Source organism: Aristolochia californica, unplaced genomic scaffold, assembly GCF_029961685.1.
Source record: "Aristolochia californica isolate CCGP_79_NKW_82.1479 unplaced genomic scaffold, dmAriCali1.0.hap1 SCAF_1, whole genome shotgun sequence".
NCBI classification, from domain to species: domain Eukaryota; kingdom Viridiplantae; phylum Streptophyta; class Magnoliopsida; order Piperales; family Aristolochiaceae; genus Aristolochia; species Aristolochia californica.
Window position 1 is genome coordinate 2,366,126 of NW_027181770.1, and position 116,206 is coordinate 2,482,331.

General features: G+C 39.7%; 11 protein-coding genes and 1 pseudogene across 12 annotated transcripts; 4 read left to right on the forward strand and 8 right to left on the reverse strand.

Moving 5' to 3' along the window:
• Window positions 1–722: 722 nt before the first annotated feature.
• Window positions 723–2,718, forward strand: LOC137938960 (VQ motif-containing protein 4-like). The gene is made up of 2 exons (XM_068784131.1): window positions 723–1,666; window positions 2,283–2,718. Exon 1 carries the CDS (start codon window positions 993–995, stop codon window positions 1,659–1,661), a length of 669 nt encoding a protein of 222 aa, XP_068640232.1. The 5' UTR covers window positions 723–992; the 3' UTR covers window positions 1,662–1,666; window positions 2,283–2,718.
• A 25-nt stretch (window positions 2,719–2,743) lies between these two features.
• Window positions 2,744–9,361, reverse strand: LOC137938829 (probable bifunctional methylthioribulose-1-phosphate dehydratase/enolase-phosphatase E1 1). 2 transcript variants are annotated; one of them, XM_068784012.1, is made up of 12 exons: window positions 8,890–9,361; window positions 8,649–8,785; window positions 8,111–8,206; window positions 7,107–7,226; window positions 6,805–6,894; window positions 5,247–5,426; window positions 4,990–5,142; window positions 4,686–4,835; window positions 4,368–4,469; window positions 3,958–4,067; window positions 3,751–3,869; window positions 2,744–3,010 (listed from the first exon to the last, which is right to left on the reverse strand). In XM_068784012.1, the coding sequence occupies exons 1-12, from the start codon at window positions 9,101–9,103 to the stop codon at window positions 2,919–2,921; spliced, it is 1,563 nt and encodes a 520-aa protein (XP_068640113.1). In that variant the 5' UTR covers window positions 9,104–9,361; the 3' UTR covers window positions 2,744–2,918. The 2 variants fall into 2 exon arrangements, with proteins under 2 accessions (XP_068640113.1, XP_068640029.1); XM_068783928.1 differs by having other exon boundaries at window positions 4,990–5,145.
• A 2,341-nt stretch (window positions 9,362–11,702) lies between these two features.
• Window positions 11,703–12,080, reverse strand: LOC137963540 (rapid alkalinization factor-like). Its single transcript, XM_068810659.1, has one exon. It carries the CDS (start codon window positions 12,078–12,080, stop codon window positions 11,703–11,705), a length of 378 nt encoding a protein of 125 aa, XP_068666760.1.
• A 1,583-nt stretch (window positions 12,081–13,663) lies between these two features.
• LOC137955661 (early nodulin-like protein 4) lies at window positions 13,664–15,193 on the reverse strand. Its single transcript, XM_068802708.1, has 2 exons — window positions 14,887–15,193; window positions 13,664–14,770 (listed from the first exon to the last, which is right to left on the reverse strand). Exons 1-2 carry the CDS (start codon window positions 15,059–15,061, stop codon window positions 13,911–13,913), a joined length of 1,035 nt encoding a protein of 344 aa, XP_068658809.1. The 5' UTR covers window positions 15,062–15,193; the 3' UTR covers window positions 13,664–13,910.
• Window positions 15,194–28,969: 13,776 nt separating this feature from the next.
• LOC137939041 (protodermal factor 1-like) lies at window positions 28,970–30,174 on the forward strand. The gene is made up of 3 exons (XM_068784248.1): window positions 28,970–29,190; window positions 29,285–29,558; window positions 29,665–30,174. The coding sequence occupies exons 1-3, from the start codon at window positions 29,025–29,027 to the stop codon at window positions 29,993–29,995; spliced, it is 771 nt and encodes a 256-aa protein (XP_068640349.1). The 5' UTR covers window positions 28,970–29,024; the 3' UTR covers window positions 29,996–30,174.
• A 6,463-nt stretch (window positions 30,175–36,637) lies between these two features.
• On the forward strand, window positions 36,638–41,417 carry LOC137955670 (probable galacturonosyltransferase 15). Its single transcript, XM_068802721.1, has 6 exons — window positions 36,638–37,526; window positions 37,719–37,774; window positions 38,137–38,277; window positions 38,732–39,322; window positions 39,773–40,087; window positions 40,673–41,417. Exons 1-6 carry the CDS (start codon window positions 37,313–37,315, stop codon window positions 40,955–40,957), a joined length of 1,602 nt encoding a protein of 533 aa, XP_068658822.1. The 5' UTR covers window positions 36,638–37,312; the 3' UTR covers window positions 40,958–41,417.
• Window positions 41,418–49,250: 7,833 nt separating this feature from the next.
• Window positions 49,251–49,607, reverse strand: LOC137963754 (protein S40-1-like). The gene has a single exon (XM_068810946.1). It carries the CDS (start codon window positions 49,605–49,607, stop codon window positions 49,251–49,253), a length of 357 nt encoding a protein of 118 aa, XP_068667047.1.
• Window positions 49,608–60,601: 10,994 nt separating this feature from the next.
• LOC137955675 (subtilisin-like protease SBT5.6) lies at window positions 60,602–65,190 on the reverse strand. The gene is made up of 10 exons (XM_068802734.1): window positions 65,101–65,190; window positions 64,893–64,993; window positions 64,697–64,794; window positions 64,410–64,583; window positions 64,194–64,305; window positions 62,673–63,237; window positions 62,457–62,557; window positions 62,006–62,363; window positions 61,670–61,883; window positions 60,602–61,430 (listed from the first exon to the last, which is right to left on the reverse strand). Exons 1-10 carry the CDS (start codon window positions 65,188–65,190, stop codon window positions 60,904–60,906), a joined length of 2,340 nt encoding a protein of 779 aa, XP_068658835.1. The 3' UTR covers window positions 60,602–60,903.
• A 997-nt stretch (window positions 65,191–66,187) lies between these two features.
• Window positions 66,188–68,126, forward strand: LOC137963851 (GDSL esterase/lipase At1g29670-like; annotated as a pseudogene).
• A 1,335-nt stretch (window positions 68,127–69,461) lies between these two features.
• LOC137939126 (agamous-like MADS-box protein MADS1) lies at window positions 69,462–80,439 on the reverse strand. The gene is made up of 9 exons (XM_068784364.1): window positions 80,078–80,439; window positions 79,683–79,953; window positions 72,819–72,900; window positions 70,837–70,898; window positions 70,669–70,768; window positions 70,541–70,582; window positions 70,264–70,305; window positions 69,892–70,058; window positions 69,462–69,759 (listed from the first exon to the last, which is right to left on the reverse strand). The coding sequence occupies exons 2-9, from the start codon at window positions 79,862–79,864 to the stop codon at window positions 69,756–69,758; spliced, it is 681 nt and encodes a 226-aa protein (XP_068640465.1). The 5' UTR covers window positions 79,865–79,953; window positions 80,078–80,439; the 3' UTR covers window positions 69,462–69,755.
• Window positions 80,440–91,444: 11,005 nt separating this feature from the next.
• LOC137963932 (HVA22-like protein f) lies at window positions 91,445–95,479 on the reverse strand. The gene is made up of 7 exons (XM_068811166.1): window positions 95,433–95,479; window positions 95,082–95,108; window positions 94,828–94,950; window positions 94,471–94,717; window positions 94,183–94,263; window positions 92,090–92,239; window positions 91,445–91,531 (listed from the first exon to the last, which is right to left on the reverse strand). Exons 1-7 carry the CDS (start codon window positions 95,477–95,479, stop codon window positions 91,445–91,447), a joined length of 762 nt encoding a protein of 253 aa, XP_068667267.1.
• A 5,890-nt stretch (window positions 95,480–101,369) lies between these two features.
• LOC137955683 (uncharacterized) lies at window positions 101,370–108,529 on the reverse strand. Its single transcript, XM_068802747.1, has 3 exons — window positions 108,346–108,529; window positions 107,566–108,208; window positions 101,370–104,568 (listed from the first exon to the last, which is right to left on the reverse strand). Exons 1-3 carry the CDS (start codon window positions 108,375–108,377, stop codon window positions 101,683–101,685), a joined length of 3,561 nt encoding a protein of 1,186 aa, XP_068658848.1. The 5' UTR covers window positions 108,378–108,529; the 3' UTR covers window positions 101,370–101,682.
• Window positions 108,530–116,206: the final 7,677 nt, after the last annotated feature.

Here is a 116,206-nt window from a genome sequence, read left to right on the forward strand (position 1 = left end):
AGGAAACCATGTAGCTTCCCCTGATTTCCCTTTTTCTCATTTCTCATGGTGTTGTTAGGGGGATCCGTCATCAGTCATGAGTCATCATAAATCCATTTATTTCTATTCGATTTGGTGTCCAGAGAGAAAACAATTAGTAAGTGATTCATGAATCTTAAGATTCACTCAGAGGAAGTGCTTAAATGGGATTTCTGGGTGTTCATAAATTAATAGATAGGATGCCTCCATCGTCACTTGCAGGTGGGACAGATCCGTCGTTGAGGATTCTAACAACGTCACATGTGGGTCGCCAACTCGATCGACTGCTCCAATTGGATCGCAGACAGCAGATCTTTCTTTTTGTTTTTCTGGCTTCTTTGTTAAATTCTAATGGACGTTTTTCTGCGCTTGTCTTGTAGAAAGGAAAGCAGGTAAACCAGAGGGTGGGGATGGGGATGGTGATGGAGAGGTAAAAATGGAGAAATAGTGGAAGGGTGGTTTTTGTGAAGAGATAAATGAAACTAGAAACTTTGAAAGAGTTATTGTTATTTTCTTTAGAGTCAGCGCCAGAGACAGAGAGAGCCAGCCAGCAACAAAGTCAATAGGATTTTCAATATTTCGACGACGTTTACAAGAAGGATGAGTTCCAGGAAAGTGCCGAAAGCGCCTCCTCTCTCTCTCTCCCCCTCTCAGCCGCGGAACCGTTACCTACGTTTTCACTCGAACGAAAACAAAATAAAACACCAACAATAGACAAAGTAAATAGAAAAAACGAAAGGAAAGGGAAGGGGAGAGAGAAAGCAAGGAGAATTTTGATCAACCTTGTTCCACACACAACTCACACCACCTATCTCGTCTTTCTCTTGATCCCTTTCTTTCTCTTTTATTTATTTTTTCCCTACCCAACCAAGCGCAAACCCATTTCATCGTCTTCCTTTCTCTTCTCCTCTCTCTCTCTCTCTTTCTCGGTCTCTCTCCTGGGACAAGAAAAGAAAAAAAAAAACTATCGTCAGATGGAAACTTCATCGAACAACTCGAAGGCCCACGAGAAGGATCTCCAGACGACTTCGAATGGTAGCAGCAACAGCAGCAGCAGTAGCAGCAATGGAGTCCCTTTGACTCCCAAAGCCCTCCCAAGATCTGAGCCCTGTAATAGCAATAATGCCACCACCTTCATCCAGGCGGATACATCATCCTTCAAGCATGTCGTACAAATGCTAACGGGTTCTTCCGAGACCACCAAACAGGTATCTTCCAAACCCGTCGCCGATCCCTCCAAGATTACCATTCCACCCATCAAGAACGGCCCCAAGAAACCGTCTTTTAAGCTCTACGAGAGGCGAAACAGTCTCAAACATCTCAAGATAAGTCCCCTCATGCCGGGACACCACAACTGTTCTAACACCAGCTTTTCCCCTCGCAATCCCGAGATCCTCTCGCCCAGTCTTCTCGATTTCCCTTCTCTGGTCCTCAGCCCCGTCACGCCGTTGATACCCGACCCCTTCAACCGGTCGCCTGCCGGCCCTGCTTCCGAATTGACTGCGGTCGCCGAGGAGAAGGCGATTGCAGAGAAAGGATTTTATTTGCACCCATCACCCAGGACTACGCCGCGGCACTCCGAGCCTCGACTTCTCCCACTCTTTCCTGTCACCTCGCCCAGAGTGTCCGGCTCTTCTTCCTGAGATCTGTAAGATTATATTATGCTTGACAAAAAAGAAAAGAAAAAAAAATGTTGCTTCAATTGTACAATTGATCTCTTTCTAATATACCCTTTTGTTTGTTTCTTTTGGAGATCAATGAAAGATCTTGTTTTTTTCTCTTTTCTTGTCAAATAGTATGTTTTCTTTTTCAGTTTCATTTTTTTCTTTCCTGTCAAAACTTTTCTTCTTTGATAACTCGGTTTTCTGTTTGGTGGTTTGATTTTATTGGAGTTATGTTGTTTCCTCCCTCCAGCATCCAGCATTCAGCATTCGTACATTTCTTCTCGGTTTGTTTGCAGTGCGTAAATTCAGTGCAGAGAAACCTAGTGCAAGACTTTGGAACGAGTCTTCTTACCAACGCATCTTTGATTGTTTTCTTAAACTTTTTCCTTCTATTGTTGGGTAGTGGAAAATTAGGAAGTCTTCTGAGGGGGTTGGACTCTACGCTTTCTTGAAGCATAGACATAAATATCAATAGTAGGAAAGTGGAGCTGAGTTTTTCAACTTCAAATCGGAGAAGTAGGTAGATCCTTTCTTCCCATCTTCGTCTGTTGCAATTTTCTTACTAAAGTTAAGCCGGTTGTTGAAAATTGGTACTTTTAGATGCTGAAGCTGACGCTGAAACTGAGCAGAGTCCGGACTCCGGTGTGTTGGTCTGCCAACCGTTCGCAAAGCAAGTGGAGAAGACCAAGCTAGGAATCTTCACTCCTTTTTGTCTTCCATGGATTTCTGCGGCCATAAAATGGTTATACCCTTAACTGATTTCCCCTAGTTCTAACTGAATTTTCATAAGGATTGTGGAAAGCTGGCATTTGATATCAACGCCGTTTCTGTCTGTCTTCCATGGCCGCACTGAGCTGGGCTACCTTGTATTTATTCTGGAACCTTTTTGCTTCGTTTAGTTGAACGCGTGAGATTGAAAGGTCACAGAGGTAGGACACAAGCGTTCCCCGTTGCTTGTTCCGAGATTCTTTTTAGCCTTTTTCTTTTTGTAAAACACGTAGGATCCACCACGGATGTCTACATAATAGCAGCCAGGTCCGACGGCAGAAATTCATCGCAAATAGATATTTGACCCTCCCCTTTAAGCCGTTTTTTAACCCTTCATTCAGCCGAGGAGACGAAGAAAAAAAAGTATGACAAACTACTTATAGACTAGCCATTTAAGTAGCAAATCCCACAGGTTAACTGCTATTGACATAAAGAGTCTACTGAACTCTGCGATCGGAAAATACAATATCAGATTTCAGAGAAGGAACTGATCGTTTTGAATCCATGGTTCTCCGGGAGAGGTCCATTTCCTGGTCGAACAGAAATTACCACTTCCATACCTGAAAGAAGAAATCACTTTCAGCTTGCAAAATAATCTCAAATAAACTCTTCCAAGTAAACAAAAGGATAAAAAAAAAAAAAAAGTTGATCCTTCTTCTACTACCCTTTTGGCTATTATCTAGTTCCATAACCATTAGAATGTTTTTGTATACCTCCTCGGAAGAGATGAAAGAAAATGAAATATGCAATACTTCACATGGCAGCTTAGTCATAGTCGCTCATGTGAATACCACAGCCTGTACTCATTTCCATTGGATAGACAAGTGCAACGAATAAAAAGCTTATGGGGGTGGCGGAAACTCCGTTTAACTAATTGATACATACAGAAAAATGAATGTAGATAAAACCTTCATTGGAACTACGTCAAAACTGAGACAGAAAATGAACACATTTTATCAGATAATATACGCATGGACAATCCTGAAATAAAAACATAATGGAATAATGTTGTCTATGAAGAGAAATATTAAATAAGAAATAGAAGCATTTAAAATCTGTAGCATGATGGGACAAATTATAAAAATACATTTTTTAGGGGATGAGGAGAAGAGAAAAGGAGTAACAGAGAAGACACATGGGAAATGTGATGACCAGCTTTTACAACCAAACAATCTACGGTTTGAAAACCCAAAAAACACTTCAGAGAACGGCTGTATAAAAAAGGCAAAGCATCTTCACAAACCAGGAGTTCAGAACAAGGGGGGAGGAGAGAGAGAGAGAGAGAGAGAGAGAGAGAGACCTGCAGCCTTTGCAGCCACAGCTTCCTGATAAACATCAGTGACAAATAAGATCTGCGATGGCTTGTCAACACCCAGGGACTGCCAAATCTCCAGATAACTTCGAGTCTCCCTTTTGTTTCTACATAAACAAAAGCAAGACAATACAATTTTAGTTGATAGGAGAGCATTAAATGCAAGTGTTACACGAGAATAGTTCAATGGCCTACCCTACTGCTGTGTCAAAAAATCCACACAGATATTTTCTCAAGTCTCCATAAGCTGTATTTCCAAATATGAGCTTTTGAGCTTCTCTGCTACCACTAGAATAGATGTAAACCTGCAAATATTAACGGTCTCAAATGCAAAGTATTGCTTTTTTATTATTCTTGATCATTAAATACAAGACTAAATATAATAACAACCTAGAAATAATTAACACCTGTATGTGGTAACTGTTAATTGGTTACGTCATCCCAATACCATACAATTATAGATTCCAAGAGAAAACATAGATTTAAAGATGACACCCAAAAGAAACAATGAAGATGATAATAAGCTTTCCACAACACATTTAACTTTGCAACCATATTCAATATTCAAGTGGAAGAATCAGAAACTTCTCAAGAAGCATAATCACCTTGATTCCCATAGAGTGCCACCTCTCCAGAGCTTCTGGTACATCCTCAAAGAAGACTCCTTGCAATTGATTGCTTTCAAATCCTGTTCTCCATACATGACCCTTCATGCAAAAAATATATAAAAAATAAACGAAGTATAATAGACAAAAGAATTTTGCAAGATATTAAGTGTCAAATATTTACTCAGTCTTAAGCTTCATTAATGCTTCAGAAAGAAGGAAAGAGTGGACATGTTAGTGGTTTGATCCCACAAATAAAATTTACGCTGTCGTGGTGCCCCCAAAGCTGAAATTTTATATCATATTGCAAATAGTCACCTGAAGTTGCTTCAGAGCTGTAATTTTCCTGTCAGCTTTTATCATGGCCTCCACATTAGCCACCAATGAAGCAATAACATCATCTTTCCCTGCTTCATCAGGAGGAATTGGTTGAGAACCGACAACCCCTTGCTGCAGATCCTCTTCAACCTATGACAATATACAAAATGCACACATCATCTTTTACTTAATATATCTGCAGAAGTGCATGAAACTAAATTACACAGTACAACAAATGTAAGTTGTATAAACAAAAGCAACACTGTTGCCATTCAAAACAAAATTACAGTACTAATAACCTTACTTGGGCACGCAACAATTTGATATCATCTTTGGTTTCTTCAGTGTCATATGTGGCTTCTAAATGGCTTTTCACATTATCCCGGGCATAGGGGAAAAGAACATCAGCAACAAAGGAAATTGGAGTTGTAGTTCCTTCAATGTCAAGAACAATAGCCTGCTGCAAAAATTGTGAGATTATCAAACTATTACAAACTTTTAGGCCCCAAATGAAAATTTACTACATTTCTATAAGAAGGAGAATGCTACAAGAGAACTTACCTTAGATGGGTCAATAGGAGTGTCACTAAGCCCCACAGCCTTTGCTACCCCACTTACATACCTACCATCACCCTTTACAGCTCTAATGTTGCGAATTGGAGAATGGCTTGGCGTGGACCAGTCCAAACCCAATTGGTGAAGCTTGATGGCAGCATCGAAGAGATAATGATAACACTCAGCCTGAGCAACGGGACCAATTATAAACACCTTCATCAACCACATTAGGAGTGGGAAAAAGAAAGAGAACGTATACAGGATAATATATAGTTCAGTTATCATCTCTATAACTTTGCTGACCTAGTTAGCTTTTATGGTTTCTTATGTCAACATTAGCTTCTTATTGTTACTATTAGGGAAAGCATATCTAATACCATAGCTGAAGCAACTCCCATGTCAATAAATTAACATAGCAAAGATAGCAGATAATTTTTTTTTTGAAATAAGATAGCAGATCATTTTCTTAGCCACCCCACTTCAAGAAACAAATATAATTTTTTAGCATGAATAGTGTCTCAACTCCACTAGCATCCTGTTCTGCACAGAAACATAAAGGATTCTTGTTAATAGTTGTATGTTTCTCTACCGTTACAAACATTTAATTACTAATATTGATAATTATGTTTGCTTGAAAATAATGCATACAGAAGTTGATTATGACTTCAATTATGCATAAGAAGATCTTCCACTAGAGCCTGAAACACAGCATCACTCCAGTATTCAACTAAGAAACAAGGAAGCTTACAAAGCTAGGCCCCTCTGTCTCAGCACAAGCAGTACTCAAAAATGTTAAGTCAGGTTTACACTATTTGAGTTAATTATCAGTATAAATTTCTATTACGTGTTGGATGGCATGTAGGCATTTTAAGTAAATGAAAGCAGAGGAGTTAGAAGTTGGACAGATAAGTTCCACTGTCGTTTTATCCTTCATCAACTGTCTCTTTCTATTTTCCTCTCTTTCCATTTCTTCTCCTTACAAATTGATAACTTTTTTATCTCCTCAATTTCTTCGGCTAAAGTCAAAGTACAGTTCAATAAGCCTAAACTTGCTGTAATTTTAAGACTGTCATAGAACTCCTAAATAGCTAATTGAGAAACTCACTGAAATAGTAGAGAGAGAAAGAGACAGGTATGAAAACACACGAGATAGTTCAAATGTACATACAGCGAATGAATCTATCTGACAGTTCAGAGCGTAAACAGATGAAAATCATTTCAGAGTGAGATAATAAAATATCTGGAATCTTAAGTTATAATTTTTTTAAAAAGGCACCCTAAATTCAGGATATATCTTTTTTTGAGAAAAATGAGAAGAGTGAATTCAATAAGAAAGCCCAAATGGAGGAGGCATTACAGAACCCTGAACTCTAATTTCAGGGTATATCTCTAACGAGGAGGCGTACAGAACTAACCCTGTAAGTTGCGTACCAAGAAAACAAATAATCATACACATGAAAGACACTGTATAACAGAAAGAAATACTCATGAAAAAAAAAGTGTCTTTTGACTAATAGAAAGAACATGCATTACTCAATAGACACATTATAATTTGACCACAAACCTGAGTCTTAGCACTTATCCAGGAGTCTCCCCACACATATATTCCATGGTTACGGACAAGTACTGCTGTTGTCTTTGGGTAAGCTTCAATCTGTATATACACAGTTTGTGAGCTCATAAGTTTCTATATGCATATCTTGTTAAAACATCAGATTAGACATGATGCAGTCTTCTAGGTCAATGGCCAAAGGGAGATTTCATGTTTATCATGCTGTTTGGTCATTCTGTAGATCCGTTTCAGAATATCAATATCAATCTCAATTAACTCTAACAGGTAATATCAGTAGGTAGAGAGAGACATACTGCTTGACTAAGTGATTCTGTGAGCTCGCCTTCATGGGCAGTGTTCTCAATAATTGGGACTACAAGCTCATCATGATAGCCATGTCCTTGAATTCCTTTTATCATCTCCATGTGAGTTATCTGCAACATCAGATTTAGAAAGTTCACCTATACATCATCACTTTTTCAAGCTGCTTGAGAAATAAGGACAAACATATTTAAGCACAAATATGTAAATAAAAAACACAGTTTGTCAACCAAATTCAAGACAAACACCTGGGAAATAAAACAGCTCAACAAGGTTCACAAAAGGAGAGCTTTGTATTTCTAATTAAGATTCCAAGATCCCTGAATTTCTACAGCTTCCTTAAACACTCATCTTACTGAGGATACCTAAAAGCATTTTGTGAATCATCTGCTCTACAAGCCTCAGATGAACACATTGATAATGTTTTCCATAACAATTTTGTACCTCTTTAGTCAAGTTTTAAAAACTGATTACATGCCAAAACCAGGACAGATGTACCAGATTAGACTAAAAATGATCATCTACTCTATAATAGTCAAACGTCAAGTAACTTTGGAACTTAGTTGAAATTTGTAACTAGTGAGAGATTTAAAAGAAGTTCTAGAGTAGCATTCCAACAAATGTGTAAAATGACTATGAGAAATCATCAGCAGTCAACCAAGTAAACAAATTATTGGAGAGCATAATAAAATATGAATCAAGTAGATGTTGAAATAAACCCAATTCATGAGTTGTTCATGAGTGAGTAGGTGCATGAAAAGATGCAAGTTTCCCCAAAGATCGGCTAAGTAACTCAGCCTATGCTCATGGTAATTAGACACTACAAACAGAGTAAGAGCTCAATGATGCAATACAATGTACAACATTACGAGTTGTATAATAACTAGATGAGCCTCCAAATGCTTTCATGAAAGTACAAATAAAATACAATTATAAACTACAAGTAAAAATAAAACTTATGAATCCATTAACAAATTGCCAAGTTCACGAGAGTTACTCTAAACTGCTTTGAGTGAGGGTGGATCATTGTCACAAGACATGATTCCATCCCATGACTGTGAATAACAGCGCCAGCATTACGCATCTGATAAGCCTGAAAAAAAAAGAAAAAAAAAAGAAAAACAATTAAAAACAGATAATCAGTTAGCGAATAGCATGCATTAAACGAAGAAAATACAACGAGCTCCTTCTCGCAAACAGCTCCTCAGACAGAAACTACCTACCGTCTCCATTCTAAATATTTATTAAATAGAAAATAATTTCATCAACATACACGACACAATGAATAAAATGAAGCATTTATAGTGGCTGGCTCCACCGCCGTAATTAGTCACACCCAAGTGTGCGAAATTGAAGATACTTTCCCCGTAATCAACAAAAACCGTGGAGATTATAAATTACGAATAATTTAATCAAACATAAAACAGCAGACACGAGCATCAAAACAAGATGAGAAAACTCCGCGATAAAACTTCACAAAAAAAAAAAAAAAACACAGAGAATCCTTTGGTGAGGCGGATGGCGGCTAAACACACCTTCATGAAGAGAGGAGCGCAATCCGTACACTTGGGAGGCTTTTGCGGATAAGGTTTTAGCGAGGGAGCAGAAAGAATTGAGCCACTTCCAGAAAGCACGTACATATCTTCAGGAACCATTCGCTCCTTCTGAACACCTATTCAATTAAAGTTAAAAAGAGAAGCAAAGCAATTCTGAGTACGAGAAACCCAACTTGTTTCAGATAATTTCAGAGCAAAGGAGAACGAGACGAACTTTTACCTGAAGGAGACATGACAATAATCTGCTGTGATTTGGGAATAGAATCGTCGTGGACCTTTATGGTAATGCTGCCTCCGGTGCCGGAGACCCATCCAAGCGTATAGAAATGTCGACAGAGCTCGGAGACGAGACCGCGGGTATCCTTTACGGGTTTACTCTCGACGTATGCTTCCGATGAAAGGAGAGAAGCACCGTTTGCCACAGCAGCCGCCATTTGCTCTAGGTTCCAATAGCTTGATCTCTCGCCGCAGGCAAATATCGAACCGCCGCGATGCCGAAGCTCGATCAGTCACTTTCCCCTAAACCCCTATTGATTTGCAGGAAATTATGGAGTTGAAATTTATAAGATTGTTTGGTCGAGGAGTGGCATGAGGAAAGAGAGCAATTTCATGCCTGCGGCTGCGAATAATAAAAGGAGGAAGCTGGATTCGATGTATCTTTCCTCCCCGTGTCACTGGTTCTCCTTTGTCGCTCCACCCGGCGTTTTATTCCGCTAAGTTTGCTGGAAAAATTAAATATACGTGCTACACTGCGTGTCACATTTATTACGAAATGGTCCCATAACAGTCCCATATTTATGTACGCTTATGGGTCTTTTATCATTTTCTTTTCGGCTAAAACTGTCATATGAAAAAAAGTCGAACATTGTGTATGTACATCTTATCTAGGATCGCAAAAGGATCATAAAGATAAATGTTCTTTCTTTGATAAGTCCTCTTATTCGATCTCCATGCAAAAAAATTGACTCAAACTTTGCTTAATCTTGACAGATGTGTTGAAACTTCCTTGAATTTTGACATGTGTTGAAACTTCTTTGAACTTCCTCTTCAATCTCTCTTGAATTTATGGGTCTTCCTTAGTCTTATGGGTCTGGGTCCATCTTCTAATACACTTCAATATGTGAGTCTTCCTTGGTCATGTGAGCTCAGGTCCTATCTTCCAACAGTATACATGTAAGGGAAGAGGGACATGTGAGAAGACTGATTCATGTTCCAATATAACATCATCTTTATCTTATTTGAAAAAGTCTCCCTCTTATGGAGTTTTTCCTGCATATATTGCTCATTGCCTCCTTCCTTACTAGGGTGGAGTTTCCCTATGACACTATTGTGTTGCCCATGTCTCGCTAATTTTTTTGCTTGGGTGGAACTTCCCTAGAACACTATATGCCACCTATCTTGCTTGAGTGAAACTCTATTGCAACGCTATGTGTTACCTTGTATAACTCTTTTAATTTTATGGTGTTTAGGTGATATTTAAGTGACATTTTACTATAATTTGATTTTGGTAGAGGCCCAATATAATCGATGTTATCTTAATAGTTGATCAGGCCTTGATCTGACCAAAAGTCTAATTTTGTTATCGATGGACCTTTAAAATAAATCCCCATGTTTTGACATTTGATAAGTTTGACTTTCACTATCTTGATAATTGATTAAGGACCTAATTTTAATGATTCAATTTTCATGTCTACAATTATATTATATATATGTAATTTATGTAGGTATATAACTTATTTTCTTGACAAGTAGTAAAAAAATGAAAAATGAAAAAAAATATGTAGTATTTTAAAAAATACCCCTATTCTCAAATAAAAATAATTATTATAAGAAATAGTCTTTTAGCACAGTTCACATAATGTAGCATTAAGTTTAAACCCTACGACGTACCAAATGTAAAATAACAAAACTATCCTTGCATAGAAAACGGTATGTCTTGCTATTTAAATATTCTTTGTGAATTTTTTGGCCTATTTACCCTAACACTTGTTAAAAGGATATCTTGAATCAGGGTAAAGTAATTTTGTTCATTTGCTCTTTATAAGAGATAGAACCAGGTTATTTCATGCTAATGTATCAAATTAAGTACCTATGTTAAGTATATTAGGTATAAGGTAATTCTCTTGATTCGAAACTTAATGAAATTGATGATGCTTTTTCATTAACATGTGTTATGTACATAAAAACATATCATAAAAATTAAAATCTTTAGAGAATGCTAATAATTTCATTAAATAAATAATCTTTTGAATTTTTTTTTGACATCCCCATTCATTTTTTCTTTTTAAAAAAAAAAACCAAATCCTCCCGCATCTTTTTTATGGCACGGAGAAAAACTGATCAGTTGCATTAAGATCTGCTACAAGGCCAAATTACAGACATGTTTGATCGATTTCTTTCGTTATTAAACGTGGAGGGATTCAACATTGACCCGCCATTGTACTGAATTTTTTCCCTGTTTCTTTCCTCTCTCTCGCTTGCGTAGTGAAATGCGTCGAAGTAGAGAAGAAAAGGGAAATCAGGAGAAAATGTTGAACGGGAGCAGTCTCGGAGATTGCCGGTGCTACCTTCGTTAAAAATTTGCAGAATCCGATATTCCTAACTTTTGAATTATATTCATTATCTTGGCATAAGATATTAACTGAACCTTTTTGATTAATCAGACCAGCTGAGAGGTCTTCTTATTGCACCACATCAATTAATTTAGACACAGTTCGTAATAACATTTATAATTCGGAACAAATAATAGGAGCATAATGAGAAAAGAAAAAAAAAATGGAGAGATCAAGAAGAAGAAGAAGAAGAAGAAGAAGAAGGAGGAGGAGGAGGAGGGGGAGGAGGAAGGTAATGGGTTTGGATTAACTATATGAAGATTGGAAGCTCTGGACGGACTCCCGCTTTATTAGTATACTAAGTGAGGATGAGCTCTACTGATACTTCTGTTACTTGTGCTTCTTCTTCTTCTCCTTTTTATGTTTGTTATCTGCCTCGTGGTTGTTAGTCAATGCTCCGGGGTCGCGGCCGTCATTTGAATCACTTGGCATACCTCTTGCACCTGGTGATGGCGCTGCAACCACGACGGTAAGGATTGACGCGTCCTCTAGGCCGGCAATTGTAGTAGGAGGCGCCGCGACGGTTGCAAGGGACCCTGTTCTTTTGCAGTGCACCATAGCTGATGAACCTATTGGCTTCTCTGAGTCCTCTCCTGTTGATCTCCGAATCCATCAACAGTTCCTGCTCCTCGTCAATGCAGTCGCCGACCAGACCATTGCAGGTGGGCGAGGATGGGTCGAGGTCCTTCCGCGCCAAATGGGGGAGGCTCCAAGTGTGTACGGAGATGTCCGAAGGGACGGACTCGGCGACCCATGCCAGAGCCAACATGGCTAGTAGCAAAACAACTCTAAAAGCCATGCAGGAGGAGCTGCTTCGCCAAAACGAGTAGAAGAAGATACAATCACTGAGTGTCAAACAACAACCAACGAACGCCTGCTCCCAAACCCTTGAACGAAAAAGAAACGGCAAAGCAAGCACGCACTGGAAGGCACGCACTTGCGAAGAACAAGAAGGGAGAGAGCACAAGATGTACGTCTCCCAAAGGATGGATCTGCCCTTTGTTCGTCCTGGTCCCTGCCCTTCCTTGTAAAGGAGGGAGAGAGAGGAGAAGGAAAAGAAAAAGGAGGAGGGATTGGCGAGAGCTGAGATTGGATTTCTGAGTTGTTTAGGGAGAAAAGGGTGGCGATGTTGGACTCAGACTAGGGCAGTTTTTAGTTTCTAGCGCCTTTCCCGTGGGTTTTCACATCTGTTGGGATCTGCCCCCTTTCTTGCAGCTTCCTTTTCTCAAGGGTAGTTTGCAGCTTCCCCTCCTTTCTGTTTTTTCTTATGTTTCCGTCGGTTCACAGCCTTCATCCCCTCCTTCACCGCAAACTTTTACTCGTAACTCTTCTTATTTAGTTTCTTTGCCATCTTTAGCATTCCACCGCTCCTCTCATTTAGTCTTAGATTTACCCGGTCTTCACTCTTCTTCCTGTTTTTCCTGTAGTTGCAGAAATAAAATAACATTTGACCCTACAATCCAAATCCGTATCATAAAACACTGCTATTAGAATGAATCATCAGCTGAAGAGATACTGATTGGAATATGAATTGGCACATTAAATGTTACTGTTTATTATTCATCTTGGTAGAGTGTGTTTCCAATTTTATCCTTCCGTTGATAATATTTGCTGAGGTTGAAAGCATTCTGGGCGCTTCTCATCTTTCGTTTTTCCTTTACTCGCTTATTCGATCAGGATGACGGAAAAGTCGTGGATTCCAGTCGCTGTGACAAACATATCTCTAGTTTTAATGAGTTAATAGAACCAGATACCAACCAAAAAGCTACATGCTCAATAAATAAATCAACCTTTTTTCTTTTTTTCGAAAAGTAGAATCAACTCAATCTACGATTACGATCTACCTCCTATTCTGTGTCCCCATAGGGTATCGATAAATGGATTATGAATGAGCTTGACGAGCTTCTGTCGGGGGGATTGATTCACATTTCTCAATCAAACCACTGAGACCTCACACGCGTCCAGACTTTAATCTGTACCGACTTTCCCAATCTTAATCGAGGAGGTGGCAGCCCCGGCCGTCGAGCCACCACGTGTCGTAGATATCAGCAGGACAGGCCACGTTGAAAGATCTCACTGCTTCAGCATCGCCTGTCAACGTGACCCGTCGTCGACTATATGGATGGAGAAAGGTGAGAGTCGGGAGTCGGGATGCTTTATGCAAAGAAGACAAGTAGCTGCATCGAGGCTATGTGTATCATAATGGCATTTGCAAACACCCGGCGCCTTTGGTACGACCGGAGGGAGATTGCGTTTCCTGTGTTAACGACAAACCGGCCTGAAAAGCTAGCTATCTTTGCTAGCTGCTGCTGCCCAGGCTCAGCACTCGAAAATTCAGAATAGGATTCAAAACAAACTCACATTTATCTCCTACTATGCCCATCGCAAAAGAAAATTTATAATTCAAAGCTTTACCAATTACATCCCCTCCAGTGTTCAAAGGGCAACCATCTTTCATCATAGACAATGCTGTAAGTAAATCTAAGTCGAATACAAATCTCTTCTACCGGAAGACACTCGCATAAAAGAAGGGGAAAATCAAATAAATAAAAGCTAAAAGAATAGATGGTCGCCCTTTTCTACACTTCCGTTCTTGATTCTACACAAGACGCTACTGTACTGCGTCCAGCTACAGAGGTCCAACAAGGAAAGACAACGCGACGGTCAGTATGCCGGCAGAAACTCCAGAGATGAGAGAGGCACATGAGGTACGAGACGAGGGGCTTTCTGGGGGAGTCGAGGGGCCGGGAGGAGGAGAGCCTGGTGTTTCCCCGCCCGAAGGGGGAGTGGGAGGAGATGGTGGCGAGGCGGTCGGTGATAAACCTTGGGAGGAGGGAGAAGGCGTGGGGGTTGATTTTGGAGAGGCCGAAGGACTTGGAAAAGGAGCATTCTTGGGTGAAAGGGATGGAGCAGTTAAGGGAGATGACTGTGGAGGAGAAGAGGGAGCAGGAAAGGGGGACTGAGGCGGAGAAGAAGGAGAAAGCAAGGGAGATGATTGAGGGGGAAAAGAAGGGGAAGGCAGGGGAGATGATTGAGGGGGAGAAGAAGGGGAAGGCAGGGGAGATGATTGAGGTGGAGTAGTAGATGGCAAGGGAGATGTTTGAGGAGGAGAAGGAAAGGGGGACGATTGGGGAGGAAGAGGAGGAGAAGGCAAGGGGGACGATTGTGGAGGAAGAGGAGAAGGCAAGGGGGACGATTGTGGAGGAAGAGGAGGAGAAGGCAAGGGGGACGATTGTGGAGGAAGAGGAGGAGAAGGCAGCAGAGGAGCCCCCGTCTTAGGCCTGACCGCCAACACGACAACTATCAGTTTCTGACCCTTCCCACAATTGCCAGGAGCGCCGCTGATGAAGAAGAAAGGACCCGATCGATCGACCTTGAACACCGAGTTTCCGTCATGGAAGCTGACGATCGGATCCTTGGTATTGCATATATCATAATCCTCTTTCTTCACGAACAGAACAGAGTCCGCTTCCTTTTTGTACTTGAAAACTGATAAACAAAAGAACCAAAGATACAGAAAAGAAGATCACAAGCACACCCATCAAAGAAAGAAAAGACAATCATCTCTGAATTGTGTTAGAAAAAATTATAACAAATTGCATTACCTAAAGAATCATTGACCTGAAACCGATTTCTCGCCGCCCAGTGATTGAAGTTTTCCCTTGGGTTCAGAGTCCATCCATCTCTTCCACCAACATAAAAGTCAGAAGCATGACCCAAACAGGGGATCATCGCCACAAAGAGAAGAAGACAAACACCACCCATCCTCCCAAACTCCATGAATAGTCTCTGAAGTAGCCTACAACCTCCAGAAACCTCCAATGAACGGAAGTTCAAAGTCGGGAAGGTAAAGCAGCGATCAGAAACGAAGCAGCTTTAGGAAAGAGAGTGAGGAAAGAGGCGAGCGAGATACAAAAGTACAAAGACTAATCGTGGAAGAGGGCTATATATATATATATATCTTCCAAGAAGCCTACCGTTGTACACAAGAAATTACAAAGCTCCGGCGAATAATCCGGTGGGGGGTAATAACTCGAAGCCATTTTTAGACTGCATGCGGCCTCGTGATAAGCTCGGTTACATTTGGCAGAGGGGCAGGGATATAACGGTAATATTCTTTAATCACTTTGGCTGGCCCCCACCTAATTGCTGGTGGGTCTCGTCCTTCCCCACCGCCACATTTTTTGAATGTCCACCCCCCCAACGGTTCTTCGGGGACTCCGCTTTTAATCCTCACCATGTATCGCACCAATCTAACGTTACAATTGTTAATTACGCCAAATAGATATAAAAGGAAAACCAACTCGCCCGTAACAGTCTGTAAATCCGTAACAGCGCCGCCATTAAAACAGTCTCTATAAGGTGGTCTAATCTTTCTTATTATAACCCGGTGATTGAGACGATTCGATGACTAGTGATATGTGGATGAGTTAAATTAAGTATATATAGACTATTCGAGCCAGTCGGCAGAAAAACCAAAGTCCTCGTTTTTTCCTCAATCAACACGTGTTTTAGCCACGTCGGAAGCGTGTATTGGGCGAACGAGCTCCTTTTTGGAGTCCCAACTGGAGACCCCGTTGTTGCTACGGAAACGAAGCCGTTCGAAGCCCCATTCGCCACGCGTTGAAGTTCTAACTCAGTAAGTCTTCCTCGGGTCGTTAATAAATAAAAAATAAAAAGGAGCTGACGTCTTCCCGGGATTGCAAGTTTCTGTTCACATTCCGTGGTGAATTGACCAGTTTTTTTTTCAATTTATTTCTGAGTCCTGTAGCTGCAGGATAGTGTCCTGGTGAAAGAAAAAATTGGGTGGGGGCATGCCTCATTCGTGCCTTGGGTATCCTAAGCAAACCTAATCTTTTGTACTTCGAATCTCGTGAACACATACAGTCATCAGATCTCTGAGATTGAACTGAGATCCACATCAATGGAAATATGTAGCCATGATTCTCTTTCATTTTGTATTGCAGCTCAAAAAAGTAAAGAGTTTTGGCTTCCCTTCCAACTCAAGCTTTTGACCGTTGAAGAGTGCAGCACCACTCTGTTTTTGTGTTTGTTTGCTGTGAATTAAAGAGTGGTACCACGACGTCAGCACCCCCATTTCTCCCATTAATTAAAGAGTGGTGCCTTAAAAAATAAATTTATTTTTAAAAAAAATTTAAAAAAATTAAAATATCTTAAATCAATAATGAAATGTGTTTAACAAATTAGAATATGATTTTTTGAATAATTAATATAAAATTTTAATATTTTTATTATAAAAAAGAAGGTAATAAAATATGGACCAACAAATAAGGTTTTTAAAAATAAATTATTTTTTACAAAATATTGTATTAAATTAAATAATATCTAAATTTTATAATGTAAGGTATTAATTATACTACAAAATATTTTTAGAATACATAAATTTTATATTTTATATTATATTAAATAGAAGGTAATGAAATCTATAAGATTTTTTTAACCAGAAATTAACGTTTTAAAAATATTTTAAAAATTACAAGAAGAACTTAAATCAATAATGAAGGAAAATGGGAGAAAATAGGTGTGGTAATGTGAAGTGGTGATGTGGGCGTTGATGACATGTTATGTACATGTCTTATGACGTCTCTGATGTGTTGGTGACATAGCATTAATTCCTTCGATTATTAATGTGGCACGATGGTTTAGCACCATAAAAATGTTTAAAGTTGATGTGTCATCTTATATTATACACATGTGCAGTTGATCAATCAAAGCTGGGCATCACTTTCACTGTTAACAACTTCTCCCCTTTGGCAAACTTGGCTAAAAAAATATGCAGTTAAGATTTCGCTAAGAAGGTGAGTGCATTTACAAAAAGTGGCTTTATGTTTTTCAAATTATATATTATTTTTACCCACTTCTAGCCATTGCATCTACACTACGATAGACATATCATCGGTCTTCGTTAGTGCCCCCTGTTAGAGCATAATTCAATTTTAATTATGCATAAATTCATAAATTAAGCGGAAACTCAGGAACGTACCTCCAATCATAGCATTCAGATTCCGAGATAAGTTTGAATCACCTATCTAGTTTATTCCAGGTTTGATTGATAGAGATCACAAACAACTTTTCTAGACCAGATATCATTTTAACCAAAAACACACCGTAAAATATTCACGTGCAACTTCTCAAATCTCTTTCCCATCAAATGAGGAGAAGTTGTAACTGATGGGTAGTTACAACTGTCCACCATCCTCTACTTCCTAAATCTAAGTGAAATCGCTTTCCTAAAGAAATGGTTAAAATATTGAACGTGTCCAACATTCTCTCATTTGGCCCATTCCAATACTTAATATGTATCATTCAATATTGATAAATTCATAAAAATGTTTCTCATAGATATAATATCTTTATACCCAAACAAAAGAAGATTAAATTGCATGAATCATGACGATAAGTCTTTTAGAGAAAATATTAACTTCCACATATTACAATGCAACTATTTACTTTGAATGAGAATCTTATGTGGCACTTATCTTTACGGATGATCTTTCAAATGCTCATTCAGGATCACCATAATTTAAACATACATTGTCATGCTTTAAACTCTATGTATACAACTAAAATAAGAGATGACAAATATGAACTTAATAAAGGTTTTTTCTTACAATTTACAAAATGTGATACAAACATAAGAATATCTCAATCATTAAAAAAAACCTACATGGTAGAAATGAATCTTATATGTTTAACATGTCCCTTATAAGCAATAGATGGTAGACCTTTTGTCAACGGATCAACAATCATTAATCCAGTGATTATGTGTTCCACATTCACTTTGTTTGTTTTGACATATTCTCGAATACCTAAGAACTTAATGTCAATATGTTTACTACGACTTCTGCTTTTTTTGTTTTTGGCTAAAACCATTGCTGCAAAATTATCACGTAAATCCTTAATTACTTATAAATTGTGTCAACAATTTCTAACCTATAAATAAAATTCCTCAACCATCAAAACATGTTACAAACTCTGCATATGTGGTAGAAGTAGCAATCAAAAATTGTTTTGCACTTTTCCAATAAATTATCCCTCCAGCGAATAAAAAAACATATCTCGATGCCAATTTTCTCGAGTCAAGTCAGCCAGCAAAATCAGTGTATGAATATCCAATCACCTGCAGATGATTAGATCACTTATATATAAGTTTGTAGTCTTTTGTCCCCTGAAAGTATCACATAACTTTCTTTGCAGCTCTCTAATGGTCCAAACCTAAGTTAATTTGATATCGATCCAACATTCCAACTACGGAAATGTAAGAAATATTTTTCATTTATTCCCTCTCCAAATCATTTATAGGACCTTGTTCCAAACTTAACTTGTCACCTTTAACAATAGGTGCAATCCTTGATGAACAATTTTGCATATGAAAAATCTCTAAAATTTTATTGATATTAATTATACTACAAAATATTTTTAGAATACATAAATTTTATATTTTATATTATATTAAATCGAAGGTAATGAAATCTATAAGATTTTTTAACCAGAAATTAATGTTTTAAAAATATTTTTAAAATTACATGAAGAACTTAAATCAATAATGAATAAAAATGGGAGAAAATAGGTGTGGTAATGTGAAGTGGTGATGTGGGGCGTTGATGACATGTTATGTACATGTCTTATGATGTCTTTGATGTGTACGGTGACATAGCATTAATTCCTTCGATTATTAATGTGGTATGATGGCTTAGCACCATAGAAATGTTTAAAATTGATGTGTCATCTTATATTATACACATGTGCAGTTGATCAATCAAAGCTTTAATGTGGCATAATGGCTTAGCACCATAGAAATGTTTAAAGTTGATGTGTCATCTTATATTATACACATGTGCAATTGATCAAATCAAAGCTTTAATGTGGCATAATGACTTAGCACCATAGAAATGTTTAAAGTTGATGTGTCATCTTATATTATACACATGTGCAGTTGATCAATCAAAGCTGGGTAATTTCTAGTTTAAGTTTGGAAATTGGTTATTTTTGTTAATTTTTGCTTTAAAATGAGTAATTTAGTCAAATTCACAATTAACAATCAGTTGCATCACTTTCACTATTGACAACTTCTCCCCTTTGGCAAACTTGGCTGAAAAAACATGCAGTTAAGATTTCGCTGAGAAGGTGACTGCATTTACAAAAAGTGTTTTTCAAATTATATATTATTTTTACCCGCTTCTGGCCATTGCATCTACACTACGATAGACATATCATCGGTCTTCGTTAGTGCCCCCTGTTAGAGCATAGTTCAATTTTAATTATGCATAAATTCATAAATTAAGCGGAAACTTAGGAACGTACTCCAATCATAGCAGTCAGATTCCCAGATAATTTTGAATCGCTCGTCTAGTCTATTCAAGGTTTGATTGATAGAGATCACAAACAACTTTTATAGACCAGATATCCTTTTAACCAAAAACACACCGTAAAAAAATCACGTGCAACTTCTCAAATCTCTTTCCCATCAAATGAGGAGAAGTTGTAACTGATGGGCAGTTTCAACTGTCCACCATCCTCTACTTCCTACATCTAAGCAATAGGTGGTAGACCTTTTGTCAACGGATCAACAATCATTAATCTAGTGATTATGTGTTCCACATCCACTTTGTTTGCTTTGACATATTCTCGAATACCTAAGAACTTAATGTCAATATGTTTACTACGACTTCCGCTCTTTTTGTTTTTGTCTAAAACCATTGTTGCGAAATTATCACATAAATCCTTAATTACTTATAAATTGTGTCAACAATTTCTAACCTATAAATAAAATTTCTCAACCATCAGAACATGTTACAAATTCTACATATGTGGTAGAAGTAGCAATAAAAAATTGTTTTGCACTTTTCCAAGAAATTATCCCTCCAGCGAATAAAAAGACATATCTTGATGTCAACTTTCTCGAGTCAAGGTAGCCAGCAAAATCAGTGTATGAATATCCAATCACCTACAGATGATTAGATCACCTATATATAAGTTTATAGTCTTTTGTCCCCTGAAAGTATCACATAACTTTCTTTGCAGCCCTCTAATGGTCCAAGCCTAGGTTACTTTGATATCAATCCAAATCATTTATTCCCTCTCCAAATCATTTATAAGACCTTGTTCCAAACTTAACTTGTCACCTTTAACAATAGGTGCAACCCTTGATGAATAATTTTGCATACGAAATATCTCTAAAATTTTATTGATATAGGTTTCTTGAGACAATCCTAAAGTCCCTCAGGATTTGTCTCTCTTAAGATTTATGCATATGACATAAGAACTTTCACCCATATCTTTTATATCAAATTGCATCGAGAAAAATCGTTTAACCTTGTGAAGTAAACTTATATCACTTGAGGCAATTAGAATGTCATCTATATATAGGATGAAGAAAATGATTTTACTCCATCTAACCTTATGGTATATACATTGATTCATGATATTTTTCGTGAAACCAAAGGAAGAAATAACATCAAACAATTTTAAAATACCACCGATAAGAGACTTGTTTTAGCCCATACAAAGATTTCTTAAGCTTACAAACCAAATTATCATTCTCCTATGAAATGAAACTTCCAGGTTATTTGATGTAAACCTCTTCTTCTAGGTTTCCATTGAGGAATTCCATTTTGACATCCATTTGGTGTAACTCCATATCATAATGAACTACTAATGTCATGGTTATCTAAAATGAATCATTCTTTGAAATAAGAGAGAATGTTTCATGATAATCAATTTCTTCTTGTTGAGTGAATAATTTAGCTATAAGTTATGCCTTATGTTTTTCAATATTGCCTAAAGAGTCTATTTTGATTTTGAAAACTCGCTTACAGCTAATGGTCTTCCCCCTCTTTAGGCAATGCAACAATATCCCAAACTTGGTTATTAGCCGTGAAATCCAATTCTTCCTACATGGCATTATACCAAAATGTGGATTTATGTCCACTTATAGCCTGTAAAAAATAAATAAGATCATCTTCAATACCAATGTATTTGTTAGATTTTTGAAAGTACACAACATAATCTAAAGAAATTGCCGGTTTCTTAACTCTTGAACATTGTCTTAATGTTACTTCAACATTTTCAGGTTGAGAATGCTGAGTAACTGGATCTATGGGATTATTCTCATGATGAGAGGTGATGCTTATCCTAAATGACAACTAATCTATGTGAAGACATGAGAGTTGGTTGAGAACTCGTATACTCCTCAAAAACTAAGTTACGAAGTTGGTTACTCCCACTAATCTCATCATTCTTAAGAAACCTTGCATTCTTAGATTCGACAATTCTCATCGAACGAGATGGACAAAAAAATTTGTATCGTTTAGACTTTTTTGTATAGCCAATAAAATGTTCAATGACTATTCTAGTGTCTAACTTTGTCTCATGTGGATTGTAAATCCGAGCAGCCCAAAACATATACATGCTTTAAACTAGGTTTCCAACATTTCCATAACTTAAACGACATTTTATGAACTACCCTGTTTAGAACCCTATTGAGTATATAGGTTACAGTTTGGAGATTCACTCCACAAAAACAATGGCAGATCGGAGTTACTAATCGTACTTCTCACCATGTCCATTAATGTTCGATTTAATCTTTCAGTTACACCATTTTGAGACGGTGAGTCAGACATTGTGTATTGTGTCACAACACGTTGTTCTTAAAGAAACCTTACAATATGACCTAGCAATTGTACCCTTTCAATATACCTATCATAATATTCACCACCTCTATATAACTTCACGATTTTGATTTTTTTGCCTAATTGTTTTTCTACTTCTGCTTTATAGGCCTTAAAAGCATCTATTGATTCACTTTTATCATAAAAAAATAGAGATACATATATCGTGTATTTCTTAAGATTAATACATACATCATAATGACCAGAAATATCGGTGTATATTATTTCTAAAACATCAAAAGTCCTCTCACACTTTTCTTGTACTTGTTGGTTTGAACGTGTCCAACACTCCGGTGTCCTCGTTATTCTAACATCTCATATCAGATTACATGTAATTGATGCATGTATGAAACTGATAAGAGCACCGTGATGTTGTGTCGGTTGATAAATTTCTCTTCCTGTCATACGTGACATTGCAATATTATACGAAAGGAAGATTAGAGCATGAATTGACTAATCAGAAGTGATAAATTAAATTATGTTTCAGCAGGTGTGTACAAGCAGTAAAAGCAAATTTCATTAATGGCAGCTGATGCGATGAATACGGACAGAGGAAAACAGTGGCTGCTGTATTGAAACGTGAAATACAAATACTTCCTTCGTATGCGCTGCTCACGAGTTGTTTTCTCGCAACTTGTAATATTCATTACAGAGAACGTTTCGGAGTGTGGAGCAACTTTATCAATCTGAAAGATCCGTGAACGATTTTGGTTTAATTAACTCTGTTGCAAACTACTGAGCATATTCTTGTATCATGAGAATTACAGTTTTGAAATCGAAAAAACCCGTGAATCTATGCTCAGAAAAACTGGTCGTTGTTAGAACGACCATGTTCATTGCCTATCTCGAATAACCAATCTTCATGGTATAAAAAGCTTAACATCGAAATAAACAAAGTGGGTTATGATATAGCCAGACAATTCTTGTCCTCGTTTGAACTTTCAAAACGAATAACATAAAGCAAACAGTGGGCACAAGCAGAGGCTAGCTTTTTATTTTTTGATTCAAGTAAATCCTTCCTTTCTTCAACCCAGACTCCACACTGATAAAAACTCTCGGGACTATATGAAGAGATTATCTTATTTTTCATTCGGTTTAGGAGATAAGATTTATCTCTGTTTTGAATTGTATTTATTCCGTTGGGTCGGCTTAGGAAATCTTGATTGTATTTATCCATTCAGATTTAAGACGAATGGACGTAAATCTATATAAACTTTGTGCAGTTTGAGATTTGATTTTAATGAATTAAAAATTGATTTATTTTTATTCTTAAGAATTAACAAGAACAAGAGTTCTTATAAATTTGATTTCATTTCATGCTACAATTGTTTGTTATCCTATGTATTTATGTTACTATTATTTTGAGATTGATCTTACTTTTATTAATTTTAATGATAAAATTTTACAAATTAAAATATTTTAAAAACATTAAAGTAAATGATATTCTTGTAAATAAAATAATATTTTTAAGAAATAAAAATTTGGGTGCATCCAAAGACGGGAGTCTAATTAATTGTTTTACATTCGTGATTTTTCAAAGGGAATGACTATATTACCCTTTTTTTTTAAACAATAACATGAATAACTAACTTTTTAACTTAATATCACAAATACCCAACTTTTACGGGTCAACAACATATGTGTACAATCAAAGGTGACACGTAAGTTTTGACCACTTACGTGGTGCCACGTCAGCACCTGAAGAACTTAACGACATGGCACCTGCCACATCAGTATAAAGCCACGACATCATCCATGTAAGATGCCACATCATCAAACACCATGCGAGCTTACCTTTTTTCTCCCAGTTTGTTTTCATGATTGATTTTAGTTATTTTGTAATTAAAAATTATTTTAATTTTTTTACATGTTTCATTTCATTACCTTCAACTTAATATAAGAAAAATATAAATTTTGATTATCAATTAATCACTTATTTTAATGTAATTAGTACATTACATTAACATTTTAAGATATTATTTCATTTAATACAATATTTTGTGAAAAAATAATTTAGTTTGTAAAATTATTATTTATTGGTACATATTTTACTACCTTCTTTTTTAATTTTTTTTATAAAATTTGTATATTTTTTAATTAAAGTTTTTATTTTAAAATTTTACATTAGTATTTAAAAATCTAATTTATTAGTTCACATTTTATTACCTTATATTTACAATAATAAAATATAAAATAAGTATATCAATTAATAAAAAAATCTTCTTCTAATACGTTTAAGACATTTTTATCGATTTAAGATATTTTCTAATTTTAAAAATAATTAGTAAATATTTTTTAGTTTTCATTTTTTTTTCAAAAAGCTTATGTGGCACATGATGAAGTGTCATGATAACATGGCATACAACATGGATAATGACAAGGCTATTCGATGATGTGGCTTTATAATGACATGGCAAGTGACATGTCGTTAGGGTCCACATAAGTTGTCAAAGCTTATGTGTCACCTTTGACTGTACACATGTGCAGTTGACTTATCAAAGTCGGGTATTTGTGTTATTATTTAAAAACTTGGGTAATATAGTAAAATTCCCTTTTTCAAATGTGGACTACAATGTTTTATCATTTAGGTGATAGAACCTACTGCACTTCAGTAGCACTTGTTAAATATTGAATTGAACCACGTCTTTACAATTGAGTAAGGGTGATATTTATATAATTTAGAATAAAGAAGATAAATTTTACATGATAATATAAATATAACATAGGATATACTTGTTAGAGGGGCCAATCTTGTTTCGTAGCAATTGAAACTATGAACTTGGCACTGGCTATGTAAGGAGATTTGTTTCAAGGGTTCCTTGAAGCAAAAGAAAGGGAAGAGTAGCGGCACTGGTAGCAGTTGGGGTGGATGAAATTGCATCGTCCGGTGAAGAGATGTAGAAGTGCAACGGCACAATTAGCAGCTGAGGTAGATGAAATCGAAGAGAACACATCGTCTGGTGAAGAGCGACTAGGTGGATGGAATCGCACTGTCCGATGAAGAGACGTGGAAGAGTGGCGGCATTGGTAGCAGATGAGGTGGATGGAATCGAAGAGAACACATCATCTATGAAGAAGTTTTTTTTTCTCAATATCGGCGAAGAGCGAGACGGACGAAATCAAGAGTGAATTATCTGGGTGGTTCAACTTGGGAGGGTGTGCCACAGGTGAAGAGGCAATTGAAGTGGAAAAAAATTAGGAGAACGATAGATGAAGAGGGATCGATCTGCTCTCATACCATGTTAGACATTAAAATGAACCACACCTTTACAATTGAGTAAGTGTGGTATTTATATAATTTAGAATAGAGAAAATAAGTTTTACTTGATAAGATAAATGAGGACTACACATGTGTAGTTGACCTGTCAAAGTTAGGTATTTGTGATATTAATTTGAAAATTTGGTTATTTGTGCTATAATTTTAAAAAAAATTGGCAATAAAAAAAATCCATTTTTCAAATGAGGACTAAATGTTCTATCATTTAGGTGATAGACCGTACTACTGTTTGCACTTCAGTAGCATTAACTCGATTATTGATTTCTTCTACCATTTTAATGGGTAGAAAACAAGTCCTGCTAGTTTCAAATAATCATGTTGAGGTTACCTATTAAAATAAGGGTGCACTCTATTTTATTGCCAATTGAATTTGGTTGCCCCCGCCCCCACCCCTCACACATTACTGAAGGAACAGTAGGCTTGTTCTCTTAAGGCTGTGGGATTCGATTAATGGCTCCAGCGACTAGTTTCTTCAAGAGGATTACAGTTTGTTAATCACTACGGACGACCATATATGTATATATCTGAACTCAATCCCGGAAATGGCTCTTTAGCCTCGGATCAGAAGAAATGCGGCTTCTGGGAGATGAATCTCTGGTGCTTGTTCGAGTTAAGAGTTTTTTTTTGGGAATTTTACCAAAATACCGACTAAAAATAACTTATTTATAATAATAACGAAGACCACAAAATATTTACAAAACTACCGAACTTTGACCGGTCCACTGTATATGTGGACAGTCAAAGGTGACATGTAAGCTTTGACGGTTTATGTGTCGCTCCATCATCGGAGCGATGCTGTAGATGAACACATAGGCTGTCACGTTATTATTATTGACACATCATCTGCCACATCATTACATGATAAAATTTTGAATAAATTTAAAAAAAATAAAAAATCAAATACACTTTTTATTACCTTATATCTAAAATAAAATATTATTTTAAAAAATTAATAAAAAATTAAAAAATTAACTTTTACTTATTTAACACCATTTAATAACAATTAAAATATTTATTAATTAAAAAAAATTATCGTTACACTTTTTATTTCTTCATATTTTAAAAAATAAAATAAAATAAGTAAATTAATTAGATTTAAAATATTTATAAATTAAAAAATATAAAAACATTATTTTAGAGTTTAAAAATATAATTTATTTGTATATTTTTATCACCTTATTTACGAAATAATAATATTTAAAATTTTTAAATATTTATAAATAGAAAAAATCCTACTCTAACCCATTTATTATGAATTTTAAATAATTATAAATTTAAAAAATCTTACTCTTAAGTCTTACCCATATATTATCAATTTAAAATATTTAAAATTTTAAAAAAATATACAAAAAAACTATTTTAGAGTTTAAAAATATAATTTATTTGTATATTTTTATCACCTTATTTACAAAATAATAATATTTATAAATTTAAAATATTTATAAATAAAAATAATCTAACTCTTACCCATTTACTATGGATTTAAAATATTTATAAATAATTTTTTTTAAGTCTTACCCTTATATTATCTATTTAAAATATTTATAAATAGAAAAAAAATTACTCTTAAGTCTTACCCATATATTATCCATTTAAAATATTTATAAATTAAAAAATATATACAAAAAAGTTGTTTTAGTGTTTAAAAATATATTTTATTTGTATACTTTTTATTACCTTATTTAAAAAATAATAAATTATTAAAAAAATATTATTTATTTAAAAATCTTACAAAATTTTACAATAATTTTAATTTGGCAAAATTTTCATTAACATAAAATCAGATATTAAACAGTAAATCACAAAAAAATCAATACAGTAATTAAACACCTAAATTCAAATCAACATTATAATTAAATACAATAATTCGATTCAATTAACAAAAATCCTAAAAAATCACCCCCCTAATTTTCGAGGGAAGGGGCGAGGGACGAACAAAGGGGAACAGATAGGATGAACAAAGGAGAGATAAAAGGCTGAGACGAAGAGAGAGTGGTTGAGAGGGGGCGTCGAGGGCGAGGCCGAGAGGCGGCACGGGCGAGGCCGAGAGGCGGCACGAGCGAGGCCGAGAGGCGGCACGGGCAAGGCCGAGGCAGAGCAGCGGTAGGAGGCAAGCGGTGGCAGTAGGGGGAGGTGAGCGGCGGCAGGGGCGAGGCCGAGGCAGAGCAGCGGCAGCAGGCGAGCGGCGGCGGTAGCAGGGGAGGGGAGCAGCAACAGGGGAGCGACGAGAGGAGAGCAGCCGAGACGAGAGGAGAGGAGAAAATCGTGGAAGAGATTAGAATTAAAAACATATGTGAGGGCTGACGTGGCGGGTGCTTACGTGGCCCAGATGACAGGGAAAAAAGAAAATAATTTATATTGACGTGGTAAATTACGTGGCAGATGATCTGTCAAAATTAATGACGTGGCAGCCTATGTGTTCATCTACAGCATCACTCCGATGATGGAGCGACACGTAAGCAGTCAAAGCTTACGTGTCACCTTTGACTGTCTACATATACAGTGGACCGGTCAAAGTTCGGTAGTTTTGTAAATATTTTGTGGTCTTCGTTATTATTATAAATAAGTTATTTTTGATCGATATTTTGGTAAAATTTTTTTTTTTTTTCAATATTAATGAAGAATAGGATTAGCGGGTGTACCGCAAAAGGGTGTCAAATCTATTCCTGATGATTATTGACGATGATCATACGACAAGTTCTATCACATCTTACACCGTAGGATTTCCTCACGAGCTCGAGTCAACAAGTAGGATTTGATTTTCTTTTTTGAATCTCCTGCAATAAGAGTCAACAACACTACAAGTAGGATTTGATTTTCTTTTTATGCACCGAAAACACAACAAAAGCACAACTCGGAAGTGTAATACATGTTCGGTTGTGTGAGCATTTATTCAGTTCTATTCCCATCTCCAGACTTCAGGCTGTCGTTGCATGGCAGCAACAACTGCTGTCCAGATCGACGAGTCAAAATGAGTAAATGCTCACTCCATTTTTGAATTGCTTTGGCAGTTGAGTTGGAAATTTAAAGCTTTTAAAGTGCTGACCTCGCTGTTCATCGATCAATTATTTTGTTTCAGTATGTGGGGGGATCCACCTACTTCCCTGCCGCACCATTTAAACCAGCATCCAGCAATCAAGACAAAGAAGAGTTGGGACGATCAAATGGAGATAAAATTTAAGAGTTGAGGAACGAAAAAGTCCTGAAGTCTCCAAAGTGATTTACCAGGTCTCAGCATATTCATTCGTTGAGTGACAACCTAGGAGAAACCTTTTAACAATAATCATGGACCACTGCTCTTCTGGTCCAGACCTGAAGATCAAGAGTTTTTGAGTCTGAAACGATACCATCCTTGTTTATGTTGTAAGAGTTAGATTGGGATTTGCTGAAGCTAAATGAGTTTGCGGTGGACTAACAGCAGTGCCTCTTTCCAGAGAAGAACTGATTTACTGTTTCTCGCTCTCATGAATATCATCAGTTCAAGGTTGAGTTGATTGGGGCCATGGAGAAAGACCGAATATTTTCTTTTTTACTGTTTTTATTAAAGCTTGATAAAATCCCAAGGCCTCTTATTTACTCTTATATAAATGCACCTGCAACATATCAACTACCCACAACCGCGTCATCTCTATTAGAGTACTGACTAGTATTTACTCACTACCTCTCTCTCACATGAATATTTGGATGTTCATAATGCTATATAAATTCCTATTCACCTCCATTCCTCACTGAAGTGTGCCTCTGTCTCAGCGTCTCTTTGCTTGTGTTCATTCTCATGTTTGCAGCCATGGAGAGGGGAAGGAGTAAGAGTACGAAGTCGGTATGGTTTTTCTTGGTAGCTCTGCTGTCTCAAAATATGGTGATTCCGGTCATGTGTAGAAGCCTGGAAGGAGTCGAAGACCAGAAGAACTACTACGGACATGATCCCCATACCCCAAAAGGCAAGAGCTCTCTCTTTCTCGTCCTAGTCGCTGCACTTACTTTCTGGTTCATTTTGCGATATTGCTAACAAATTGTATCATTGGATGGATTCAGGTTCTCCTAAGACTCCTTCTCATGGAACACCGAGTCCATCACATGGATCAGGTGGTGGTGGTAAGGCTTGCACACCGTCAACACCATCGACCCCATCTACTCCTTCAGGTGGGGGAGGATACTACCATTCTCCTCCGTCCACCTCGACACCGGTCACTGTTCCTCCTCCGGGCACTACTACACCAACAACGCCCTCCACTCCAGCAACACCTTCTTCACCACCTTTCGTTCCGGATCCCAACAACTTTCCTCCTTTCTTCACCGGCACTTGCGAGTGAGTATCGTCTACTTTCGTTTGTTTCAACGATTTGGACCTTGCCATCCTGATCTGTCGCATCGTCTTAGCTAGTTAGCTTACTCGCCTTCTTAAATGCGTGCAGTTACTGGAGGACTCACCCCAAACTGATCTGGGGACTCTGTGGCTTCTGGGGAACAGTAGGGTCCATATTCGGGGTAGCTGCTACTCCTGCTTTCAGATCAGGACTCAGTTTGACAGACGCATTGGCCAACTCAAGGAACGATGGGTTCGGTTCCCTATTCCGAGAAGGCACGGCCTCCTTGCTCAATTCCATGGTGAACAAGAAATTTCCTTTCACCACCCAGCAAGTGAAGGACAACTTCTCGGCGGCCATGATGTCGGATAAAGCTGCAGCTTCTCAGGCCAAGCTCTTCAAGCAGGCTAACGAAGGGAAGCTCAAGCCTAGGGCATGAAGCTAACCTAGTTATAAGATGATTTGAACTTCTGTCGGCGTTTTTGCCACTTTTTGAGATGATTCCAGTCGTTGTAGCGTGGTTGGTTAACATATCTAGTAATGTGTGCAGGGTTGAGTACTTGATTAAACAGGGATAAAGTTCCGTCTTCTAGATATGGGCTTCTTTGTTTCCACGAATTTATATCTTGTATTGCATTTATATTCCTGCTATCAATGGGATGCCTCTCTGTTTACTCACGTCGCTCGATCGTGTTGCTACCTGCAAGTGCGCCGTGGTTGCATTTTGCTCAGTCGGCCGACTCGTTTTGGTCTGGGTAGCACTCGAGCTTGCCAGCCATGAGTGTTTAAGCCATTCAAAATTATTCTCCACAGATGTTTTTGATGTCTTCTGGATCTAGTTACTGCGGATTCAAACTGAATCACGCTCAAACCAAGTTTTGTTCAATAAATTAAGTTAACAAGGACTGCATAAAAAAGCTTGAATGCCTGAATGGAGATTGAAGCTAGTGTGGATAACAAGAAAAGAATGAAGCAAATGCATGTCCAACTAGCAATGAAGTAATTCACCATGAAATTGAAATGGAAATCCTCGTGTAGCAAGATAGACTATAGTAGATGAAAGAAAGACTGCAAGAGATCTAACAGTTACAAAATCTCATCGCATATTTTGTTAAAGGCTGATATCTTCTTCTTGTGAAAGAAGTGTGGTAGTAATAAATGTAATGGATATGTTGGGGTTGTGGGACTTCTTGGTAGAAACCAAAATTAACCCTTGAAGAACCATTGGAGGTGGCAAAAGAGTAAAATGCCCCTCAAGAGGCTGGATAAAGACAACTTATACTTGCCTTTGCTTGAAAAGTAAGATTTTTTTTTTAATTAGAAAGAAACTCTCTATAATTGATGTAATTTTTCAATTTCATAGAATCTCTCTTAGATGGATGTAATCTTTTAATTTTCTAGAATCTCTCTTTTATTTATGTGATTAGGGAATCCTAATTGATTAAGGAGTTTCTTAAATAATGTAATAAAAAATTATTAATGGCTGAAGAAAGAATCAGTCAAAAACTTTTTTTCAATTCTCTTGCCTTGCTCTCCTTCTCTTCCTCCTCAAATTCGTCCCCTTCCTTTCTCTCCCTCTCTCTCTCTATCTTCCCCATCTTGCCTCTTGAAGCTCTCTTCCTTCCTTCATGTTCCCCAGGCTGGCTCCTCTTCCCCAAGAATCCCTTGCATACTTCGCTAATCTCACTATTATTTTATCAAACTTCTTCCACCAAAAACATCCTTGAAACATATTTTAACTTCATACCTCCAAAATTCCAGTCTACTCCAAAGCTTTCCTTCTTATAAATTGAAAAACGTAGGACCTGGAAGGTGTTTCTATCACTACTACACCCGAACAGTGTAAGGGCAAATAAGTGGGGTGATATCTGTTTTGGTCTTCTTTATGAGCAAAGACTTCCGCATCAATGGTAATTACATAAAGGAAACTAGTGACTCAATCCCCTAAATTTTCAGATTGGCAGAAAATAATTTTTAGAAACCTCGCCATCTTAGGTGGTCCAATGGTTGTTTATTGTTTTGACAGAAAATAAGAAAAAAATCCAGCAAGAACACCTCTAGAACATAAAAGCAGGACAGAATGAGCTTCCAAGTGATACATACCATCCCAGGTGCATCTTAAAGCAGAAAATTATGATATTCATTCATCGCATCCTTCTCGTGCTTTACTTTGAAAGCTCACTTACGGAAACGAATGATTTGGTAAACTCATGTGGTGTTCAAACTAATCAAATTTGTTCTATTTGCAAGCTAGTCTTCTCATGGTAGGCAAATGCAAGATTCATCTGCTCTTGAATGTGGCCGGTCCACTCACAAAATATATCCTTCTCTTATAGATTCCTTCCGCTATCACTCTTCAAATACTCGTTGTCATCAAGAAATCCCTTCTTCTGAAACAACTCTAACAACATAGCTGACATTTTCCGATCCAAACCTGGAATCCTATCTGAGAAAAATGTATTATAGTTTCAAACTATGTGATTTTGATAAATGCTTATATTTGAAAATATATGATAGGTCTTTCATTATCCTATGTCTTTATGTTGATGATAACTTGATATTTGGAAATGAAAATATCAAAATATTAGAGGTAAAGAAACACCTTGATGATAATTTTGATATGAAAGACCTAGGGTTAGCGAATGTGATATTAAGAATCAGAATAATTAAAAATAATAATGAGATTGCTTTGAGTCAATCTCATTATGTGGAAAAGGTTACGAAACGGTTCAGATATGAGAATTGTAAAGCAGTTAGCACACCATATGATTCTAGTAGAAAATTAAAGAAGAACAGTGAGGATAGTGTTTCATAGTTGAGGTACTCTCAAATTATTGGAAGTATTTATCAAGTTGTACCATACCCGATATTTCCTAAGTTGTAGGAAGACTGAGTAGGTACACCATTAACCCTGATAAAACTCATTGGGATGCTCTTGAAAAAAAATTTAAATATTTGAAAGGTATTGTTAATTACGAAATACACTATTATGGTTTTCCATCTATACTAAAGGGTAAAATGATGTTAATTGGATTTCTGATTCAGATAACACTGAAGTCACTAGTGGGTTTGTATTTATACTATATGATGGGGGTATCACTTAGAAAATTTCCAAGCAAACCTTGACTACTGGATCTACCATGGAGGCTGAAATGGTCGCCTTAGAGTTGGTTGGTGGAGAAGCTGAATGACTTAGGGGTCTATTATCAGACATTCCGATGACAGATAAGCCTATTATACTTATTTTAATTAATTATGATAATTAATTGACTATTATAAAAATTAAAAGTAAAAAATCATAATTCAAAGTCATCTATGCATATTGAGCTTCCATATAAAATTTTGAGGAAACTCATATCCTCGAAAGTTATAACTTTGAGTTTATTAAATCATTGAAAATCATTGAAAATCGTGGTAGATCATTTGACCAAGGGCTTGTATCGAGGTTATTATTGCAAAGTATAGAGATGCAATATACCCTTGGATATATCACTGAAGTAAGTGTGTGACTGTGTGACATCCGTCTAGCAAAGAATTTGGATTTGTTCTCCAAGAGGCACTCACAATAAAAGATACCTATCCATGGCCGTAACATGCTACCCCGATGGAACTCACATGCAGAATTAACACTTAGTTGTTTGATATTCTCAAAGCTTACATATAAAGGCCAAGTTCAAGATTCTTTCACTTAGGACCGGTGTGGGTAGTAAAATTCCAACTAGATGCAGATTCAAGTCCGAGAGAGACACCTGTCATCGAAATCTATAGTATGCTGATTGTTCGAACCTTATCAAATCTAATCCAATTTTGATTTTTAATTTTCAAAAATAGTGGAGAATGTCAGAATTTTTTGAATTATTATTTGTCTGATACGTAAACTTGATAGATAAAAAGTAAGAAATAGTGGGAGCAGGCGAGTGCCGAAGTAAGAAGGGAAAATCGCTGCACAGGTTGCCGCCAGCGGTACCGAGCTACAGAACTAGGCAAAACGTGCCCGTCAAAGCGGTCCAACGTACCGAAATTGGGCGCGCTTAGAGCTAATAAACGGTGCGGATGAAGGCCAAGCGGATGACAAGTCAGAGTCAGACCACCAACCCGATGGGTCGGACACCCTTAGCAGTTAGCTGCGTTAAGATCATTATCAATGAGACATCATTACGGCGATTGAGCGTGAATTGCCTCACTGGGTTATAGACTGTGATATTTAGACGGACGAGTGTCGAGCAACGCGTAAGTTTTATGTGGCTTCTTTATTTGACTACAGTTATCTTGTATACAATATATACATAGCAGACAAGAGTGGCTCGAGATGGCGTCTCGTATGCGCCTCTCTGTAGCCAGTCTTCTCTCCAACACGCTACCACTGAATAGCAGATGGGTTTGGATCGGGACGAGTAGGATGAGGAAGCCAGCTTGCAATTTCAATCATCTGAGCATCACTTTTCGAACATTTTGAGTGCGGCCAACTTGCTAACGACCTTCAAAAGATTCCACTTTCTCGTACTTGAGCATTCATAAGCCAAGCAAGTTGCCCAGTGGACCAAGGCCCCACCATCTTTAATATGGAGATCATTGCTGTGTGCAAGTGCAGGATGGGAGAGCTAAGAGCGATTCTTAAAGTTTTCTGACTTGTAACCATCAGCACATTTGACGCACTAATCCATTTCTGTTGTTTCATTCTTTTCTCTATCTAAATTATTCTTTGCGCCCTGTTAGTACTAACGGAAACAACCTTGAGAGTCCGAGACAGTTTCCAGCGGAGATGACAAAACAAAATTCACCAGAATTCAGAAAATGCCACTTGCTCATTTTCACCGGCGAAGGGCGAGCCCCATTGCATGGCTCTTAATGCAGAAGCGAATGTCAGGACAGCAATTTTTTCTGAAGCCTCCCGTGAAGATTGAGGGATGGACTTACGATGACGCCAACACGTGAATTAAAATAACTGTAGTTGTCACCAGCGTCCAAGACCGAATATTTCGACAAACAGTTCAAGGATTGATATCCCAAATTTTAAATATGAGTCGCCGGTTATACATGGAATTTATATAGTGTCTGATTCCAGAAATCCCATCAACTTTCTTCCCACCTCTTCGAGTGTAATCCAAGAGTTTCAGATAGGTTAGAAGAGGGAGATTGATAAAAATCTTACAAATGTCCAAGTGCAAAATCATCCACCGTCTCGTTTCATCCAGTACTATCATTGACTTAATTAATTGCCGGACAATGACCAGCCAACCATCCCACTTAAACGGTAAATCCTCTGCATCACGACGAGCCCAGATACGGAGCAAGCAGAGAAGTTACTTTCCAATGCCGCTGATAAATCTTGCCCCGACCAGGCGTCCAAAATCAAGTAATCCTGGCTGTGCTATGTGATGCTTTGTGTGAGAGTAACATGGGAGTATGTATAAATAGGTATTGTCACGAGCAAGGGGGGAGGTGGGGGGCCTGCTGGTGGTCTTTTGTCATCGAATCTTGTGACCCTGCATGTGGCCTTTTTGCATGGGCGATGTGCATCGCACGTGGCCTTGATGCATAAAGAGAAGATTCAAAACATAGAAAAAAGCACTTTGAAGAGCTCCTCATCCCTTGACATATTATGCGGGTTTGGCCAAGATGTGTGGAGACACCTCAAATCAATCACATGGAGTACACATCGTTACTAGTACACACTAGTACACACACCACACAATAAATGTAGCATAAGACAACAGCAAGAAAAAATTGAAAAAAGAAAAAAAACTGTTCCCCTCTTACATTCGGGGTACATTTTTAATGTTCAAGTTAGTCACACCCAGCAAAATCACTAGCCTCTTTCGTACTAGTACGTGAACATTCAAACTAAAATCAGATACGCGTCTTGAGTGTAGGTAGGTAACGTACGCGGATATCCACAGACCACAGTAAAAACAAAAAAAGGGTACAAACTGAAGCACATATTATTAATCTTCTGGTATCATCTTTTCTGAAAAGGAAAATCAATGGAATTGAAACGTTATTCGAACGAGTTTGTTGGGATTAAAAAAAGTATCTCAGATTCTTATAACCTGTATCAGTATGAATGAAAAGTGTAAATCAGTCTTCTGAGTCCAGAAAGGGCATCTGCCAAAACTCAAGAGATAAAAGAGGAGGAGAGTCAAATAAAAAAAAAAAACTGTTGGGAATGTAAGCTGTTCTCTCTAACCAAAACAGGGGACTTCAATGATTTTGCCTGCAATAAAAGATGAGAGAGGAGAGAATGAGGCTTTCCAGTCCAAGGCGGGTCCGCCAGAGCCATGCGTTGCTTGCAAGTCAAATGGTGTCCACATATCCGAATCGATGGCCTTAATGTACAAGAGGCCCTATAATGCAAATTCTTTCTCAAGTGTCTTGATCTGACATCTAGAGATTGATCCAAGATGGGCATGTGGGTGGACCCGGATCAAACTTTGTCACTGCGGTGTAGACCGGTAGGGAAAGGAAGTAGAGCAATCACCGGCTTTGCAGTCACCAAGGGTGGGTTTGAACTCCTTCAAATTAGACGCCGCAAGTTTTTAAGTGATTACTAAGAGAGGAAAAACAGAGCCTAGTAGTTTTTCGTAAATAGAAGCCATTTTTTTTACGCCACCTAAATACTGCTTTCCCACATTTCCCTCCAACCATAATGCCTGTCGGTGAGCGCAGAAAATGCCAAGTTTTAGCCGAATGACCAGATAACCTGGCCTAGGGTGTGACTCCCATGAGTGACCAACGTGTTGGGCTTCTCCAGAGTCCAACAAAAGGGTCTGGGTGCTCCGTCCGTTACACTTGATTGTTGCCCAACTGTCATTTTCACTTAAAAAAGACTATTTATCTTTTCACAGGAATTGCGAGATAAGAGATCGTTATCATATACTTCAAGTGAACTGATGAGGTGGCTGAGATGTGACCTCAGCTTTATCACTGCAGTATTAAGCAGTGATGGATGGTTAACTTAACTTTGTAAGGGACGTTATTTGGGAAATCATTTTCAGGATGTGTCGGTGACAGGCCTCGTTACGATTTACAAAAGCATTTGCCGGGTTGTAATTAAATGGAAACCCATGAGCTTTTCTGTCAACCGCCGTTTCTGTAGCTCGCTGAAAATATGTTTGCTTGCGTTGTTCCCGCAGCCTTGAACGCGGCATTCCTTTTTCCCTTTTTTGCGTTTTATTTATCTCCTTTTAATCGAAGTCGATTGAGCATTTTCTAATGTCCCTCTCTGCAAGAGGCTTCTCATTTCCAGATGCTATTGCGATAGGTGTTCTCGCCGTTGCCTCTGAGTTTTCTGCTTGATTGCTTCTCTTCGTTCAGGTGAGTAGGGAAGTTGCCAGGGGCGCGCTGTTTCTTTCTGGTCGTCATTGCTGTGTTCACCTCTGCCAGACCAAACATCGTCAATGAACTGTGCGGCTGTGGAATATTCGATTTTACGGATCAAGGAATCTGCTTAACGAGAAAGCTTGTCTTGCGGGAGCAAAAACCCGATTTCACTGAGCTCGAGTTGGTCCGTTCAGAGCTGGAATTAGCGCCAGTTGTTTGAGAGAACACAAGAATTCCTCTCCGAATCGAGGATTTTTCATATAATGAAAATCTTCTGGAAAAGAAAGAAGCGAAAAATTTTCGCACCGAGATCTGATATTTCAAACAGAGTAGCGGCTCTGTAAGCCAAAAAACTAGGGATTTGGTCCAATTTCTTGAATGAGAAAGGCGCAATTAGGGCCGGCAAATCGCTATTACACGAGCAGGGTGAGGAAACATGCATTTTTACATTTCACCTGGCGGGAGAAGAGTAACCATATCCAGCGGAGGCGGTTGTTTTTGGGAGGTGATGAAGGTGAAGGGCTCCGCTAGACGCTTTTCCTACCGTTCCGTATTATCGACCGTGTTGATAGTGGGGGTTCTTTTGCCCTTTCTTTTCATCAGAGCTGCTTTTCTGACACTGGAAGGCACTACCAATTGCTCCTCCATAGGTATGTTTCTTCTTCGTAGTCACTCCTTTTTCAGTTTCGGCTTTGACCTTCGTTCCTGCCATAATGTAATTCGTTCTTTCTGTGCGGTGGATTATGAAGTGTAGCACTATTCGACTCGGAGAGTCCTTGTACTCCTTGGAGTGTAGATGCTACATGGTTTAACTACAGCTTCGTGCTTTGGGCTTTGTGCAGATTGCATTGGGTGGACACTTGGACCTGGGCTCTTCCGGCGCACCGATCCATCTACTGTAAGTTCATGCTTTTCTGTATATTCTCACTTCTCTCTTTTGTTTTCTACGCACGTACAGTGAGCTCGTCCACCTGTATTTGTGCGGGCCCAATTATATCGTAATGGGCTCGCCGTAAAAATCATCTGATGACTGATAGTATCGATCGAACGGGTAACTTTCTCGCATGGTCCCAAAACCTGGTCGCTCTATAACTTGTTTCAGCGAGAAGGTGGAACTCTCAGCGCAGTTCCCATCGGTCACCAGTTTACCTTCGGCAGAGGATTTGTATGAATTGAGGCTTCTGCTGGAGGGGGGTGTTGATATTTTGATTTCTTACGTACCTTCTTGCGGCGCTAACTATTGAAATCTTTTCTCCACAGAGACTCACGAATGAACTGACGCGGGCTTTACTTGAATCAAGGTCAGAAGCGACCAACGCTCAATCCTTCGACGGCCTCCTAGCGGAAGTTACGTCCAAGAAGAACGACATAAAGGTGTTCATTTCAAAGGCCAAGGCGATGGTATGCTACTATTGGCAGCTTTTCTTTCTTTCTTTTTTTGTCCTATACATAATCTCGCATTTTCCCGTCATCGTCGAAGAAATTGCAAAACGAATTGTTCTTGGTAATTTGATTCCAGTGTTGCACTCCAGAAGCCCTTTCTGTCACATTTTTTTTTTTTTTTGTCTTGATCATCCTGATCGCCTGTTCATATGTCAGTTACTTGCTGTGGTAGGCTCCAAAGACTCTGCCAGTCATGTGAACCCTTTAGACATGTAAGTCCATTTCCTTTTGTGGGTGGACTCTGTTCAGTCTCTCTAGTGCCAGCTCAAAATGTCTCGAGATAAGGCGAATTTTATCGTATTTATTTCACCCTGTTGCTAGCCACTGGACTGGACATGTATAACTTTTCATTTTTCAACGTTTAACTGCCGGCTGCATGAGAAGTTGGGCTGAAGTAAGTTTCATTTTGCAGTTACTAGACATGGAGAGGAAGGTACAACTTGCGAAACGAGAAGGATCGATTTATTTTCACATGGCGTCAATTGGTGTTCCAAAAAGCATGCATTGTCTGAGCTTGAGACTAGCCGAAGAGTACTCCGTAAATTCGCTCGCACGATCGACATTGCCGCCTCCTGAGTTCGTGTCTCGACTCACAGATACTTCCTATTACCACATCACCTTACTCACCGACAATGTTCTGGCGGCCGGAGTTGTGGTGACTTCTTGCATTAGAAACTCGAAGCACCCGGAAAAGTATGTTTTTCACGTCGTTACAGATAAGAAAACATACGCTCCCATGCACGCCTGGTTTGCACTGAATTCTATGCGGCCTGTGGTTGTGGAGGTGAAAGGACTTCATCAGTTTGATTGGCCAATTGGCGTGAACGTTGGAGCAACAAATATGATGAAGGTCCATAGAGCCGCATGGGATCATGACTACCGGAACCGGCATTCTGCAAGAACCACTGATGGTGCACCATACGTGGGAAAACTGGAGAGATTGGAGCCCTTGAGCCCTAGCTCGGTATCTGTTTTGAATCATCTGAAAATCTATCTGCCTGAGGTAACCTTCTTTCTTTTATCCAGCTTTTGAAAGGACGCATTATGTCCCCAACCTTAAGAATACAATCTATAAAGTAAAATTTAGTTAGTTCGAACTTGAGAGATCTTAATGCCCAAGAAAAGTCCATTCGGAATTAGATGATTATAAAGAGTTAAAAGATACTTATTCACCTATTACCGATGAAACTCCAAATAACATGGCTAGTCAATTTGATCTGCTTTCGACTATAACTCCTACTCAAAACTAAATCAGACTCGGATCTTGGTTTGTGAAAAAAAGACAATAGCTCACAACAGTAAGTACACAAACTGTTGTGCGGGAAAAAATTTGTAAAGATTATGGTTCATTTCTGTTTTTACTTTTGTTTCATATACTGTTTTGGTTCAATAATGATTAACCTTTTACTTTTGCTTGGACGTTTTGAAAATCAAAAAATGAATTAATTAACAGTTGTTTCCGGAGCTTGACAAGATAGTCCTTCTAGAAGACGACGTCGTAGTCCAGCACGACTTGTCGCCACTGTGGTCACTAGATCTCAATGGAAAAGTTAATGGTGCAGTTGGCTCGTGGAGGGCAGAAAGCTACGAGGGCGAATATTGCTTGGGGACGACAATGGCTGGTTACTTGAACTTCTCGGACCCTTTGATAAGGTCATCCGAGTTGCAAAAGGACCAGTGCGCGTGGCATTATGGCCTGAACGTCTTCGATCTTCAGGCTTGGAGGAAAACGAATATAACAAACAAGTATCATCAATGGCTTCAACTGGTGAGTCTCTAGTCAATTTTCTTTATGCATTCAATGGGGAGAGACTTGTTACTCGTACCCTGTGACTTCGATTTTATCATATATGATTTTTTACATCTGGTAATCCTAATGGAAGCTCATCGAAGCCAGGTAAAATTTGAAGTATGGAAATCACCTGAGAGACAGGTCCCATTTACCATTCCCATGTCATTGAAAGAGACTATCACCAATGTTAGTATATGGATTAACAACTCCCATCTCACATATTTGTTTGCACTCTAGAGTCTCAAGTATGGGCAAATGCGTGAAGGGGCCCCCGGTATACTCTTCTTTATGACGTTTGGATTCTAGTTCATTTATGTTTTAGAGCCCTTACATGATTCGTAAGCTTCCACATGAGTGGGGGCATGGTCTGGCAGTGTTTCTGTTCATGCGGAATTTTATCATCTTCTTCTGCCAAGTATATGTATTATCCTTTTTTCTTGTTACTAGAAAGTTATTTTCAATTTTTCATGGAAAAGCCGTTGTTTTTTACGAATTATCTGTTGCAGTGATCGCTCACTGTTTATAAAACAGCATCCCTGACACTTAAATTTATTGTGGCAGAATGCCGATTCTGGCTTCACGCTCTGGAGATTGGGATCACTTCCTCCGGCCTTAATCGCATTCACTGATCAAGTTCAGCCTATTGATCCTATGTGGCATGTGCCCGGTTTGGGTAATGGACCTCCTGACATGGACCGGAAAAGGCTGGAAGCCGCTGCAGTCATACACTTCAGTGGGCCGGCCAAACCGTGGCTTCCGATCGGATTTCCAGAGCTGCAAAGCTTATGGAACATACACGTTAACTACACCAACGAATTAATAAGGAGTTGCGGAATAATGGAGTGATGCAACAAGGAGCTCTCTTACAAATACTTTAGTGCAGCAGAGATACGAGGTGAGCAGAGGGAAGAAGGTTCTGGCTTCAGTCTCCGCTCAAGGTAGCTCTGTATATACTTCTTTTTTAACACAAGGTACGCGTTGCCCTCATCATGTACATACACAAGTGCAGAGATGAGCTTAGCAGCAATATTGCATCTTTGTTATAGCCAAAAAAATTTGCCAATGTAATCTTTAGTGCAAGTGTAGTAAAATTGTTGAAGAGTCTTGAGTCCTGTTCGCGATGGTAGAAAAACAAGGACTCGGGCACTGAATAGAGATATTAATTTTTCAGAAAATTTAAAACATAAAAAATTGGGGAAAGCCCAACCTCTCTTGGAAAACAAACCTGAGGTGGATGGACGGGCGAGGAGGCCTAGAGAACTCTTTGGGGAATCTCTTTGAAAAAACAAAACGGTGGAGGCCCCTTCCTTTTTAAGTGTCAGTAGCGAGGAGCTGCAGCTCGCTTAGTCTAGTGGTAGCTCATCCCCCATTCTTTCGTTCTGTTTATATACCATGTACATACCTAAACGAGTTCTCTAGGCCTACTCGCACATTCACTTTCTATTTTTCAACTTAAGGCAGCCGAATGATAGACTTGGGCCTCTTGTTATGTAGTTGAGAACTACATATGACTGTTGTGTTTCATTTCAATTATCATCTTGAGGGTTGGCCACATGCTTTGCTTAGAGACTCGATTTGCTCCAGAAGCAGCTATGGTAGTAGATGTTGCTCTTAATTAAGTTCAGTTGATCTTAAGCTTATGAGCTGCTGGAACTTGGAAGTTGCTGAAACATAAAAAGAAAAGCTAAAGTCTAAATTAGTAGGATGTGTTTGTTCACTTAAACTGAACTGATTTGTATGGAGTGAATGGCTTCTACTAGCTGAAAGAGATCAATCATAGTCACGTATTTCGGAGCCAGAATTTCCAAAGATGGATGGAGATAAGTTTTCATTGTGGGTACAGCCACCATATCAATTGATTACTTTGTCCGTGCGATCGAGTAACCTCTCACGGTCAAAGTGATCTTCGATTTCCTCTTCCATTCGTTATCTGTAAATTTTCTTCGCACTCTTGCTGGGCTCAAACTTACAATCCAGGAGGTTTACTCCTACACTATGCTACTGCTACTGCTACTGCTACTGCATCAGAAAAGAAAGCGATCTTCTTACTTTTCTTGGGGCGGGGATCATTAACCAAGTACCTCTGCAGTTTAGGTTGTGAAAAAGAAACGGGATGGCAGAGCCAACGACTATTAGGAAGACTCTAGGCTGAGTTATCGTCTGACGGTACAGTCACTCAGAAGAAATGGAGATTGGAGACTGAATGTTTCTCCACCCCATCACATCCATGGCATCATGAGAAGAAAAAAAAAAAGACTTGAGCGACGTGAGGAACTGGATGAGGATCTCTTCCTACTTTTCGTTATCACTTTTTGGATAAGAGGATGATAGAAGTTCAAAATCACGACGGAACGGATGCCGGAAGCCGAGGAGAGGACAAACGAAGAGGAGTAGCTGTCAACTTAGGTGGATTGGTGGAGTGAGAAGTTCTCTAACGATCCAGAAGTAGATGACGAAGAACTCAGCCATGTAACAAATCCACCATGTAGGATATTTTTTAGTTTCAACTCTTCTGCACCTAACGCGTTAATGATTATTTTTATTTCATATAATAAACAAAGATTTCGTTTCTCTTAAGGTTTATTACTCCTCCTGCGTTTTTTTACCGTTAATACGAGTAGGGGAATCCATCCAAGCGATGAAAGAGACAAAATCAATTGATTTGTAAGCCTATGCATATTTATTTTAATTATTATAACTCAAATTTAAATATACATGGATTTGCAACTCGCGTCTTGGGTGAGTCGACCTGAGTTTAGTAAGAGCCTAGTTGACTCGGGGGGTAGAACCGCCTCGGCGAATACCCAACACGCCATGGATAAGTCGTGGGTCATAGATTTGCATCGCTGAAAAAACAGGCCTCAATTACTTCTGCGCCAAAGAATCGAATCGTCTCCATTGCATCTCCCCGTCCTAACACTTCCTATCCCATATTCTCACATCATTTTTTGCGCTGGATTCTGGCCATCTTCGACAACTTTTCCCTTCCTCAAAAGTATTTTTCCTCGTTTCTTCATTTCCGGACTTGTTTATTGTCGGTTTTCGATTGTTTATACGCCAGAGAATTGTCACCAGACTTCTCTGTGAGAAGATTATAAAATTCACCACACTCTTCTTCTATTAATTTATAGATGTTTGTGTATCAATTACAGAGATTATAATTGATTACATTAATTGTAATTTGTACAGAAAAAGTATAATGAAGCTTGATTAGCTCATGTAATGGAGGATCGTAATCCTCTGTAAGGAGCAAGCTAAGCGTCGGATTAGGACAGACGTGTAGCTTGAATCGAAAGAACTGAAAAAGAGGCCGAGAGACACTTTTGGTGAAGATATCCGCAACCTGTAAGTGAGAGGGCACGTATTGACTGCGAATCTTGCCAGCAGCAACAAGTTCACGCAAAAAATGAATGTCTAACTCAACACGCTTGCCCGTTTGTGGACAATAGGGTTGGAGCTCAGGAAGAGAGCGCTTTTGTTATCGCATAAGAGAAGTGGCCGCTCAGGGATAGAAGATGGGTGAGCCAGATAAGCTCGGCGGCCGTGAGAGCAAGAACACGATATTCAGACTCACAATTGTAACAAGAAACTGTAGGTTGCTTCTTGGCACTCCATGAGACCAAGTTGTCACCAAGGTAAATAGAGTAACCCGAGGTGTAGCGGCGAGTGTCAGGACATCCGACCCAGTCAGCATCAGAATAAGCAACTAAAGATTCCAGTGAAGCGGATAGACGGAAGGACAAACCATAATGGAGAGTACCTTAACATTCCGAAGAATGCACTTAACAACAAGGAAGTGGTCAGCAGTGGGAGAGTGTAAAAACTGACTTACTGAGTTGACAGCATGAGCAATATCGGGACGCGTGATGGTCAAATACTGAAGAACACCAACAAGAGATCGGTAAAGAGTGGGGTTTGATAACAACTGACCAATAGAGGATAGATGCTGAGAAACCACCATAGGAGTGTGCACAGGCTTGTTGTTAAGTAATTGAGCCTGGGCAAGGATGTCGCGCGCATATTTCAATTGACTGAGAAATAGGCCATCAACGGTTGGTGTAGCTTCAAGACCAAGAAAATAGTTGAGGGAGCCCAAGTCCTTAGTAGCGAATTCAGAATGAAGCTTGTTGGCAAAGCTATCAAGAAGAGAGGGATTGTTGCCCGTAATAATAATATCATTGACATATAAGAGCAAATAAAGGATGTCAGCGTGCCGATGAAAGATGAAGAGCGAAGGGTCAGCACGATTGCAGTAGAAGCCAAGATGCATAAGGAAAGAGCTGAACCGTTGAAACCAAGCTCGAGGGGCTTGCTTGAGGCCATAGAGAGCTTTCTGAAGCTTGCAAACTTGATCAAGAAAGTGAGGATCAATATACCCCGGTGGTTGTTCCATATAGACTTGTTCATTTAGAGTACCATTGAGGAAAATATTGTTGACATCCAATTGACGGAGAGACCAGCGATTAGTGACAACAATAGAGAGCACAACCCAAATAGTGGTAGCTTTGATGACAGGATTGAAGGTGTCGGTGTAATAAAGACCTGGTACTTGTGTGAACCCCTTGGCGACGAGACGAGCTTTGAAGCACTCAATAGAACCATCAAGCAAATATTTGGTCTGAAAGACCCATTTAGAACCCACAATATTGGTATGTGTCGGGCGAGGAACCAAGATCTAGGTACAATTATTTTGTAGAGCTTGAATTTCTTCATCCATAGCGGCAAGCCAGGTAGGATTCTTGGCAGTTGATTTTAACCCTTTGGGCACAGTAGATGTCAAGAGAGCATGAAGGAGACCAGAAGAGCCAGAGTAAGCAAGATCAACCGAGTGAGGTTTAAAAATTCCAGCCTTAGCGCGTGAGCATAGGATGAGACCGCATTGGGAGGGCGGCAACAGGAGCAGGGGGTCCAGGCGAACCAGAATCTGCGGGCGACAAAGGTGGACCTGTAAGCGAATTAGTGGCCTGCAAAGTCTCATCCACAGGATCAGTACAAATAACACAGGGACGAGAGCCGGATGGAGTAATGTGCGGGGAATGAGGCGTCGGAGGAGATGGAGACAAGACTGTAGGAGATTGACTAGGTTCCAGGAAGTTGGAGAATTGGAGAGAGGAGAGAAGTTGAGCCTAAGAAAAGGCTAAGGAAGGGGAAAATGTCTCATCAAATTGGGCATATCTGGTGATATATATTCTAGAAGTAAGGGGATCAAGACAACGAAAACTTTTATAAGATGAACAATACCGCATATAAATACATGGAAGACTACGCGGGGAAAATTTGTTAGGCATAGAATCACGTAGACAGGGATAAACAAGATAACCAAATGGATGAAAATTTGCATAATTGAGAGAAAAACAAAAGAGAAGTTCAAAGGGGAACTTGCCTTCTAGAAGTGGTGTTGGCAAGGGGTTGATGATGGAGGCAGCAGTGATAAAGGCGACAACCCAGTACTGAGGAGAGACGTGACAATGAAAAAGCAGAGCCAAACCAGTTTCAATGACATGACGATGTTTGCGTTCAACACGACCGTTTTGAGCAGGGGTATAAGGACAAAATAGTTAATGATGAATACCAGATTGACGAAGGTGGTTTTTAAAACAATTGCTTGTAAATTCAGCACCACCATCACTTTGGAAAATTTTAATACGAGCAGAATGTTGATTTTCCACAAATTTTTGAAATTGAAGAAAAATATCGTAAAAGTCAAATTTCAATTTCAATGGGTAAAACCAAGTAAATCGAGAAAAATCATCAACAAATAAGACATAGTAGACAAACCCCAAGTTTGATGTTACTGGAGACGGACCCCTTATATCGCAGTGAATTAACTCTAACACATGAGACAATCGTTTTTCGTTTCGAGAAAACGGTAAACGATGACTTTTGGAAAGTGGGCGCGTGTCACATAATGTAGGAGAGGGTAATAAAGAAGTAAAAAAAAGTTGGCTTTTTTTATTTAATAAAGAAAGGATAGAGTGATGTACATGACCTAGATGAGCATGCCATAATTCATATGAGGTATGGAAAATTTTATTGTGCAAAACATAAATGAAGGCAAAATTTCCACTGCTCTAGCACATATAAACCTCCATCACGTTTACCAGTTGCCACCACCTTTCCCGTTAGACAATTCTGAACAGTAAAAAATCATTAGTAAATGTAACAGATAAAGGATAATCATTGGTCAATTTACTAATAGATAAGAGATTTTTGGTAAGGTGGGGAACGACTAAGACATTTAATAATTTGAGGTTTGGGGAATGGGAGATATGACTTTTATGGGTAATAGGTAGGGACGCCCCAGTCTCTACAATTACACGATCCTTACCCGTGTAGGAGACGAACTGGTCCAGCGTGGAGTGAGAAGGGGTCATGTGGGCTGACGCACCCGTGTCCACGAACCAGTCAGAAGAGTCATTTGGTTCGGACAGGGAGAGTGTCGAAGAAAACTTTTAGGCAAGCTGCGCCGACGGCTCCTAACGAGAATACCTCTGACGACACCGATCTGCATAGTGGCCATCTTGACGACAAATCTGGCATCTCGGCGGTCAGCGACGGTGGGTAGGGTTTGAACAACCCTAGCTAGAAGAAAAATCACTGTTTTGGCCTTGGTTGGAGGAGTCGCACGAGCCATTTTTGAAGTTCCGGCCGTGATTGTTACCGCAACCGCGGTTAGGGCAAGAGGAGGTGCCGAATCGAGAGGAGGATGACTGATTCGCTGTGAATGCAGCAGTGGAGGGCGTCGGTCTTTCCATCGACTTTTGAAATATTTCAAAGTTTTCGGCCTTCAAAACCAGGTTGGAAAAACAAGGGAGAGGTGTTTGCGCCATCTGGGCGGTGGAGAAGCTGGAAAAATCGGGACCAAGACCGCGAAGAAACCAGTGTACCTTGTTGGTGTCGTCGACGAGGGGCCCACAAAGCTTTGAAAGCTCGAGCGTAGGCAGAGATCCGATGATTTCTGCGTTTCATTAGTTGGAGATCATTCTTGAGGCGAATCTCCCGGGCTTTTGATCAGTGATTGAAAGAATTTTTGAAGGCAGTCCACACCTCACGGGAGGTGGTCAGGCCAACAGCATCTGCCATGGCCTCTTTTGACAGAGACGATAGCAGAAGGCTGAGAAGGCGTTGGTCTGTCGCCTTCCATGCCAGAAATTTCGGGTTTGGCATCTAGGAAGTGGGAGGCTCAAACGGAGGTGGTGGCACAAGAGTGCCATCCACATGGCTCAGCAAACCTTGGCTGTCAAGAAGAGGAAGAAATTGACTCTTCCATAGGAGATAATTTGAAGAGGAGAGCTTGATGGTGATCATATGAATCAAGGTGTTGAATGGGATGAGATCGGAAGAGAAATTTGACGCCATGAAGATAGAGGGATGTTAATCCAAACGGAGCTTTGATACCATGAGAAGATTATAAAAGTCACCACACTCTCCGGTGAATTCTTCCATTAATTTATAGATGTTTGTGTATCAATTATAGAGATTACAATTGATTATATTAATTATAATTTTACAAAAAAGGTATAATAGAGCTTGATTAGCTCCTATAACGAAGGATCGTAATCCTCTGTAAAGAATGCCCTAAACAGGCCAATGTTCTTCGATCAACGTCTGTTGTGCCGTTATCTTCAACACTCTGAACTTATTCGGTTCCTCTCCTTCGTTTTTCTCATTTCTTTCGTCTCTCCAACTCTTAGATCCTTGGCAACCTGGCGTACGAGTCTGGTGATTTGACTTGAGATCAGGAGACGTCGTGGTCCCGATTTCCGAGTCGAAATGTGAAAAGTTCTGTTTGGAAAATGATCTCTACAAAGAAACCCAAGATGTGGAAGAAAAGGCCAGAAAACACAAAAAAATACAAGTGTTTCTAAAAGTATTTGTGAATAAACGTGTTTTTAAAAGCTAAGTGGGTATAATGTTTCAATACTCTGAAAAGAATCAGGGAAAAAGAGGATGATAATTACACTATAACTCTAAAAAGTATGAAATTATACCAAATGTATATAAAATATTTTGCTTTTGAAAGCCTTTGAAGAGAATGATAGAGAGGGAAACTCCCGTCTGTACTCCAACAATGTAGTTGCTTTCAAAAGCGTTTAGTTTACTCGCACCATAGAGAGATTCCATTTGGATTGGATGAACACTCGTTAAACTGCCCCCTCTCCATTTCTATTTCCTACTATCCTCCTCCTGACAGAGACGAATGTGAACCCCTCTTGTCTGCTCAGAAAAAAAGTACAAAAAATGAGTCCTGCACGTAACAGGTTTTATTTCTTTCGGGGTTTTAGTTTTACCGGCCATACTCATTAACTACCTACATGAGGAATTTCATTAACTAATATACTCGTCAAATTGTTGGAATGTGAGAAAGAAAAGAAGAACAGAGGATCTGGATGGATAAATAAAAGATGCTGGACGAAGTGACCGGGGACTACACTCTTCTTCTTAATTTAACAAAGACGACAAAAAATCAAGTCAGTCATTGGCGAATGATCCCGTTTCTTTCTTTGTCCCAGCAGATCAGTACGTTTTATGTTTTCGGACCGTGACATTTTCTAATGATGGTAAGATTCTCCAGATGCGGTAAGGTGTTTAGCTCCGATCATAAAAAATAAAAAAGTAAAAACGAACAGAGTGAGAGCTTAATCCAGTTTCAACTGTTTCGAATTAGGAGCAGGACCAGAAGAAAACGGAACAAGTCTACGAATAGTTCAATTTCCGCATTCTTGCGAGGTCAGTAAAAAGCAGAGCAGTGGAGGAACAGAGACGAGGGGCTGCAGGTTCCGGCTTTATCCTGTAAAGGGAAAACCGCGGCGGGTGTAGCCAGAGGAATAGAGTTATATCGTGGAGGTGTAGACTTTTAGTGTACAGCCCAAACGTTCCTTGCCTTCATGATGCGTGCTCTTGTACATAGCCCCGCTGATTAAGAAAACTGGGAATTAGGCGCACTTGTGAAGCAATCCTTAGCCTCGACGGACAAAATTGAAAAGGGAATCAAGGGCTCAATTCATAAGAAAAAAACCAAAAAGTTCTGGATCGTCCCACTTTCACAAAAATAATTACAGACCTGCGAACCGGGATCGTGGAGAAAAGAATATTATTTGTATGTATGTGTTCACGGATTAAGAATCTAATCGCACTGCTATCCTTCCAAGAAACCGGTCATTCGCAGCACGGAATTCCTCATGCGGCTCAAATCTCTGCCCTTGAGGGTCCTTCCACTCCCGGTGCAAACAGAGAAAGTTGTTTTCCTGGCGACCCTCCGAGCAATCAGCAGGTGCGGCGGTACCATATCTTCGTTCTCACTCTTCTCGTCCTCCTCGTAGTCCTGGTAGACGACATCCCCGGCCTTGTATGAAAGACGGTTGGGGATCTTGACGGGATCGGATTTGCCACTCCGGTAACTCTTGAGTGGAGATTCTCTGCGACTAATCGGACGCTCGACTTCGCCGGTCCAGTTGTCGGCGCAGATCACGTCTGCCTCTTGGATCTCTTCCATGACGTAGACCAAAGGAAGGGGGGGTTGGAAATGGGAGAATCGGCTACGAAGCGAGAATCGAAATGGAAAACGGCAATGGCTTCTGTTGTTTTTTTATCTATTTTCTTTTTGCAGTTCTGGGGCACTCGGTATTTAAAGAGGCGGGAAACATGTCGCGTCGCGAGCACACATTTTGTCGTCATATGTCGTCATAGCTACTGGCGTGGAGTGCGGCTCCCGCTTCTCGTTTCAACGACTCAGCCGAATCGGCTCAAAAACTAAGCGAGCCGCCGCCTCTCCCACCGGCTTGTAGTTATACGAATACTTTCAGGAACCCGTGCGATGCACGGTAGACTAAAGAAAAAATTATAATTATAAAAAGAATATACATAATAGTATGTTATTTTAAGTAATTACACAAAAAATTAAAAAATGGAATAAAAAGAGAAAGAAAATAGAAAGTAAGACCTCGTTATTGCTCCTCGTTGGAAATTTATATCCCAAGAAAATGTAGAAATTCTTTTCCGAGTGTATTCATTACCAAGAAACCATGAGATAAATTTCTATTAGTGACTTACTAGGAGATTACATGGAAAATGTTAAAATTTTCAGAGGAAAATTAAATGGACCTATTAGTGCCTTTTTTAGGGAATAAGCAAAAATTAATAATCAGTCTCATATATTGTCATGTTTACCCGCTAAATATACAACATGAATCATTTACAGGTAGCTTTCAATAACTTCCAAGTAAACCACAATACCAAGAGATGCTCTCTAACATGATATAACTTCCTATAGACGAAACATCTACCAAATAGTTTATTGTCATTTAATGTCCAACAAATGCCTACCATACATAATATATTCCAATGTCATTTGTTGTTTAGCAAAGGCCTAACATACATGATATATTTCAGTGTCATTTGTTGTCCAGTAGAGGTCTAACATACAAGAAGATTTTGTAGCTGAGAAATGAAATTGGACTTTGCTTGTTTCGACCATTATATAATGACTACAAGAATCCATCTATCATAGCAACTCTTCTTTAATTAATTGTTCAACACTTCCACCCATACCATTTTTAGGCAACATCTAATTCTTGCAAGGCCTGCCTTTATGTTGTCTACATTTAACATGTTGGGATTTGCAAATGAACCGAAGCATATTTTATCAATCACAATTCAAAGGTAAACTATACTTTTCCATTTTCAAACCATATTACCATGGATTTTTTCCACACAAGAAAAAAATCCTCTCTTTTCTTTAGGACATCAATATAATTAGAATTAAACAAGGGTGACTGGAGCAGTAGAAATTTCTGAAACAGATTTTTTGAGCACTTCCATATGTGTTGAGTGTGCAACATGAGAAAAAAAGTCAAAAATCATTTTGAATTTTATTTTTTTTGCTTCCTCTTTGCATCTATTTAACATAATTCTAAAAGAGAGTGAGTGAATTTGATTGGAACAGTAAAAGGACATAATAGTGGAATAGAATAATAATGCAAATGAGACTGAAAGATATATTCAAATATTGAAATGAACATTGTGTGCTAGATGCTCAACATGGTCCAACAAGTTCTTGTAGCAGATGTTCCTTAGTTTCAGAGTTGCTTCTTTGCACAATTCAGCATGAAGGTAAAGAGTAAAATTTTAGTGAAAAAAACAGAAACTAATGAAAATAGGACCTTTAAATCGACAAAGCCAAATTAAGAATTTGATTAAAAAATTGTCTTTTAATTTATGAACCACGGGCAGAGGAAACATGGCCGCAGTCTGGTGATAGCTGAATTACCTAGTAAATCCTTGTCTATGTTTGATATGCTTCACTACTTCAAACTTCCGTTTCGCCGTTTCTATTGGATTATTGTCCCCGGAAGAACGTCCAAATCCAATTGCCCTCTCCTCGCTACGAGAATATTTCTCAGGAGCCATGGCTAGGAAGCAGATATGCCGCCGGTGACTATTTGACATCTCAGCTCGCAGTAATGTCTTACAATTAGCTTTATGATGTCATGCCCCAGATGATAGTAAAGATCTTCTCTTTCTCTTTAATGTTTATTTTCATATCAATTCCATATTGTGGTTCTGATCATCGCTCGTGCAGGTTTTGATCCAGCAGCAAGCAAGACAGATCCGCCGATGCCGCGATGCGACCGTAAGCCACCGTAAATTCAGAAAACAAAAATTGAGAGGAAATAGTGACAATGAAGACAGAAAGCACAGTAAATTAGGACAACTGAAACGTACGACAATCGTGAAGCTTCGAAAACTATCGAGCGAAACAATTCATTTTTTTTATCGGCGAAATCTGGCTTTGATGACTCAATGACCTGAAGAAGACTCGTGTGAAGATCAGATGATTAAGGTCGATTCTCATCTTCCACGTCGACGAATTCCGTAGAGGGAGAGGGATGACCAGTAATAGATCTCAGAAGAGAAATCCGTGATTCCATTTCCCCCTCTTGACATCTCGGACAGGACAGTGAAGATCAGATGATGATGAAACGTCGAATCTTATCTTCCATTTCTCTGTCTATCTCCACCGCATACCTTCCTGTCGTCTTCCTCAACGACGACAAGGCAGCGACACTGCTACCCCATTGGTTTGCGACGGAGCAGATGGCCAAGACTTTACCGTACGGATACCTGAGCTTCCTGTAACAACTAGCCTTCGTCTTCACTGATCTCCTATCCGGTTTCCGTCTCTAGCTAATTAGAACTTATTCGACTCTTCATCTCCCGATTTCCAACTTTTTCAGAGATTTAGTTTCTGGTTTTTTTTCGGAAACCAGTTTGCTCAAGAGTAGAGTTGCAATGTCAGCGTTAGGGAGGTAAGGTTAAAAAATAAAATCACATGGAGAGTTAACGTCATCGTATCGATAATAATAGGAAAAATATCAGTTATCAGAATGTGAATGTGGTAAGAAGGTAACCACACTTGGACATTGTGGGAGTAAATTTTTGGCACAAGAAATGGAAGCAAGAGAAATTGGGTTTAGACTATAAAGTGGACGGGACAAATCAAAGGATTAAGGTGGTCAAGATCATGTAATGAGACACCACATAATGTTATGTAGCAACTGATTCAGTTCTAGTGATGGCTTCCATAGCTTTTCTCTCTAGGAACAAGTCACTATCTCTTGTCTTCTGACTTCTCTAAGAAATGAAACAAGAACCTAATATGAGTTAAATTGTTAAGTGGCCTCTCAACGCCAATATCGCAAGCCTAATTAAAATGGGAATAACCAATGGGATATCCAATATTGTCTTAACCAATAGCATTCAAAACTCTTACGCGTCTCAAATTCAAACACTTGACATGCCAAAGAATTCTTTTTAAAGCGTCAAAATTTCTCTTATAAGGAGACTGTATATAGTAATTGTCCATGTACAAAAAGATCTAGTTTGCGAAGCTGTATGATCATAAGCACCATAATAAAAGAAAGTTACAAGATTTCAAGTGATGTAAAGTCTTATCTCTGATTTTATGGCATGATTGTATATACACAAATAAAAAAGTTTATAAGATTTTAAGTGATGTAACGTCTTATCTCCGATTTAATCCTCTAATTCGATCTTCATGTAAAAACTTGATTACAACATTGGTTAATCTAACGAACATATTAGAACTCCCTTGGTTAATTAGCTTTGATTTTGTAGCTAGCCTCCACTTTGGTGTTTGACGAAAAGCCCATATTGTGCGGTTGATCCAAAGATGGTGACAAAATAGCAACAAAATTGACTGCTTGTTACTAACCTTTATAGCAAAAATTCGGTAGAGATTTAGGCTAAGTTGAAGTTTAAGGCATTAGGAAGGATTGTTGGAATTGTCTTCAAGAAAATTTAATAGAGTTACAAATATGACTAATGCTTGTTGTAGCTTCTATGCAGATTTTAGCAAAACATGAAATGGTCCAAAAGACTTTTCTAACACTTTCTTTCCTCCAAAAAAATTTCCTCTTCTCAAAAGGTTGTCTAAGCCTATATGGGTCCTATTTACAATATGGGGGAGGTGGTTCAACCACACCACCTTTTTTCTCTCCTTCATTTTCTCTCTCCTATTGACTAGGTATACATGCAAGGGGAAAAAACATTGACTTAGTCTTCTTCTCATGAGAGCATGGTACATCATCTTATCCATTTGAAATAGTACCATCTCTTCCCCTTTAGGTGAAACTTCCCTCTAATACCCCATGTCCCCATGTTGCACCTCTTTTGCTTGGGTGAAACTCTCTCACCATATTTTCTTATGTGATCTAGATACATTTTGTGGCACATACTTTATTTGAGTCTCATACAATTGTTGCATCCAATAATTTCTCTAGATCTGAATTAGTATGGTAGTACGCCTACTACTAGTTTGCTTAATCAATTTAATATCTTTAATAGAGCAGCCCTGTTGGGTATCTTTCCTGTCATAGATTAGGGTTGGTAATCTTGAAGTACTTCTATATGGCTTGGCTTCAACAACAACTGATGAAATTTAAAATCTGAAAGATCTTTATCACTATCCAAACTTTCTTTCTTATTTAATTTTCAGTGGGTTCCAATGCTTGCAAGTTGTAACAAAACTTATCAAGATGTACAAAATCCTCATTACTGTTCAATTCCTTTGGATGATGGAAGATGATAAATTTATCGATGTTTTTATGAACGACATTGAAACGGAAGCCTATGGACCAGGCTTCCATCTACCGGAACCGACGGATCACCGAGCTAGAAATAGAGTTCTCTTGTTATCATTTACCTTTGTAATCTTAAGTTATAATCGTGGTGAAAAAAGACTTTTTAATTAAAAACTTACATGGTATCAGACGCCATCGATCTCATATTTATCTGATAGCCATTTTTTCATGTGAGAAGCTTTCCGTCGATCTCCTCTTCGTGCATCGTAACTCTGCTTCGCTGCAACCCACCTCTATGCATCGGCATAGTCACCGCCACTTTGATTTCGTCCCAACACGATGGCCCCTGACATTCCACCATTTCCCTCGCCGTCGCTTCCTACCCTGAGAAAACACTGACGTATCCTTTCTGCCTCGACAGGTCTTCCTCCTCTAGGCACAGGCTAGTATAGCTTGACACCACCAACCCCTCAATCACCAACAGGAACTGCACCGATATCACTATCTCCCGGCATCGGCACATGCACCACTATCGCAACCTGCATTGGCTCGATTCACCGACCCGACCCGAAGGCCCGATAAATGCCAGGCCAACATCATGTTGTTATAAGCAACAATCTAAAATTTTTTTCTTCTTGAGGGACAACTAGACTCTATTTTTGACAAAAAAAAAAAAAATTTAGCCCAAGCGGCGCCGGAGTTAGCCAACCCGGGTCGATTTGTGGTTGAATCCTGTGTCCAACTCGGTTCACAGAGATTTAAAAAAAGTGGATGCAGAATCCTTTTCTCATCTTTTCCATTTTCATACTCTATGATTACCATTAAACTATTTTCCACAACCTATCTCCTGTGGAAAAGCTAACTTCTTCCTCTTTTGGAAACTCAAAATCTCCTCAACTATGTGGATGGCACCCTCATGTCACCACCTCAGTTTGCCGCCACGAATCCTACCACCCATACTACTGAATATTTGGCTTGGAGAACAATCAATCAACCCTTCTCAACCTCCTCCTTTCCTCCCTCACTGATGAGGCACTAGCCGATCTGTCGGCCTATCCACTGCAAGCAAGGTCTGGCTCGAGTTGGAAAATACCTTCGGTCATCAGTAGAAGGCTCGAGAAATTCGTCTCAAAGACAATCTCCAACAGCTAAAGCATAGAAATCAATTCGTTGTTGCTTATACCCGCGTTTTCAAGGGTCTCTATGATCAGCTTCACGCGTTCGACAGATCTGTCGACAACATAAAAAAACTCCACTAGTTTCTCCATGGACTCAGCGCCGAATTTTTCACCTTCTCAGTCACATAAATGGACCTCATGCCTCTCACCCGTTTCTCTGACCTCGTCTCCAGAGCCGAGAGCTTGGAGCTCTTTCAAAAATCTTTAGAGAGTTTTGTCTCTCCCGCTGCTACTTTCACTACCGCATCCCTTGGATCGGACCGGTTGACCCACCATAGCTCTGGTCGAACCCATGGCCAAACCAATGGTTCTGGCCTTCATTATGTTAACCGGGGCCACACACATTCTGGACAAGGGCACCGTCCTTCTAATTTTCAGATATGTCGTCTTGATGATCACTATACTGATCGATGCAACCAACATTATGCTTGTAGCAAGTCCAGTGAGTCTCATGCCCATATTGTTGAGGCTTTCACTGGATCGTGCACTCTCACTGGATCTGCTCCTTCTGACTGATTCTTAGACTCTAGGGCTTCTGCTCATATGTCCATTAACTAATCCGACTTGGATCAGTCTACTCCGTACATGGGTAAGGACTCTATAATTATGAGGAATTATGCCTCCTTACCTATTTCACATACTGGTATTCTCTCTCATATCCCAAATATTCAGTTGTTAGATGTTTTAGTAGTTCCACATCTCACCAAAAATCTTCTCTCTATCAGTAAATTAATGTATGATTTTACTTTAGCCTTTACATTTACTAACAATCTTTTCACAATTCAGAATCGTTTCACAGGAATGGTGGTGGCAATCGGTAAGAGAGAAGGATGCTTGTATGTGCTAGAGCGTGGCAACCCTACCCTTCTTTCTGTCCTTAAAATTAAATTTTTACATGCTTTCTATGATTTATGGCATGCCCACCTTGGACATGTAAATCATTATGTTATTTCTTCTTGACCTAAACAAGGACATCTCTATCTTACCTCTTAATTTCCTTCACTATCTTTAAGTAGTTCATGTTAATTAGAGAAAAATCATCGTATGCCTTATCCACATCATGAACATATATCATCTCTTGTGTTCGGTCTTATTCACTGTGACATATGGGGCCCTTCACCTGTCAAATCCCATTTAGGATATGCATATTATGTTATCTATATTTATAATTTTTTCCGTTTCACCTGATTTTATTTTTTTAAATTCAAATATGATTTTTGTGATATTTTTACCCAATTTTTAAAATTTGTTGAAAATCAATATTTAACACATATTAAAAAATTTCAAAGTAATGGCGGAGGCGAGTTTACTAGTACTTGCATCTAGACTCATCTTCATACCTCTGGAATCCATCATCAACTTTCTTTCCCATATACTTCTTCCCAAAATGGACAAGTAGAATGCAAACATCATCGTGTAACTGAAATTGGTCTAGCAGTTTTCATTCTCATCTCTCTCCTTGCTTCTGGGTTGAAGCCTTCAGCATTGTAGCTTACATCATCAACTGTTTACCAACATCACCTCTTGAAGGTAAATCACCGTTTGAACTTATATATAGTTCCTTTCAAAATTATGAAAATTTTAATCCATTTGGTTGTCGTGTTTATCCTTGCTTATGTAATTATATGTCTAACAAATTTTCATCTCGTAGTATTCCTTGCATTTTTTTGGGTGATAGTCCCTCTTATAAAGGGTTTCGCTATCTTGATCCAATCACCTCTCGGATCTACATCACATGCCATGCTCAATTTGATGAAAACAACTTTCATTTCATACAATCATCTCAAACTCAACCCCCTTCCTTTCTCTATTTTTCCAACTTTTTGGAACCCGGTCTTATCCGAACAAAAATCTCTATTTAAACCTCACACCATTCGACGCACATTACTCAATCCGGATTTAACCCATGTTCTATTTGTATTGATCTGATCGATGAGTCCATGTAGGCAACTGATTCTTTTGCAGGCCCCTCCTCACCACACTAGATTTCTAGTCCATAACCTACCGAAATAACAATCATTCATCCTACTCTTGCTCCTGCTCTAGTCTCTACACTACTGTTGGGTTCTCACCATATGCTTGCACGAGGCAAAACTTGTATTTTCAAACCACGGATCTGACCAATCTCGGTATCGTGGGCTGCTCTGGAATTCTCTCCGCCCTCCTTGTCTCTATTGCGCCTAAAGTGTTCAAATTTGCTGCTTAGTATCATGTTTGGCTTGTTGCCATAGATGAAGAAGTTCAAACTTTACAAAATAATCGGACCTGGATTTTAGTCCCTAGACCTGCCAACCCCAATATTGTGGGCTCCAAATGGGTGTGTTTCATACCAAATATCTGCCTAATGGATCCATTGATCGTCTCAAAGCATGCCTCATTGCCAAGGTCTATACTTAGGTCCCTGGTCTTTACTACACTGACACATTTAGTCTTGTGGCAAAAATTACTACTATCCAAGTTTTGCTTTCTATTGCTCTGACCAACAAATGACCTCTTCACCAACTTGATATTAAGAATGCGTTCATGAACGGTACTCTCACTAAAAATGTTTATATGGAACAACCTCATGGATACATTGACCCTCGTTTTCCTCATCACGTTTGTCAATTGAAGAAAACTCTTTATGGTCTCAAGCAAGTTCTTCATGCTTGCTTCCAGCGCTTCAGCTCCTTTATCACTCAACTTGGATTCTCCTGCAATCGTGCTGACACTTCTCTATTTGTCTTTCATAAGTACTCAGACACTATATATATGCTCCTTTATGCCAATGCCATCATTATTAGTGGCAACAACTCAGATCTTATCACCAGGTTCACTCGTGAGCTTAATTCTAGATTTGCCACTAAAGATTTGGGTTTGCTTATCTACTTTCTTGACCTTGAAGCTTCGTCAACTATAGATAGATTATTTATCAGTCAGCTCAAATATGTACGAGATATTCTTACTCGAGCTCAACTAATTGATAGCAAACTGGTTCTTACGCCTATGGTCATTTCCTAGCATCTATCCGCTGATGGCTCTCCATTTTCGGATCCCACTCTTTAGAGATCTCTCTTTGGCGCCCATCAATACTTGACCATCACTCGCTTTAACATAGCCTATGCGGTCAACTCAGTTAGCTAATTCTTACATGCTCCCATTGAAGAACATTTTCTTGCTGTGAAGTGTATTATTCGCTATGTCAAAGGCACCATTCATTTTGGCCTTACCTTTCGCCCATTTGCTACTCATGGTGCTTCCAGTTTGCTGACTGAGCTGGTTGTCCTGATACTCGTCGCTCCACCTCTAGTAGTACCATTTATCTTGGACACAATTTGATTTCTTAGAGTGCTAAAAAACAACCTATAGAATATTATTATTATTATTTTTTTTCAGAAATCTCTCAAGCATTGGCGTGTTGGATTTGTTTTGGATTTGTTAAGGAACAACTTATTTGGTGGTATTCTAGATTCCTTTGGAATATTAGTTTTACTTCAAGACCTAAACTTGACGTTTAATGATCTAGAAGGTGATGTTCTAGAAGAAGGAATATTCAATATGCCAGTGCCATTTCAATCTCCGGAAACAGTATCTTGCTTTTCACAAACTTCATACATTAGCTCTCTTGCTTCCTTTTTTTGTTTCGATTTCTTTTCCAAGCCATTTTTTTTCTCATGTTGGAGGGGGGCCTACTTGGAGTATCTAAAAGTGGTTGTTAATTTTTTATCGATATCCTTTATTTTTATCCTTTGCCTTCACCTTGCCATCGTGGCTCAGCCTTCCAGCCCTCTACGCTTGGAAGACGAGTCACGGAGGCTCGCATGCGCAAGGAGCAATTGGGTCCAGATTCATTTTCCTGACCGCAGATTCGATTGAGGGATTCGATATGGTGTTTAAATACGAACATGGCACGAGTAAGTCGCACGTGTGGGACTCAATTCTGGACCAAGATTCTGACCTTTGGTCTGGCTTTCCGGTTCAGGCTCTGCCTCGACCACGTGCACGTGAGAACAGTCGCACGTGCAAGATCCGATTTCTAACTTTGGACCCAATTTCCGGTTCAGCACTAGCTTTTTTAGGGAGTGGGACCCGATTTCTGAGCACCGGATCTGGTATCGGTTCCACGTCAAATTGTTTCGGGTGTGAGTGCCGGTGAATATGCTGGACCCGATTTTCGGTACCATATATCTGGTTTTCGATTCTTGCCGACTCACCGAGCGAATTTGAATCTGGGCCACGCCTAAAGTCTTTAAAAAGTTACAAAAGAACACCATCGCGTATTGGTTGGACCATATTACCATTAATTGTCACACATGTAAACAAAACGGGAACTGTGGGTCTTACGCCACGACGGAAGTCGTTACTGGCTAACTTTCAAATTAGGCATTGGTTTAGGAAGTTGATGCTCTAAATTAGATAATATTTTTTTGCCATTTATTGCATTAAGAAGGGAGAAAAGAGCTTTTAAAAGGCTAAATGATTCTGGAATCAATAAGATCTTCGCAAAAGCACTTTTCCCTGTGGATGAAAACCAAAAAACGTAGCTCATCGGCGAGGGTGTTGGAGTTATTATTAGCTCATTGCGAAGCGAAGCCGAGGGTTGTCCGCGGCGTTTGGGTTTTGACCAATGATTGATTCGTTCGTTGATTGAGCGTGAGAGTAAAGCAGCTTGGGGCTCGGCGCAACCGTCTCCACATAAATTTTGGACCCTTTCCCGAGGCCACAAAAGCTCATCCACAGCTCGGCGCCAAGTAGAACAAACCAATGTGATAGGGACGCGTGTGGGGGACCAACGCTGGCTTCTCATATTATTCAACTTTGATGCAACGTCGCCGCCACATGTTTCCGTGTGGCACAAACGACCAAAGGCTTGGGTGAGGCTCTGTTGCGATCAAACGCCGAAGAGGGTCAGCTGATATCGGGTCGAAGCTATACGTGGAAAGCTACGTCTACGTCTGGGACTTTATAGAGGAAAACGACCAGAGATATATTAGTAAGTCTGCTCCGCTTCACAAAGAAAGCGGAAGTGGTCGTCTATGAGCCTCAAATAGCTGCATTCTGTGGAAAGGCAGTTGTTCCCAAATGCACATGGCTAGTCTACAACCCAACTCATTTTCGTGGCTCCTGTTGTGGTCTGTGGAGTGTAGATGATATTCTGCCTCTTCGGAACCGCTCAAACACACGCTAAAAACGGAAAAAAAAAAAAAAAAAAAAAAACAAAAACTGTCGTATTACTTTTTTGTCCATCCAATTCGTTTCTCGTTGATGTAAACTTAAAAGGTGGGGTTTTTGTTTGTACCGTTTTTCTCATTCGAGCAGCTGCGTACACATAGTTTAAGCTAACAAATTGACCTGCAAGCTTTATAGACTGGTGCTGTGAATTAAGCTAACTTATTTCTTCTTGTCTCGATGATCAATTTACGCGAGGTTTCTATCAAATGCTGCTTTAACTTCTTGTTATCTCTTTCCTTAATTCGTTTCTCCAGCTGAGGCATCGCTATCAGAAGAGGGACGATGAAGTGATGAGAAGTGGTCACGCTATAGATACTGCCATGGGGCTTCTAACTACGTGGAACCCATCTGTCCACGTATACCATCCGAATGCGTACTCGCCCTTCTTAAGCATCGCCCTTTCTTCTGCCTTGAACGACAAGTAGAAGCTCTTCTGCTGCCCAACGTGGCTGAAGAGAAGCCTCTTTGGGTGGATTTCCACCGATACGCCTCGTGGAGGTTCAATCTCTACGAAATACACGCTCTTAGGATTCCCGACGTTGGTGACCGTCCTCTTGATCCTCGTGGTTCCGTTAATGTTGGAGATTGCGACAGAGGGGTAGTTGAGATTGCTTGGGGAGGGCGGCTCCGATGGGCACTTGAAGGAAGGGTCGACTTGGACGCCACTGCTGCAAAGGAAGAGAACGTAGTCTCTATAGGAGGCGTCGTAGACTAGGCCTGGATCTGCCGCGTGCTCTGGCAGGAAGTGGCCGGAACCGTAGTTGAAGGGTCCGGCTAGCTTTCCCGACGCGTCTGTCAAAGGATTTCCGATGTTGTTTCTTACAGTGGCTGTCGAAATAAGACAGCAGCTAGACTTCAGCAAAATACCAGGGAGAATCATAAGAAAACTACCGGGTCTAAATTAAATCTAATTTAGACTTTAGTTTAATCGAGATTGAACTAAAAGGGGTGAAATGATTTAAAAAGTGCCTGCTAGTGACGAAATTAATGTTCATTTTTAATCTGTATTTACTAAATCTTCCGAGGTTCTAAATAATTTACCTCTCATTAGCAAACTACATAATTACCTGTGGTCATTAGCGAGGATCTGATTGCCGCAGCACTCCATTCTGGATGGATGGCCTTGAGAAGGGCGGCTGCTGCTCCAACGTGTGGACACGACATAGAAGTGCCAGATATGATGTTATACTTCACTCTTCGTTGATCGCCTACGAGCTTCGTTGGGGGGGAAACCTCGCTCCATGCGGCCAGTATGTTCAACCCAGGAGCCGTAATATCAGGCTGCCAATAACAATAACCCACCCTTAATTCAATCTCTCTCTACTCTCCATCAATTGTTAAGCCCTCAGTTAATACATAATACGGCAGTGTTGTAGATGAATGAAGGGATTGTGGCGACGAACCTTGAGAATGTTGGGCTCGAGAAGATTTGGGCCAGTTGATGAGAAGGCCGCCATGAATGGTGCTGGCTTCACGTCTAATATAGTTTTGGCTGGGATGACCTTTGCCATGGGGTTTCTGGTAGAGTTGATGTACTTGAGAATCGCCTCTGCGTCGTCCGATGTAACCGAAGTTCCAGGAAGGACATTGGCGTCGACGGATATCTCAGCTCCATTGCCCGGAAGATTGCCCAGGATAAAAGCAGCGCCACCGGCTCTCTTCACCTCCATGCCCTTACCCACTCTCGCGCCATTCCCTCTCAAGCAGAAGACGATTTTCCCTTTCACCTTTTTGGGATCAAGAGAACCAGGAAGACACTGTCTGTTCAGCAAATCACTTTTAGCATTAACTAATCGGTTAAAATATAGTCATCTCTCGAAGACAAGTTGTAGTTAAAGTGTAGGCGGGATTTACCCGGCCGTAATGTTGTTGGGTGTCCCAGGGACAACCACGTCTGCTGCAAAAACGAGTGGGTACATCTTGTCCTTCAGTTTGTATGGAGTCACCGTTTGTCCCTGCATGGATTCGACATAAGAATGAAACACGAAGCGTAAATAGTCAGAGCTCAATAAGAAACAACTGAACGAGTTATGCTGAGCTTGGCTAGAAGGAAGGAATTTTAAGATTTACCTTAACTTCAACACCGTTGCCGAGCAAGACTGGGGATGGGAAAAGGCGGTCAATACTACTGGCTCCAACTGTGATGATCCAAGGGGCCAGATTGGATACTGTTGCCGGGGCGGGGCCGGAGTTGCCGGCACTGCACACCACCACGACGTTTTTCTTAGCGGCATGCAACGCCCCGAGTGCAATCCCGTCGCCCGTGTACTTTGGCGGGGTCCCAGTGGTGCCAATGGAAATGCTTAGAATATCCACACCATCTCCCAGTGCGTCGTCAATGGCAGCTAGCATGTCCGCCTCCAGGCACGTGTTCTCCAAGGCAGGATCGCCTCCCGGAAGGGGCCAGCACACTTTGTACATAGCGAGGCGGACGAGGGGTGCTCCCCCAGTGGCTATGCCTTTGGCAAAGCCACCGAGAGCAGAGACTCCATGAACTCGTCGCCCTCCAACGGTGGAGGAAGTGTGGGTGCCATGGCCGTCATGGTCCCGAGGCGACCGGTACTCGTTAGTTGTGTTGAGATGTCCATAGTTCGCCTCATAAGCCTTAAGGTAGTACCGCGCTCCGATGAGCTTCCTGAGCAAGAATTTGTTGTACCGGTACAATTAGCTTATCAAGGTTTATTGATATTCCACTTGAATGGACGGCCTTTCTTCCGTCTCAAACACAGGCTCACTTATAACAATAGCCCTGAGATTACGACACGATTGGCGACTCTGCGTGCTCAAGGTTACACGTCCTCCCCTCGAATTGTCTATCTTGTCTTCATAAACAGACAAAAATCCAAGCAGGCAAGACAGGGAGTCACCCTCTTCGGTTGCGTCGAACTCGACAAAAACCATACAACCCATTTTCTTCTGAGGTCTTCTGATTTATTTATTTTTTCTTTGTTAGGACTTCCTAACGAGTTCTTGACCCAAAGCTATAGCTAAAAGATTTCTAAAGCACCGAGAGCTTCAGGAAGGCGTTAAGAGAAACGAAAAGGCCAGAGCTGTAGAACCTGGATCTATGGTGATCAGTGGAGCTAGTGACAAAAACCATAAAATTTCTGTGGGTCCAATCAATCCGACTTTGAAGTGAAAGAGCCAAAGTTGATCACGGGCAAAAGTTTCGGCCCTGTCAGGTACTCCAGGAAAAGCATGGCCTTAATATGAGTAAATCACAAAGATCTGAAAATGGTTCTCTGATTTCCCACTGCTAATGAAGGTGAGGATATCTAAAGACTAGAACAACGTCAATGACAATGTAAGGTTACCATCCAGTACTTTTGGGGAATCTATTATTGGCCAGTTCTTGCTAGTGGAGTTAAGACCCTCGTATGGAAACAAAATCAAATCAAATCAAATGGTGATTAGTTTAAAGATAATTAGCTAAGTTTCCTTGTGAGAAGTGACGACAATGGCTCCATATCACGCAAGGGACCCAGAAGAAGTTTAAAAAAAAAAACAAAAAAAATCTTTTCTGATCTGAAGAAGATAGGAGAAATCATATGTGGAAACACAAGGGATGTTAATTAATTAATTTATACGCACCTGTTGCAGTGAGAGGTATTGAAGGAGTCTCCCTCTTGGCAGATTCCTCTCCATGATTTGGGTACCGGTCCCATGCCTTCATCGCTAAAACTTTTTGATTCGGGCCATATACCTGAAGTGCAATTGCCTTTCAATAATGCTCTTACAAGGCTTCTCGCTGTATGAATACGGAAAGAAAGCCAAACCAATGAACTCGAAAGGAAAGACGATCGATACCAGAATCTAGCAGCCCCACAACAATGTTCTTTCCCTGTTTGGTCCTTCGTAAAAAATCATTCCTTCTCCGCGGTTGGAGGCTTTCTGTCAAATCGACAAACTCCCAAGACCTAGTGGTTTGCAGAGACCACTTGTTGGGGTGGCTTGGAAAAGCTGAAATCACCTCTTCCATTTCTGTTCTTAAGCCGAGGAAGAAAAAGTGAATAGGAAATTTCAAAATAAAGAAAGGACTCGAGCCATTGCGATATCCAATAAAGAAAAAAGGAAGACAGAAGACGCTCGCGTACCTGACAACTTGGAGGCCTCTTCCTGTGTAAGAAGGGCAGCGAAGCCATTGATGCTATGCTTGTAACTGTAGAGAAGAGACCCTCGAGCTTCTTCTTCACTACAGAGGACGAAACAATAATAAAAATAAGGTTACAAATCAGAACTAACAGTGTTCTAATTTAGGAGAAAATCCCGAGGAAGAGTAGTCCGCATTACCTGTTTTTGACCGAAAGTAAAAAGGAGTGATGCTCATGTTGAATGTCCAGCACAGTTTTCTCCCCTTGGCGCTGGTGATCTCCCAAGTATACAATGTAGACCTGCACGAAAGAGAGATTCAAAGCATGTCCACTTTTGCAACTTGCGTAATTGTCGTGAAAGAAGGGAGAATGCTGGCCGATAAAAAAAAAAAAATTTAAAAAGAAACCTGGGGATGTCGAGAAGATGCTACTGTCGCGAGAAGAGGGAAACAGAGGAAGAAGAAGAAGAGATGATGAGTTGCAGTCATCTTCTCCATTAGGGTAAGGTCAAGACACCTAGAAGATTTGAAGGTGCGACGTCGCTTTTATAAGGAAGCAATTGAAGAGTCCAAAAGGTAAAAAAATAAAGGGAGGCCGGAGGAAAAGAATCAAAAGATGCTTTCCACACGTGAGCTTCCTCCATTGGATAAGTTCTTGTTCGGATTTGGTGAATGTTTCCCCCCAAGATGGGATCTCTGGACGGCATGGTCCAGGAACCGGAATTCTCTCTCCGACCAGCTCTGCGGTAAAGGAACTTCCCTTAAAAAGTTAAATCCCTTTCAGAACTGGGTCTCTTTTTCATCAATCAATACTCTATAGATTGATCCGGGCATATTTGAGTTAATCTTTGTCTCTAAAGTGTGAAACCATACATGTTATACCATTGTCTGAGAAGCAAAGAACGTGAGAATGCAAAAGAGAATCGCTTCCTTTTAGAGTTCCGTCAAGAAATGGCGGCCCCTCTCAAGAGGGCGAGCCAGTACGATCAATTGAGGCCAATAACTATATCGCTATCATCTCAACCTAAGAATTATTGTTATTCCCCACACGAAGACAACCATATCGCCCAGTCACTGAACTCAGCTAATCTGTCTCTGTCTTCAATATTTAGTTTTAAGACCTAAGCTGAGTTTACTAATCTCGAAGACCGGAGAAAGGTATCTGCGAACATCCATCAATATATGGACATTTTGAGTTCACCAAGGAAAGGGTCTTTTGAGAACGATGGAATCTTTTGAATCGCTTGGTCTAGGAAATTAATGGATCTAGCCAATGGCTGAGTAGGTTGTGAATGGTCCCCGTCTCATTCATGTCTACCCAAGTGAATGCACGGGTCCACGAATTTCTCAGGTTAAGTGCTCCAAGGGATCCCTCTCGATTTCAAGGGCACACACTATTTAGTTGCATATGTGTAGCTATGGCATATTGTGAGCAGCACAAAGCTGCTTAAAAGTGCAACGAAACAGCATTTAGATGTATTTAATTACGTTCAACATGGATTACTTACACTTTACAGAGTGGTGGCATATAAATGAAAAGTGTGGTAAGACAGTCATGCAAGACTTAGGTGCAGTTAAGGGGCAGACGGGTGGTACTTAATGCGACTCAGTTGATAATTAAGTGTAGTTAAGTGTAATTAAGGGCCAAAGGAGCTTACGTTCAGCATATGTGTAAAAGATGCCAATAAAAAAGCTCAAAATCAGAACTGGACCAGATCAGACGGCGGCTTGAGGCGTGCAGGAGAAAACCATATGCTGAACGTAAGCTCCTTTGGCCTCAACTGCAGATTAAAGAAGATACGCTTGCCTCAAGTCCACAAATGTGTCCTCTCCTATGAACATTCTCTATCTGTCCCTTTGCTCGTCGAAGCTTTCATTCATAGACTGAAACCCCAGTGCGCGTGGTCGTCGATATGAGTAGCTTTTGGATGAGTTTCCTGTTTGGGAAGGAAGTGGAACACTTTGAAGACAGTGATTTTATCCCCTCACTAGATATAGAGTTTGGACCAGAGGTGAAGGTCGACTAAATTGGCACTAGTTCACCCTTCTGTACTTGCTGTTTGTCCTCAATCGCACCCACCACTCTCGCTTCTGAAGTCATTGCCAAATTCACAGCAAACAAAGACATTTTTGATTTGTACGAAAGAGTTGTTCAGGAAGAGAATCTTGGGATGCAGGAAAGGGAGTTTCTCCCTTCTCTAAAATCGTCTCTTCTTAAGCAAGTTGCGGCAGTAAACTTCTCCTTCCCCAACGAGATTGGCGAATACCAGGTCAGAGGGAACGAAGGCTGCAACCTTTCTGCATTGGACATTTAATTAAATCGACTGCCTTTGCAAACTGGGCACTTTTGTACATCCACAAAGATGGAGTGGATTTAAAGTTTAAAACCGCTAAGGAAAAAAGAAAAAAAAGTTTTGACTTTGTATAACAAGTTGGGCAACATGGTTACAAAAACACATGGTCCAATGTGAACCAACCCCACTGATGAGGGCTATGGGAGCCTGTTGACTAAATAATTGGCCAAGTCTATGATCTAGAAAAATCCATCTCAAGGAAAGGGTACCCTATCCTTATACAAGAAGGTCATAAGCCTTCTTGCTCCCAAGTGGCATTGGATTGAGGAAGATGCTTTCACTTTCATCCCCAAGGTAATAAGAACTACCTCAACAACTACTTCATGCTTGCCTATTACTCAACCGACTGCTGGTACACTCCAGAACAGTACGCAGGCGTTCTAATCCGACAATGTTCTTGACAATTGAGGGTCAGTCATCATCTTCTCTGTCGCTTACTTTTTTTAAACTTTGATTAATCTCTAGATCACTACACAGTTAAAATGTTTATGCACCACTAAATTAACTCTCTGCATCTTCTCTGATTCTGTTTATAGACTCTATATAATTACAGAGCAAGGAAGGTGGCAGTGATAGGAGTAGGACAAGTGGGTTGCAGGCCGAAAACAAAGTCATGAATGGTGGGTTCATCCCCAAAATTAACAGTGAGATCCAGGTCTTCAACAACAAGCTTCGTTCATTGGTTGATCAACTTCAACAGCCATCTGCATAGTGCCAAATTTTACTTTCATAAATGGGTACGCGATCTTGGAAGATATCGTCAGGCGCTTTCTGCTATATGTTTCTTCGTTTCTGCTGAAACTCTGCTTTTTCTCTCTCCCTCTTATCAAAACGAAACCTTATGCAGGCTTTATCAACTCCAACATAGGGTGTTGCAGAGTGGGGCTTAACAACGGTCAGATCACATGCTTGCCACTTCAAACTCCTTGTCAGAACAGAGATCAATACATCTTCTGGGATCCTTTCCACTCAACAGGAGTGGACGTAATCTTTGCTCAATGATCTTACCGTGCTCAATCTTCAAACGACGCTTACACAGTAGACATTAGCTTGGATATGGAGAGCCGTAGCTCCATATAAAATTTTTCATTCTAGTCCAAATAAGAGATGATATGTCCAAGGTTATAATAAACTCGATAGAATACTGTACTCTTGATGAGATTCAAGTATTCATGTCTCCAAGTTGAGTCTTTTCGTAATAAGAATAAGAGCTCCATGTACTTGAACATATAGGCCCTGCGAGAGCACAAACAGGTAAAGCATATTGCGGTGAAATTAATGGAGTTCGGATCTCTTGGAGTACTGCTTCATCCTGGTCACAGGTACAGGAGATCCCTTACAGAAATTAGCTTTCCCGTCGAATTTAAAATGGGTAAAAGTACAAATAACGTGGTTTATTGAAGTAAATTAGCACTCTTGCCCCTATTTAACATTAAAAGTTTTCTTGTTTTTCTCTCATAAAATGAATTGGTTGTATGCTTGAATAGAGAATTCACTTTCTCTGACTGCCAAAGCAACTATATTATTAACTTTCTATGAAACGGTTGATCTGTTGGCTTGTAACGTGCGCCCATCTTGCCAGCTTCATAATGGGCCTAAACATTTCATCCGGGCCCATTATTTCGTTGGGTCGAGGAGGCAACAGCAGTGGTAGAGAAGGCAGTAAGGGCACGATGGCACAATGTGTGGTTCTATCACCTTCGAGAAAACTGACGAAGAGCTTCGACTACATTATTTTTGTTCAATTTTTGGTAGACTCTTCTGCCTGAAGGACCAATTTTCATCCTCCATATGAAGCTTGCTTAATGCTACAATCAAATAGCTATTAACCTAGTTTACTCTTTTGCATCGTTAAAGATAAGGAAATGAGACCAAGGTTAATGCAAATTTAAAGAAAGCATGAAAGGAAAAACATGTGAAATGAGAAGAGTGTGTACTTGGTAATTCAAAGCAGCAAAAAACAGTGGGAGGTCGAAGCAAGCAAGAGAGATAATAGGCTTTGGTAGAAGGTTAAACAAGATTTTCTAATGCATAAAAAAGCTACCATCTAAGCTTTTCTTTTTTATGCGTATTTGGGGGAGAGAGCCAATTGATCATCGTCATCTTCGAACTCTTGCGCGTTCCATGGTCGGAACCTAATCTCAGGCAACGTTGGTTCAAAGGGTTTGAATGTAATATAGATTTTTTTATCTCAGGTTTGCGATTGATGTCATTTTGCTACCAAATCATAAGATATCATAAAAGAGATATATTCATGTAGAGGATCACAATGGTTAAGGAATAGTCCCACATAGATTAGTGAATATAAAGATCTTGAGTTTATTAGTCAGAAAAGAAACTTCCTAAGTTGGCTAGTCATTTTGGGATGGACCCAACTTCACAAAGACAGAATGGTTGTTAACAAATCAACTAATATTCAAGGGTGTGAAGCAATAGAAACTTATATTCGGTTTTCTATCAATCCTCTGCAGGGGACGTCAGTGAGGAGATATCATTCAGATGATTGAATTTTGTAGAGGTATAGTAGTACCAATATATATAGAGCATAACATACAGACTACAGTCTACGAGGAAATCAGTTTGTCCTCTAAGACAGCATTGTTAAACAGCGTCCCTAATTCCGCATAGAGAATGCAAACCTTCATCGCTTTCTCATCATAAACCAGAACTGCAATGATCCCTGAGACCAACATATATCCTCCACGATCTTCACCTGAGCAGGAAAGCAACCAAATGAATAGATACTAGGAAGAAAAATCCCTTTTGGGTGCTTTGGCGTAGTCTCATGTCTGATCTTTTTTATTCTTGCTTGTACATCCAGTGAATTAAGAAAGGGAGAACTCACCCTAGTTGGAGAGCTGTTTGTTCCTGGCGAGAGTAGTGGTGACTGGGTTCCAAAAGATTTACTTGTAAGAAGTTCCTGGAATCGAATTGCTGAGGAGGCATGACCTCGTACTCTGGGCCGGTCAAAAGGTTCATATGCTGCTGTTGGGCTCTCTCGTTGTCAGCAATCTGCCAAGCCAAAAGATTATTTCCTTCGCATTAATATCATCTAATAAAAACCTTTACAACACGCCTATTGCAAGCAAGATTTATAAACCCAAATACGATTGTAGGATCCTGTATATACAACACGCCTATTGCAAGCAAGATTTATAAACACAAATACGAGTGTAGGATCCTGTATATCTAAGGTATAAAATAGGAAGAAAGAAACCTTGGCCCGGAGATACATGTTGTCGTTCTGCAAATCAATTTCCTGCATGGTTTGGTTTAGAGGGAGAGAACATCGTCAGTTAAACTTCAGTTGCCCAGCTTTAAGAGAAGAAGAGTAAATAAACAGGAAATGCATCAGCCTGTAAAGGCATGAAGATATAGGAGATTCTAGCAATGATCTATGGGCCAGTTACAGCTAAAATGTCAAATTTGACCAGTACTGATGAAAATATAATGAAATAAACTGTTTATGAGGAGAAGATGGATTGCATAGTTACCCTCTTCTGCATGTACTCGATTTCAGCAAACAGCAACTCGTTCTGATAGAATTCCAGCAGAAAATATTAAAACACAGGATCAATCAATATAAACGATAGAGAATCAATCACTAGAGATGTTTCGAGACCTTCTTCGATCTGATTCTGCTGATGCCTTTCTCCAGTCTATTCTCTAACTGCTTGAGTTCCTTTGCACCCATTGAGCTAAGGCCCTCGCCCATTAAGTTCCTGAAAATATTATGTTGAGCTTTTATCTCCTAGCAGTAACAAGTAAAATGAAATGCCGTAAGATTTACCTGTTTGCATTCTGTAGAATATTGATTTGCTGGCGCAGTTTTGTTGCTTCTTGCTGGTAGTACTGCACTCATATGGTACAAACGGGTTATGTAGTCTGTACGTAGAACTTCTCTATAAGTCAATTCCTTTAACCCAATAAATACTAAACTGCAATTTTTTTAGGACAACTTACTGCTTTCACTCATCTGATGTTATAGAAAATGATTGGCTAGCAGAAAAAGTTACCTTGGACCCTAACTAAACGAGCAAAAACGACTACCAGTTGTTCAACCAAAAAGTATTTCTTCATACCTGACTATGGAAACATAATAGACATGCACAAACAGCTATTTAGATGAATCCCTCGAAGAGTTGTTCAGAGGGATCCCTTAACTCAGTTCAGTTCAGACATGCCTCTTTAAGATTAAGAAACACCCTGAATGACTGACTTGATACAAAATCTCTGACCAGATTCATGACATTCGAAAGATCTAATGTCTCCTTATCCAGAGAGAATACCTTTCCATCCAAAGGAAATGTTCATATCTTTCGATATCTAATGGAATTTTGTTTGTGAACAGATGTAATAGCAGAACCTTCAATTGTTATAAAAGACTTAATAACAAATATCTTCCCATAATTTAGTCTTAAACTAGCAACTACAGCAGGACCTGTTCAACTGATCGGATGTAATTTCATATCAGTAGAGTTTTGCCATGAAAAAATTGAAAAAAATAATTTATTCTCAAATAGGCTTGACAAGTCTATATGGTGTGACAAGGAAAACATTCTCGAAATCTATATTAAAGGGAAATTTAGGAGTAAGAGAAAATAAATAAAAAATAAAAAATAACATCCAGATTGTCAAGTGGACTCCATTACATCCACATGGCCGTTTAGGAGACAATTGGAATTCATTTTAAATTGAATTATATAATAATTAAAAAATGTATTAGTTATCTTATGAAGAAAGTAATGGAGAGGGAGAAAAAGATGGAAACCGGATTTTGAGAAGATATTTGGAATAATCCAAAGTTCAAGTGCAATAGCCTTGAGACCATCATGTCTCAAAATATTGTGTGAAAGATTCTACCACATTTCTCTTTAGGGTGCCTTTATCCGAAAACAATTTAATATGAATATTCGTAATGTATCCTTGTTGATGAGGTATGGAAGCGCTCAAGGCCTTGGTGTTAAATGTAGTCAAAATACTAGTGAGGAAAGAATTGAAAGGTATGTAAACCAATACAATTCACGTCTCCTTTGGATTAGTTAATTTTATTTCGAGTTTAAAAGAGCTGCAGCTTGATTCTCTTTGTCCTTAAGATGCTTCCAAAACCAAAGAAACTATAGAACTATACTAAGGCTCTGTTTGTCTTGAGTAGGACAAAAGTAAAGAAACTAGACAAATCTTTAAAAGTTCTTTGAAAACCTTATTTTTCTATCCTTGTCTCTCAAACCAAATGGTGCAAGTATTATTCTTCCCTTCTCGCTATTGCAGTACTAACATCTTACTCAAGTCAACAAACAACAGTGAATGGCTCTAAGATATCTCCTTTTGTTTTTGTATTTCATGTGTTTTCTGTAGATGTATCCGTGCTTTGGAGGCTACATTTCCTTTACTACTTAGAAATCAAGCTAATACGTTAAACGCAAAGTGAACCTCTGATGGCAGGAGGAAAAGCTTTTTAGAGAAAATCTTCGTCCACTTGGCAGGATATAGTAAGAGAAATCATCCAAAGCGTAACTGTCAACAACCTAATAACCCTATCTCATATGAGTGAACATTACGATTTCTTCATCTGAATTACTAACAATGTGAAGAGATTTCCTGCTGTTTTATATTTGCTCGATGTACATTCAGATTGTCTGCCTATTGTGAGATCGAACAATGGGGAGAAAGGGGTACTAGAAGCTTAAAAATGACGAAATGACTCGCTAAAAACTTTAAAAACTGTTGCTATCGTAGAATAAGAAAAAGTTCTAAGATGGAACAACTTACATGAGCATTGGCTTCTGTAACTGATCCAGAATTTGATGTATCTGCACATGCCTTCTTGTATCTATCAATTGTTGTCTTAACACTGCACCAACAAAGTGAGATAGTTTAATACACTACTTCAGAACTAACTGTGAAGTTTTGGGCTTCTATGTGTAGTTCGATTGAGATATTTCAAGACTCAACACTCATAACCCACCATGAAGGAATTGGGTGTCAATCTTTACAAGATTAAGAATGACTATACCAGGTAAGGAAGATAGCTTAAGGTTATCCACCAATGAAGTTCCGATGCACTACTTCATATTCCTAACAACTTATTATGCTGTAAGCGTTTCAGGGGCAACAGTCATGTGAAGCCAATCAGAGAAGTTATACAGTAATATCTCATACAGCTCACATACACAACCATATTCAAGAAAAAAAACAACTTCTAAAGTATGAGAACAACATAGAAACGAACCACCCAACCCCCTCCCTACCAGAAAAAAAATAAAAAGGAAAAGAAAATAAGAAAGTGGAATTGTAACTTCAAAGTGGGTTACTGGTTTTTTAATAGCATAAGAGAACCATAATGATGCTGAACCTGATCTAATTAATTGCCTATCTATATCAAGCTACTGCAGCCAAGTGCACTTCTGTTTCTTGTACTTATTCAATTGTTGAACCTCATGTTAGCATCTAACATGCTCCTAGATCAGATCCCAAAGTCTTAGATTTGGTATGTGGTGTTGAGTGTGAAAAAGTCATAAGGTTGAGTAATAAGCCTCCTAAGGAGGCTAGTTATTTTGGGATGAAACCGAAAACTTAATAATGTTACCAGAGTAGGTTGTGTACATGGACATGTGTGCTCCCTAGGTTACCTGTGTTGTGTGATCTCAATGAGGCCTACAAACCTAAATGTGAAGGAGAGGCTGAGTGAAAAAATCTTACATTAAGATATTAAAAAATGATTAGGTTATAAGGTTGAGGAATAGGCCTCGTAAGTAGCTAGTTATTTTAGGATAGAATCGGGTTCAACCCAACATATGTGGAGATCAATGAAACATGCAATTTTTTTATCCTTGGCAAGTTAGTCTAGAATCCTAACAATCCTGTCAACTTGTGGATGTCAGAATTTAAGGCAATTGTGTCACTAAATTTCATCTACTAGATGTGGTTAATGCCATTCCTTATCCCAACCTTTACAAGGCTACCAACTTGACTTGTATACACCAATTAAGGCCTTCTCTAATTAAAATCAGGTATGAAATAAAAGTCTTTACCCATTTAAAGATTCAAATAAATTGGTCATATGTGTATGTGTTTTATTACTGAAAATTACAGATACTGGTAAAGGATTTCCACAGTTGATTACCCAATGATTTAGTTGTGTTCTGATTTAAATATGGAGAATCGTGTTGTTCCATAAGATGTATAGCCAGCTTGAGAATTCTTTTTTGAATAACATGAGAAGAAATATAATGAGTAGGGGATTCTAAAGGAGAACAACTCAATTCAAGGAACTTCAATGCAGACGCAAATTCAAAATTCAGCAAAAGATAAACAGCTAGATATGACTATGAAGATTATGGTTTCATAGCAAGGTTATGGTTTCTATAGCAAGGTGTCATTGGAAAGCCAAAGCGAATCAGCTAAGCCATTAGAAGTTCGCAAGGTGTCAACCCAGTAATTGCTGAATGCCTAGAAAAATATCTCCATGTGATGACTAGAGCCTTCAACGGAAAAATGGTTGCTCAAAGTATTGGCATACGACTGTAAACCTTAAAGGAGGATCTTCAACTTTGCCTCTATCAAATCATAATGCCCAATTGAAGCTGAGGATAATAATCAAACAGCACCTTTAGAATCCCTGATTATGCCCTGCTAATTGAAATGTGATTACCCAAAGTGGCTGTCCGCAAAAAATTAGACTTGTAATGCTAACAAGTTATGCGTCCTTCTAGAGCACGTGCAACCTTCATAACCAACTTACCCGAAGTGGCTAGTCCAAATTGCTCTTTTCAAGGCCTTCATTTCTTAAGTGATCCTTATTCTACTCAGAAAGGCCAATAATATAAGTCGGGTTGTTGGGTCTTGAATAAATGAGATGGAGAAAAAGGTGCCATAGGTGCTACATTTTATGGTGAAAAATGAATGAAAGAATGTCATATGTTAGTATATGTCAAATATAGTAGAAGCATATACTTGCCAAATATATTCAAAGAAGGCCTACTGAACTTGTTCCGCTGCTTCATCATGTTTAAGCCAATAATGACTACTCTCAGCTGATTGCAGAAAGGAAAAGTAATGTGGACAAGAGGTAAGGTGTTCTCTTCAACATATTTTCGCTATGTGTAATTATCAGCTGCGTAGAATATATACATGCAAAATAAATTTCCCACAGGGATCAAGAAGTATTTTGCTTCTGGAGCACTTTAACTTGGCCATCCCCTATTTTCAGGAAAATGGCCTTTAATTAGGACTTCCTAATTCTCTTATAGTCGGAGAAAGAGCAAATTGTTCCATTGCAAATTGTCATCTTGGTTTAAGTGCCAGTTCTCAACTATTGCAGGCTTCATAATCCAGAAAACCTCGACCACTGGTAAGGGTTTGTATATATATATATTTTCTTTCCACTTCAATCTCTAGTCATCAATTAGTGTTTTCTGAACCACGCCTAGATTAAGAGATAGATATCCAAGCTCTAAAATGTTACCTAAAATGACTTCCTCACATGTCCCCCTTCCAACTCATTAAAAGTTCTAGAGAAACAACTTCTCAAATGGCATGGTCAAATGAGATTTCCCACGTTGGTAATGTAGTTGGAGTTACCTCGTGTTTCCACTTATAGCCAAGCTTTAAAGTTGACAGCTCATCAACTCTTTTTGCAGTGATATTCCAACCTCCAAAAAGTTCGGAATCTCTCAATCAAATTGAGAGTGCCTTGTAATTCTCACAGCATCCTCACGCCCTCGATAAAACAAAGTTTCACTAGGATTTCTCTCCAACCCAGTAACCTAACTGAGCATCCTACACTCTTTGCAGTATTCTGCTGCCTAGATATTTATTTGCATTTTCATCTACTAGTGGTATATACATAATGCAGTATTGACATAATGTCTTCTATTCTCTTACACGCTGCAGCATCCGAAACCATCTGAATTTTCTGAAAGGCCCCCTTAGTAATGGCCTCGGTACAGTATATCGAATCTGGATATAGTAGGATTTGGAGACCAAAGGTCGATTTTTTTTACGAAAATAAGCAAGCTCATCAGCCCAAAGGAGAACCAATACACCACAATGGCTAAAAGTCTTGCTCTTACTATAAGAAGATGCTTTCTGCATTATGAGCTGACAATTGAAGGAAACAAATTAAGAGAAACTGAATGCTCAATTTCGTCAACATGAGGAGAATCCTCACAACCATAGCTGAAGGTTAAAAATAGGCACACTGGACAGGTATCCGGCTGGAGCAGACTCCATTGCGGGGTGATCTAACAAACATACATGAAGTTTAAAATGACATGACTGAGCTAGTTGTTGCAGGATTACTACCAGAAATGCTGCCAAAAGCCGGTTATTCTACCACAAACTCAAGTCACAGTCTCGAGCTAGCTCTATTAAGGACGACCTTTTTAAGAGCCTCTTCAAACAGTTAACAATAAAAGCAGGTCCAGAACATAAAACTAATACAGGAGTATCAAATCAAAGCCACTTCAGAGTACAAGACTAATACAGAATATGAACTGACCTTTGCAATGTTTGAGGAGATTTAAGTGCTCTTCGGGACAAGTAGAAGTCATGAAGTTGCATCTTCCAAGGGAAGCAAATGTTTTGTCAGATTCCCTTGTGGAGTTTCGAGCAAGGATATGAGTAAGTAGTAGACCCGCTTATGAGATGCTAAACGTGCAATTTGATATGTATTCTCTTTGATATATGTATATATATATATATACATATATATACATATTAAATTGATGCAATGCCCTTCTTTCTTTTCTCACCAACCAACAAAGTCTAAAGCAATATTATTTAGAGTCCTTTAGTCTTCTGCCGTCCGTCCTCTATCCTACAGAACTGATGTGCGTACTTGTCTGGCGATGGCGGAGCATCTTAGACCAGACAGAAGCAGTTTTTACTAAATTTAACAATTTAAAAAAACATACTTCTACTAGCTGGCTGGCAAACTACTAACTCAACACCTCTGATATAAGTCCTTTATCTGCAAACCAAGTGTCACTTTATTGCTAATTATACACTCGTTTTCTTCAAAGGGTAATTTCTCATCAACCTCCGAACGGTGAAATAAATGCAACATAATCAAGCTTTCATAAATCTTCCTTCATCTCTTTCAACAAAACTTTTAACCCTTAAATCCAACTTAAAACTAAAAAAGATGGACAAGGAAAATCACATGAAAAATGTCATAGCGAGAGCTTCAAAGTGCTCTTGCTGCTTTGTCTTCCAATTCTAAGTCGAAGACAACCACTCCAAAGTACATACCATACTCCGTTTAGATTTGCGTCTCCGTCCATCAGCTCTCGTTTGAGTAAAGACAAAAACCAAGGTGCCCATGAGCGGTCCATGTTTCATCAGTAGGGAACCTGGGGACTTCCGACACATCTCAGGTGCGAATATTGGAAAAGAAAGAGTGAAAAAACCTGAAAAGAAAGAAAGACGAAAACTCTACGCAGATGAGTCGGGAGTCTAGCACTGAAGCCTCTGAGCTCTGAACACGGCAGCGCGCAATAAGTATAGTCCAGATCTTTCCTGCTTTTCTCCTCCTCGTACTCCCGCCCAAAAACCTTAAAACCTGGAGTTGGACATTGTGATGGGTCCGGACTGCCACGTCGGCACTAGATCCCACGACATGATTGGTTCCTCCTTACGCTCGACAAGTGGCAGAAGTGTGAACAATCTGCTGTGTAATCCCGAAGAAACCACAGTTATCCGCCTCGAGAGCTCCTAGAATAACGAGATTGCCACTGCTTTACAGTAATTTAAACGAGGCTGGTGAGGGTGCAGGCAGCTATCTATCATGGTCACTGTCACCCTCCTATCTCAGCAGCCAAAGTTGCACGCTCCCCATGCAATAAAACCAGAGGTACAGATCTCCCTATTGGCTCCCAGTCATCGTACGCTCTTCTCTCTGTTCCGACAGTACTTTTGTTATTTTACCCATTTGTTTAATAACTGTTCATTTACCCATTTTTTTCTTTTCTGGGATCTCTCCCAAATTTTAAGTTCATCTGTTTAGTATCTAGAAATGAAAAAAGAAGCAGGTAAAGGTCCGTCTAATCCTCTGCAAATTTCATCAAGTCAAAAGATGAACCGCGGAATCTTTCTCTTTCCTCATTCTTCTTTGGTATATGGAGATAGTTCCCACACCTCCCTTGTTCAGACATCTTCTTTGTTTTTTTTTTTGAAGGTTTTACTCGTTTCCTCTCCTGCCAGAGATGGCTTTGAAGGAAGTAGCCTTTAAGTGGAGCTCAAACTGGGTAGATTAGGAAGAGCATGAATCGAAAACAAGAAAAATCCAAGAGTGCAAACGTTGATTGCAGTTCGCTCTTTTCTGTCAGAAGGGGAGAACTGAAAAATCGCTAGTGACGTGACCCAAGATTCGTAGCTGAGGATGTCCACACATACACTAGCTTTTATTCAAACCTAACACCAGATAGGGAAAGGTAGCAAGGAAGAAGACGCACAGCGATCGGAAACTATGGAGGCACATATTATTAGTCTAACCGCCGAACCTCCAAGACGTTTATTTCAACGGGAGTACCGGAAGAGACACCATGATCTGGGGAAGCAAAGTAGAGTTGGCCGATCACTCTGGGAATAAAAGCAAACCCTAACAAGGGGTTGAGGAGATCCAAACAACTGGAGGACTGGGATTCGCTCATCCCCATACCTTTCTGAATGTAAAAACTGACGTGTTATTAAGGAAGTGTCAAAGTGAGAGGGCACCTCAGTATAGGAAAGGGGCTAATGAGGGAGTGACAGCTTTGTCGCAGGCTTTCTATGCCTGAAGGGTGTGACGTGAAAGGGGTAGAGACGAGAGAGAGAGAGAGAGAGGTGGAAAGGAACAAGCAGCAAGGGGGATAAAAGAGTAGAGAAAGAGAGAAAATGGCAATGTTAAAAACCCATAGAAGGGTATCCCCATGTCGCAGGCCTTCTCCCGCATGCTTTCTAACCTTACTTATTTCTACCACAACTTCCACAGCCCCATTACCAAAATCAGATCTATCCATCGACCCCAAGAAAGAAGTAAGGATGCATTCACATCCAAAAGGAAATTAAAAGCTCACCCAATGTCTATTTGAGAAGGAAAGAGAGAGAGACCCAAGAGATTACTGTGGAAGAACTTACATACTAAACTGCATAAAATGATTAAAAATTTCGCTGGCCTGTCTTTGGATGATCTACAAGAGGCTAAATCTAGCTGATCTGATCCCAAAACAGCAAGATTTTGTGTACATGTATATTTATGCAAAGGTAGCATACTTCAGAAAATTCGGAAATCTGCACACCATCTAAATAGGAAGGTCTTCAGATGGCTGGGGAAGTCTGTCATTACTATTTAGATGTAGAGAAGCTACTTATGGATTCGTAACCAAATGGAAAACTAGTTGGTAGTTGATATTTCAGATCTCTACAGTAGTTAAGGTATATAAAATAAAATAAGAATAAAATAAGATACAAGCTCGGCTGCATAAATAAAATAGATAAGATGTTGAAGGAGAATCTGAGAAAGAGCCAACGACCAAGAAATTCAGGAAGGTGGTTGAAAGGAAGAAGAAGAAGAAGAAGAAGAAGAAAAACAGTAAAAAGATAACACTACTAATTAAGAATAATTGGAGCAGTAGCAGGAAATAAAATCTATACCTGTTGTTTGCGTATTCATAGAGTCTTCCTCGGCTGGAGAAGACAATAAGCGCTACTTCTGCATCACAAAGCACAGATAATTCGTAGGCCTTTTTGAGAAGGCCATTCCGGCGCTTGCAGAAGGTGACTTGGCGATTGGTCGTGTTCTCGATCCTTTTGATCTCGATCTTACCTCGTCCCATTATTTTCTGTTTTCTTCTTTTCCTTTTTATACAACCTCAAATGTGCCCAATTCGGAAAGAAAGCCGGTGAGAGCACCCCCGTCCTAGAGCTGAAACAAGCCACAAGGAAATGATGGGTTTTTATAACAGAGAAATATGTAGCCTTGACATGGAAGCTTAAAGAAACAGTTTAGGAAGAAGCCAGAGGCACGGGTTGGGATTTGGATCACTTACTTGGCTCAGAGACGGAAAAAAAAATGAGGTCGTAAGAAGAAAAGATGTAAGAAGAGGAATCTGAGAGAAGGAAGGAGTAATTTCTCTGTAATTTATCCTGGTTTCTGCAGGGGCCCTGCACCCAAACAGATGCAAAAAATGGAAGGAGGTCTAGCGGACAACGAGATGGGTATTCTGGGTTAGAAAAGCCTCACACCCTCCATCATCTCCTTCCCCAGCTCACCCTCTTTCTCTCAATCTCTCTCGCTTCTCAATGTATTGCTCGGAGCACAGTAGGCAGGCAAAAGGGCTGGTTATTCACCCAGGGACTCCATTTCCTCGCCTCTGATGAATGAAGGTTAAGGAAGGAGAGGAAAGGAAAGGGACCTCTGGAAAGCGATTATTAATGGGTGTGAATAAGACGTTAGGCCCAGTTGCACTCAAGGTAAAAAGCAGAGAAAAATAAAAAAATAAAAAAATAACAAAGAAAACATTAGAATACGGGAGAGGCGGAGAGAGGAGGGAAAGAAACAGGCAAGGGCAAGGGCTTGCGATCTCCTTTTGGGCCGAATTTCAACTCTCCTCTCACTCTCTCACCTTACCATCATCCTTTGATCTTTTTCCAGCTTCTTTCAACTTTTTTTTTACTCCATCTTCATCTTCATCTTCATTTTCATCTTCTCTCTCTCTCTCCTATGTATGAAGTGAAGGCTACCTATACTCTCCCATGTGACTCCCCCTGCCCTAAATTCCAAATCCTTTGCCTCATTTATTGTAGTGACTAGAACCAAACTATGTTTTGCATCGTACCCATCTCTCCAAACCAGGGTTCGCCCAGTTGCAGATCTGGCGGTGCCACCTCACCATTTGAAGCCACCTTGGCCCTCCACGGTTGTTACCAAAATGTCACAGTCTCAAGTCTCAAGTTCACTTGACAGTGGCACATGAGGGTGATGAAAGAGTGGGCCATAATTGAGGCCATGGGATACTGCAATCTCCTTTGATTCGTTGATGCCAAAGAACACAAATGTATGATCTCCTTGTCTCCCCCCCACTCAATTGCTTCCGGACAAGCTTGAGGCCAACTGTATCTACATCTCTACAGAGTAATATTTGCCGTAAACAAGGAGTTGGCGAAAGATGCTTCCACCATCCTTTTTTCTCGTTGCTTGGAGGGGAATAACTTTTGAGGCTCCTCACTCCCCCAGTTTTTGTGTTTAAAGTTCAATGAGATAAATGTTTACTTTTCGAACTGTGCTTATAATTTGAAATCCGATCAAGTGAAGCGTATGAAGAGAATGGGTTTTGAATCCTAACCCTTCCCGTTGCTTCAGCAGCGCTGGTACTTTCGAACCATGACTCTTCTGCAAATTTGGGCAGCTTTTCAGAATGTTACTTCATTTGTGTTAAAGGGAGATTTATGAAACGACAAGCTGCGAGATCGAATTAAAATTCCACGGCAAGGCATTGCAAGGACGTCAATCAAATTATGAAGCGAATAATTCTTTTAATTAGACCCTACAGAGTCGCTGAATGAGGTTTTCAATGCAAGACCCTTCTGCCATAAATATCCTGCAATAAATGCCATTTTATCCTTACCCGTTACTGTTCCAATTGGACTTCTCCAAATCCCAAACATTCCCTCCTCAAATTCCGAATGACAGTCTCATTTTCTTCCCATTCTGTTTCCTCTTTTTCCAAATATAACTTTTCTGATATGAACTTGTCTATGCTTATTTGATTAGCTTAATTAATCTGTTATTTGATGTAACAGAAGCTACAAGAAATCAAATGGATTACACGAGACAGGTCTCACCATTACATGGAACTATTTAAGGAATTATGGATTAGTACTAGAGCTAGTGACCTCCAATCTTAAAAGGAGGATAAAAGGGAACCCACTTCCTTAGGACAAGTCTCATTCTCCAAGTATATATTTGGAAGAAATTCACCCCAATACGAATCCATGGAGTTATCAATCCTATCCTATGCTAAATATATAACATTTTTTTCTTCTTTAGAAAAAAACTCCTCATGTAACAGCTTCCATTTTGGTTGAAATGATGGCTCACAATAGAGGTGTAACATAGGGGTCCAAAAAACTCTCAAGGAGGAATTGGAAAAGGTCATAGCATTTTGAAAAATCTATATGAACACTCATGTTGCCTCAGATATAGTACCAATTCTACACTAGCATTTTCTTTCTCTTTTTTCCTTTCCTTTTTACAGAAACATGAGTCATTTTTCTTACAGAGAGCTTAAAATTGAGACGAGGGCCTTGTTCTTTGTCATGTTTAATGCTTTCCCTTAGTTCAAGTTAGATTTTAACAGAGTTTGGAGTCAGCTCGGTTATTACCCTGGACTATGGCAACCTTCTTCCAACTTCGTTTCAATGGAGTTCAGTCCTCATCTCCCGGGCGGCTCTACAGCTGATGATTTGACATGTAATTACATAATCTTTTGCTTCAACATCTTCACGATACTTTTCTCTGCTACAGTTTTAAAGAGTTCCATTCATTAATGACAAAGAAGAAGTGCACATGGTGTGCTTTGTTCCACTGAAAGAGCCAATCGTTTGTCCTCCAAAAGAGGACTTCCCCAGTAAAACCAATTCTTGAAGCTGATCCAGTGTACGTAAAAGTGAGAGGGATGGAAGCTTAATCTGCAGCTCCGTCAGATTTTTACACGGACATTTTGCCGTGTTCTTCTAAAGGACGGACAAAAAGTAGAACTAAATGTCGTTCAAGTAATTCGAGAAAACTTCAGTGTCAAAGATCTGTAAAAGTCCACAGAGCTCTTCATATCCATCTCACTTTACTTTTCGTCTCTTTGTTTGTCTCTTTATTGCACGTATGTTTTACTTTTCATTTTTGTTTCAGGGTGCAGATGAAACAATGAGGGTACATTTTTGTTTCGTGTACACAAACCAGGAAAATCCTCTCCTTTCTTTAGAAGAAATCAGCACCCTCCTCTTCTTTTTACTCTAAATGGAAGGGGTGATGTCGTTAGATATTGAATATTTATACAATTTAGAATAGAAAGAAGAAGGTTTACATGATAAAATAATTACATCTTATCCGGATAATTGAAAAGATTATGCTATTCCCTTATACTTGAACAGGATGTGAATCTTCAACAATAAGCTTTTAATTCAATCGCTTAAACCCGCCGTTTGATCTGAAACACATTTAATGAAACCAGCTCTCATACGGGTTTATATAAAAACCCTAGAACGCAATCTTGACTCGCTTCTTACTAAAAAATTTAATCAAAGTACAGTGGCTGAGCCGAGAATTGCGAGAAGCCTCACGATCGTCAGGCGACATGTGCAATGAATTGGAGAAGACTTTATGACCGAACGCGTTAACTTACATTTCCCCGAATTGGCCAAGAGAGAAGTTTTGAAGATGAATGCACCGAGTGTCCCATTTGGGAGTAAGAGGCGACTGACGGCAGTGGGTGGCATGAGTGCTGCTGCAGCTACTAAAGGGTGGTCCATACCACCATTACGATTGCCATCGTATAGGGAAGGAAAAGCTAGGAATGCTGTTGCAGAGCCTCGCCTTTTTCCATTTACAGGAAGCACCACTGCTTCAAACCTCGCTAGTGATAGTGATATGCAATACAAAATGAGGGCTTAAGGTCGGTTTGGATCGTAATCAATTCTCTTTTTCCTGCTTTGTTCGGTTCCAGTTCCGGTTCACGTTACATAGTTGGTGAGCTTCGTAACCAACTTTGTCAATTGTCCCTTTGCTCTTAACTTCCTCCCGTTCTGTAGTTTCTCAACTCTGAACCAATGACCGTAGGAACCGGTTGCACTGCTGGTTTACCCGGGTATTATTGGTCTGCTTCTTGCTTAAACCGGTTTGAAACATGTGATTAGGGGTGGCTTCGAACCGAGCCGGTTAGCGAGTGGCTCGAGTTCGATTCGGTATCTCTTGAGCTTGAACCGAGCTCGACCAAATCAAGGTTTGGCTCGAAAGCTCGCGAGCCGGCTCGTTAACAGGCGAGTCCCAGGGGGGGGGGTGGGTGAACTCCATGCCTCTCCCGTCCACCGCTCTGGCCGCCTCTGTCACCGTCGACAACTTCTTGCCGGCCACTACATCCCCTTCCCTCCGATTTCTTCCTCTTCCTCCAATTTCTTCGCCTCCTCTGTTTCTGTCGTCGCCGCTGCCAACGATGACAGCTTCTCGCCGGCTGCTACATCCCCTGCCCTCTGATTTCTTCGCCTCCTTTGTTTTCATCGCCACCGCTTCCGCCGCCGCGCTTTCGCTTGCGTCATCTCGGCGGAAAACCAGAGTACAGAAAGATATCTAAGTTGGGAGAAAATAATTTCTCCCACCCCAGCGTGAAGTCGATTTCGCACATGTGAAAGTCACACGTGCGAGATCATAAACAAGTAAAAATAAAAACTCTTTGTCCGTTCCTCATGGCTCTTGACGAAATTGAAAAGACATTTTAACAGGAATACGTTTCTAGAAACCATTAGTGGTTTTTTCAATAATGTTGAAAAGATATCTTTAGTAGAAATATAGGGACCATAAGTGCCTCATGTTTTTTGGAAACATTTTTCTAAATAGATTTTTTTATTTAAAATCATATAATTTTCTAAGTAAGATTTTCTTGCCAAGATGGGCTAGAAAATCGTATAGAAAATTTTTGAATAAGTATTTGACTGTCGATGTTATAATACTTTTTAGCATGAGACAATTTTCATAGAAATTTTGTGTTTGACATTTTATTTGATTAAAAATTTATCGATAAGTATAGTAATATATTAGATTGATTATTAATTTTTATTTATTTCCCTAGAAGTGGCAATAAGAGGTCCATTTAAATTTCCCAAGAAAATTTTAAAATATTTCTTGTAATTTTCTAATAAGTCTCCAATAGTAATAGGATTTTATTTAAATATTTTTTTGGAAATGTGTATCCTAGGAAAAAAAATTCTAGTTTTTCCTATAATATGAATTTTCAATTAGGGCACTAAGGAGGCCATGGTAAATTTATGGCCAGATTCAAAAATAATAAAATAAGCTAGACAACATTTGGGGTAAAAAAGATTAGTATTGGTGGGTTCTAATCTATTATCGAGATTTAATCCTGAACCTCCACTATCATTCTTTTTTTTAAAAAGTTTGTATAATTTTATAGATACAATTTATTTGACATGTATTTTTTGAAAAATTTTAAATGTATGTTGGAGCTCGAACTTGAGACATGTAATTTTTAAAAAAATTTAAATGAATGTTGAAGCGCAAGCTCGGCTCGAACTCAGTTAAAATTATTTGGCTCGAGCTCCATAACAATTTTAGGCTCGAGCTCGAGTTCGAAATATTTAAATTAAGTTTGGCTCGAACATAGGCAGGTTTAGGGTTCATTTAGGTCCTTTTAATGCACAAGAAGAAAGTAACGTGAATCCCTTAGAGAAAAAGTACTTAAAGCACATATCTGCCTGCAAAAACGTTTAGATGGACGTCACATCGCTTTTAGACTTTTGATTTATCGTCTTAAACACTTCCCTTAAATATAAATGCCAATTTAATAAAAATTAAGTGTATGCACCTTGTATTTCATTCCGTATACATATCTTAAATAGGGTTGTAAAAGGATCAGATTCAGTCCGAATATTGAAATTCCGGATCCAATCCGTTTGAATATCTATCCAAAATCCAAATATCCAAACAAATTGCAATCTAAGATCCATCAAACTGATAAAACAAAAAAAAACCATAGGCTATGTATGGTTAGCTGAAGAGATATTGTTATGAAAAAAACAGGTCAAACAAGAGTTCTCTGAATGAAGAAGGTCAGGGGGGGGGGGGGGGAGTGGGTGAAGAAAAACCAAAAAACTTAAAACATACAAATGCAAATGTCAATCTGAATACGATCAAATGGATAACAAAATTTTGGATTGAGAAGAGGCAAGATCAAACGAAGGAAATCAGATCTTACAAATCATCTCATATAGGATGGAAACTGATCTGGAGTTGACACATGGTGAGTTCACGACACTGCTACAAGTTCTATCTTTACTGTTCTTCGTACAAAAAATAAAATAAAATAAAAATTCCATTGGTTTTCGAAAAGTTTCCTTAAAGTTTGTAAGAACTTACTACCTTGAAAATGTTGATAAACTACAAAAGAAGGAAAGATATAGCAAGTTACCCGTTACTGTTATGCTCGACCTTCGGAGTATTTTCTTTTTAGGCTCTTTGCAGAGGTTTGCCTCCCTGCGGTCGATGGGACAGGAATCTTTTACCACTTTCTTTGGCATTGTTAGCAAAAGAAACGTCTTCCTCTGGTCATCTTCTCTTTGACAGCCCAACCAACAAGAGAATAAAGGAGCCTGAAACTGTTTACTATAAATGTCAAGGATTCGTCCTTTTTGTCTACAATGAGTTGTTCAATTTGGATAGAAGGGGACCTCCTTCACTAGAGAATAATCTTCATCTGAGGAGAAGACTTCCATGCTGGAAAACGATACATTGTATTGGTTGTCCAAAGTGTTCCACCGAAAAAGAAACTTCAGAGCCAGAAATTAATGCTTGGGGCCAGGTTTCCATTTAACGTCAAGCTCGAATCATCCATGAACAGAGCGGCATTTGAAGTTCTATAGTGGAGTCTCGAATTCATGATCCCCATTGAAGAATCACCAGGGGAGTCTTTCAGTAAATTTAAATTCAGGTTCACTATAATGAATCTAACGTTGCAGCTTGGTCATGTCATTTTCTTTTCAGGTCATGCTGAAGTTTCAGTTGCGTATAACCCTACTCAGCGGGGTACCACGTACAGCTCCCCGTCCCCCCCCCCCCCCCCCCCCGTCGAGTCCTCTAGTCAATCAACATCACTGCATCCACCTCCCGGAGTTTGTTTGTGAAGAGAAAGTTGGGTTCTTCTCGCAGCTTTACTCCAGTTATTCCTCTTCCTTCTTTTTCATGTGCTCCTCCACTCCCTCGTCGCCGCCGCTGAACTGACCTCTAAAGTTGCCGTTTCTTTTCCATTTCTTGCCGGCTCTATCCAGGTGCTGCTTCTGCACTCCCTACTTGTTGGCGTATTGCTTCTGTCCTCTTGATCTTTTCCTGCTCTGCTACCGGCCTTTTGCCTTTACCAACCTGCCGAGGTCCCACCGCTCTCGGCCATTTGCTGAACGTCTCTTTCTCCACGCAGGCGTCTCTGGCTCTTTTCTCTTTAGTTTCGAATCTACCATTAATTCAGAGTAGCTTTTTGGATGGCAACATGAGCTATTTTGAAACTATTTTATCAGCGATTTTTTTTTCTCTAGTGGAGATCGGCGATGTATGAAATCCTTGGATAAAGCTGCGTTCAGTGCGTAAGTTTTTTGTCGATATATGAAAAGGATTCCTTTACAGTACCGGTTTCCTCGAGGGTGGGTGGGTTCCGACGTTCCGCTTTGTTCTCCCGTTACTAAGGACCACAGTTTTGGCTCTTTCCGGTGGCCCCCCTGCAATGGAGCAGTCTAATAATTGACTGTGGTCTCGACCTTTTCGATGGATGAAAATCTCATCAGTACGAAGGCCCAGAGACTGAAATTTCGCATACTGTCGCCAATCTCTCAATATCAGTTGACAAGCAAGGCAGTTTGCCGTGCACCGTGATTCAATCGTCGGTCTCTTCGTATACAGTGTTATAGATAGATTAAGAAGTCGTAGGATCATCTTAGTTATTTTTTCTCTCAGACTCTTTCTGGATTGGATATGAGATCATCATGGGGACGACTGGGGAGCCACGGAAGTTGGAAGGAACGTGCAAGGCTGCAACTTTGTGATTACGGTTCCCGAAAGTAATCTTAAAACTAACCGATTAGCACTGGACGACCTTTGGTAATTGTCACATACGACCCAGCAATTCCAAACAGGTAAAAACCAGTCGCACACGTAATTGCATTTCGCAGCATGTTCGCCATCATCTTTCCATCTTCGACTGAGTGAAATCTCCAAGGAAATCTTCCTTGTTGGCCTATTCCGGAAAAAGGAAAAGACCCCCATTCTCTTTAAACTTCAATCTCTTCCACTGATTTATAGCGACGTTGGAGTGAGAACACTTTGAAAAGAGAGATAACGACATGAGAGGTCACAGACAAGAAAAAACTGGCTATATTCATGATGTATGGGGGTGTTCTTCAGACTTCTGGCACCCAAAGACAGTAAACCAGCAAGCTGTTTTACAGTGTGAGAGAAAACTATTCAAAACCCAGGGGGAAAGCATCTGGTATTGGGAATGAATTCGGAGCTTGAAAGGGTACTGGCCTGCTCTTCCATCACTTGGTCAGTATTTGACTTTCTGCAGATGGCAACTGTTGCACATTGGAGGAGAGGAACTCTTATAAGAAGATAAAAACACAAAAGGAACAGATTTGCATTGGGTGTAAATCTTGATTGCTAAGCATGTGAAAGTAATCAGTGATGGAAACCTCTTTAACGTTTAAGGAAAGACTGGCGACAAACCTTCTGCACCATGCAGACTTGCAGTTTCGGGCAAGCGAGAACAGAGAACCACCAAGGCATGCACCAAAACAACACCACAGCCTTTTTCTCGTCTCTGATCTTTTGCCTCATTTACACATATAAGAAAAAAAAAAAAAAAAGTAGAAACAACGCAGAAAACCCATCTGTGCATGTTTCTTGGGTAGTTTAGGTAATTCCATTTTATCTTCCTCTTCCCCGGATGACCGGACCAGGAGGAACAAGAGACCCCTCCTTCTGAGACTGGATTTGATTCAGTTTTCAGGATTTTCCGTGGGTTTCGTCAGGCTTAAGCTTCCCCTCGAAACTAAATCAAATATAACATTGTTGAGCATGTTTGAGCGAGTTCATGAGTCTGTACGTGGGGGAAGTGACGCATGCCTGTCCCCAGTTGTCACTGTTATTTAACTCCAAAACCTAATTCAGTGACTGCAACTTGCAGTAGCAGAAGAAGCAAAAAACAGTACCATACGGAACATTGATTCCGTTACCCGAGTTCTCTTTTCCAAAAGGACTCCCTCCCCCTCCGCATCTTTAAATTTTCACATTTTGAGCGGTTTTTCAAGTACTCTAATTGTTTAATTTTGTTCGTCTTTTGTCAGAAGCGATCAATTAGTTGTGCCTGATGAAAACAGGAAACCATACTCTTACCTAAGAATTATTCAGTTTCCAGTATCGATCTCTATATCTTCCTCTATAACCTCAGAAAGAGATGAACACAAGCACCAGACTGACCCCAGAGAAGGCGAAATGCGTTTTCTTTCTTATGGGCTCCTTTCTAGTTTCATTCATCCGACTGGACGATAGAATTTAAGACGCCATGGATGCTAATTCTTTGGGTCCCGGCTCCAGTTTGAGCGCATGGTCGACAGTAACCCATAATAGATGTAGTCCTGCTTTCCTCCAGGCTCCAGTGATTGGACATGACGCAACAACCTCACGACCCTAACTAGAAAACACTAAATCTACCCCTAATTCAACCATCATTTCTTTTCCTTTCTACGTGATTGAAGTTCTGTATTTAGAAGCAGTAAGAGACCTTGAAAGGCTGGAGTGTTTTTTTTAACAAGTCATTGTTTTTTTTTTTTTAAAAAAAAAAAAAACTACTGCTGATAACTCTATGAATTCCTGTGAGGTTTGACGAACCTTGGAAGGCTGGCATTGGAAGGTTTCTTACTTTGATTCTCTGAGTATAAGGTTATTGTTCTATTCTTAGAAATTTGTTATTGCTTTGGAAAGTTTCCTACATCATATCAGGATAGTATCTCAAGATCTATCATTAGAAAGTTTCTAGTTTTGACTAACAAATATCCTCTCAGCCTTTATCCTCTCACTCAACAATAAATATGTTGTTTGATTGACCTTGTTTGAGATACCAACCTCTCTTTTACAACAGTAGAAGATTACTTATCTTACATTTGTCTCTCTAGTTGAGACATAATTTTTGGAAAAAAATAATGGGGGCCATTAGCTCCCTTCATAAAAGCAGCTTCAGTTGGTTTAAGAGCTTAGTTCTACAAATGGCTCTTAAGAACATCAAAAGTAAGGAGTTTGTTTCTACTAAGGAATTTAAATTACTTTAAAGGATAAAACATATGATGGCATCTACCCGCAAGAAGACTGTTTCTAAAGAGGAATTTGACTTATTTCAAATGATAAAGCATATGATGGTCCCCACCACAAACCGAGTCTCCCCGAACAAGGCTTCTCCCATTGCGGATACTACTATTACAGGTATAGCTTCAGCTACTTCTCCATCCTAGATCATTGACTCTCGAGTCGGTAATGATGACCTCTAAAGTTGTATCTCTCTTTGTTTGATTGACAAGTTTGTATCTATAACAAATCCCAAATCAAGGTGAGTGGGGTGGGGTCCATATTTTCTACACCTACCCTTCATTTAAAAGATGTCAGCACCTCCGGCTCTCTGCATTCAGCTCTTCTGTGGTACAATAGACTAGGCCATCCATCATTGAAATCTCTCAAACATTTGGTTCCTTCCTTATCATTACCATTCTAAACTATGAAGATTATCAAGTAAGTAAACATCAGCAGGTTACTTATTCTCCTCGAGGCGAAACTAAAGTTTTAATTATAGATGCCATTAATACAAAAATTATAAGTGTATCATTCACCCTAGTAGGAATGAATAAGGGACAAAGTTCATAAGACATATAACACCTGCGTCCCACTTCCATATACTTATTTCTCTCATGGAATACCGGGTTGGAGGCAATGTGGATTCAACTTGATTGTCATAGTGGAGTTCCATCGGTCCTTCTTTGTTTAATCTCAACTATGCTAGAAAGGTTTTAATCCATAGGAGCTCGCTTACCACATGAGTCATGACACTATATTCTGCTTCTACACCGGATGTTGCAACTAATTTTTGTTTTACTTTTCCATGTAACAAGATTGCCTCCAACTAGAGTATAATATCCTGAAGTGGATTTTCTATCATCTGGGTATCCAGCCAATGAGATAAATCAGCTTTCATACAAGCCTTTAGTACTTGCCCACATCAGCTTCTTCTCCAGAACAAGTACATAATTTTGTATTCGTCTCCATAGGGGTGTCAACAGGACGACATCCCATCATTCATGTTTCTTTAACCAAGTCAATCACATATTTCCTTTGTGATAAAATAATGTTATGTTCGGATTGAAGAACCTTAATACCCAGGAAGCACTTTAAGGAGTCCCAAGTCTTTTGTCTTGAATTTACTGCATATCTTGTATTTAACTTGAAGGATTCTATCAGTATCACTACCGATCAAAATAATACCATCCACATACATAGCAAGTAGTACCACACGTAACTTGGTATGCTTGACCAATATAGGATGGTCCACAAAGTACCTTGTGAACCCAAATCAGTGGATAACTTGACTAAACTTGTCAAATTATCCCCACTGAGATTGTTTCAAACCATATAAAGATTTTTGTAAGTGGCATACCAACTCCCCCTCAACCACATTTCCAGGTGGTTTCTGCATATAAATTTCCTCAATATCACCATTATGGAATGCATTCGTCAATCTAGTTGAAAAAATAGGCCATCGACAATTATTAGTAAGAGATAATAAATGACGTATTGAGTTGAACTTGGCGACGAGTGAAATTTTTTCCTCATAGTCAATCACATAACACTGATTATAACCTTTAGCCACGAGTCAGGCTTTAAGGTGGGCCACGAAGCCATCCATATTATGTTATATAGTGATACCCATTTACAGCCCACCAACTTTTTATCGGTTGGAAGGGGAACATGTCACCAAGTCCTATTCTCATAGTGTTACCATCTCTTCATCTATCACCGATTTCCATCATGGATGTTGTTGGGCCTCTTGATAAAACTGAGGAATAAAGATAGAATGAATAGAGGCAAGAAACTGGTTGCAAGATGAGGATAATTGATGGTTTGATAAAAAATAAGAGATGGGGTGAGAGGTAGATGGTCCTGTGCATAACCTAGGCTTTTTCCGAAGAGAGATCAGTCGAGTATCAAATAGATGACCAAAAATACAAGGTGGAGAAGGTGAATTTACCTTAGAGGGGTTTGGAGACTCCACAGGTGTAGTGTCGGCCAATGCTTCAGGGGGTGGAGCACGTATGTCACCATGACCATGAAATGTTGAGTCATCAATCGACACAATAAGGTTAGGAAACTCATTAGTTTCATAGAAACCAAGCGGGCACTAATGGATGAATAAAATGGCTGCTTTTCAAAGAATGTCACATCACTAGAAACAAACATCTTCTTGAGGGAAGGATTGTAAGACATGTAACCTTTTTCAGTACAAGAGTAGCCCAAAAAGAAGCATTTAATCGTCTTGGGATCCAATTTTGTAGTATGGAGAGATGTAACATGAACAAAACAAGTACACCCAAAGACTCTCAAAGGAAGAGAAAACAATTCTGTTGAAACATAGGATTCCATGATGTATAATTACAATACAAGAGGATTAAAGGGTGAGAATAAGAAAAAGACATGTGGAGAGAAGTTTGTGGAGGAGAAGAGGAAGAATGGCGAATTTGGAGAAAAGGGAAGGAAGAATAGGATTGGGGACTTGTCCAAACCCTCCCCTTAAGTTGTATGTATAGATATCAAAAGTACTAATATTATAAAAATACGCTTCACCATAGTAAGAGTGGCTAATAAACATAAATCATAAACTAATTATATCAATGCTATATTTATGATATGACTCTTTATTTACTATCATGTCACCATTGTGTGGGGTTGTGGGTCTTCTCCTTGGTCTATGGGTTTGAGGTCATCTTTCACACACTTGGACATGCAGGTTTGAACTCATCTTCCAACACTCCCCTTCAAGCCAATGGTGAGAGAATATCATAAAGGTCTAGTTTGCTGCAAATGGTGCATAGGATCTCCTCATATAAAATGGAAGCCCACCATATCTTCTAATAATCATATCTACCATGTATTCGTTAACCCAAGGACAAAACACAAAAAAACGTAAAAAGTGAGAATTAAAATCGAAGCCTCATAAAACAAAGATTGTTTGTCTGGTCTGAACACAAAAAATATTCATTTGATTGAAAGTGTCCACAATATAAACAAATAAATGAAAAAAATAAAATAAATGAAGAAACAAATAAATGACTCAAAGACGTCCAACCACGATTAGGCAAAGAAAAATATCAAGAGGAATAAAAATTATCGCATAGAAGGAGATAAGTTCGTTACCCAATCTAGTAGATTAAATAGAATCAAATTTAAGTGAAGTGGATTGTTTCTTTAAAAAAAAAATAGAAACGGAATGGATAACCACGGCCTAGCATCTCTAAACCCAAAAAATTATCCAGAGGAGAGTAGCATCTGGAGGTGAATCGGGCAGGGCTTTTGTAGTTGACTGAGTTTCTATCTTTCGTCCCAGTGAAGGTGGCTCCAGCCTCGAAATGAGAAGAAAGCCCAATTCCTGCTCAATCGACTTATTGCCCATAAGCAGGGAGAGAAGAGAAAAGAAAAGCCTAGGAACGCAGCCCCTTCCTGGCCTCCGAGTGTCGGGACTTCGCCGAAGCTTATAAATGGAGGCGGAAAATAATACGGGAGGTTGGACTAAAAGTCTGCGAAGTCCAGAACGCAGGTCAGACATAAACAAACTGATCCGAGAGAGGGGCATTGAGAGCGGTGGTTTGTCAAACATGGGGCCAAGATGACAAATCTGAATTCTGGACGGTAATATTGTTGACATCGCAGCCGGCCGCGGCCTGGGTAGCGCTATTGCGGGTGGGATGTGAAATTCATCCGGAGTCGAAGAAGAGCCAGTCACGGTACTACATCTTCACACGGATTGACGGAAGCTAGTGTAGAGCGTGGGATACTTTTTTTTGGCTCTTTGTATAGTTTAACACAAGATTGTCGTGATAGTAGTCTCTGACGTACATTTCAATGCAAAGAGATCCTGCATGTGTACGATCGGCATCTCCATCTCGGCCATTTCCTCCAGTGATTTTTTTATCATTCAAGCTCGATCATCAAATTCTTGTCTGAAAACCAGTTTGCGTATGGAACCCAAAAATGTTTTTTATCCTTTTCAATTCAATTTACATATAAAATACACAATTAACAGAAAATTATTCTTTCAAATTCGATATTAAATCTCAGATGTATTACACAACTGAATGTGGAGATGAAGAGGGAGCCCTTTTTAACAACCTTTGATCGACTTCGGTGTTTCTTTGCTTCCCTGTCAGCCTGCACCATGATTCTTTCTCGTAAGAATCTTGTGGCCAAATAGAAGAGATATTTTTTGAAACAAATAGTTCTTTATGGTAAGAACACAATCTTGCCGAAACAAAAAAGTACTTCAGGGAATCAAAGTTCCCAGTTTACTTACTTTCTTGATTGTTCTAATAGAAATTGTTGGGTTAGTGTTAAGCAGAGGTGATCATTTTTACTTACCGCTTTGACGACCCTTTCGAAGGCATCCAGTCCATATTTCTCGATGTACCTCTCAACCGATTTTCTATCATCCAGGCTTATCATCTGTAAGATCTTTCTTTGACCCTCTGGATACTCTGGGCTCACAAGGCTTCCGATCTTAACGTACTTCCTCACAAAATTTTCGTAGATGTAGGCAGCTCCATTGAAAATAGGCAGTACGAGCCATACGCAAAACAGCAGCTTCATGTAAGGCCAAACTGGAAACCTGCCCAAAACGAAAGTACAACAGGAGCAGGTAAGAAACCAGGGATATGGGTTTTGGTCTACAGCTTTTTGTCACATGAATGATGGAACTTCGTCTGTGCTACTTGTTACCATCTCAAGAATCTCCAAAAGGAAAGCTCGAACAATGTGATCAACGAGTACAAGACCCAGTATGTTAACCATTGTTGGTCGTCCAAGGGCGAGGGGCTCTCTATGGCTCTCATTGATGCGTATCTGCCAAAGAAAAAGTTAACCGCTTTCCTTTCAATTCCTAAGTTTATTGAAGAACATTTGATTTAAATAATATTAGTTCTGATCTGAAGGCCAGTGAAACTCAAATTTAAAAAGGCGATTTTGCAACTTACAAAGGATAGAGTAACATCACTCCTGGCCTGTTCCAAAGAAACAAAAATATCGTCAACGCGTTCAATTTTGATCATTGTCAAAAGAACTTAATTTGATGCATATATGAACTTCATCCTCTCTCTCTCTCTCCTTCTATTTTCCTATTTTTTAAGTTTTCCTTGAGGCTTGAAGAAGAGGAATTTTTTTTACAGGAGACTCTCATGATTTTAGTAATTACCAAAAACAGTGGACAGAACTTGGAAGCCGAAGGCAATAAAGAAGGAGCCACTATCATTGAAGTGCTGTATCATTATTCCTCGTAGAATTAATTTTTTAAAACACAGAAGTAGCAAAAGGTCTTCTTTTCATACGCGACGAGCGCGTCGAAGTGCCTCGCTATCGCTCCAAGAAAACCCATGTCAGAAAAGCTTCAGAGTTTGAGAAACTGATCCGCTCGGGAATTGTTAGTGGGATGAGGAAACGAAGATAAGTGATAGGGTTTAAAAGGGGTGGGGGGAGGCTAACTGTGGAAGGAAGGCATATCCAACCGACTAGATAAAGTCTTCTTTCCTGCGACAATAAGGAAAAGAGCGGAGTTGCAGAAGAGCGAGGAAAAGAAAGGAACTCCATGGCGTTTAGGATCACTTCCCTGCCGTCCGCAACAAACAGCAGAAAACCTCTTGCAGTTGCCGGCGTCAGTCGGAGTACGCAAAGCATATGCAACAATGGCATCATAGACCAGAGAAAACAAAGAGCTCGACGGAACAATTTCTATATATATATATATGGACAAATGACAACGACACAATTAAACTAAAAAACATGCTTAATTATCGGAATTGAATAAAAACTTCAATGTGAATTACTGCTGCCATAAAATAAAGGAGGTACTAATTTTCACTTTTGGAGGAGAAATCCATCAAAACTTGCAGCCTTTACCCTTTAAAGATGGAATTCTTTTCCTGGACACGTGCACCCGTGCACAGAGCTTTCGTGTCTGAAAAAAGTATGTGTGGTTGACCACTTTCCTGGTTCCTACTGTTACACTCACTATCGAAACGGTTGACAAGACAGAGAGCCTGCTTTATGCCAGTTTTCCAGTTCCTACTGGATAGGTGACAGTAAGCGTCGTAGGGTTTCATTTCTCTCTCCGTGTCCACCTCTCTGTGATTTCCATACAGCGGACATGGCTAGCTGTTGGCACGGGAGATGGAGATCCCATCGGCCCGTAAGAGAAAAGCCAGCCAGGCAAGGGGAAAATGTGTTTACAGTCAGCAACCACCTCTTTTAGCTTATCAGAAAAAGAATCCGTAAGAATAATCTTCGGCCCACGATTAATGTAATACAAAAGATCTCATAAAGTAGGAGTAGGAGCCAGGAGGTAGTGCAAGATTCGAATACGAAATGTTCGCGTCAAAGGAACATAGAATCATTTCAGTATTCCAGCTTATTACCGTGAAAAGAACCCGATCATACTGCTCCGATGTCTACTGCGTCCGACAAATGGTTAATAAGTTCTTTCTGCCGACTGACGAGTTAATTCGGTTCTCCCGGGCTGTAGCGTGGAGGTCATCTGGATCTCACGGCTATCTGGGCTTTCTCGATCTGTTTTCAGATCTTATCTGCTTTTACCAAAGGAAAGAATGTCACATGATATAAAGGCCTAGTTGCCGAAGATGGCTCTTCGTCAGATTATAGTGGCTATGCATGGAAACCCAACTATTATGCACTTGGTACAAGATCGAATTGATCAACCCAGAAAACCGATTAGTGCAGCAGTCGGAGTTGAATCGCTGCGAGTAAAAATTGCTTGGAGCACCCCGGAAATGGCAGAGACACCCAACTCAAGTCTAAAATGTTTCACCGCCCGCTTTTCAGATTATCGGTTTATATCAAGTGCCGGAATTCGAAGGGGAGAGAGAGAGAGAGAGACAGCCCTAAGGGCATTTACAGCCACTACTCCACCACCATAAGATCTTTCCCACTTGCATCCTCGTGAATGACTTTTCTAATTTGTGCTTTCCAGTTTTGAGCTACTTCCAGGATTCTCCCGCAGATTGAATAAATCCGTTTCCACATTTCTGTTTTCTTTATGAACAAATAACAATCTCGGAAAGATTCCATTTGTTTTTCTTGATTGACAACCGCCCTCCCTTAACGATTAGACACGATTAGACGCCCCACGCCTCTCCTTTACTTAGATCCATCTCTTTTATGTGCATCATTACCGTTTCAGCAGTTTGTATATTTTACCACCTTTCCGAAGGTGAAAAAGCTTGATTCTCGATTGTCACCCTTCCTTCTGTAAAACTTAGAATTAACTTATCGCCTGTTTGGTTTGCTCAGTAATGAGGTATTATAGTATTGGGCCCGTGTTCTGTGACTCTCTCTCTCCTCGTACTGTCTCTAGATGCTTTCTTCCCCCACTTAAGCTCCAAAAAGAATATATTAAATCTTAGTGTCTATTTCTCAACTAAACCTGTTGGCATCACAATGACGTTTTTTTATTAGAGTTTGATCAAGTCTAAGATCACTCACCCAACTCTGACAAGCTCGGAAACTCGAAAAAACCCAGAAGTGCTTCAAGGTCTTGAGCACCACTCTGTTAAACAACTCCATATTGTGATTCGAAACAGGAATGGATTACGGACTGGAAAAAGGAACCGAAACAATCGAAACTAACGTTGGGCCCGTCGTGCTGTACTGATTGGGAGTTATTGGCGGTGGCAGTAAAAATAAAAGAATTGCTCCAAAGCAGCCTGAGAGAATCTCCCAATCGCCTCTGGAAAAGAAAAGGTGGGGGGAGAACGAAGATGCCGAATACTTGCAGAGTGGAATCATGGCGAAGCTTCAGATTTGAGCTTTAAGGGTATTTGCATCGCGAGCGAGTTGTAACTCGTGTAAAAGAACGGAAAAAACATATTCGTCTGTGTAGTGGGGGAATGACTGCAAGTGAATAGCTACTGCGTCACATCACTTGCTTACTAGCATGGCATTTGACATGCACATAAAGCATGCATGGTATCATGGCATGGGCATGTACCTGTTTGGCATAAAAAAGAGGAAAAAATAAAAGCTGTATCATGATGACCTGGGCGACAGCGACTCTCCGCCTAAAAAACAAAACCCAATTAAATATTAAAATAATCGTGATCACTAAAAGACGAAAGTAATCTCGACCGTCGCAGGTATGTACGAACAACCGATCTGCCGCTCGCAAGCGGTTCGATCTCTCATCTCCGCATCATTGATACGGCCAGAGTAGAGAGAAAAAAGATTCTGTCACTCAATGCGGTGAGGATCAGTCGTAATCTCTCGTAGACGACCAGCTTTATATCAGGAAAAGATCTCTATCAACTCTAAAGAAGAGAAACTCTTCAGTTTGATGTTTCATTCACGATCCACCGGGCTGAGACTTGAGAGCAGCGCTTTCTCCTTTTGCCTCCTGGATGTTTGGATTCGGAGAATGGCAATCTGATACTGAAGCGAGTCAGTTAAATGATTTAGTTGGATTATAACTTCTGGATTGTCGATGAGGAAGGGTGAGGAAGATAACTGAGTATCCAGGACGAGTGGAACACGGCGGTAACTCATGAATGGAGTTGTGGTCCCATGCAAAGAGAGAGAAAAGCGTAGAGTGCCTGACAAGGTGGAGTTCTTGTTCGAGGGAAGCAGTGAAAAGGGCAGACATACAAGGAGTCTAGTCACCAAAGGAAGCGGAAACCAGAAAAAAAATCTCTAGTGTCTTGGATCCCGAGAGAAGTAGCCAACCTCGCCTGAAACAAACGTCGCCGTTGTCGTTCTGGGGAATTTTAAGGTACTTTTAGTCTTGGATTCGTCGCCGCAGTTGTTGCCTTCGGAAGTCGAAACGTATCGGACATATGTTTAGAGAGAAGAAGATATATGTTGTTGATCATATGTGCAACTCGAAGACGAGATTCTACACTTCCGTCAAACATAAAGAGCCACAGGAATTCACAAGGCCGGCAACCGTCAACTTGTCGAGTGCGCAGGGATAAACAGTCTCACGATAATGACAGACTAAAGAAGATGCACGCAAACGGAGAACGTTACCGTTTTCCTGTCTTCCTGCTTTTGAATGCTGATCAGCGTCTTCAACATATCAGATTTTATCGAATCTCTCACCATAACCACCAGTATCATTCTCATAGAGGTCATGGATCATCGTTCCTTCTAGTTCATTGGAAAACCTCATTGCATAATAATAATAAATAAAAAACAAATAAACAAACGAACAAACAAAAAATAATATGGTAGAGTTGGTGCAATTTATGGCCATGGTTTTGCCTCCCATGAAAATTTTTACTCGGTGTAATACCCGAATCAATCCTACTTGAACTTCAATGCAGTAAAAAAGAGAGAAACACAATGACAGGTTCCATCGAACACATGGAGGGTAATGCGCGCGGGTAACGCTGTTCAACGAGTAAATCTGTTCTTCTTTGGTAATCAATTACTTGTCATATAGACTTGAATTGTTCAGACAAAAGGAGCAACATCACTTCAGAAATTCCCGCTTCTCACTGTAGCTGTGTTCCTATTTCGAAAAGAAATGTTGAATACATCCCAATTTTGATATCATTTTCTATCGCGAATCACGTAAGTATCAAGTCAGCGATAAACATCTGGTTGGCAAAAACGTCTATCGGTGAGATCCCTCCTTTTAACCAATAAAAGGTTTTCCATTTCTGGGGTGACATGAACTCGAAAGCATCAAGTGGATGCAGACTGTCTCATTTAAACCGATGCATTGATTGGACCGCAGAAGGAAATTTTGTCACAGTAGCTCAGTTGGGAAGGACTAGGAGTTCATATCTTGGTGTCGGTTCAGCACGGGATTCGATTCGGGAAGCACCAAATTCAAAATTCGGAATTCATCAAGTTCACATCTAGGAGCCAATTGATCAATTTCCGATTAGCTTGAAACTGCTGCGTTCAAATGGACAAAACTGTGGAGATGAAACCCAGATAAACTGTTTCCTCTGGGGTTAGTCATGATAGAGAAGATACCTGCAATTGGATATGTTAGTCCATGAATTAGTTCTGAGATTGGTCCTTCTGCTTTCTGAGGATTACGCTTCCCTAATGCTAGTTCATAGACTAAAAGATATGAACCCTTCCACATGAATGTACTTGTCATCATTAGGTTTTCGGGAGTTCATGTTCCACAATTGTTTATAATGGTATAAGTTTCAATGAGTTATTTATATCGGCTGATCTAATACAAAAAATCATTTGGTGCGATCGTTGATTATTATAGAATGACTTAATTTATAGGTTTATCATAACCTAATATTCATATATGCAGGCATGAAAGGAGGCCCCCTATGCTAAAATGCACTTCAATAATTTGTCTTACCAACACCCGGTTGAACTTGTTTCTTCCCTACCATGTTTACCACGAAAAAGTCTCTTACAACTAAGGAGTTCATTTTTGTCACTGATGTGCTTGATTTCTATGTATAAACTTACTCATTTGACCTTTGCTACTTCAATTTTTAAGCCAAAGTGTCGAACTTCTTCCTATGTAATCGTATCCTTTTACCCATTTTACTCTTCTTGCCCTTTCTGGCTAGTTGTTTGCAAAAATGATTTTTCTTCTCTTGTTTAGTCAAATGGCATTTCTAAATTGATTGAACGGTATGTTTTATCGTCAAAATTACTTAACGAGTCTTGAGACCAACATACGCATCCCATTTTTAACTAGTATCTATTAAATGGAATGTAAAACAAAAATCATTACCCAATATGAAACATTAATGGTAAGGAATTGTTACACATATATATAACCAATTATTCCATTTAGATGACAGGAAAGCTCACCTAATCTCTACATTCTATTCTCTAATTCCCTCACAACCCTTGAGCATTGACCTTCCCAATCATAGAATCGAGTAGGATTTGGGTCAAACCCCCTAATCTAGGTCAAATCTAGATGAAATTTCAACTGAGTCGATTCGAATCTTGACCCCCCTTTTGGATAAGATCGAGTATGTTCAAAGCCACCCGAATGATAGGATCGGTCTTCAATTTCGATTCCTACTCACGAACAGGGCAAGGGAAACCATGATCAATTTGAGAGAGGAACACTGTGCTCCGAACAGAGAGAGGACCTTCATTACAGAACGACTTCACAATATCTCTACTGTATAGAGATCCCAATGAATATAACGGAAGAGTTTTCCTCAGACAGAAGCCTCACAGTTGCAATAAATCTTTGACAAGGACACCCTCTTGAGAAGCAATTGCCAAGTTCCCACTCTGCTTTACCAAAATACGGGAGGAGAAAAAGAAAAGCCAGGTAATTTACAATACAATCCCGTTTCAAGGAAGAACCACCAGTGGACATTCTTTATGTTAAACACCATACCCATACACTAAAATCCCCCCAAAAAAGCAATTCTAACCTTAATAACACAATTTCAATTTAAACCCTCCGAAACAACAGAATTGAGCCACATATTACGGATTTTGCAGTCTGCTCATGATGTGTTGCCTCGCTTTGTTCTTTCTCTTCCAGGGACCATGCCTACGGAAATAATTCGAAATTGACACCCTTCAGAAACCCAATGCCTTCATTGACATATTTCCCATTTCAGATTAGAACCTATAAATTTGTGCGGTTTTTTTCTGGAACTCCGGCAACTTACCTGAACCAGTTATCCCAGCAAAAGGAATTGTTGCATGAATTGGCCTTGAATTATCCTCATCAATATTCTGACTAGGTTTCAGGATATGCTTTGCTCCTGCACTCAGTTTAGTGGGCCCCAGTCTTGAGATATTATCCAATTTTGAAGATTTGGTTCCTGATGAATTTTCTAAACCTCTTTCAGACTCCAACTCATAAATACTTAGATCCATATTTTGACCCCTATATGCTCCTGCATCATATTGCTCACATTCAAGGTCTATTCTTCTGTTCAACTCTGCTGCAGACTCTGAAACTTCTTGCACCCTTAAGTTTGGCTTCTTTGAGGATTTTCTGGAGTCATTAGTTTTAGATGCAGGCCTCTTCTTAATCACCTTAGTGTGATCAGCACCGCCGCCATCTGCTAGAAGCTCTGTCTCTCTTTCATTCCTGAATCCACTTCTGTGTACGTGTTTCAGACCAGGAACAGCAGGGAAGGGTGACAAACCATGGATAATACATGAAGTCTGAGAACTAGAGAGAGAGGTGCTCGAAGCATGAGAATGGAAAGACACATTAGATGATATATATGGAGCATGGAAAGAGGGAAATTTTGCTCCTGAGGTTAGCATTTGTTTCTGTTTAGTAAATGACTGAAGAGGTTGAGATGAAGATGTGATAGGGGTCTGTTTCTGCTGTGTTGCAGCTTGAAGCCACCGAGGAAGGCTTGGTGAAGAGCACTGGGGCACATCTTGATGGAAATCCTGACGTTTGCAATTTGGAAATGGGAACTCGTGGACAATACTCTGTGGGTGATTCTGCTTATAAGTCATGGCTCTCTGGTTTTCATGACCCATTCTGACAGAATTAGTCCCAGAGGCACAGTTTTCTGAAAGCTTCCAAGGGATTCGATGCTGCAGTTCCGAACAAACATTATCATTTGTGGCTTGAAGGCAGTTTCTTGCCATCTGATGAGGTATGCAATTCATGAATGTATGAGAAAAATTAGGCCGAACTGTTCTCACTTGGAAGAATGTTGGTGAATCGGGATTTGGAGTCCTTTGAGCATCTATGGAATTGCTTCCACTTTCATTTGATATGCGTGATACTGAAGGAGTATGCTGCCTTGGCATGAAACTCTGAGAGAAATTTACTGCAGGAGGGAAATGCTCTGTGAAGATCTCTTCTTTACCGATCCATGTCGTGCCATCTAAAAGCTGTCCTTCTGAATTATTTCGACCGAGTGTGACATTCTTGCCCATCAGTCTGACAGTTGGATGTTGAGTAGGTTGAGAACAAGCATCAGCATTGCCCCTTTCTTGAACAGTTTTGCTGACATTAATCTTTTCATGGTGCTTGTTATCTTCTCCAAGCCCTTGAGCTGATATGTTTATCAAGTTCAGTTCTCTGTACATGGATTCTGGTCTTCCAAAACTTTGCAAGTTTGTCACACCTAACCCAGAGTGTGCTGGAACAGTATATTTTAAGGGTTTCTGCCCTACAACATGAGCCCTGCCATCAAGCTTCTCCCGCATGTCTGAGAGAGCCATGACACTCAAGGGCTCCATCTGATTGTTCATTAGGAAGCATCCAGCAGAACCATTTTTCGCACTTTGCTTTCTAAACAGTTGGTTGAACCTAAGCTTGTTGTTCGAGTGCAACTGGATCAGTTCTCCTTGAGAATTAAGAGGCAAACCAATAATATCCTCATCAAATGAGTTTTCTCTGAAGAGGGATACCGGAGTGGACCCAAGTCTTGGTTCTCCATTCTGCATCATACCTCTATATGCTAAATTTTCCTTCACATCAAGTGGTGAATATAATCCACTCATGAGATCTTTTGGAGCCACGTGAAGCCATGGTGGATAGGGCAGAGAGCAGGAATTTGATGTGTGCTCAACAGAATTAGTGGAGGGCTGCTTCTCATTTGTATCCATGTATCTCACAAGAGATGACAAAGAAGACTGTGAAAATGCATTTCTGGCCTTGGGTTCCAGAGAAATTGCTGAAGAAGAATTTGAAATTGAAGAACCAATACAATCAAGCTGCTTTCTGGTTGAAACAGATCTCCAGAAAGCACTACTTTCTAGAGCTTCCGCATTTGAAACAGCTTTATGTTCTCCAAGAACAGGATTTGGAAGCTTTGAATTGGCAGAGCAAGAAACGTTCAGTGACAAAGCTGAGCTGCTTGGATTAAACAGCTGCAAACGATCATGACTTTGAAAGGTCTGATTCAGGTCCACAGAATCACCAAAGGAAAGAGGCCTCACATTACTGTAGATACCACCTGATTGGTTCTTTTCACTTAAAGAACGAAAGTCTCTTGCATCACTAATATTTACTTCAACATTGCCAATATTTGAATTTCTCCCAGGACCATTATCCATATCAGGTAAACTTTCAACACTCTCCAATGATTGGCTGACTATATTTGGAAATACTTCACTAAGTGTTTGTATTTGAGGGAGCTCAAGTGCAGAAAAAAACTTCTGTGAGTGCCCAATAATGTCATCATTACCTGAAAATTTGACATGTCTATTTGAATGTGACATGCGAGAGGAATTAGCACCCTTTAAAATGCTCTTTGTTAGAAGCTTGTGGGATGCAGTAATTTCCATTTTGTTCTTCTGAGTACTGCTCTTTGCAATCACAAAATCTTTTCCCTGATTGATCAATTTGGAAGCAAGATTCATTTTCTTCAGGTTTTTCTGGCACTGATTGTTCAATTTTGATGACATCTTCTTTCGCCTGCCTATAATACCTGCAGATTTCCTTCCTCGTCCTTTATTATGTGATGAACCCTTCGTTAACCTCGAGATATCAAGTCCACATGGCAGTTTAAGCTTCCGAAATTTTTCCTAAGGAAAAAAAAAAAAGAAAAGGAAATAAGAGCGACATCAATGTGGCATTTTCCATGGTATATTTATCATTTTGAAGTTTAATATTGGAAAACAGAAAGAATCAATTGTGTTCTGGAATAGCTTTAAATTCTAGAAACCAGAATCCAGTAATAAGTATAAAGAAAGAAACCAGAGTTATCCAAAAGATTAGCGCCCTTCATGCATCAATTTATACATGTAGCACAAGATCAAAACATGATAACAAATATGGCAACTGGCCAAACCAGGATACAAGTGAAAATTGACTGCAGAAAATGAGACTTTCAGGCGATGCAGCATGAGAAGTTTCAATAAATTATCCACGCTCAGATACACATTATTAGCAGACAAGACAAAGCATTTTTGGTGAGCATCACAAATTTGCAATATCTACACAAATAAATTTACCTGGATGACAAGGGCCCAGGTTAAGCATCTTCAAATCAACAATGAACCCAAGGCTTAATTCTTCAATAAGTAGTAAGAGCTGATTAAGTTACAAGAAAAGGAGTTCAAGGAGATCTTCCATGATCCAAAGCCCAAAGGCTTGGTTAGAAGCAGAAAATCAAGGACAAAATATGGAAAGACAGTATTGGCCAGATCAGAAGCAGTAGGCAAATGTCATCTGGCAAAAACATCATCAGACTAGCATCTCTATGGGCAATACATAGCTTACCTGAGAGGATTAACATACCTTTTTTTTTTTAAAAAAAAAAGGAGAATTAACAGAGAGTTATTACACAAGAATGTAGCATAACACTTAGACATCAAGTTAAACTGGAGAGAATATGAATGCCAGCCCTAGATCATGCTAGTGTTGTAACCCAAAGGTACGCAGTTAAAGTAAGTCATTGGCTAAAGCAAAATAGCATCCCACTTCACAAAATATGACACTAGCCTAGGCCCAAAAATATGGTTAAAATATTAGTGAACAGCTGGAAAGTTGCTCATATTTTTAGCATCTTGAGCAAGGTTACATGCAAACGTCCATGTTTACGTGCTTTTCCTGTAATAGTACTAGTACACCTTGTTCTCTTGTGTATTACCTCTAGTTTCTGGCAAACCATCTGATATAGGACATGTTACATAAGCTGCTCTGTTTACTTTTTACTTTCAATTGAGAACATGACTAGAAAAGGAAATATGATAGAATGCACCAGTTGCTTGCAATCCAACAAAACGCAGAAAAACATGCTCTTGTATTATATAAGGAATACACGAGAAAATGGATCAACATTATCCAAATTACAACCAGATATACTGTTGGAAGTTCAACAAGTCCGTAAATTACAACCATATATATATATATATATTATATATGAACATGTAGGATTATAAAATCAAAGGACCAAGTGGACTCTCGCATGGGAACGTAATCTAGAAAGTGGAAAATGTAGAAAACACAAACAAAGTCTTGGGAAAGCTTTGCGAGATTATATATAGGCAGTATAGAACTTAACAAGTAAAAAACAGCATAGAACTTCACAAAAAATGAATATGTAGAATTTAAATGTATTTTGGAGTTGGACCAACATAAGATTCAACAATCGGGAGCAACTATTCTTCTGCAGAAAGACAGTCAGAAGAGCAGCAACACATAAAACCCTTGTGCAACCGGATATGCAGGCTTCAGATGCGTCCATACAAATAAACTTAAAGAACGTCTAACAAGATTGAAGTTGAACAACCTTATAGTTTGAGTTCAGAACGTGTAAGAAATGATAGCACACACTTATTCCAACCAATCTTAGACACACATGCCCCCCTTATTACAAAGTTTGAACCAGAAGCACAGATAGGTCCGTTGATCATCAACTCCAAATCGTGGAATCCTTTCCTTTTATAACGTTTCAGAAGAAAACTAGTTTCCAAAATGAGATGAAGGCAAGGATATGAAGGTTTCACCATTCTTATTTGAAGGTGATATGACGTTGTTCCTCATGCAATATAAACTTTTCAATTTGTGGTTCGGAATTCATTCGAATTTAACATGCTTTCAGAAACGTAGAAAGCCTTGCATTCTAAAGCATCATCTCTACTAAAACTACAAACAACCAAAGAACAAAGAAACAACTAAAAGGTCGATAACATGATCTGTTTGTTGTATACATAGTGTGAAACAGTACATCGTTTAGTGAAAGAAGCAACGCAACAGGCAATACAAGTCAGACAGAATTCTCCGATATCTACAAAAAAAATAACATAAGCTTCTGAACAGCGCTTTCTCATCTAAAGACATGCATGTGATTTATCCGAAACGTTACCAATCCTATTAACTGTTGACACCGTTGTAAACTTTCATCAAACATCACATGCATGCAACGAGTCTCTTCTGAAGAAAAATGGACACCCGAATATTATGACGCTCCATGGACCAAAAATCTGAGGCCGTCAACAATTTCTGAGCATTTCACTAGATCTAGTCTATAAACACTATTGGAACCATGACCTTATGCAGTTGCGTGTCTAAATTCCATAAAATTTGGCGTAAATTTCTTGCGCTCCAGAAGAGTTGAAGACACTCGCTTACTGTTACTTTTGAAGAGACTTCAATTCCAGCTGGTTCCAATTTGAGAGAACGTACAGGCGACCTATAAAGAAAACTGAAGGAAAAACCAGACTCTTTTTTTTTTTTTTAACATGTATGGATCAAAGCCCACAACGAGTCAGACAGCTGTACCCTCAATGTGCTCAGCTCCTTCGGCTTCCTCAATACCGACTATTGGCTTTTCCTCCGTCTTGAAGTACCATAATTCTCAACACAAGAAGAGAAACGACGTTTCACTGTCTACTTAATACCCTAACAGTTTCTACGGCGCTGTACGCCACAATTTCAGCTTACAGTAGCAGAAAATAATGAAAACGATAACACGACGACAAAGCTGCAGCCTTTTGTAAACCAAAGGAAAGAAAAATATACAATAGGAGATCTGTATAGTAACTACTAACTAGCATTGCTGAGTGAAATCGGCGTACCTTTGAGAGCGTTTTCTTCAACATTTGGTTTCTTCTTTTCAATTCCATCTTCTTCTTCCCCGTCATCAACTTCTTGTTTCTACGTTTTTTCGGCATCAAGACGTCCAGATCAGATTTTTCTTCTGATTCTGAATTCAGTCTGTCTTGGACTTCTTCCACTGTTTCGACCTGTGGCGACACGGCAAAAATCTCCACTATAGACCGTTTCTTTGGTGTTTTAGATTTAGCTCTGGCAAGTCGCATCTGACGCTTTTCCTCTTTAGAAGCTTTGGCTAGACAGCTATCTACATGAGCGTTCATGGCGTTAATGGTTGAAGCTGAGAAATTTTCACAAACCGGACACACCTTCAGCACCGCCTCTTCGTCAAGCTCAAAATTCCCTACTACAGTTTCCACTTCATCAATTCGCTTATCCTCTTTCTGCAAACGGGTCTCTTTCTCCGAAGTACCCGATTTTTCCTTCGCCAGATCCTCTGATTGCTTTAATTTAACCGCCTCAAGCTCTTCTGACCACCACACGTGTTTCCGGCAAATCATCGGCGGAAGGAGGTTCTCGATCTCGGCTCTCTGAGGATCGCTTTCAGATTCTCCGAACGGCCAGCTTTTGCGAACATCAGTCCTCCTCATCTTCACAGCATACTCTCTGGAGAAAGAAATTCAAAAGCAAAAACCCCAAAAGAAAAAGAAATGGAAAATTTAAGACAGCTTCATCAAATTTGATCTCGACCTCTCCAGAAAAATTTAAAAGGAAAAATAAAAGAGAAAGACTAAGATACTTACCTGATCGAAAAGCCCTCCAAGGAAACGGCCATGGATTCTTCCGACCAGATCTCACCGTGACGCAGAGATGTACGTGTATAGAAGGAGAAGCGCGAGTGACATGAATTCCTTATCTCTGTGCCTTCTCTACGAAGGAGGACGAAGCGAAAAAAGGAGATAAAAGAAGCAGGAACAGCTAGCTTTCTCTTCCCTTTCTATTTTCCCGCTACTAATTTCCCTCCTCTGCTCATTTATTTATGACAGACAGCGACGTGTGAGTGAGAGTAAAAGAGAGAAGATGAAAGATGACCATGACATGACATGACTATGCTTATTATATCTGATGATATGTGTCGTTGATGCCATGTCCATATATTCCATGGCCGCTTTTTAGTGGGAGCGTCAGGAGCTCCCACGGAGACAGACATGGGGCCCACACCTCTGCACAGCTGTCCCGTTGACGACGACATAAATCTATGACAACAAATTTAATTACTGAAAGCCGGATTTTTTATTGACGGATTTGGAGGCCCTCTGTAACCCCGCTTCGTCCTTTCGCGCCACACCATCCATTATCCCGGCTGGTCTCTCCGGCTTTACGAACTCCCAAGTTCTTCTTCGTTTCTTTAACAATTCTTTTAACTGATAAACGAAAATATTGAAGTTGCAGAGACGGCAACAAACTGTGCATGGCGACTATGAGGTTTACGTAACTTTTTCTTCTTCTTCTCTCTTATTCAGAGATCGGGGCAATTCAAGCAGTAATAGAAACGAGAATATTTATCTTTTTTAAGACCTTCTTGCATTAAGATTGTAAACAATTGAATGTTTTTTCGAATTTGAGTCTGGAGGAAGTGACTGCAGATGGACAACCAAAGAGGATGGAAACATCAACTGTTTTTAGTTTAAACCATGCACGTCGACTCTAGAGATACAGATATTAACGTTAAATCATCTGTCCAGGAATTCCAAGCTTTAACAAATCGTGTAAGCATTATTAACAGCAAGCATCGGATTACAAGATGAGATATATTATACGTCAACTTCAGCTGAAGTAAACCGGAGGAGCGTATTTCTGGTAGCAGTAACGCCTCTCTTCAACTCCCAAAGGTTAGTTCTTTAGAATCTCCGGCATGTTGTTAACGATTGAAGATCCGAGAGCGTCCTCACAGTCGGTATTACCGTTAAGCCTGCCTGAGAAGATATACACATAAAATCCATTCTTGGCTCCTCACACATCATGGAAACTGATCATAGCTTCCGCAGTGTTTTCATCACTTAATTCATACATATACTTCTGCATCTTTACTTGATCTATTAGCCTCATCTGCATAGTTAACACTGCTTATACCATCTCAAATGTTCTGATGCATATTATCTCGTATATAGGGAATAAAAAGAAACTTTCATTTGCAGAAAAAGAGGATCAAAGATACCAACATTAATCTCTTAAGTTGCATTAGTAATGAACGATACATTCTGCGAAGATGTTTCGTTTTTAGCTAGAAGTTGTCGGCAAACCGCTGAGCTGCCTTCTTTCTCTCATTGTATGTATTCATTTTCTCTACGTTCTTAAGGCATCCAAGTCCAGGGCCTAAGAAATAGCAGCAAGAAGGAATAGCCAACTAGGGTGGTGGTTCGGGGTCACTTGGACGTGGATTTCAACTCGTGCCATGAGTGTGGAAGAGATCCAAGCCAATCAGCTACATATAATAAGATTTCAAATTTTTGAGTAAGAGAGATTAGGGATTCTGACTCCTCTCCCAATTTATAGTATAAATAATTATAAAAAATTATATCTATGTCCTTGTAGCCATCCTTGAATCTAATTTCTAAGAAAAAATATTTAAAAAAATAAGTAAAATTTAATTATGTTTTATAACGCTCTTCCTCAAGTTGGAGCATATAGCTTCAATTTATTAAAAAATGTCTCCCATTCCGATATATATAAATAAAATAAAATTTATTTTTAGAAAACATCAAATCTTTTTAAAAATTCTGGTCTATGTGACTTCAACAACTTCAAACTTTGTGGCTTATGTGGACTTCAACTTTTAAACCTACACTTTAGCCCACACTTTAGTTGGATGTCCCTTAAAAACTTGACATTAGTCATTGTCTCTTGTCTTTGATAAACAAAAAAATTTACTACAACTTGTGGATTTTTTTATTGTAATTCAACTCAATACCTTTCTTTTCAAATGGCCCAATTTGTTCAAAACTAGTATGAGAGAAGAAAACACCTTTTCACCAAAAGATAAGTTTCATACACCAGACAAAAAATAAGTCTAGGTCAAAGAAAAATCTTCACTCAATCGAGTAGGCGGGCCAATACTTTTTAAAGGTCATTAGAAAGTGTTTATTCATTTTTTAAGTATAACTCAAAAATACAAACTAGATGTTAACCAAACCTATGTTCTTTGCAAGTAGTGGATTTAGGGGGGTTAGTCAACAAAACGGATTTTTGAAGTTCATGTTCATCTCTGTTGAAACCAGTGCGCTAAAAGCGCTCGAACCTGTTAGGAATGCAACCCCACGGATAAAACCAGTGGACAAATTCACCGGAAAAACCCGGGACAAATTCAGTGGGAGCGGGATTCGAACTCAGGACCGACCTGCTCTAATACCATATTGAAACCAGTGCGTTAAAAGGCTCGAACTTTTTAGGAAAACAACCGCACGGATCTTATATAAAGACTGACCCGGTCAATACAAACAAATATTTCAACAATCTCCAACATGAAGATCATGTCAGTCATCTACATGAACTTCATCTTGGCATTGTTCTTAAGTAATAAAAAAATAAAAAATATATTAAAGGTTTCACTACTTACACCTAAAAATTCAAGTAAAGATTATAACACTCGTGACTTTTGAACCAAGTTTCTAAAGTAAGAAACTTTACAAATAAGAAAGAAATGGACATCAAATTAATCATCAATCAATCTACAGAATGCTAACTCTTCGGTGGTGAGAGCGTGAAACACGATCAGCCAAATATCCAATTGCCTCAGCACATCAATGAATCACCGGAGAGCACTATTCCAGAAGTTGACAGTGTCCACGATTTTTGAGAATAGCGGTCATATTGCGGCTCTGTTCTAGTGGTGCTCTTTGACAGGGGATCTCTGCTTCTTCTCTGCTTGACGTCTTCTGTCCAATAACAAGAATCATATATGGATGATTTAGATACCAAAAGAATGAACAGTAAATGATCATTATCATTCAATGCCCTCTTTCGATTTGGACGATGCAGCAGGCTTTGTCACTGCCAAAAGAAATTGCAAGTAATTAGACATCTGAAAGATAGAAGAAGCCCTGGCGTGTCTTGTGCTTGTTTTAGATTTCGGCTCCGAAACGTCCTGGTTTGTCTCGACCATCATGAAAGGAAAAATAGCAACTTGATTGGAAAATTAAACCGAACGAGTAGAGCTGTATTACTAAACCACCTCTCACTGATCAACAAATGAACACGAGGAGATCCCAACTCTCGGATTGCAACCGAAGGTGATGAAGCTAGCATCTTTTTGCAAATACTGAACGCCAAATACTCAAGTTCCCAATCTTTCTGCTGACGTTCGAATGGAAAACAAGAGGATGCAAAGACTTGAATCGTTCTGCATAATGTAGATTGAAGATCAACTCGGAATCTCCATCACGAAAGGACAGACAGGGTACTCTCTAGCAAATGAGCGACAAAAGAAAATATGAGGTGATGTCTTTGTACGTAAACTTTTTGCTCTTTTTGATCAGCTATCTGCAACTAAGTGACAACAGCAATTGGGGAAGCTAGCCACATGCAAGCTCCGGGATTGGATGACTACAATGAACGCTTCTACTTTCGCTCATAAAACTAACCACATCGACCTTATTCGTCAATCTAGTTACTGCTCAGTGCCGCAAATGATGATTCTTCGTTGTCGTCGCCCATATATTCGTTGCCAAAGCAGAGTCACGTCCGATCTTGAGATAGACAAAAGACGACAAAGCGGGGATTTTAAAGTCGAAACTTTCATGGTCTGAGCTGCGACCCAGGAGAGACAGGGCCATAAACTTCCACCGAGTTTGAGGAGTATGGAACCGGAAGGAACTGAGACTTAACTACTTCACAACATACATGAGAGTGAGTAAATTTTCCTCTTTTCATACTTCAGAAAACGTTTGACTCAGAGACGAGGAGCAGATTCAGGCTGTTTGAGCTTGCGGTAGAGGAAGAACGAAGACAAATAAGAAATTGAAAACAACCCTTGTTGACCCTCTGGCTTGTAAATAATTATCAAATATATAGGCAGTACAGAAGTCTCCTTGTTATATAACAGAATTTTATCCTTCCTTGTTATCCTTTTTAAAGCCAGATTGTGGGATAAATTTTGAATCTATGGGAGCAGAATGAATCTTATAGTGGCAAAGAAAAAGTGATGGCCAAGAAAAAACGTTAAAATTTATTTGCTGTTATCTTCTTCTGTGACAATAGAGACCTCAAAGCAGGTGAAGCGGCGTTGTTGACAATCAATGTTGTCCATAGATTATCACAACCCAGAAATCACGTAGCTGGTCAATTCTTACGGAGTTATGCGATTTTGTCAAATATTTCATTTTTTTTCTAATATTTTTGTTGTCAATTTCTGAGATGAATGCATGCATGGTTGTAGGGAGCGCTTCAGGTCTTTGTGGCCGGTAAGTTGCAGTGATCTCCACTAGAGCTCATGATAGACCTCGATTTGACAGGTTTTAAAGTAGAACTGATGGTGTGAAGAACGGTACGAAGAATATAGTAGGTATTTATGTGCTGCAACCACGTCGCATAGAACTTTTAGATTGTTTTGGATTCGTGATCAAGGACTGGTATTCCTTATTTATTTAAGCCACTACATTTAACTTACTGCTGTAAGTGGAGAAACGGATACAGTTTCAACCATGGTGGATGCTTTTCTTCTACAGTATCAGTAGTAGAGGAAGTTTGGTTTTTATTAGGCTGCAAACCGGCGTCACTGTAAAACTGGAGAGCTCAGATCCATCTCGTTTTCAAAGCATAAATTGTAGAAACAGGGATTGTGTCAGGAATCTCAGTAATGGCGGCTAGTAGGAGTATTTATCTCTTTTGCCAACAAGTCCGATTCCCAAATTGCCTTTGCTTGATGATTTATCAGTTCCTTGTGCTTTATGCAACAGTCTGCGTCAATCTCTCTCAGTCGGGACTGGTGCGTCTTTCAAGAGAACGGCATCAAGCTAATCGCAGAAGAATGTGCTGCAAATAAGAGAGATCATACTAAAAATTAATTACTCTTTCATTACAAGCTACAGAGCGGCCGATGCCCATACTGACGTGTTGGGTATTCGTGCTAGTCAGGGGTAGGGGAGCTATGGTAACTGAAGGACTCGTGGCTGGAGTAATGGGGAACTTTCAATTCTCAATTCTCAATTCTCAACGAGTGTGGATAAGAGTCCCATCACAGTCTCCGATAAAGGAGCACAATTGTTTCCAAATAGACATTGGACTGAATCCACCAACTACAACTTCACTATTTAAAAGAGATTGTCAAATCTCCAACTCTCAATCTCTTTCTCAGTTTCTTTCCATTGTTATCATGCTTCTGTTCTCCTACAAGTCCGGATGGGAAGTTTACACACGAAACATGTTTGGAGCCCGGAAAACGTGGTAACGACGGTCGATCAATCGCCTTACTCTTATGTAGGTGGGCTAATTTCTGGGGAGGAAGGACCTGTGTGGCAAGCGGTAGGCTTCTGGCTGCCAGAGGAAGTAATGCAGTAATGCAGGTATGTAGCTAGCTAGACATTCCTCTTCCGTCTTTACTCCTCGGGCTAGAACCATGGCCATCGTCATGCTTACGAGCATAAGAAATCAAAAGAGATTGAGAAAGGAACGGAAAGAGCCTTGAGTGGCTGCAGAGAGACGGAGCAAACAGAGATCTTTGCATAAGATTGACCACAAGCCGCCCGGTCTAAGTTGCTCAATTATGGGAGCTTGAGACGTCTTCAGAACCAATTACCCTCGCAAGTGGGTCGGTTTGTCGTCGTCCAATCAAAAGGGTAGAGATGATTGACGAGGAAGAAGGGAAGACTGCAACAGCGCACGGGTGGAGAGGGAAGTGCAGCACCTACCACTTCCTACTTATCTCCTTATTTAACTGAAAAATGCGGTCACCTATTCGCAGCTCTTCAAGTTTTCAGACATTACCCACCCTACACAGTTAGGCTGGGAGAGAAAAGCTTGGTCGGCAAACCTTACCCACCTCTGGATTTCCTCTAGAGCAGGCATGAACAATAACATATTGATAGAAATCCCCGTCAACAATGGCTACCAGAGCCAAGTCCATGTAGGAATAACCGAATAAGAACCTAAGCAATTGGCCGTACGCCACCTTATGTACAGTATCAAAATTGCCATTTTATATGTTCAACTTATACTCGGAGAAGAATTTACATCAAAACCTCATTTTCTAATCATCGAACCAACTACTGCTCTTTAACAACAAAAAGCCAAGCATAACTGAAAATCTTCTGTTGTCCATGGAATTATGGGGGCATTTCTCACCTGAAAGAACCTCGTTCATGGGACAAACACAAAAGGAAAGCCCTACTTTCAGGTACAGAAGACACCTGAGTCGTAAGATATTGATCTGTTTAATCTGGCATTGTTTCCTGACCCTTAGACTCCATAGACATGGCACATTACTGGCGGGTTCAACAGAACGTTAGTTCCCTGAAAAACGACGTGAAGCACCGGTTTGTAATAAGACTCGTCGAGCTTGACTGCTGGATCTGCTGCGAACTCCATCCTGTTTTTCTGGATCCTGGAGATCTGTCACGTCGCTCCCGTCCCCACTGTCTTACCAGTTATATTTAATGAAGTCAGAGCTTTTCTCTCTCTCTCCCACGCTCCCTCTGTCGTGTTTGAACTTCAAATCCCAAAAAGTTCCTTCCTAGTACTATCATACCTGAACCAGATCTCAGGGTTTCACTGACCTGGTGGTTTACCTCGGTTGCACCCGGTATTTCTCGGATTTCTAGTTTTCCGGGATATTCCCCCATAGTACCCACTACAATGTACCAAAAAATTATTCGGTGGATCCACAGTTACTGGCATCAGAACATAAAATCTAATTCCTTCTCCAGTTCTGAAATTAAAAGACCCGAGTAGAAAAAATGAGGCATGCAGTTGGTCATCGTTTTCCTTCCATTTGTATCAGCAAGAGCAAGAGGAAGGATAGCAACAACTCTCCCTATCTTTCTGGTTCATGGGAGGACCCCAAGCCTTCCATCATCATCATTCTGTTTCACACGACGTGAGACAGAGGATGAAGTCATGGTGTGGCCAAAAACCAAGGTGGAAGACTGTGCAAATCCAGTGCACAGCAATAGAAGCAATGGCCAAGGCCAAGTGCAATGGCACGGCCCAGAGGGGCGCACACATATAGCTGGCTCGACATCAACTTCAGCAAAAGAAGACACATTTGAGTTTACCAAACGGATGGCCAAGCAACAAGGTGCACAACAACCCTAACAGCCAGCTCAGACACAAGGCAGCACGCCAGCAGACAGTTCTGGCGGGGCTAAATGGGGTTGGGCGCAACCAGGAATCCTGGCGGGGCGAAATGGGGTTTCCTCAGGACGCCAGGCGCCCGCGGGCGAAATGGGGTTTCCTGAGGCGCCAGGCGCCCGCGCGCGAAATGGGGTTTCCTGAGGCGCCCCGCACGAAATGGGGTTTCCTGGTGACCTGGTCTGGCGGGCGCCAGCCTGACCAGGGCGCCCCTTGATGCCAGAAACCGAATTTTTGGGATCTGACGAGTTTTTGAGCGTTTTTAGAGATTTCAAAAGGCCTAGGGAGAGACTATAAATAGAGAGGCCTCTCCCATTGTAA

Bases quoted from the DNA above. Each gene is read 5' to 3' on its own strand.
- LOC137938960 (XM_068784131.1), top strand. From the start codon at position 993: ATGGAAACTTCATCGAACAACTCGAAGGCCCACGAGAAGGATCTCCAG.
- LOC137938829 (XM_068783928.1), bottom strand. From the start codon at position 9,103: ATGGCGGCTGCTGTGGCAAACGGTGCTTCTCTCCTTTCATCGGAAGCA. The intron at 8,786-8,889 runs GTAAAAGTTCGT...TTAATTGAATAG, and splicing joins TATTGTCATGTCTCCTTCAG to GTGTTCAGAAGGAGCGAATG. The intron at 7,227-8,110 runs GTAACTCTCGTG...CTGATGTTGCAG, and splicing joins CTCACTCAAAGCAGTTTAGA to ATAACTCACATGGAGATGAT.
- LOC137963540 (XM_068810659.1), bottom strand. From the start codon at position 12,080: ATGGCTTTTAGAGTTGTTTTGCTACTAGCCATGTTGGCTCTGGCATGG.
- LOC137955661 (XM_068802708.1), bottom strand. From the start codon at position 15,061: ATGGAGTTTGGGAGGATGGGTGGTGTTTGTCTTCTTCTCTTTGTGGCG. The intron at 14,771-14,886 runs GTAATGCAATTT...TTTGTTTATCAG, and splicing joins TCAGGTCAATGATTCTTTAG to TTTTCAAGTACAAAAAGGAA.
- LOC137939041 (XM_068784248.1), top strand. From the start codon at position 29,025: ATGTTTGCAGCCATGGAGAGGGGAAGGAGTAAGAGTACGAAGTCGGTA. The intron at 29,191-29,284 runs GCAAGAGCTCTC...GGATGGATTCAG, and splicing joins TGATCCCCATACCCCAAAAG to GTTCTCCTAAGACTCCTTCT. The intron at 29,559-29,664 runs GTGAGTATCGTC...AAATGCGTGCAG, and splicing joins TTCTTCACCGGCACTTGCGA to TTACTGGAGGACTCACCCCA.
- LOC137955670 (XM_068802721.1), top strand. From the start codon at position 37,313: ATGCATTTTTACATTTCACCTGGCGGGAGAAGAGTAACCATATCCAGC. The intron at 37,527-37,718 runs GTATGTTTCTTC...GGCTTTGTGCAG, and splicing joins TACCAATTGCTCCTCCATAG to ATTGCATTGGGTGGACACTT. The intron at 37,775-38,136 runs GTAAGTTCATGC...TTTTCTCCACAG, and splicing joins GGCGCACCGATCCATCTACT to AGACTCACGAATGAACTGAC.
- LOC137963754 (XM_068810946.1), bottom strand. From the start codon at position 49,607: ATGGAAGAGATCCAAGAGGCAGACGTGATCTGCGCCGACAACTGGACC.
- LOC137955675 (XM_068802734.1), bottom strand. From the start codon at position 65,190: ATGGAGAAGATGACTGCAACTCATCATCTCTTCTTCTTCTTCCTCTGT. The intron at 64,994-65,100 runs GTTTCTTTTTAA...TCTTTCGTGCAG, and splicing joins CATCTTCTCGACATCCCCAG to GTCTACATTGTATACTTGGG. The intron at 62,558-62,672 runs GTAAATCTTAAA...GAATCCATGCAG, and splicing joins GCAACGGTGTTGAAGTTAAG to GGACAAACGGTGACTCCATA.
- LOC137939126 (XM_068784364.1), bottom strand. From the start codon at position 79,864: ATGGGACGAGGTAAGATCGAGATCAAAAGGATCGAGAACACGACCAAT. The intron at 70,899-72,818 runs GTAAGTTGTTCC...ATATGAGTGCAG, and splicing joins TTACAGAAGCCAATGCTCAT to TACTACCAGCAAGAAGCAAC. The intron at 70,306-70,540 runs GTAACTATGCAA...CAAACCATGCAG, and splicing joins TCGAGTACATGCAGAAGAGG to GAAATTGATTTGCAGAACGA.
- LOC137963932 (XM_068811166.1), bottom strand. From the start codon at position 95,479: ATGGGTTTTCTTGGAGCGATAGCGAGGCACTTCGACGCGCTCGTCGC. The intron at 92,240-94,182 runs GTAATACATCTG...TTCATCCATTAG, and splicing joins TCATCTCCACATTCAGTTGT to TGCCCGCTTGGTTTCTATGA. The intron at 91,532-92,089 runs GTAAATTCACCT...ATTTATATGCAG, and splicing joins AGTCTCCAAACCCCTCTAAG to AAACCACCTGGAAATGTGGT.
- LOC137955683 (XM_068802747.1), bottom strand. From the start codon at position 108,377: ATGGCCGTTTCCTTGGAGGGCTTTTCGATCAG. The intron at 108,209-108,345 runs GTAAGTATCTTA...TTCTTTCTCCAG, and splicing joins TTGGAGGGCTTTTCGATCAG to AGAGTATGCTGTGAAGATGA. The intron at 104,569-107,565 runs GTACGCCGATTT...TTTTTTCCTTAG, and splicing joins TGAAGAAAACGCTCTCAAAG to GAAAAATTTCGGAAGCTTAA.